Source organism: Prosopis cineraria, unplaced genomic scaffold, assembly GCF_029017545.1.
Source record: "Prosopis cineraria cultivar Desert tree isolate PC_DT_omini unplaced genomic scaffold, ASM2901754v1 PC15, whole genome shotgun sequence".
Lineage (NCBI taxonomy): Eukaryota > Viridiplantae > Streptophyta > Magnoliopsida > Fabales > Fabaceae > Prosopis > Prosopis cineraria.
In genome coordinates, this window is record NW_026555346.1 from 365,936 (window position 1) to 506,799 (window position 140,864).

At 34.8% G+C, this 140,864-nt stretch overlaps 16 protein-coding genes, 1 non-coding gene and 2 pseudogenes across 25 annotated transcripts in view; 10 read left to right on the forward strand and 9 right to left on the reverse strand.

Moving 5' to 3' along the window:
- The first annotated feature begins 9,540 nt into the window (after window positions 1-9,540).
- LOC129294354 (guanylyl cyclase 1) lies at window positions 9,541-17,977 on the forward strand. Of its 5 annotated transcripts, none has more exons than XM_054932651.1 (11): window positions 9,541-9,775; window positions 10,647-10,836; window positions 11,342-11,466; window positions 11,702-11,813; window positions 12,209-12,283; window positions 12,867-12,955; window positions 13,039-13,071; window positions 13,208-13,269; window positions 16,178-16,250; window positions 16,590-16,665; window positions 17,592-17,977. In XM_054932651.1, the coding sequence occupies exons 2-11, from the start codon at window positions 10,675-10,677 to the stop codon at window positions 17,664-17,666; spliced, it is 882 nt and encodes a 293-aa protein (XP_054788626.1). In that variant the 5' UTR covers window positions 9,541-9,775; window positions 10,647-10,674; the 3' UTR covers window positions 17,667-17,977. The 5 variants fall into 5 exon arrangements, with proteins under 5 accessions (XP_054788626.1, XP_054788625.1, XP_054788629.1 ...); XM_054932650.1 differs by having other exon boundaries at window positions 10,656-10,836; XM_054932654.1 differs by having other exon boundaries at window positions 10,751-10,836.
- A 314-nt stretch (window positions 17,978-18,291) lies between these two features.
- On the forward strand, window positions 18,292-20,544 carry LOC129294351 (UDP-glycosyltransferase 76B1-like). The gene is made up of 2 exons (XM_054932647.1): window positions 18,292-18,921; window positions 19,477-20,544. The coding sequence occupies exons 1-2, from the start codon at window positions 18,447-18,449 to the stop codon at window positions 20,376-20,378; spliced, it is 1,377 nt and encodes a 458-aa protein (XP_054788622.1). The 5' UTR covers window positions 18,292-18,446; the 3' UTR covers window positions 20,379-20,544.
- Window positions 20,545-21,741: 1,197 nt separating this feature from the next.
- On the reverse strand, window positions 21,742-26,783 carry LOC129294353 (transcription factor MYB1-like). 2 transcript variants are annotated; one of them, XM_054932649.1, is made up of 4 exons: window positions 26,300-26,438; window positions 25,033-25,140; window positions 24,770-24,888; window positions 21,742-22,802 (listed from the first exon to the last, which is right to left on the reverse strand). In XM_054932649.1, the coding sequence occupies exons 2-4, from the start codon at window positions 25,083-25,085 to the stop codon at window positions 21,931-21,933; spliced, it is 1,044 nt and encodes a 347-aa protein (XP_054788624.1). In that variant the 5' UTR covers window positions 25,086-25,140; window positions 26,300-26,438; the 3' UTR covers window positions 21,742-21,930. The 2 variants fall into 2 exon arrangements, with proteins under 2 accessions (XP_054788624.1, XP_054788623.1); XM_054932648.1 differs by lacking the exons at window positions 24,770-24,888; window positions 25,033-25,140 and having other exon boundaries at window positions 26,300-26,783.
- An 18,562-nt stretch (window positions 26,784-45,345) lies between these two features.
- LOC129294429 (proline transporter 1-like) lies at window positions 45,346-47,991 on the forward strand. 2 transcript variants are annotated; one of them, XM_054932805.1, is made up of 7 exons: window positions 45,346-45,610; window positions 46,036-46,260; window positions 46,341-46,435; window positions 46,586-46,775; window positions 47,061-47,080; window positions 47,173-47,388; window positions 47,500-47,991. In XM_054932805.1, exons 1-7 carry the CDS (start codon window positions 45,502-45,504, stop codon window positions 47,875-47,877), a joined length of 1,233 nt encoding a protein of 410 aa, XP_054788780.1. In that variant the 5' UTR covers window positions 45,346-45,501; the 3' UTR covers window positions 47,878-47,991. The 2 variants fall into 2 exon arrangements, with proteins under 2 accessions (XP_054788780.1, XP_054788779.1); XM_054932804.1 differs by having other exon boundaries at window positions 45,350-45,610; window positions 46,956-47,080.
- Window positions 47,992-48,907: 916 nt separating this feature from the next.
- LOC129294431 (protein transport protein yos1-like) lies at window positions 48,908-50,842 on the reverse strand. The gene is made up of 2 exons (XM_054932806.1): window positions 50,563-50,842; window positions 48,908-49,546 (listed from the first exon to the last, which is right to left on the reverse strand). The coding sequence occupies exon 2, from the start codon at window positions 49,540-49,542 to the stop codon at window positions 49,309-49,311; it is 234 nt and encodes a 77-aa protein (XP_054788781.1). The 5' UTR covers window positions 49,543-49,546; window positions 50,563-50,842; the 3' UTR covers window positions 48,908-49,308.
- Window positions 50,843-53,987: 3,145 nt separating this feature from the next.
- Window positions 53,988-58,010, forward strand: LOC129294510 (LIM domain-containing protein WLIM2b-like; annotated as a pseudogene).
- Window positions 58,011-58,629: 619 nt separating this feature from the next.
- Window positions 58,630-61,288, reverse strand: LOC129294134 (O-fucosyltransferase 19-like). The gene is made up of 8 exons (XM_054932275.1): window positions 61,062-61,288; window positions 60,623-60,689; window positions 60,455-60,525; window positions 60,269-60,357; window positions 60,048-60,180; window positions 59,707-59,942; window positions 59,132-59,608; window positions 58,630-59,057 (listed from the first exon to the last, which is right to left on the reverse strand). Exons 1-8 carry the CDS (start codon window positions 61,275-61,277, stop codon window positions 58,841-58,843), a joined length of 1,506 nt encoding a protein of 501 aa, XP_054788250.1. The 5' UTR covers window positions 61,278-61,288; the 3' UTR covers window positions 58,630-58,840.
- A 2,794-nt stretch (window positions 61,289-64,082) lies between these two features.
- Window positions 64,083-66,897, forward strand: LOC129294276 (probable sugar phosphate/phosphate translocator At3g11320). The gene is made up of 4 exons (XM_054932497.1): window positions 64,083-64,980; window positions 65,524-65,627; window positions 65,736-65,964; window positions 66,385-66,897. The coding sequence occupies exons 1-4, from the start codon at window positions 64,540-64,542 to the stop codon at window positions 66,529-66,531; spliced, it is 921 nt and encodes a 306-aa protein (XP_054788472.1). The 5' UTR covers window positions 64,083-64,539; the 3' UTR covers window positions 66,532-66,897.
- Window positions 66,898-67,369: 472 nt separating this feature from the next.
- On the reverse strand, window positions 67,370-72,572 carry LOC129294273 (uncharacterized protein At2g39910). Of its 2 annotated transcripts, none has more exons than XM_054932495.1 (8): window positions 72,435-72,572; window positions 71,813-72,347; window positions 71,619-71,705; window positions 69,835-70,025; window positions 68,907-69,102; window positions 68,498-68,562; window positions 67,772-67,873; window positions 67,370-67,689 (listed from the first exon to the last, which is right to left on the reverse strand). In XM_054932495.1, the coding sequence occupies exons 1-8, from the start codon at window positions 72,470-72,472 to the stop codon at window positions 67,530-67,532; spliced, it is 1,374 nt and encodes a 457-aa protein (XP_054788470.1). In that variant the 5' UTR covers window positions 72,473-72,572; the 3' UTR covers window positions 67,370-67,529. The 2 variants fall into 2 exon arrangements, 1 of the variants encoding a protein (XP_054788470.1); XR_008589342.1 differs by having other exon boundaries at window positions 67,642-67,689; window positions 67,772-68,110.
- A 1,481-nt stretch (window positions 72,573-74,053) lies between these two features.
- Window positions 74,054-75,497, forward strand: LOC129294274 (glucan endo-1,3-beta-glucosidase). Its single transcript, XM_054932496.1, has one exon. The coding sequence runs from the start codon at window positions 74,082-74,084 to the stop codon at window positions 75,228-75,230; it is 1,149 nt and encodes a 382-aa protein (XP_054788471.1). The 5' UTR covers window positions 74,054-74,081; the 3' UTR covers window positions 75,231-75,497.
- A 7,425-nt stretch (window positions 75,498-82,922) lies between these two features.
- On the reverse strand, window positions 82,923-86,587 carry LOC129294212 (uncharacterized protein At2g39920). Its single transcript, XM_054932404.1, is given in 7 exon segments — window positions 82,923-83,235; window positions 83,238-83,299; window positions 83,547-83,747; window positions 84,256-84,388; window positions 84,391-84,745; window positions 85,127-85,275; window positions 85,425-86,587. Coding segments are annotated over 6 exon segments (951 nt in total). The 5' UTR covers window positions 85,181-85,275; window positions 85,425-86,587; the 3' UTR covers window positions 82,923-83,089.
- A 2,568-nt stretch (window positions 86,588-89,155) lies between these two features.
- On the forward strand, window positions 89,156-91,631 carry LOC129294074 (sedoheptulose-1,7-bisphosphatase, chloroplastic). Its single transcript, XM_054932185.1, has 8 exons — window positions 89,156-89,384; window positions 89,475-89,594; window positions 89,701-89,886; window positions 90,222-90,303; window positions 90,399-90,620; window positions 90,754-90,854; window positions 90,963-91,034; window positions 91,144-91,631. Exons 1-8 carry the CDS (start codon window positions 89,286-89,288, stop codon window positions 91,423-91,425), a joined length of 1,164 nt encoding a protein of 387 aa, XP_054788160.1. The 5' UTR covers window positions 89,156-89,285; the 3' UTR covers window positions 91,426-91,631.
- Window positions 91,632-91,782: 151 nt separating this feature from the next.
- Window positions 91,783-92,799, forward strand: LOC129294075 (uncharacterized). The gene has a single exon (XM_054932186.1). The coding sequence runs from the start codon at window positions 92,092-92,094 to the stop codon at window positions 92,731-92,733; it is 642 nt and encodes a 213-aa protein (XP_054788161.1). The 5' UTR covers window positions 91,783-92,091; the 3' UTR covers window positions 92,734-92,799.
- A 2,959-nt stretch (window positions 92,800-95,758) lies between these two features.
- Window positions 95,759-100,495, forward strand: LOC129294511 (laccase-4-like; annotated as a pseudogene).
- An 801-nt stretch (window positions 100,496-101,296) lies between these two features.
- Window positions 101,297-101,369, reverse strand: TRNAR-CCU (transfer RNA arginine (anticodon CCU)). Its single transcript has one exon. It is a non-coding gene; the product is annotated as a tRNA-Arg (tRNA).
- A 9,913-nt stretch (window positions 101,370-111,282) lies between these two features.
- Window positions 111,283-116,443, reverse strand: LOC129294427 (coronatine-insensitive protein 1-like). Its single transcript, XM_054932798.1, has 3 exons — window positions 115,346-116,443; window positions 112,706-113,177; window positions 111,283-112,322 (listed from the first exon to the last, which is right to left on the reverse strand). The coding sequence occupies exons 1-3, from the start codon at window positions 115,831-115,833 to the stop codon at window positions 111,501-111,503; spliced, it is 1,782 nt and encodes a 593-aa protein (XP_054788773.1). The 5' UTR covers window positions 115,834-116,443; the 3' UTR covers window positions 111,283-111,500.
- Window positions 116,444-122,895: 6,452 nt separating this feature from the next.
- On the reverse strand, window positions 122,896-124,757 carry LOC129294185 (signal peptidase complex subunit 2-like). Its single transcript, XM_054932374.1, has 4 exons — window positions 124,673-124,757; window positions 124,372-124,514; window positions 123,719-123,799; window positions 122,896-123,036 (listed from the first exon to the last, which is right to left on the reverse strand). Exons 1-4 carry the CDS (start codon window positions 124,755-124,757, stop codon window positions 122,896-122,898), a joined length of 450 nt encoding a protein of 149 aa, XP_054788349.1.
- A 5,490-nt stretch (window positions 124,758-130,247) lies between these two features.
- LOC129294656 (peroxisomal nicotinamide adenine dinucleotide carrier) lies at window positions 130,248-136,746 on the reverse strand. 2 transcript variants are annotated; one of them, XM_054933107.1, is made up of 11 exons: window positions 136,320-136,746; window positions 136,169-136,246; window positions 135,845-135,919; window positions 133,920-134,050; window positions 133,591-133,645; window positions 132,981-133,091; window positions 132,499-132,567; window positions 132,326-132,412; window positions 132,122-132,190; window positions 131,282-131,336; window positions 130,248-130,961 (listed from the first exon to the last, which is right to left on the reverse strand). In XM_054933107.1, the coding sequence occupies exons 1-11, from the start codon at window positions 136,398-136,400 to the stop codon at window positions 130,768-130,770; spliced, it is 1,005 nt and encodes a 334-aa protein (XP_054789082.1). In that variant the 5' UTR covers window positions 136,401-136,746; the 3' UTR covers window positions 130,248-130,767. The 2 variants fall into 2 exon arrangements, with proteins under 2 accessions (XP_054789082.1, XP_054789080.1); XM_054933105.1 differs by having other exon boundaries at window positions 132,326-132,433; window positions 136,320-136,741.
- Window positions 136,747-139,868: 3,122 nt separating this feature from the next.
- LOC129294769 (uncharacterized) overlaps window positions 139,869-140,864 on the forward strand; it is a 1,237-nt gene continuing 241 nt past the window's right edge. Inside the window, exon 1 of the mRNA XM_054933251.1 lies at window positions 139,869-140,864. This exon is cut by the window's right edge and continues 241 nt beyond it. Within this exon, the coding sequence (XP_054789226.1) occupies window positions 140,006-140,864 (859 nt within the window). The 5' untranslated portion in view covers window positions 139,869-140,005.

A 140,864-nucleotide genomic window follows, 5' to 3' on the forward strand; every position in this document is an offset into this window, starting at 1 on the left:
CATGCACACCCCTAAGTATAATGCATGTTTTATCACTATCTCTGATCTATGTTTGTACTCACTTTTATAACACAACCCTTGTCATATTATAAATATAAATAACAAGTAAGATCATAGTTTTTTATATTTAAATTATTTTATTTTATTACATCAGTGCACTTTTATTTATTTTATAGTGTATTAATTTATAATATTTTTCCTCCACAAAGCTTACGTGAGGGTTTTTGAGTGAAGGTCGAGGGGAAGAAAAGGAAGGTTTCGAGCATCTTCCTTGATTTTGTCAGGGGTGGAAAAATTGGATGTGATCTTGTCTCCCAAAGAAAAAAAGGAGAAAATAACATTAAACGACCATTGTATAAAATTTATATCCCATAAAGATTAAATGATTTCAAAATAGCTCTATAGTCTTTTAATCCTTTTGACATATTGATTCCATAAGTAAAAAGATTAAAATATTCCTCAAGTAGTTAAAAAAAAGAAAGAAACCCCCTCCACTGTTGAACGTCAGACCATCACCAGAGGCGAGGTCACTGAAGCCCCTGCTACTAGCGAGATCGCCAATTGCTGGTGAACAGAGCTTCAACACCCACAACATTTTTTTATTTTTAGAAACAAACATTTTTGGTGGCTAAGGGAAAATTTAATTCCATAACCCTTAGCCAGCTAAAAAGCTTGATAGCCTTTTAATAACATATGACAAGAAAAACATTAGTAGTAAACTAAGCACAAAACTACTTTCATATAATAACCTAATGATGTGTTGTTAAATTCTGAATGGAGCTTGTTATTTTACAAATGTCACTTGTTAATCTAACATAAATAAATACAAATTAGGAGTTTCAAAACTTGACTCACTTTTCTCGTTAAACATTTCAATGTATTGTTTTCAAGTACAAATAGGTTATTCTCAAAACCAAATTAGTACTTGTTAGTGAATGACTAATACATAAAACTAAATTATTCCTATCAATTATTCTGACTTATTAAAATCGTAATAGATTCTTGTTATTTTTAAATAAATTATTATTATTTTACAAATATCACTTGTTAATCTGATATAGACAATTACAAATCGAAAGTTTTAAAACTTTACTTATTTTACTTATTAAATATTTTAATATATTATTAACAATTATGAATATATTATTGTCAGAACCAAATGACTTAGTCCTTTACGAGGCGCGAGCTCATATGTATCAAACCCATCTGTTTCCTACCTCCACACATGGCATTATTGTGTCAACATGAGCAATTTTCACATGACGGGAAAGCAGGAGCCGGGCGTATGGTCGGGGTTGCCTGTGGGTCAAATGTTATGACAAGACATTCTTGAGTATGCAGCGGTTTTCTTTCGAACACGGTACGTGGATATTATTTGCAGAAAAAATTACATCTAACTTTCACATAAAAATATTTATTATTAATAGATCTTTTAAAAATTACAAAATACTCCCAAATTTTAAGTCATATTTACAAGTTATTAATAACTATTACTCAATTATATATACCTCTAATTAAGTTATAAATGTACAAATTTAAATTTTAAAAATATTTAATAAATTTTATCAAACCTCTTAATATAAATTTTTTTAGTACCTAAGTACTCTAAGTATAATATCTCTTAATTGCATGTATCCTTTAATTTTCATTTGAATATGTCTGCAGAAATTTAAGGGGAGAAACTATTGCAGTGGAAAACCGGGTAATAAGTCCTTGCTTTCTGCTGAAAAAGTCCTGGTTTCCTCAGAAGTAGTGATCATCGTGACAATTGACAAATGCTCATCGGATCCTCTCCACAAAATTTTTTTTTATCAACTGTATCAATACTGACATAAAAAAATATAAAATATAAAAATGTGTAAAACTTAAAATATATTCTCTTATAATAAATTTAAAAAATAATGTTATGTTATTTTTTATAAGTAATAATTTTAAAAATATTTTTAAATATTACTTAAAAAGTAATACTGTGATTTACAAATGAAATTAAATAAATTTTTTAAAATATATTTTATAAATGAGACATGCATTCCAACCATTTTGATCACACACACACACTTTTCTCCATCCCGTCCCTCTTCACGATTATAAGGCATGTTTAGTTATCTTTATAACAGGCAGTTAAATTTTTAAGTTTGTCTAATTTTTTTTTAAATTTACATTGCATCCTCTCCCATAATTAATAAATTTATATAAAAATAATATTTAAAAAATATAATTAATATTTGATAGAGTGTTTTATGTAAGATTAAAGAATTTTTACAAATGCAACCTGGGATAGGGACAGAGGGGGTATACAATTTAATGCTTATCTTCAGAACTCCTAATGCTTTGACTAATTTGTGCTATGTTTCAGATCAAAAACTAAGTTGTACTATATTGCAAAATGTATAGAATATTAATTTCGTACACAAATACCCTTTGCAATGGAATTTGTCAGATTTTTTCTCCTAAAAATAATGTGAGAATTTAATGAATTTAATCAAGTTTATTCTTAAAATCAGTGGTAACTCTTGAAAAATTGGAAACAACAAAATATTTTAATTATTTTTTCTTATATAAGTGCGTGAAAGTGACTTATAAATATAACACTCACTTCATTTTTGAATATGAGCAAAACAACAATTTTTAGGAAATATTGATGATTTAAGACATCTTACCTCAATAATCTTTCATTAAATTGAGAAAAATGAAGAATTAAAGTTTTTTAATTTCGGACACAATTATTAAAATTAATTAACTTTTTAAAATTGTTTGAATTGATTTAAAATTTGTTTATATTTAGAAAGGGGAGGGGGTAGGAAGGAGGAGAGCATTTTACATTTTGGGCAACGAAAACTAAATTAGGGGAATGGTGACAAAGGGGTAGTGATGATGTAAGGGAGAGAAGCGCGGAGAAACGCGTGAGGTTGGTTTCTAGAAGTTGAACGGCGTGTTGGACAATCCGGAAAATGGAGTGACAACGGGACAATAATTCATGAAGCCCCAGGATTGACATGCTATATAAACACAACTCGATTAGTTCTCATCAGCAGCAGCTTGTTTCAAAAGAAAATTAAGGAACTAAGAATGCAGCGTGAAAACCCCCCCAAATGGCAGGCCGTGCTGGTCTTGGTGGCTTCTCTGCTCATGCTAATGGGTGCGACGGAGGCCACCCAAGTTTTAACCCTGGCCAAACATGCCGGTGAGAATTTGGGTTCGCAGTATCCTATGAATTTGATTATATATATTGATGTGGTGGAATCTATGTATATATTAAATAAATGAATGTATGCAGGTGATAGAGGAGGGTACCGTGAATGGAGAAGGAGCGTGGGAATTGTGTGCCACTGCTGCCATGGCCAAGGAGCTGCCGCTACGTGCACTCCTGCTTCTTCTGCTGCTGCTTGCTCCCATCTTCGCTGCCTTCCCTGGAAATTCCATTAGCTCGTTAATTTTATACATATACCCACTTTTATTTTAATTTACACCTATATTCCCCCGCCCCGTATTTGTTAACAATAATTAAGCATCCATCTGTTAATTAGCTATATATATAGCCAGGGCTGTGTGCCACCTGCACAATCTACTCATCTATATCCATATATCCATATTCATCGCTACCTTTTAAGATTCCACTTTTCATATATGCAGCACTACTGCGTATCAACCGTGTGCCAATTAGGTCAAACCATATACACACACAGGAGGCAGCTTAATTGCAAATATATCTGTATCTTATAGTACTTATCACGCGTTGATCCGATAGTTATCTCTTCTTTCTGAGATGGAACAATCATATTAAGTGGAGTGATTCGGGGAGATGAAGAGAATGGGAATTAAGAGAGTGTATGCGCGCAAACAATTAAATATCAACTGACAAAATGCTCGTGTGTGTGCAACCAATGTATAAATAGAATGAGTGCAGACAGGCTGAACTGAGACGTCCGTGCGATAAAGTGGAACTGCATGCATGTCTTCCCATACGTGCGTGTCATGGCATAAATATATGCATTCTTTAATTTAATTAGCGTGCGAGCAGTTCCAACGATAGCGTTTGACAGCTTTTAATCTCCGTTGCGCCTGTTCTTCCTTGTGCTTCTTCATGTCCGAGGAAGTGATCGAGGCTGTATGCCGGGCTCAGAGGCAGACAGGCAGTACAGGTGCAGTGGCTTCAATTCAACCTACGTAATAGTCGACGACGTCCAAAGATGATTCTGAAAACGATTCCAACGATGTTGCTTATTAGTATTCTCGCACGCTGCACGCAGCTTTCTCCGTTGTCACCACTAACCCTCCATCACGCCACTCGTATGTTCCCTCTCATTTTTTTAATCTTTACAAATTTAAAACACTGGTCTTAAATGTTTCCTTGACCGAGGGGCATAAATGAAAAGGTACTAAATGAATGCAAGAACAAACCAGTTGCTTCAAATGTTTACAATCACCGGCTCATCCATTTAGTATTATTTAATATTTTTACTGGAATCAAAGAAAAGCTTGAACCTCATTAGTCTTGTTTAAAAACTTAATAGGTTTTCAACTTTATATTTATTAAATAGACTTACTTTAAAATAACATATTCTAGTATTTAATAAACTTTCTTACATTTAATAGGAGTAAGATGTTTAAGATGAACATATTAATCATTAAGGTGCCTTATAAATATGACTAAAATAAATATTCTCTTTTTGCCTTATAAATAAGATTAGAGAAATATATATATTCCTCCTTCTATCTTAAATTATAGGACACTTTAGACAAAATCATGTGTATTAATAAAACTTATTAAATAATAAATACACTTTACAACTTTTATTTTTTAAAATAAAAATATAAACTTTTAAAAATACTCTTCATTTAATATTATATTGTTTATGAAAAATATTGAAGTGAGAGAAAATAATGAAAATATTAAAAAAATATCATCAATAAAAATTTAGTCTCATCAAATTATTTTACAATTTGGAACGGACTCATTATAATATAACTTAAATTGTTGTGCACGGTACTCCAGTTGAATGATATGCGTGTAAGAAGCATGATTAACTATAATTCGTGTAAAATGCAGAAGTCAAGAGTGAGTAATTATTCTTCGTTTCTTACTTTTAAAAAGAATAAAGAAAATAGATAAATAAAGAGATGATGACAAGTAGATTGAGCGATTGTTAACATTATGATGAGAAACGCTACAAGGAAGTAGCAAATGACGTCTCTGCAAGAGTGGGGTAGGGACCGGAGCCAAGTGGACATGTGAAATCCATTCGCCTGTATTCTTCCTTCCACTTGACATTTAGAAGCCCACGCTCCCATCCGCACGCGCCTATGCTCTCCCTTTCCCCGAAACTTCCGGCCTCTTCACTATCACTTCATTATTCCCTTTCAATTCCCAAACTCTCACTCTTTTTCTTGTTCCGTGCCTTCATTCCATTCTTCAATTTCTCTATTTCAAAAATACCTTCGCTTCGTTTTTCCACTGTCTTCCATTAAGAAAATCCCCCGGTCGGTCTATTGTAATAAATTAAAGAGAATCTTCCTGAGAGTTGAAGGCATGTTGAATTTTGCACGAGTCAGAGTGTCTGTTGGAAATTGAAGCGGTGTTTTATACTTGCTTACGGTGAAGAAAATATCACGTGAAGTAAGATTCTGCAGGAATGTCCTTGTCCTTAGTCATCTAAAGTGTTCTTTAAGTATATCTTATATCCACCATATAATTCCATCTCCTGCATCATTGGTTCTCTCCTCCATTGTGGCAGCGAATCAACATTACTAATTAAACCGTGCACTCACCCGATAACAATCATACCATACAAGTCACGCATTTTTTTCTTTCTTGAACCAGCAAATCTTGTCAAATTAAACGCTCCAATTAAAATCCATACATATTTTGAATCTTGGTATATCCCCCATCATTTGATTAATGAACGTGTTATCCTTGAGATCAATTGTCGGGAGTTAACCACATCATTCAAGGACATCCAAGATATATAATTGCATCAAGCGATTAGACATGGCCTTCATTTATTAAAAAAAAAATCCAATTAACCTGTTGTCGCCAGCCCCTCGCTAGTGGTGGGTGGTCATCAGTGTTGATGGATGATAGCCAGTTAAACCCTTCAAGGTGACCACGAGGATTTGAGCCATCCCAGGAGTTCATGGCACACTGACTTTTGAAAGATTTAACCGATAACCGGTGAGGCTCAAGTCGGTGGCGGCAATGATGGAGGGATTTTTTTTTTTAAATAAGTGAAGAGAATTTAACTTGAGTAATTGACTAATCAAACTTGATTACAATTAAGTCCTTAATTAATTGACCCATTCATGATATTTTAAAATTAATTGGTGCCTTCACACAAACAATTGTGCCTCTCAGGAGTATAATTCTCCCTAGATAATTGTTCTCCCATATCAATTCAAAATATAATAATAATGAAATCGATGCAATATATATGAGTATCCATGGCAGCGCTTTAATTCCCTGTACGTGGCACCGAGTAAACGGCCCTTATTACATTATTATATATTTTTTTAATCTTATTTATAAATCATTTCTAATATATTGTATCAGTATCAAGAAAAATCTTAAAACTCATTAACTCTATCTTAAAAATTTAATAAGTTTTTAACTTTACTTTTATTAAATATACATATTTCAATAAATATTTTTTTTTCAATATTCAATAAAGGATAAAAAAAAAATTTATAATAAAAATTTAATGACATGACTTGTAAATAAGATTATTTTTTTTTCTGCTCTATAAACAGGACAAGAGGAATAAGCAAGAGTCACCCTCATGCAATTGCCACGCGCGCAAAAGCCCACCCTTCCCCTGGCCAATCAATCATCTCTTTCCTTCCTTCCAATCCGACAAGCACCTTCGACTACTCTTGTCCTTTGCTTGACAAAGAATAAAGCTCTTTAAATCAAAGGCCACTATATGACATGGACAGTAAGAAGAAGCAACCACCCAGTTGTTCTTCCCCCATGAAGTTGGATCATCTTTTTGATCCCAAGGACTCCTCCTCCACCGTCTCTACCTCCATCTTCCCTCCTTCATCTATCATATGCTTCCCAACCATTAGTTAAAGGGCTCGAAAAACTTCGTGTGGATACTTCAATCACCCAAATTGGGTGTTGAATGGCGAAACGGTGCACTTTGAAAGTTCGGAGTGCTTATGCTGTCATAACATTAGGTGCGCACCGCGGCACATGATGGTTGTGCTGAGGTGCAGGTGCCTTCCGAGGGATTCATCCCTCTATGCCATTCTTGGCTTGCACCGCAGTAGACGGGTCATAATCTAGAGAATTTTCATATTTGCTTTGGCTTGTTTCGATTGCTGTTTTGGTTTCTATGCTTCTGTTACCACATTTACTTAATTTTGAACTATGATTTGAGTTCAAATAATATTTTAACAAAGGGTTTTCTTTTAAACCCTTGGGTTATGATAACTTTTTTTTTGAAATTTTATTTAATCCTGATCATCACAACGGCGTGTATGAGTGTTGTTTTGGTAATGTCAAGGTAAACATTACACGCGGCCTCTTGAAGTCGATCAACGAACTATTTAATTCTGAATAACTTTAGGTCTCGTTTGGTTATTAGAAAGGAACAAATTTAAAAAAATAAGATAAAAATGAACTAAATCACCATTTCTTTCACAATAAATATGATAAAACTAATTAATATATACTATAAATGTAAGAATTATCACGCCTTTCAAAAATTTTATAAATTATGATTATCAACCCTATGAACTAACATATCCTTCCCCCTTATGAATGTGATCATTTATCCCTTTTAATAATCTTATTTTTATCTTTATGTTTTTAATTAATTTTATTCTATTTTTTTCTAGTAATCAGACAGGAGCTTAGGCAATGAACAGAGAGAAGACAATGATGAAGTAAGTTATATATAATATTTAAATGTGGTGTTATCGGTTTAAGGAAAAATCAATGGCAATTGGGTCCTTACTCAGAATTTTTTGAAAAATAACTTAAAAATGATTGCAGATTCAAGAGTTTTAATTGCAGTTGGAATATTTAAATTCAAAACATAACTCTTAATTTAGAATTAAAATTCTCATTTATAATTATTTGGATTAACATTTATAATTCATTTTTCAGGTTCTTTATTGGAGACATAAATTCAAATACACCACAAGGCAATCCATCCTGGATCATATTCGGTGTCCATCACGTGCTCGTAGCTTTTATAGGGCGATTTTGGTCATTCAGTTCTTTTAAATGATTTTTACCTTTGATTTTCAATTGTTTTTAAATGCTTTTATATTTTATCTGTCAAAATAAAAATATATAAAAATTATGAAAAATAATCTTATTAAATTTGGACTGTTTTTTATACTTATCAGAGGACAAACATTGCTGTACTCATTGCTTTTGATAAGATGTAGACAATCTAAATTTAAACTTTTTATTTTTATCTTGTACTTATTAAAGAAATATATAGAAATATTTAATAAAACTGGCATAGGTACCGCTAAACTATGCCCACAGTTGATGCTCAAGCATTACCTGCAACATTTAAAATCTCTTGCGCCATGAAACAATTTCCCCTACCCCACCAATTGATACCATATACCTGTCCTTTATTGCACAAGGCATGTGTCACGGCGTGATGTGAATTTCAATTCAATTAAGAGGCTTATTATATTTAGACAGGGGCTAGTCATGTTAGGCCCAATAATACGAGTTGTTGAATGAGTTGCATTAATGTTATAACCAAGTGATTACGTGGCTATGATTAGTTAAAATGTATTCGTCTATATAAAGAATTCTATGTATTAAGTGAGATCAGATTAAGCAATAATAATATTCAGAAAGATGATTCTATTAGTATTTTAAGTGATGAATTTCAAACGTGTGACGTGAAGGTTGAGTTGCATAATTTTATATTTTAAAATGCCTATCGCGATTTATTTTTTTAAATTAATTTACATGCATATACATCCATTGTATTTAGTTATTTGATTGATGATTGAAGAAGGGTGCAGTAAGAGAGAGCTAGCAAGGCCAGCACGCAGGGCATTTAATCTGGCGGTATGATTCTCGCTTAGGGTGCGAGAGGTCCCGAGTTCAATTCTCGGAATGTCCCACATTTTGCACTTCAAAAATCTCAGTGGGCGAGGTTGCGTCAATCAGTTCAACTGTCTCGTCCAACTGGTAAAACTTGTCAACTCGTTCACCATGTTCCTGCCGCTTGCACCACCTACAAGCCAATTCAATCCTCCTCATTTTCCCGCAAGCAGCAAGGAGCAATCATCATCCAAATGAAAATTGTGAATTTTAGGGCGCAAGCATACTTTAATGATTACAGTTCTTAACAAAAAGAGTTAACACGAATCCTAGTTACTATATTATATAGGAGTATATATTAAAAATCATCAAATCTAATATTATCATATTAGAGATCAGCGAGAGTCAATGCTACTTGTCCCATTAATTAACACGAAAATGAAATTAAATATGCCAGGGAAAGCCAGCTTATGGTGAATGAAATCAAAGAATAGTGATTCGCATTCCAGCGAATGGCAGGCTTCGCGTCGGATTCGGTCATTCCTATTCCTCCCCATAAATATTATAACTACTAAAAAGAGAAGTTAGGTGGGGGAATGACCACCGCAAGCCGTAGTGGCAAATCATCGAAAGTGGTCAAAATTCACAAAATAGGAAAGAAAATTAAAAGGATGGAAAATGGCCCCAAACCAACTGCGGAACCTGTCTTCCTCTGCCCGCGACAGGCGTCTACTTAACAACGCGCCCCCAGTCCCTCTGGTATGTTTATAAGTGTCTCCGATTTTTCTTTCCTATTTCTCCCTTTTCGACTATTGTTCGTGCCGCTTTTCTGCCTTTGTGATTCCCAATACCTATACTTTCTTCGAATTGGATTTATCATGTAGATTCAGTTGACAGTGTGGATTCTTTTGATTCAAATACTGGCTCTCTCTCTCTCTCTCTCTCTCTCTCTCTCTCTCTCTCTCTCGCTCCTGGTTTGATGCACTAAACGATTATTTCCGTTGTTAAATTTGAACTTTGGGACGTAAAGCTTCGGGCTTTGTTGGCGTGTTCTCGTTGGAATGGTTCAAAAATTGATCAGTGATCATTTTCTAGTTGCCTTAGTTTTAATTGTTTTGTTGAAAACCGGAAACAAAAAGAGAACAACTTGTATTGAGAATTCCTTTTGTCTCTGTTATGGTTATCCGAGCACTGCAATTTATTGTGTTTCCAGAGCTGGAACTCATTCTACTGGTAGTAAATGTGATACGGCGTTTTGTTTACTCTGCAAACTAGTGTTTTGCTTCTATAAATTTGTTATCTTAACCTGGCTTTTTCTAAACAACTTGCATTTTCACTTTACTATAAAATGTTTCATTTATTTGTGATACTGGCCGTGTATTAGTTCAATGGAGTTGCCTCCACTCAATGTCAAATGTCACGGCTTTTCATTATAGACATTTTTGAGTTCACATCAAAATCGTAGTCACAAATTGACCGAGCTTGATTGGTTCATTTACCTTTAAGGAATACAAATTCCTGATTCCCGCTTTCTCTGTGTCATGGCCTTTCAGAGGCTGCAGAAACTGAGGACTTTAATTAGAGAAACAGAAAATGCCTATCTTTGACATCTAATAATTTTCTGCCAAAGCTGCTGCAGGTAATCAATCTGGTCATTGATGTGGCCCTTATATTCTATATTCAGCAAAAATCTTAAAACAGAAGATGAAAAAGAACTAAAAGGAGATATGTCAGGTGCAATAGATCCCTACCTGTTTCAGCAGCCATCAATTAACATGGGTTGCCATCCTCCTGCCTTACCCCGCTCGCGATTTGTTGAAGTAAGTGTCGTCTGATGTTTGCATGGTAGCTTTCTGTTTAGTTTAACGTGAAAATAACCCCTTTCTGCTTTGACCCTTGGCAAATGACCCATTGCAGCTTTTGGCAATCAGCCCCTTGAATTTTGAAATGTGGCAATTAACCCCTTTCTTTTTTGAAGAAGTTAAAAAAAGCAAGGAAATCAGATTAATTAAATTGGCAATTTGGTAGAACTTAATTGCACAAATGTGTTTCATGGTAAATTTCTCTCGGATTTTTTATCTTGGGCAATGGCATTTTAATCAGTGTTTATAAATTTGTCAAATTTCAATTTCAATGGAATGTGTTATTTTCTAAATGTTGAAGTTTGAATTTGTTAATTGCCAAAAGTAAAACAATACGAGGTTATTTGCCAGACAGTTAAAGTTGAGTTAATTTAATTTAGTCTTTGGTTTCTACGGTAAATTACAAATGTTCTCTCTTTATCTATTATATCTTAAACATGTTTCATCGCTATCATGCTTATAGGTACCTCACATAAACCAATCATACACATGGGATTGTGGTCTTGCTTGTGTATCGATGGTTTTGAAAACCATTGGCGTCAACAATTGCAATATCCAAGAACTGGCTGAACTATGCTGCACAACTAGGTTTTTCTTCTACACAGTCTCAGAACTCCTAGCTACCATGTTATGTGAGATGCTTGAAGATTATGGAAAATGCTTTTGATCTAGTTCATTACGTTTTTCTTGTTTGCTTAATTGAAGTTATTGAATGTGTTTACTTCTTAGAAGTAAATACTAAATCAGAAGATAATCACAATTTAAAATAAAAAAATATGTAATTGACTTCTGCTTCATCTCATTCTTGGCTACTACTGTTCAGCATTTGGACTGTTGATTTGGCGTATCTGCTACAGAAGTTTTCTGTCCGTTTTTGCTACTTCACAGTAACTTTTGGTGCAAATCCAAACTATTGTGTTGAATCATTTTACAAGGTAATTCACTGTCATCATGAAACGTTCACAAGCTCTCTATCGTTTGCTCAATCACACCAATTCATTGCACATTGAATATAATAGTACTTTCATTTAGGTCAGAAAGTGGTTGTGATATATTTGAGTCATAATATTATTAAAGAGTACATTCTTTTGACGCGCGTAACTAAAAGGTATTCCGTTACTTGTCATTAATTATGCCATCTTGCCTACCTTTTTTTATTAGTGGCGGTATCTCTAGAAAATGAATCCAATTTCCCTTCTTCCTTTAAGCTATATGTTTTGTAGTGTCTTGATTTCATTGCACTGATATACCATTTCAGGCTTTTAGCATACGTTCAATACATTATTTATTTGCAATAACATAAAAAGATTGTGTTTTCAATATTGTACAGGAGCAATTACCTAATGATCTGGAGAGAGTTGATAAGCTATTTCAGAAAGCAGTGGAGGCTGGAATTAACATACAGGCAGGGTGCACCTTTTTGGACTTCCCCGTAGCATGAATTTTTTGGGCCAAAAGTTCTCTTATTGTCAATTATTGAAGAAGTAAAATATCAGATCATTTTTAATTGCCACTCCTCCTGTGAATTAATGTTTCTATTAGTACATTTATTTTGATGATCAATAATTAAAAGGACTGCAATGAGCTGCACGTTTACCATAATATTAATATTTTCCTGCAGATATATGATAATTGGAAGAAACTGACTAGCAGAATGTTATGTTCATTGGTTGGTCAAGTTTGCTGTTTAAAATGATACGAAAATGAGATCAGAATTACTTCTCAAGCATAATCTATTATTTTTCATGATTACGAGGACATATATGCAAGACTAATGATAGAGTTAATGAGCAAAGAAAACACTAGATCTAGAAATATCCCAAGATGCAGGATACAGCATAAGTAACAGAAAATCAAAAGAGGAAACAAACATTAATCTGAAAAACTTCACTTAATCTCACAAATTATGGGATCGATCTCAAGCTTTAGTATAATATATATTTGTTAATAGCTTTATTTTCTTTAACAAAACATTTCATCTTTTACAGTGTAGATCACTTAGAGGAGAAGAGATTTCTAGTCTAATATTGTCTGGGAAATACATTGCTATTGCATTAGTTGACCACAACAAATTGAGGTATAGTTTCTTTGACCTATTTTTCCTCACTGGCTTGGACACATAATCTGCATGACTATACTCATAATTCTCTGCAAATTCAGATGGCACCTGGGTTTAACCATGACAATTCATTGGTATCCTCCATTGTTACTGAATTTTACCCCACCATGCCATATAAAATCCTTTTTTATCGTGTTCACTTCACTTTCATTATGCCATTTTCTTTGGTGATGGACTGTTCTTACACGCTTTTATAGTTTTTGGTTTTAGTCATGTGTGGCAAGAAGATGCTCCAGTCCCGGCCATCTTCTGCGACAACTCTGGCTACACAGGTTACTACTGATATATTGGTCTTTTTCCTTTTAACTATTTTTAATTGTATTCTATTGATTTTGAAGGTATTCCTTACAAACTTCCTCCATTTGTAAATAGTATCAAATTCAGTGAACACCTATGGTATTCATATCGTAGTTGTTGTGAAGTACATATGCATATATGGAATTAAGTAAATTACAAAGACCTTTCCTGAATTTATTGAAATTTGATGGTCCTCTCGTCTACTTTCATAATCAATTCAAACTTTCTTTAAATTTTGTTAAATAAAGAACTTCCCCTCTATTTTTGAAACTTTCACAAACCTCTAAAGCAGATATCATATCATATAAACATCAATTGAGTTTTTTTGAAATTATACACATCTCTGATCTATTTTTAAAATATACAAAATCCTCCCTTGAAAATAAAAGAGAAGTATGTGCAGTTTCACAATAATTCAAGGGAAATTTGTCCATATTCTTTGTTTTTAAAAGAAGTTTGTTCAGTTGAAAAGTAGATGAGAAATTTTGTAATTTAACAAAACGTAAGAGGATCATGTAATTGGTAGAGAGAGAGAGAGAGAGAGAGAGGTTCATGTAATTTGCTTTTTTTGTCTTTAAGGGAGGGGTATTGGTTTTGAAAATAAAGGATTCATGTAATTTCAATAAAATTTAGGGCATGTCCATATAGTTTATTTTAAAAATATTTAATTTCAAGTTATGGGTACTGCAAAATTATGGAGTTATGTGTATGTAATTAAGATAGGAAAATCTGAAGCGAAAGAAAAATCAAACTCAATTGAACTGCTGAGAAATTCTGTGGCAGACTAAGTCAAGGTAACACAATGCTTCGCATGTTGATGATGACAATAATGATGATGATGAAAAAAGGGGATCTGGATGGTCTATGTGGTGCGGGTATTCAATTTAATTATCTCACCTTAATGAAACAAGGATTAAATTCTTCTCATATTTTTTTTTGTTGTTGCAAACTAATCCATTGGTAATTAAAAAATTGAAACTACCCTATGCTCAGCCGACTTAGTCGGTTCCAACTTGAACACCCCCCTTTTAAAATTATATGAAAAGGATTATTTATTGGTCATCAATGTCTCACACCATAGGTAGGATAAGGCATCTCATGCTTTTATAGATTATACTTTGCTGTTTTTCTTTTAGGAGTTTTTTCTATTTGTTTGCTTTACTTGTTTCAAGCTTTGTACTTGCCTCTCCATTCAATATATATATTGCTGTTGCTATGTTAGGACTCAGGTGTACTCCTCCAGTCTTATTTGGAGGACACTTTCTAGAAATAATTTTTGGTTCAAAATACAGGACACTTTGTAATAATTAGACTTTTTTTTTCAATTTCACCCTTTTTAATTAGTGTGAAGGTATTTAATATAGTTGTATCTTTATTTAAAGCAAGGGTAAAAATGAAAGGATATTTCATTTTTTTATGATATAAAAAAAAAGGGTTAAAGGGCAAAACTGCCCTGGAACTTTTTTTCCAAGGGCACCTGGCACTCTGAACTTGTTTTGGGAGCATTTTTGCCCAGAACTTTTCAAAAAAGAGAGCATTTTTGCCCCACCGTTAGAAATTACGAACGTTGACCGTTAACTAAATTTTGACCAAGGGTTAAATAGCATATTTGCCATGGAACTTTTTCTTCAGGGGCGCTGGGTATCCTAAACTTTTGTTTGGAGTTTGTTTACCCTGAAAGTTTCAAAAAAAGAGTAATTTTGCCTTGCCTTCTTCATCCTCCTCCTCCTCTTTTTCCTCCTGCTCCTTTTCCACTAGTAAGCTCCTACATTACCATGGATTGGAGTTTAAATGCGAAGTTGTGAAAAGTAAGTGTCTGAGATTTGTGACCTCACAAGAAGTTTCGCATCTAGCTCGACACTTTCCACCCCCAAAAATGGTCACTCAAGCCCATGATGTTGCTGCTTTGTCCATCAAAGGCAAATCCACCATTCTTAACTTCTCCTAGATTGCCTTTATTCTCCCTGCATAACGTCCAAGCTGCTGCTTTTGCCATCACCACCATGGTCAATTTTGATGTTGTGAAGTCCTCAAAAGAGTTCGAGTTAAGGTCGGAGTTCACGGAGTAATCATAGTTAAGTGAGATAATGGAATTGTTGAATATAGAGAAAGAGAGCTTTCAATGGCTGAGTTCATATGGATTGACTCAACGGATAGTTGATTGTCTCTAGGTATAGGTAGGAGTTCGGATGATTTGAAATTGCTTATTGTTTATGGAGTTCTTCTTCTTCTTATTATTGATGTTAATGGAGGTGTTCTTGCTATCTAGGTGGTTTTTTTTTTAAATGCCGTTTGGCTACATATGGCAATTAAAGTCAAAGTAACGGTCAATACTAATGGCAGGGCAAAATTTCTCTTTTTGAAACTACGAGGGTAAACAAGCTTCAAACAAAAGTTTAGGGTACCCAGCGCTCCTGAAGAGAAAGTTCCAGGGCAAATATGCTATTTAACTCTTAGTCAAATTTCAGTTAATGGTTCATGTTTGTAATTTCTAACGGTAGGGCAAAAAGGGTCTCTTTTTGAAAAGTTCGGAGCAAAAATGCTCCAAAAAAAAGTTCAGGGTGCCACATACCCCTGAAAAAAAAGTTCCAGGGCAATTTTGCCCTTTAACCCAAAAAAAAAAAATATTCTTAAGATTCATGAAATAGTTGAAAGTTCCTTACAATAAGGACCAAAGGGAATATCTATTAAAAAATGACCAAGGGGATTAAATGGTAATTTAGTTTTTAAATCCCCCCAAGATTTTGATTGCTTTCCAATTATCAGAAAAGAATTTTTTTTTTTAATACATATGAATGCAATCATTCTCCCCGTTTCATGTCCATGCATCTCTTAAGCATTATGTAACTAACCGATTTCTAAGAAGACAATTGCCTTTGACAGGTCACTATGTGTTGATATGTGGGTATGATGCTGGGGCAGATATGTTTGAGATTAGAGATCCTGCGAGTTCTAAGTACCTTCTTCTTCCTCTTTCTACTGACTAGAGTATATTTTGCTCTTTCACCTAGATGCTAAAATTTATCTTTCTATGAGAAGATTTGGTCATGATCATGTGTACCAGTGTCGTTGGATTACAATCTCCTTTAAAATTATTGTCTATCTGGAGTAATTTATGATTAAATTTGCAAGAAATGATCTTGTAATATCATTTTATTTCTAAGCAATTAGGTGAAAGCAATGTTACTAAACAATTAGTCACCTTTTTTTTTTTTTTTAAATCATCATCCATGCCAATGAGTTGTCTGGCCATCTTTATGATTATATAAATTCAATATTCCCCAACTTCGTGTAGGAAACACAAGAGGATATCTTCAAAGTCCTTGGAAGAAGCCCGCAAATCCTTTGGTACAGATGAGGATCTTCTCTTGGTACGTAAATGAACGGTATCTCATACCTTCATTAAAGGCTCGTTTGTTACACAGAATTGAATGAAACGAAAGAAATAATTTTGTAGATGAGATATGTCTCTTGCATACCATGATGAATCTTTGATAGGAGAAAAGTAATACTGTTCCAGTTGAATACTGATAAATAAATATAACATATATTGATCTTTGTACAGTGGAATGCGAATCCCTTTCTTGTGTTGATACCAAATGAGTCATCATGCATTCTGCGAAATAGTTTGAAACTGGAATGAGCAGTTGTTACACAGAAATGAATGAAACGAAAGAAATAATTTTGTAGATGAGAAATGTCTCTCACATCTCATGATGAATCTTTGACACGGGAAAATTAGTTTAAAAAAAAAAAAACTGTTCCAGTTGAATAGTGATAAATAAATATAACATTTATTGATCTTTGTACAGTGGAATGGGAATCCCATTCTTGTGTGACACCAAATGGGTCATCATGCATTCGAAGTAATAGTTTGAAACTGGAATGAGCAGGGGAAAATCGAGTTACTTATCTGTGATGAAACGAAAGTGTTCTTAACTGTCATGGTTCTATGTAACTCCGAGAAGTTTGCTTTTACTGTCTGTTATTTTGACTGTTAACTTTTGAAAACTCAATCGATCCCTTAATCTCGTGCTGTGCTAAACTTTGAATTCAATGTCAGATGCTGTAATAATGCAAATTTCATCATCTTCATTTTGGACTTCAAGAGGATTTGTTGGCTACTCTTCATTCAGTTTGTCTTGGATATAAGCTTTGTGTAAATCATGATTTGCTCCCTGTATGGGTGTCTCATATGTCTGGTGTTTCATTTTAACAGTAGACGTTGACAACTTTTTCGTAATTCAGTTGATGCTTTTCAGTGTTATAATTGTGATTTTCTTGGGTGGCCTCTCAGATATCTTTGGCGAAGAGCAAAAGCCAACATCAATCTTGTGCGGTTCTGCCCGTTGATGTCAATACTTATTCCTGAAATTCCTTTTCCCTCTGATGCAATGGTTTTGCCAATCAGATTACTTAATGTCATGAATATCCTACACATTCCTTGTTTATAATAGGTGCTTGAAGGGAAAGTGCGGGCCACATTAAATGGTTTATTCTGGGCTGTTGGGATAATATAGATAGGCATGATTTACACTCACCAGTACAGCAATTGTAATTGATTCATTCTCATGTTATGTAAAGCTTGTATTCTTTCTCAGAAACATATGTGGCAACTGTGATGTTGTAAAAGGAAATTATATCACTCTTCCTGAAATAAATAAATGGTTATAATTAATTGAAGGTTTCTTGCCTAGATTGCCATTTCGTTTAAAAATTTCTGCTGCAAATCCTTTGAATATGATAAGTGTGGAGCACTGAAATGCGTGGAGCACCAAAACTGAACCCACATGGCTGATTATTGTTGAGCTCATAATTTCTCCAGGCCTGCCACGTAATGCATATTGAACATGATGAGTGACAGGGACGTGTTTAGAATTTTGGGGGGCTCTAGACAAAATGATTTTTTTTTTTTTTTGGGTAGTATTGGAAAATTTACCGGGTGTCCAAAGAATGAATTGATTCCGAATCTCTATTGTCACTGATCTAATCATCCGTGACGGAAGGAAAAGTAAAAGGATTGAAGCAGAAGAGAAATCCAAGTTGGCGACTGGCGAGGGCCGTTGGAAATTTGAGGCGACTCAGGTTCACCCGCAGAGAAGACGGCATTTAAATAGTTGTGGAAAAGGAAAGGAGGAGCGTCGAGGCAGGAATGGAGCGAGAGCGGAAAGGCCGTTCCATAGTACTGTTGCCATCGCCATTACAAGGCCACATCGCGCCGCTACTGGAGCTCGCAGACATCCTCTTCTCCCATGGCTTCTCCATCATCATCACCCACACCCTCTTCAACTCTCCCAACTCTACTGCCTATCCTCACTTCACCTTCGCTCCCTTCCCCGATCAATTATCCGAATCCGAAGCCTCCACATCCGATCCTCTTCACCTCACCAACCTCATCAACATCAGATGCGCGCCTCATCTCACTCGCTGCTTGTCTCTTTTGTTATCCGATCCCTCCCTCGACCCTATCGCTTGCTTGATCTCCGACGCCGCCCTTCATTTCACTCGATCTGTTTGTGACTCTCTCCATCTCCCCCGCCTCGTCTTGCGCACCGGTGGCGCATCGTCCTTTCTGGTATTCTCTTTGTTCCCCCTTTTGAGACGCAGAGGTTACCTTCCTGTTCAAGGTGCGTTCTTCTGCCTCCGCTTCCCTCACCTGCTTTCAATCTTCCTGCTATTCATCTTTTATATGTTCCCAGAATGTTTCTTATATTCATTGCCAAATTGCTCTCTTGTTTTGACCGGTAGTTGGCTCTATCGAGTATCGATTCAACCGCTGGAAAGAGAAGGGATTTTATTTACGAATGCCATTTTTATTAACATATCTAATTGTTTTAATCATGCTTGTTTCCCTGACTGCTGAATCAAACCAGAATGCCGAGAACAGAAGGAAATTTTTCGATTTTTGACAGGAAAATATTGTTTCACAGGAAGAGCATACGGGAGTTTGTAGATAGGTTTGAATGATTAAATGATAGTATCATTATTTATTTATTTATTTATTAAAGCGAGACAATTCATAAATAATCACAAAATCATTATATATAAAATATATAAATACATATATATATATATATATATATAATGCTAATCACAACAATAGTAAGGACATTAGTAGTTTCATTGTTGTTATTTTAAAATATAGGATCATGTTATTGGATTTGCTTGTGTTGGATATTCAGAGTGTAGAGGGGAAGAAGCCGTGGCAGAGCTTCCGCCGCTGAAAGTGAAAGACCTTCCAAAAATTGAGACAAAAGATCCGGAGGCATTTTATGAATTCGTGTGTCGCATGATGGATGAGCTCAAGTCGTCGTCGGGAGTAATTTGGAACACATATGAAGAGCTGGAATCATCTGCATTGGGGAAACTCACGCTAGAGTTTTCCATACCCATCTACCCGATTGGCCCCTTTCACAAGCACGTCACTTCAGGCTCGCTCTCTTCCGGCGCCCTGATGATCCCGGACGAGAGTTGCATCCCTTGGTTGGACACAAAAGAACCCAACTCTGTTGTGTACGTGAGCTTCGGCAGCATCGTCGCAGTAACCAAGAGGGAGCTGGTGGAGATGGCTTGGGGTTTGGCCGACAGCAAGCAGCCATTCCTGTGGGTGGTCCGGCCGGGACTGGTGACGGGCTCCCCGTGGCTGGAAGCCTTGCCGGATGGGTTTATAGAGAGTCTGGGAGGAAGAGGGCACGTGGTGAAATGGGCCCCACAGGGACGGGTGCTGAGTCACCCGGCAGTGGGAGCATTCTGGACCCATAACGGGTGGAACTCAACCCTGGAGAGCATATGCGAAGGGGTTCCGATGATTTGCATGCCGTGTTTTGCAGACCAGAAGGTGAATGCCAAATACGCGAGCGAGGTTTGGAAGGTTGGGGTTCAGTTGGGGAAGGAGATTGAGAGAGGAGAGGTGGAGAAGGGCATCAAAAGAATAATGGTGGAGGATGAAGGGAAGGCTATGAGGGAGAGAGCGTTGCAGTTGAAAGAGGAGGCCAGTCTGTGTCTTAAACAAGGAGGCTCCTCCCGTCGTTCCCTGGATCGCTTAATCACTCACATCTTGTCATGTAATAGTAATAGACAGTGAGCAGACTCACTGCTACCGCTGCAATAAGCTCGTTTCACTGCATGCGGTTCTCTTGGCGGTTGATTGGGATGAGATTATGAGTCCGATCAATCAACCTGTAATTTCGAGTCTCCAATAATCAAAGTACAAGACGACTCACCAGAGGGACGTGAATTGTAAAATATAAGTTGAGCAAGGGAATGAGCGCAAAAATGGGAAAGCCAGGGATCTAGGCCTATACACGGGCAGGCTTCATCCCCTAACCCAGTACCCGGGTATTGGGCCGCCCGAAGTTCGTCCAATCTTAAAATATTTTCAAAAATATGAAAATAAATTTTTTAATTAACAAAAAATATAATTAAAATCATTTAAAATATCTTTCTTACTAAACTAATTCTAGAATTAAAATTAATATTTTTTAAAATTTTATATGGTTGATAACTAGCCATTATTTTTACATGACATGAACTTACAAGGTTAGAAAAACCAATTTAGAATGATAGAAAATATCTATAATAATCGTAAAAATAAATTCTGAAAAAATAATTCCAGCATCAAATCTTCCAAAATGCCGATCAGCGTGAGGAACAATGGTGCTGTCCACATCTGGGCTTCTTTTGCCTAGATGTTGATGGATCTGTTAACAACCAAGGACAAGCCACTTGTGTTGGTCTTCTTCGGGATAATCAGGGAAAGTGGCTATTTGTTTTTCAAAAAAGGCTAGGTTTTCCACCACTGCTGCTGCAGAATAACATGCTCCGATGGAAGGACTGAGACTGTGTAAGCAAATATCAGATCTCACTTGAAGCTATCAACTTACTCATGACAGGGGTGGAGCAGATCTCCCTCTTCGACAGGAAATTACATCCGTCCAGAACTTTATGTTCCCTGATTGGGATATCCAATTGTTTTTGTCCAGACCAGAATGCCTCAGAGTGGCGGACTTCTTGGCCCAAGATGCTCAACAAGGAGAAGACGACTTGTTACTCCTAAACTCCGCCCCCCGTCCCCCGGGCCGCGGGGGGCAGGGATGCATGAACTTCCTCTTGGCTGATAGAGATGACTCGTTTGATCGTCTTCATTTCTCCAGGCCGTTGCCTGTCTTGTAATTCAAAACAAAACATTGTCATGCCAGTGTTGACTCATGATGCTCCTCAACACAAGCTATCTATTACTTTAGCTTCCACTTTCTGTTTTCGTACCTCGTACAAGTTAACAAAATATCGAAAGCATTAAAAATGGTTAAAAAACGTGCTATAAATTTATAAATAAACATACAAAAATAGTTTTAAAATATAATAAATATTTTATTAACACCGAGAGTCCCGGTGGTGTGTGTGTAGCAATGGAGTAGTCCAGGTTATAAGTAGGCGAAGGGACACGATAATGAGAAGGGAAAGAACTCTTTACTGAATCAGTTTCTATATGTATATTTTCATATGAAGAAAACAATTCAAGGAAACTATCGTGACCTCGCGTCAACGATAGAAATTTGTAAGCCCCTGCGATCAGATTTGAGCTGAGAAACCACCAAGACAGACAGTGAAATCAGCAGGCCTATCTCAATCATCCGTCAAACCTCTGCAGGCATTGCAAATGGATGGCTAGACTTCTGCGTTGTTAACATGTCTTGCATCACACCCACAAACTTGCTTGCTCCCTCCTCAAAGAAGCAATTTTGGAAGGCAGTAGTAACGCCTTGAGATGGCGTCAAGTTTGCTGCATTCTCCGTTACTCTGGCATCTAGGCCACTCTTGATCCAAGCAATATTGTTCAAATCTGTAGCTATAGAGATCAAATCATGACTTGTTAAAGAGGGGGGCTCCGCATAGTCAGCGAACTCAGGACCTAGCAGCGACTCATGAGAATGGCTTTCCTGAGAACTTGCAGAACAGCAGCCATGACCACATTGCACGGGAACCATGGGTTCACAGCCAACATCTTCAAATAGCTTGTAGGCACCTACTTTGAGTTTGGACGATTGGATCAAAGGGCCATGCATTGGGAGCATCCTTGAGTACGTGGATCCAGTTGTTGGCCTGCTTGGAGGATTATAGACACTGAATGCACTAACACGTGCTACTGGCTGACACACGGTAGGATATTCCTCCACTTCAGCACCATGGTTTCTTGGAGGATTATCTTCGTGCTGATTGATACCACCATCCATCCCGACATTTTTAATTTGTGTAGGATTCAATGGAGACCCTGCTGACATGGTTTCTTCGGAAGATGCCTTTATTTTTTCAGGGGCCTCAAGGCTGCCCTCTTCCACGCCAGCTCCCACCGGTATGTATCTTCGAAGATCCAAGCACCTGCGCTTAAGTGTAGAATTCCAGTGATTTTTTATAGCATTATCGGTTCGTCCTGGAAGAAGCCTAGCTATTGCTGCCCATTTGTTTCCATGCATTGCATGGGCTGCAACTATAATACGATCTTCTTCTTCTGCAGCAATTTACATTTCATTAGACTTTGTGAGGCACAAGGTATTCATCATGGTGGACTTTTTTTTTTTTTGGCTCTGCCGAGGCTAATTTGTTCATTGAATGAACACAAGTTTACAACAAGAGAACATATAGCATACAAAGCAAAGAAGCAATACCTAGGAGGAAACATACATACACGTGGAAGGTTTGGTATGAGCTTTCCTTGGAGTGGAGAGGTATCAGCTATCCAGCTTCAACCCCTATCTTCCATCCATTGGAGACCCCATAAAAAAGACAAGACCTAAGTGAAGTTACTTTATTGAAAAAAACCAATCTCGTGCTATTGAGCTGTAAAATAGATCCATTTATCATGTTTTTTTACTGGGTAACTTGATGCAAGCTGTACCTAAATCTGTCCCCACATAAAAATCCATAGATGACATGCGAATTATGAATGCAACAGTATAGAGAAACTCAAGCTTATCAGTTAACCATGTTTCTCATGTTGCTAATACATGCAAACAAAGACATGTACAGGTGAAAAATCAATGAATGCCCCAGAAAGGCAACATTTAAGTTATAGAAATATATGCGTAGTGCATCAAGAAATGAGGTCCACATGATATACAATAATGGCCGAGCAGAAAATACCGACTTTTATGTCAATTATCCCACAGGCCACAGCACCACAGCACCACAGCACAATAAATAATTGATATCCTACCATGAAACTATGTCACACCTTCCACTTTTAAAACGGGCAACAGAAAAGGCAGAATTTATCACATAAAGCAAAGAAGCACTGAAGCAGTATACGGAAAGACAAGTATGATGATCTTTCTTTCCGTAAGTAAAATTCCAAGCAAATATAAAGAATTTGTTCCTAACTTCTGGCCTAACAAAAGCCTGGAACAGGAATTACATCTAAAAAGGTCCAGGTGCTTTGTCCCAATTCCCGATATGGATAAAGTAAGGAGATAATGACCACAAAGAGGAAATAGTATCTCAATATTGTACTCATCAACAAATATTTCCTAAAAATAAAATATTAAAAGCCACATCCACAGATGCATCTGTTAAATCGAAAGAAAATATATATGTAAAGCCTAGATGAGTTTTACTAGGTACCAACAGTCTGGGACATAAGAAATAACATGGCTGCCAGTGAGATGGTGAAAACAAGGCTAGCCAGTCTGAGAAGATTTTACTATTTAATTACTCAAGATTAAATGAAACATACACGTAACACAGTGTCCACCATTTGCATCATTTGTCAAACAATACAAAATTCCAACACTGACTTTTGATATATTAAAACATAATCCTGTTTAAGATGCCAGCTTCATTGGGGCCAAGCTAAGGTGCCAGACCAGGACTTACACAATTGATCAAGCAATATGACCATAAAAATAAAAAAAATAATCAAAGCAACACTAGCAACAGGGATGAAGCTAAAACAATTTGGTAGCGCCATTCTGGCATTTTCCAATGCTGCTTTGATAGGTTCTCACTGCTTAGCGGTGACAAATAACTGGCTGCATTAATTTGAGCCAACAACTTATCTTCTACATATGGAATAAAACATCATTACTATTATTGCGTGATGATCTACTAAGCATTCTTGAGGCTGCAGCAAATATAAATTAGATGAAAGCAATGCACTGTTATATAACTGCCATGCACTAAAAAATTAGCAGGATGAAGATTACTGAACCATACTTTGGACCACTCTAACGGCATATGTAAGTAGATCAGGTATCACTGTCAACACACTCCATATATTTAAAACATAGGATACTAGTCTTTTAGGAAATTATTCAAATAATATATTTATATCAGTTCATTGTTGTCTATCCATCAATCACTTTCCTAAGCCATAATCAATTCCTCTAATCGCCATCCACCAACTTGTCCTAATTAAGTGAAATGTTGATGTTCTAACCAATCATTTATAGCTCTTCATTGGGTATTAGAATTTAAAACTACCTTTGCTTACATCAAACTTCTCAAATGGTGTTAAATCATGATGTAGCGAGTCAAAGATTATGTTGTCTATCAAGTGTTTCCACTCCATTGTGATTACTGGCTTGGTTTCTTCTCCATCTCTTCAGAAATAAAAAAATTATTGTTAGTTTCACATGACGTTCAGTACCTTGGTCACTTAGTTTTCTTAATAAACCACCGAGTTACTAAGCTTATACTCTTCAAAAGTTATTGTTCTAACACACACGTTCACATATAAGCTTTACCTACAAATGTGACCCTGTTGTGGAGATCGGCCTTTGATTTTAGATATTCCCATCTTATGACGTTAAAGAAAGGACCAAAGCAGTGCTAGCACAGAACCACTCAAGTTCCTGATCAAAACAAATTTTATTTAAACATCAAGGGGAGTAAATTGTTAAATTTCAACTAAACTTTAGCATGTAAAACTATATCCTAAACATTGAGAATCAAGAAGCTTCTCTTATATTATTGCCTTTTGGCATCCAAATTAGGGTCAGTCACAATATTAAACCAAAGCAACTAGTGTATTTTTAACGAGACTAGCCAGATCAACAATGAGAGGGTAAATAATAATAAGGTCAGTCAAATGGATATAGATAACTTAAACATTACCCCATAGGAGTTAATCAACGACTTTGTGTACATTCTACACCAACATTTTCAAGACAGATACTAATTTAGCACGCGCATCCATTTTAGTGCTGGTTTGAAGACCATCAATAAAAGATCAAACTTTTTCACTGGAAATGCTCAAGTCAAGCTCAATATCTCATTAGGAAGGGAATGGTGTCTACTCACCCAACCTCCTCTTAGAGAAGGTAGGATGGGATTCATTCCGTGTGCCATTCTTTGCCTTCGGGCTTGGCACGGGACTTCTTATTATATTATATTTTAAAGGCCGTACTAACTTCCTTTTCTTGCCAACGAGTGGTTACGTTTGGGCTACCTTTAGTGAAGTGTTATTTTCAAATGCAGAAACCAGAACCAAAGAGCTGATTGCCATAACTGAAAAAACAACATGATCTCCATGAAGGCATGAATGCAATTCAACTAATATCCGTGTAACGCGTCAGGCGGGGGAAAACCAATGATAAATTCTTATTGGCCTCACAACTTCTCAATGACCATGAAGCCCAGAAATTGGTAAATTATAAAGGGTTTTATTCCACAATAAATCAAGAAATAACATAGAAAATGTAGCGTTTTATGCAGGGATTTTTATAATATTATGATCCAGTTAAATAATCTCGGACAAGATTCCAGAATCATCAACTTGAACACAGAATGAACGGTCATGTAACCCCAAGTCCCCGTCCCCAAGGGTGAGAACGATAATATCAGATAAAACGGATGAAATAAGAATCGGGACCTTTTCCACTTTAAAACAGAGCAAAAAGCTTACGCCAACCATCAAATCTAAAATAGGAATAGCAAGGCACAAAATGAAATCAATTAAAAAAAAAAAAAGAGCAGACAATGACGGGAGAATGACCGTGGAAGGGAGGTTACCAGTAAAGGGCTTGCGTTTAACACCGGGGTCAAGCTGATTACACCAACGGAGACGGCACGACTTGCCGGAGCGACCCGGTATCCCTCGCGCGATCATGCTCCAATTCCTTGCCCCAAACTTGCTGACCAATCGACTGAGAACGGCATCCTCCTCCGGGGACCAAGGTCCCTTCACTCTACCAGCAACGTTTCCGTCTCCAAGCCCAGAAAAGTCGGCGTCGCCTGCAAGGGGTTCCAAGTCGGAAAAACCGGCGACTTCCGAGTCGGCGGCCCCATTGTGGGGAGGTTCGAGGGGAAGAGACGGAGAGGGAGAGGCAGAGCCGGCACGGTCTCCTTCAGTCATAGCGGTTACTTGGTATAGCGAAAGCGTCAGTTTCGTTTGTTTGGTTGTTCGAGTCTCGTTCCCTTCCACACACTCTCTCTCCCTCCCCCTCCCCCCGTGTTGATTTTCTCTCTCTAGAAAAAGAAGAGACTGTGATCTATAAACTATACCTACCCGCCTAACTGCAATTTGGGGCACGCACAAGTAGAATTGACATGCGAAGACCACATTACATCATGGCATGGGCGGAATTACCTCGCTTTTCTTCTCTTTTCTTTTTTTTCCCCCATTTTGTAAGGCGGTTGTTTTTAATCTGCGCCACTTCTTAAATGTAAAAGCATCATTCGAAGATAATAATATTTAACATCAATCAAGAATTGAAAATTTTTAAAATATTATTATAAGATTATAGAATTAATTTAAAAATAATTTTAAATTTAAAAAAATCTATGATATTTCTGCCTTTTTTTTAATTGACCAGGTTCAAGCATATGTCAACAAGTAATCTAAAAGAGTATACTCCTTTTGTTTAAAAATGTAAGATATTTTTAATTAAATCTTACCCTTCAATAAAGTAGTTACTTACTTTTAAACTAACTCTATCTTTTCATATTTACTCCTATTAAATATCTATAATAAATATAAAGTCAACATCAATCGGGATACTTTTAAAAAAAATACAATAATATCTTAAAAAATTAAAAATACCTTACATTTTAAAAAAAAATATCATCTTTTAATAAATAGTTATTTATTAATTAATAAATATTTATTTACATTTAATAAGAAACAATTCGTTAGTTGAAAAGTTTCAGGAAAGAAAAAACGAAAGTACTATAATATTTTTTCAATTAAATTATTTAAATTAATTGCGTAGTCCTACAGTAATATTTTATAATTTTGTCATTCTTTGATATTAATTACTTAGTAGTCCTTGAATGATATTATTTATTTTTTTACACCTCTAATTATCTTATTAAAATTAAAAAGGTATGGTTAAGTTATTGATTTTATCTCAAAATAAATAATATTTTTAATTTTATTCCCGAAGTGAAAAATTTTTAAACTTGCACTACACTTGTGTAAACGACAGAAGGCGCTTGTAAGAGGGAGTAAAACATTAAAATAAAATGATGAAAATCATTCACCAGGGACAGAAGGATGAAGAGAAGCAAAAGAGCCGGGAGTGATGGGGTCGGAGGCCGAGGAAGCCAGAGTTTAGTAGGTGAAGAATGCGGGTTCCATGGAAGATGGGACCGAGTTGATCGTCAGGCGTGTTTCTGCCACCAACCATCCACCAAAGTGCAGATCAGAAGGAAGTATGATTAATTGTTGCAACCGAGTTGGATGGGTGGAGCAGACTGCAGGCGAGCGAAGCCTGTGCCGACCGCTTCGAAGCCCATTCAAAAATGGTCCCATATATTAGAAAAAGAGGAGAAGGGGGAGGGAGTAGAGAATTGAGTTGGGTGCTGTTTGTCCTGACTCATTTACCAAACCTGCGCCCCCTTTTCTCTCCCGTTGATATGGTGGTGATGGATGGGATCCACGTATCAATCCTCTGTGAATCCCCCCGAGTGCCCCGCTGTCCTTCTAATAACACACACTGCTTTCAAATCCCGAATTTATGCGTGAGGTGAGGCACTTGCTCTTGTTGTGCCCTTTCTTTTAGTCCGGACAGCATCTAGCACCCTCCCCCATCATCTGGACCCATCACCTCCTTAATTCACCGGCGCCTCCTATTAAGATTATTGAGGTTGGCTAACGTTTTGATGTCCCCGGCAGTGAAATGTAAACAATCAGGAATTTCACTCTCTTTTCTCGCTATAAATCAATGAAATTGATTGATTCGTCAATCCGTGTGATTAACATGATCAAACACGCAAAATAACAGTGATATGCAATTCCTGGCCAATGAAGATTCATCAAAGTAGATCTCTCGTGTTTTCTTCTTGTTCGCAGTTCGCACATACGAAAGAAAGAACATGACTCCTTGAACGTAACTTTTCGAATGCTTTGATTGTGGCGGCATCAATTATTAATTTTTTTCAGGCACTGTGGCAGGGCATGAGATGAAGTGATCACGTGCGAAAGAAAGAAGGAAAAGACGTTAGAGTTTGAAATATATTCCAGGAACTCGTTGGTGGCCATGCATGCGCTAATTTACTGGCTGGGAACGAAGCAAATTCTCCTCTTAGCTAGCTTGGTGGTGCCCCATTATGTATATGCGCACTTGTGATCCTCTCCTAAAAAAGGAGAGATCGATCTCCTCAAATCTAACTTTGAGGGTTCCAAAAGTCGCTTTCCCCCCCCTCCAAAATCACCATTAATTAGTTTAATTTGAGGGGAAAGCAATTGGTTGAAGAAAATGGCCGTGTGATGATCGCTAATTGCTCGCCTCAACTGATGGAGTACGTCCACATGCTCTGATTAATTGCCGCCCTTGTTCATGCATGCAATACAAGATTACAAGGCCAACTACTGTTCCCTCCCTTTCATTTTAATATACTAGACAACTTTTAATAATCTTGTTGTTTTTATCTATAACACGATTTGCAAAATCTAGACAGTTATCAGTGCAAGTTTCGACAATTACCCCTGAAAAAGCACACAAGTCAAGAAAATACTTAAATATATGTGATGTCTAAAATTTATTTTTCTTTTCATTCTTACTCCCAAATCTCAATTAAAAAAATGTTCTTTTTAAATATCAAGGGTAATTTAAATTTTTTATTTGGATTGATATCCAGAGAAAGAAGAAAGTCAGAAAATTGGGACCAATAAGCATATTGAGGGCCTAGGGGATAGAATTCGTGAAAAGATGAGCTAGTGTAAAGAGACTAGTTAGTTTTATTCATTCGTGCAGAGCAACTGTGGTGAAAAGCAACGGAGGGATGGTCATTGTTTCGACAATGTTAACCATTGGCGGTTGGCAAAGACTGACATAAAATAATAAACTAACCTACAGATGCATGCAAAGGACCTGGAGACACAACCGCCGCGCACTCGTTTTATCCTGTTGATCTCTATTTGTTTGAGGAGAATTTTAACTATAGATAAGGATGTGACTTAATTATTACGTGCTGCGTCACGTGAAGGTACATGTATTATGGGCATGCTACGCTACTCCCACAGTCGTACTCCTCCAAATAAAAAATAAACGATTTGAATACTTTATAAAAATTAAAAAAATAATTAAAAGTAAATTGTGTTATTATAATAATAAAAGATATTATTACTTTTTAAGAGTATACCTTTTAATTAACGACGAGTTATCTTAATTACATTAAATTTATTGTTTATACAGTCTCCCTCAACAATACAATGAACAAGAATATTTTTTTAAAAAGAAGAATTTGATGTTATTGGATCTATCTTACATTTCAGATCAACGCTGGTAAATGAAAAAAGTGGTATTTTTCACTGGAGAGAGTACAGTTTAAGAAAAGTGTTTTTCTTTTAATTAAGGGTTATTTTTGTTCCAAACTACACACAAAAGTTCACAAATAATTCTAGGCTTAACTATGAGTTTATTTTATTTCTCAACTGTTAAAATTTTTAAATCTATCACCTTTTCATTTGTACCGTCTATTTTTTTTAGTAGGGCTACATTTGAATTTTTTATATTTTTATTATAAAATATTTCATAGTAGGTCCTGCCAATATTTTTATATTTTTTATAATTAAAAAATTCTTCTCCCTCTCTCCTTCATTCCCTCTCTCTCTTACCCTCCCCTTCCAGTGTACCTATCGGCCATCTCTACACCCAAATATAGGTATAAATGGCAGTAAGCTCTCACCCAAAGCACTTGGGGTTTGCATCACCATGTCTGTCTCCTCCAAGCTGATTGTTCTCACCCCTCTCCTTGCCTTTAGCCATGTCCTCTCTGTCGACAACAGCAAGTTCTACCCATATAACATCCTAGAAAAATTAACCCCTAGTTAGCTATGTTAAATAAAATTAATTAGGCAATTAGTGTTGTGTGTGGTTACAAAGAACTCATGGATGTTTTGAGTTGTGATTTCAGCTCTAGGATCGAGTCTTGAGTAAAGTTGGCCACCCAAACATTGAAATGGGAGAAAAACAATGAGTAATGGCTCTGTATCACATGTCACGGTTCATGCACGAGATGCCACGGCACATGAGTTACTAGAACGTGAAATATGCTTCTTTGCACCACATGCAGTGATGCACGTGTCATGGCTGCGGCACATAAACAGAATTTTGCAAAAATAAATTTACATTAGAGTGTGAAAACAGAAGGAAAAAAAGGAGAAAAATGAAAGGAACTTGAGAGCTCCGCTAGGGGCATATTAGGTCACCTTTTAAGAGGTATTTGAAACTTTTAAACACTAGAGGTAAGTTCCTTAAGTGTTTATCCTCCTTCCTCTTTCATTTTTCTTGATTATGGAAGTCAGGGTTTGCTAGAAAATATCACTTTTGGTTCATAGAGGTTATGAATTTAAACTCATTGACTTAAATAAAGTCAATGAAAGTTGTTTAGGTTATTTAAACATATAATTTATGACCCTACTTGTTTTTGGTAGTTAGGAGACATTAATATTCAAAAATCCCTTAATAAATGAGGTGGATAGGAGTTGAAAATGTCATTAATGGTTGTTTAGTTAAATGAAGTTAATGTAAGTTAAATGAAGCTAATAAATCCTATGGGTATCCTTGTATATAAGGATATTGAGTTTTGAAAGTTTATAGGTGTTGAGTTAGAAATTGAAAATTATCTTGTGGAGGATGTTGATAAATTGTTGATGCGAATGAATGTAAAGTAATTATAACTTGGCACCATTCAAGCTTGGGATAGCTTTGAAAGGATTTGTTTGAAAGATAAACCTTTAACCTCTCAAAGATTTAAGATAATAAAGAAAAATCTTTCTTGCATTCTTGCATGTTAATTAGTTATATGGTTAGATAAACTATTGTTGTAAAAATATGAAATAATTTAATGCAAGCGTGGCATGTACTTTGGGAAAAATTATGGTGGTATTATGAAAAATTGTTGTTATGATAAATTTACAAGTTTCAAAGATTTGAGGTAATAAGGGAAAATCTTTCTTGCAGTCTTGCATGTTAATTAGTTATATGGTTAGATAAACCATTGCTATGAAAATATGAAATAATTTAATGCAAGCGTGGCATGTACTTTGGGTAAAATTATGGTGGTACTATGAAAAATTGTTGTTATGATAAATTTACAAGTTTCAAAGATTTGAGGTAATAAGGAAAAATCTTTCTTGCATTCTTGCATGTTAATTAGTTATATGATTAGATAAATTGTTGTAAAAATATGAAATAATTTAATGCAAGGTGGCATGTACTTTGGGCAAAATTATGGTGGTACTGTGAATAATTATTGTTATGATAAATTTACAAGTTTTGAAATGGTGCGTGTGTGCGCGCGCGTGCTATGAACGATAAGAGCGAGAGAGTTAATAATTGAGGAGCTCTATAATGATGTGATGATTTGTGAACATATGATATAGTTAGAGTTTGATGATATATTTTAATGTAGTGTTTGATGATTTCTTAGTATGTGATTTTTTGATGATTGAAAATGATATGGGTACTACAATGATGTTAAGCATGCCTATAAAATGATAATGTTGCATGCTATAGGATATTGCATTTTATGCTTTGCACGATCACATTGAGATGGAGTTTGCCTAAGAAGAGGAGTAATGAGTTTTAAATCCACATGATAAGGTTATTATTAGAGCTTGATGGTTTGCTTGAATATGTATTTATAATTATTTTCCCACTTGTTTGATAAGGGAATGTCTCATTGTGCATCAAGGGACTTAAACTTACTCTAGCCTCCACTTATTTGATGAAGAAGCTAGATTAGGGAAAATGACACCCTATAATGTGAGATTTAAAAGAACAGTGAGTTTATGTAATCAAATATATAATCTGCGACAAGCGAATGGTGAATAGCACTGTCGACTATAAAGGCCGACTGGCAATTAGATCCAAGTTTGGCTATTGGAGACCAACTTGGTCCATCATAGGTATGCTCACAATCCATCTTTCTCTGTATTTATCTACTTGGTGATTGATTAATTGATTGATTTATGGAAGGCATGGAAGTAGGAGAAAGGATTGCATTTGATGGATTGGATTGACCTCATCACTTTCTTGACGGGGTTGCTTCGACAAACCACAGTCAGAGTGGCAAAGAATTTGAACATTTGGGAAGGAATGGCGTTGTTGCTGCCTCTGTTAGGTGCTTTAATTGCTTATTCCTATCTTGGATGCTATTGAACCATTATTGGAGCTTCTCTTGTCTACATCTTGGTTAGTTCACTTTAACCTTCTCTATTTTTTTAATAACAATGATTTCTCCTGGGAACAAAAAAGCTTAACATATCTATTAGCTCTGTTCTCTAAGCAACATGCACCACTTGCAAAATATATCCATTGATTTTAACTCTTCTTATCTTTACTTTTCTTTGTATTTATCACTACTTTAGAGAATCACATATTAAATTAATTTGAATAATTTTTTAAACTATTTTAATTTCGTTTCACATAATATTATCCCTCAATCATGAGGTTTTTGAAACTAATTTAATTAAAAATAGTTAACTTGAATTTTTTAAATTTAAATTAAATATATTTTACTATAACACCAAAAATATAAAATTTTATAAAACTATGAAAGGGAGATCTTTATTTTATGTTCCATAAACATCTAGATTATCTCCATCGAACATCGAATGGAGAAATGGGGCAGTCAAAAGTTCAATCAGAAAATCTACCATGACAACTTTATGAGTTTTTGCATTTTAGAATATTATGTCACAATCACTATTTTTTTTCTTTTGACCCCACCTTGATGTTATCTTACCTTGGATGATATACATGCTTTTGTATACATATTTTAGTTCGATTTTAGTTTATGAAATAATTTTTTTAACATGTTAAGTTTTGAAAACTTGAAATCTCATTTATGTAAATTTTACAAACTTATAATTTACTTGGGTTAGTCCTCTAATTACTTTGATTATGAAGTTAATTGTGGATTAGTAAGAAAAACCTTATAAGACCCGAGGGCCAAGTGATTCAAGAATGGAGATTGTAATAGTCAAAGGTATGTTAAAGGAAGTAATGGATCTGTGGTGGTCATAGTTACACCTGCTTCAGTGACTCTCTCCCTCCATCTCCTCTCTTTCTCCTCCATTTCCTTTCTCCCTTGGCTCTTCAGTTGGGCACTCTACGTTTTAAGGCTAAAGTTGAAGAAGAAGATGGTGATGAGGAAGAAGATGACACATGAGGCGATAAAATAGAAGGAGGATGAGGGAAGAAGGAGATGAGAAAGAAGAGCAGAAGAGGAAAAGGGGGAAAATATAAACAAGTAATATTTTATAATAAAAATATTTAAAACATTTAAAAGTGGACGCCACTAATAGAAAATGGACAAAGAAAAGAAGCTGTTGGATTTAAAAATCTTAACAATTGAGAGACAAAATAGACCCATAATTGATTCAGGGTTATTCATGAACTTTCATGCATATTTTAAAAATAAAAACAATCCTTAACCTTTTTTTGTGTGATGGGGTTACTGTAACATGGAGATTGTGAAACAAGAAGGAAGAGAGGAGGGTAGTGTGACAACAAAGGTGGAAATAAGCTAGGTCGAGCCAAGCTTTAGCCAAATAGGCCTAAGCTTGTATGATAAATTAAAGGTTTGGGCTTGGCTTCAAAATATAAGGCTTTTTTTAAGACTCAAGTTTGAGCCTACCTAAAGTTGGTTTGACCTAAAAGCCTATTTAAAAAGTTAATCTTTTAAATAAGCTCGTATTTTAGTTTTAAACATCTCAAATATATTTTAAGACTATTATAATATATAATATATAATATGATTTATCAATTATAACATGTAATGATTGAAAGGACTGACCAACTATAATATAACATAACAATGAAGTGGTAACATTAAGATTAATATATAAGTCTAATATGATTAAATATATAATTAGAAATATAAAAGAATAGATATATTAAAATATTAAATGGTAAAACTAATATTTTGTGATATATTACATAATATTCTCTCTATTTCTATTTGTACGAGAAACTATCACCTTTTACTTATTTTTTTGTATAAGCAAAATCACCTATTTTAATAAACATTTATTACACATTTCTTAAATCACCACTCATAATTTACTTTAACAAGAAATAATTAATACATACTTATGTTAATTAACATAGGACATTTTAATCTAATTTTTTTTATTTTCAAACATAATTATTATGATTAACTAGCTTTTTTAAACTGTGTGATATAATTTTTTTCTTTTATATAAAAAAACGGATAGAGTGTGTGTGTGTATATAGGCTAATCTGTGTTCATAGGCTAGTCTTAAAAAAATAGACCTGACTTATTTAATTAAATAAATGTAATTAAAAACTTAAATCTAATTTAAATTTATTTAATAAATAAATTAGGTTAAATTTAAAATAGATTAGGCTATAAATTTTTATGAAAAACCTGGTTTATTTTCACCCTTATGTGGTAGTAAGTAGGAAAGGACCACAAGGGCCGGGGTTAAAAAGCTAAGAGAATAGAATTTAATAAAAAGGGCCGTGGAGAATTGCCAATAATGGATGGCTGACCCACCTTCTCGCCTATTTTAATTTGCCAGAATTTGAAAACAAAATGAGTTGTACAGATGGGAGAGTGAAAAGGAAGAATGAAGCCCCGGAGGGCAGACGGAAGACCCTCTTCATTCCCCGGCCGCCTATTAGGGGGGAGGGGGAGAGAGAGAGTATGTGCGCGTGTGAATTCAAAAACTGCAACAGGAGGAGGCATCCAAAGGGATCGCATTGATCCCAAATCCAAGCCTCCCATCGGGATCATGCCATCCCTTTGGATTCCTCCTCCGGTGGCTTCTCATTTCTTAATTACCCTCGCACCATGTCGCGCCTCATCTCCGCCGTGACTCCCTATTCCTTCCCTTGTTTTTTTTTTTCCTTTTTAATTTCCGCAGAAAAAGGATCCGTCTACGCTTGCCCGGAATTGTTGAAATTCTCGCCTCCACCCTCAAATTTCATATGCATCCGCTAGATCCAGCCCTTGAACCGCGAGGTAACTACTCTCCGAGAAAAGTTTTGTGCGAGTTCTCTTGTTACAAGGCAAAAAAAGGAGAAAAGAAAAGAAAAGCTTTATGTGAATTCTGGAATCTTTCTGCTATTCTACCCGAGTGGTTTCTGCGAGTGTCAGTCGTATGTTTCGGAGTGAGGTCACTCTCAAACTGGAGATCGCTGCAGACTGCTGGCGCTAACTATAGTTTACAGCGTCCGAGTTAAAAGACGGCTTTTAATTGGCCTGGTACATGTACGTGTATGTATAGAAATCCTTTTGCGGTTTGCACTTCAATAATAGCCCTTTTGCCCCCCGTGACACTCCTTTGACGGGCCTATTGCCACGGATTTGCAGCTCTAAATTCGGTCTAATGAGGGTGCTTGTCTAATGAACTGCAAGATTGCTTGTTAATTATAGCCGAAAACGAGCTTTCAAATTGAAGATGCGCATGGGATGGCTTTTGCCGTAGGAAAGAAAAGAGTGACAGGATTATTATGGCAAAAATAGAGCCACGATGAACCGGTAGAATAACGAGGTGGGAGGAAGCAAGGGAGTTATTTAGAAGCACGTGTACATGAGAGCGCTGAATAATGCCATATGAAACAAGGGGACGACAGACAGCTAGGAGAAGATCAGCAGATGATAGGCGTTGGAGAGTTTTGGTTGGCGAAAAATGCAGCCGGTTTTGGAAGCTGTTGAAGGGAATTGATTTCAGCTTTTAATAAAGCGTCTTTTGCTTGCATTCAAGATCATGATATCTTTTCAAGCGCAAGCAGCTAACTGGCCGGACCGACACGGCTCCCACCAAACAGTTGCCATTGCCACGCTATATACATACATACATACATGAATATTGAATCATGATATATATAAATACACATATGTGGGCAAGGCGAGGGTTCGTGCTCGTTTTGTATACGTTCACATCTAGCCCGGCATCGATCCTACTCAAACACTCTTGTATCCGCACATGCTTTCAGGGACTTTAATCTGCAGAATCCAAGGCGGCCAAAGCTGTTGGTTTTAATTAGCACCTGCTTGATGATGCTTTGAGCCTCGCGTTGAGTGTTCCAAACGGAAGGAGATCCTCTCCTCATCCTTTCTCTCCTTTTCTTCTCCTCATCCTCATCTCCACCTTGACTAAAAAATAAATGGCTCAGATTTAATTATTTATAAAACAATAATCACAATAATATGTTAAAAAACAAATAAATAACTTTAAACTGATAAAATTTAATTTGCATAGTTTATAACCTTAATAAAATAAATAAAAAATTTAATTTATAAAAAAAATTAATAACAGCATACAACTGTAAGCTGTGCAGATTAAATTTTAATAGTTTAAATCTATTTTTATTTTTATATAATAATTACTTTATATAATAAATAACTCTGGACCATTCATTTTGTTGTTTATTAAGGGTAGAGATGAGAATGAGGAGGAGAAAAGGAGAGAAAGGATGATGAGAAGATCCAGACCCCTTCAATATATCGCGCAGCCCCCAACGTTTCCTTATATACTCGTACGATGCTCCCTCTTCTTCATCATCTTTTATTTAGTTGTTTGGCATAAACGAGATGGGAATCTACTACTCTCTCTTTGATAGCAACTCAGTTCCAGGGTAGCAACGATTTTTTCTAGACAAACTACATAAGTACAATTTAGTCCTACGAGAACTTAAATAATTATTAGGCTACAAGTAATTAAAAACCAGAAAGTAGCTATGATGAACCCTATGTTATTATTCATACATAAAATTGTTAGCGAATTGTTGCGTGATGATAATTTTCTTGAATCAGAGAAGTGCATGGACGTGTAATTGAGTGCTGAGGTGGAAGAGAGATGTTGGACAAATGGAGTGTACAGATTGTCTTCAGATGAGAAATATGTAGATCAGTGTCTCCTTCTTGAACTACACAAACTTTATGAAGAAGACACGAGCTGCCAAAAGAAATGACTAGAAATAATTTCTCGGGCCACCGAAGACGGCACACTCAAGTCAAGTTTATAGGACTTGAATTCGGCTGCACCACGGATTAGGACCCCAAGCCCTTGACCTGCGTCTCCCATTTCCAATTGCAATAAACTGGGGATTTAACCCTTTTCTTTTCTTCTCTTTTGACAATCATAGTTCAGGGATGTTTAGCGGTTGAGAGATGTAAGTTCAATAAAGTTGCGCATAGAGATGAGTTTGTTAGTATTATAAAGTTACAGTCGTGAATGAGATACCCTTTGATCCTATTATTTTTAAGTTATTTTTAAAATCTTCCAACATACGAGTAATGAAAACCGTGAAATTTATTAACTCTTTCAAAAAAATTTAATAACTTTTTAATATTATTCAAATTAAACGTACATATTTTAATGCTCTCTTTAATTTTATTTATAAGTCAATTTCAATATAATTAAGAAAAACTTTAAATCTTATTAACTTTGCCCTTAAAATTTAGGAAAACTTAATTATCTGATATTTATAGTTTTGACCCAGTTGTAACTCAATTTCTTAATTTGACTCGTTATAACTCAATTCTTAAAGTTTTAACTTGATTGTAAATTAGTTCTTAAACTTTACCTCTTACAATTTAGTCCATGAAGTTTCAATCTCTTAAATATTAATCCTTATATTTTAAAAAATAAAATTATAAAGATTAAAAATATTTTAAATTATCAAACCCTTTTAATCTTATAAATATTATAAATATTTAAAATTTAAAATAATTTTAATCTTCATAATTCTCTTTTTTAAATTAGAGGGCTCAATATTTAAGAGGTTAAAACTTCAAAACTAAATTACAAGAGGTAAAATTTAGGATTGAGTTACAATTGGATTAAAACTACAAGGATCAAATGATTAATTTTTTTAAAATTTAATAATTTTTTACATTTACCTCTGATAAATATTCTTAAATTTTATTTTATTACTTATATTTTCATTCAAAATATTTAATAAAGATAAAAATATAAAAAATATATTAAAAATTAGTAAATACTCAATAAATAGGATCAATTTTTTTTCTTTCTCTGTATTATAAATAAAATTAAAGTAATGTATTTTCTCTAACTAATATTTAATAGATGTAAAGGAGAATTTATGATAAAATTTTAATGATTTGACTTATCAGGAAAGAAGTGGGGATGGTGATTATAATTACTGTCCAAGCTTCTATAGCACGATATCATCATTTTGGACATTTAAATTCAAGGCTCAAATGATAAAATCTCTTAAACTTCAAAATAGTTATACGTGACCTCCTTATGTTTAATCATTTAAAATTAACCTTTTAATTTTTAATTTTATTTTTTAAAGCCACTACCATTAATTAATCGTTATGCTATTGACATGTTATTGCCATGCATGTCCGATTAATGCAATACATATGACACATGACATATAAAAATATTTTTATTGTTTTTTAATATAATTTAAGGAGAAGTAAAATTTAACACAGTCCAAATGCACAAGAAGAAACCAAAGAATATTGCCACAGGGGAAGAAACCAAACAGAACATTTACTTGTATTTTTTATTACATACAAAATTCAATTTATTTTATAATTGGATTCAGCAAAGTAATAATTATTTCTTTTTGTTATTCATGCAGATAGCCTACCTCTCAATACTCAAGGCTCTGGCTCATATTCACTGGGAAGAACGAAGCCACGTGTTGAGTGTTTATGAATGTTCTTAGTTAAAGAAATATTGTAGAATTATTTATAATCAATTTTTTTTTTAAATAGTTGAGCATTGCTGATAAAAAAATATTATTATTCATGTTTTACTTATTTTGTATTAGTTTTATCCATATTTTTTTAACCAATAGTGTATAGTTTTTTTTTTGTTCTAAAGGATACATTTTTATTTATATGATTTTTATCAATGATAGTTTTTATATATTTTTTCATTTATTTAAAATAAAAGGTTTTTTTAATTGACAAAAAATAATAAAATTATAATTTTTCTGTTAAATTATGTTACTGGTGAACAATGAGAAATAATTGTGGTATTGATAATAAAAAAATATTATTGTTCACGTTTTACTTACTTTGTATTAGCTTTATCCATATTTTTTTGTTATCAATAGTGTATAGTTTTTCTTTTGTTCTGAAGGATACATTTTTATTTATATGATTTTTATCAATGATAGTTTTTATATTTTTTTTTCATTTATTTAATACAAAAGGTTGTTTTAATTGATAAAAAACAATAAAATTATAATTTTTCTCTTAAATTATGTTACTTGTGAACAATAAGAGCAACATCTTTGAACTAAAAAAATAAAATATCATCATGTGTGTTAAAAGTAAAAATGACAATTTTGTTCCTCCTTAAATTGTATTAAAAACAATAAAAATATTTTTCATGTAATGTGTATTACATTAATCTAATTTGACAATAATTATATTAATAAAAAATAATTAATTAACTGTAAGGAGTTTTAAAATAAAAATAAAAGTAAAGGTTAGGAAGATTAATTTTAAACATTTAAAAATAATGTAAGTGATATAAAACTGCTTTAAAATACAGAAAAGTTTTATACATCTTAGCTAACATTTCAAACACCATAAGGCTATTTTTTTTAATTAAAAAAATCGTTTGGCATAATAAATAAACTACAATTAAAGTTGCGCGCTTTCAAATTCTGGAAAGCCTTGCTTCATCCCCAAGTTTGTGGGGTGCCGGGACGGCAATTTGCTACTTTATATTACCAAGATATGAATGAATTTTCGAAAGTAACGGAATAGATTCAATTGTTAATCTGAATTATACAAGGGCGTGTGTTGATCTCTCTCGAGTACTAGTGATCAGAACTCATAGTCTAAACGCCAAAACCGAATTCGAAGCTGAAATAGCAGAGTTGTGTGCCAGAACGACAAAGTTGTGTGCGCGTCGATTGTGCATAGACAGTGCGACCCGCAAATAGCATTTCCTGAGAGAGGAAAGAGGGGGAAATCAACAACTGGCGCAGAGGCGCCCGTTGAAGTTTAGCACCAGCGCTATGGCTGCGTCTGCGTTTCTCAGTTTCATTCATTTTCTGTGCCATTACCCTCATTCCTCCACCTTCTTCAGCTTCTCCCACCCAACATTCTCTCCACTTTAATCCCAATTTCGACCCAGAAATTGACCTCTTCGGCGATGCCAACGTCGTCAACGGCGGAGCATCTAGCTCTGTCTTATTCTGCGCAGAAACCTATCAAGTTTATCCATCTCCGGATGACGGCGACAGTGGTCTTCTTGATTTAGTTCCTGGTAGTTTCTCACTCAGATTCCCGGAAAATCGTCATTTGGGCTCTCGTCGGAGAATAATTATCTGGGCCTCCAATTTGACACCTCAATGGAGGACAATGAAGGTGACATCAATGCAAATCACGTAGGGTTGAACGTGGGCAGTCTGGCGTCGGTCGCTGTGGGTAACGTTTCGGCAATGAATCTGGTTCTTAAAAAGTGGATGAAGCAGAAGGCTTGGATCGATTACGAAGCAAGTTTAAAGAGATTAGAAGTGAGGGTGGGTGGAAAGGACCATTGAATCCTATCATTGCGCAGGGGATTGATTTGTTAAGAATATGGGGAGGTCGCGACGTGTTTGCTGGCATAATCTCTTCAAATCGGGGCGCCTCAGCACAGATTATTAATGTTTATTCAAAAAGGATGCATTCTGTGCCAGCGGATCCCGGAGATGAACGCGTCACGACGCAGGCAACAAATTGCACTGCTCTGGCGGCTGATTTTCACGACCGGATGTGTTGCGTTGATTTCATTTTGTGGTGCTGTTGGTGTGGGCAATCATTGGCAGCTGGCGGGCGGAGTCTGCTGCGGATATCAGGTATGAGAGTATCCATGTGACTGTTGAGCAAAATACTCCATGTCATGGGACATCCGCTAGGTGATGTCTTTTCTTAGCTTGAGACCCAGCCACTTCTATTGTTGAAGGAGTTCGGAAAAATAATTTTCACATCTTGGAAGCTTGGCATGCCTCGCTCTGCGGATAAATAATAACACTCATATCATGCTTGTTCCTCCGTCGTTATGATTATAAACGGGTCAATAGGAAACATCCTCTCTCCTTCCCCTTTGTCCATATCATTCCTCCATTCCTTCCATATTCTTCATTTCTTATTTTCACCCTTAGCTCCCAGTCTCATAACACTCCGGCCCATTTTGACAAAATAACAGTCGAGAGCCACAATCATCCTTTTTTTTTTTTCCTTCTTTCACTCCTCGTGTCCACAATCTTTTTGTTTCTCTCTCTTTTTATACTCAAGATCAAAACATTAGATTTTAAAATTATGTGTGTGTGTGTGTGTATATATATAGATTATTTATTTATTTATCAACATAGTTTAAATCAACTTAATAACACTCACTTTCAATTTATTCTTCAATTAATCAAGGTGTGACTTTCTTTGTCATACAAGAAGTGGAACATTTAATGACAATTAGAAGGAATAAAGAGGGTGGTTATTGGCCCGCCGTATAACCGGTGCTGGGCTGTCTCTTTCTTTTTCTTTTTCTTTTTTTTGGGAATAGAAGTGGAATTTCAGTAACAAATATGTACAAGATTACAACAAGAAGAAATAGAAAGAACCAAGTTTCAGGATCGATGGATTTCACCGGATCATGTGCTTTAATAGTAGCCTCAACTAGATTGTGAGGATTATCAACCTCATCTAAGAATCTAAGAATATTCTTCTATTTCTGTTAGCCCAGGGTTTCCAGCAAAGGATGCCAAAGCTCAGTCTCCAATGCGTGCCCATGAGTGGCGGGTTCAGGTTACCGATGTTGGGCCGTTGTTTGAAGGAGAGATCGTAATGTAGATAGCGTTTTATTTTGCAACGTAAGCTCTTGGAAATGTCCCACTCATCTATACGAATTCATTCAATCATCGGATTTTTACAAAATGTGCAAATCTACGTGTGCCTGTCGTGGATTGACCAGAATACTCAGGTGATATGAATCAAATATGAGGAAGAAACGAAATAAATGAAAAATGCTTAGACGCACTAGTTTTTATTTGAAATTGTATTGAATAGAATGTCAGGTATTTGTATTGCGACTCGATTGGCCATGACAGTGGATGAATATAAATGGGGAAAGGGGTCAAAGGTCAAAAGACAAAAGCTAAAGCGACTTGGATCAGGCTTGCCACTAATTTGAAGAGCAGATGTACACATAACGAGTGGTTGTGAATTGATAGATATGGCTGAAGAAGAGGTTTATTGGTATCTTTTAAAAAGAAAAAGCAAACTGCAAGATGCCGAGCCAACATCAACCACAAGCGGAGTTTGACGTTTATGAGTGGATGGATGCTCTCCCCTGATTAGCCTTGTCTTGTTCCTGCTTCTTTTATTTCCCCTTTCTTTTTGAAAAGAAGAAGAAGCAAAAGTTGACAAGAAATATGGAATTTGAATAATTACTAGTTCAAGACTTTTAATTATAAATAAGATAAGGTCTTTACATTCTAACATAACTCTCACTCTATAAAATTTTATTATAATTGTTGAATTAATATTTACAACTATTTTTTTATAAAGAAAAGTTAAAAACTTAATCGTCATTAATTTTTTTACGGAAACTTTGTTGTCATTATCCCTTTCTTCTTTATAGTGTAATTTTTTGTGCCAAAACATCTAGAGTTTATATATTTTTTGATCAAAACAAGTTAATTTTATTATCCAAAGTTTATACTATTAATTAATTATTTCTAAAAAAAATAAAGTAAAAGGAAGCACGCAGATGGTGGTGCCCATTATAAGAGCCATCAAAGGCAAAAAGGAATACAAAGGACAAAGGGCGAGGGACTTTAATTTGTTGCCAATTGCTATCCTCGAAAGTTAAGTCCAATCAAATGCTCTGCATTCATGCTTTATTCTTTTTTTTTTTTTTGACGGTCTGTGTTCATGTTTCCTAGACGTCAATTTCTGCAAATGAAAGAATCATTAGATATGAATTGATTTAGATATTATGTCTAAAAAAAAGTACTATTGTTAGATTCAAAATTCAAATATCATTTGTTGTGATCGCGTCAAAATAAAAATAATGCTAAAATTAATTAAAATCTAAACAGTCTGAGCTTAATATTATAATTTCAGTTGCCTGATTAGAAAGTTGAGTATAATATTATTTCTCTTTTTTAGCAAAAAAAAGAAAAGAAAAGAAAGAAAGTGTTTCCCTTTTTTGGGTGAACCTTAAATACGTGTAAAGAATTCGGAATATCGCTTGACCGGTTTTCCTCCACCACTTGATGACTAGCCACTTAATGCCAATCATGCATCATATTCTAGATTCCCTCATCACGACAAATCAAATCATTTAGCTATTATAATCTGAAAAAATAATAATAAAATTTATTTAAATAATATAAATAATAATTTTATATCTCAAAATATTATAATTTTATTAAAATTTTTAAAATTTTTCTATTATTAATAAATTTATATAAATCATAAAAAAATAAAAAAATTTATAAATTTTGTTTAAATAATTTTAATTTTTTTTATATTCGTAATAATACAATAATAAAAATAATTTGTTGTTACATTATTGTAAATATATAAAAATGTTATGATTATTTAAATAAAATTTAAAATTATATTATTTTTAACAAGTATAATTTAATCATTTATATAAATTTATTAATAATAAAAAAACTTTTAAAAATTTATGTAAAATTATGATATTTTAAAAAATTAATTTTTTATTTATATATTTTTTAAAAAATTATTCTCGTTATTAATTTATTATTCTTTCAGAATACGTGGGCCTGTACGAGCCTCTGTGTGTGTGGTCTTTTCTTTCTTCTCTCTCTCTCTTTTTTCTTTTTTTTTGGTTTGGGAGGGGGGGATACGTACCGTTATAGTTTGCTTAAAGGATGCTTGGTATAATTAAGAGTATATATATCTGTTAAAACTTAAAAAAAAAAAAGACCTGATTTGACGGCGAGAAAAAAGATACAAAATAATATTTGGAAATAATAGTAAGATCCAATAGAATTATATGGAGGTCTGATATTAGGATTTTAGAATAGGAAGGCAATATGGCGAAATAATGAGGGGAGTCATGGGGATGAGACGTAGATTAGGAAGAGTGGGGATATTTTAGAGAGAGACGCAAGTAATCACGACATGAAAGCTGGTGCAGGCCCTCATACTGAACACTACTCTCTCTGGAGAAGGAAATTAAAGGAAACAAGAAAAAACAGAGGATTACATAGAGTACGGAGTGAATGGATGAATCAATTCATCCACGTCTTCCATCTTGTTTCTCATCTACGAATCTATCTTGTCTCTTTTCCTATTGAAGGCAATATTTTTTAAGACATGATCAGACATTAAATGTAAACATATATAATTTTTATGGAGCATATATGATTTTAAGAATGGACATTCCGTGAGGCAACATTTTAATCAAGCCATGAATAAAAAGACTGAATAATGCTAATTAATTGGGTGACGTGAATGTTTATGGGACAGGATTTACCAAATGAAAAATTGTATTAATATTTTTCCAACATTTTAGTATAATGCGAGACAAAAACGGCATGTTGTATGTATAAAAACTTGGCTTCATTCTCATGAAATGTTTACCGAATAAAAAGTGAAGTGTGGGGATATTTTATTTAGATTCATTTAAAAGAAAGCGAGGCATACGAGATATGTGAATGGAGAGGCGGGGAGCAAACCTTATATATGAAAGGAGAAGCGAAGAGGTGCGACAATAGCGCAGTCTGTTGAGAGAGAGGGAGAGACAGAGAGAAGCACGAGTAGGAGAAGGAAGAGCAGCGATGGGGAGAGACAGAGCCCATGTCGTCGAGCTTAGTTCCCAGAATGGCCGCCCCCTTAAAAATGGAGTCGACGTTGAATCCCCCGACACTGCACATCAGATCAGCACAGGTTTGGTTCCTCCTCTTCCTTTCCCTGATCTTCATCAGTCTTCTCGTAGGAGGCTGGATTCAATTGAGGAAAGCTCCAGTATATATGCATTCTCGATTGCCACCCAGAGCGAGCGAGAGAGGGTCCCATGAACAACACGAATTCACTAACAAAAACAAACCAATCGCTTTTCTTTCTTTTCCCGCCTGCTTAATTCTTCTAAATTAGTGTATGCCACGGAAAGCCTTAATGTTTCGGTCTCGAGAAAAATACAAGAGAGGAGCGCATTGGAAATCAAGGAATGTGTATTTACTGATGATGAAGTTTTCTTTCAAACACGCAATCATTTGTTCCACAATTTTCTGAAGGATTCAACTGCCATTAATTTATTTGAGAAGTACTTGGTTGGTCCTCATATTTAGTATTGTTGTGTAATGTTTGAACAGATTCATGGTTCCAAGTGGGTTTTGTGCTGACGACGGGTATCAACAGCGCTTATGTACTGGGATACTCAGGGACGGTCATGGTTCCGCTGGGATGGATACCTGGTGTAGTTGGTTTAATCTTGGCAACTGCAATATCACTATATGCAAATGCGCTTGTTGCTAGGCTCCATGAATACGGAGGAAAAAGGCATATCCGTTATAGAGATCTTGCCGGATTTATATACGGTACGGCCTGCACCAGTGCTTTCTCCTGCATACACGTCTCTCTCCCAAGTCCTATCCCATTCATTTCATTCAAATTGCAGGTAGAACAGCGTATTCCCTCACCTGGGGGCTACAGTATGCTAATCTCTTCATGATAAATACGGGCTATATCATTCTGGCTGGTTCGGCCCTCAAGGTAAGGGATGTTCCATCAAATATCAGTGATGTCGTTCGTGTGAACAACTGCTCTTACTCGGGCTTTTGGATCAGCTAATAAACTACCCATGCCTTCTCGATGCTGTTCATTTTGTAGTTTTCTGAGTATTTTCTGTTCACTCTGGCCCAGGCCTTTTATGTTCTGTTTAGGGATGACCATGGGATGAAGCTTCCATATTTTATCGCCATAGCTGGTTTTGTGTGTGCAATGTTTGCCGTATGCATTCCCCATCTTTCGGCTCTTGGAATTTGGCTGGGATTTTCGATGGTCTTCAGCTTGATATATATTGCTATAGCAACTTGGCTGTCGCTCAGAGATGGTAAGGCTCTAATTGTTGACGACAACAGTTTAGAAAACAGACTTTATCCGAGAACAAACTTTTTCGACACGTGCTTGATTTGCTAAGATGCATTTTTATTTTTATTTGATTCTCGGGGCATTGAGTTGATAAATTGCCTATTCGCACCTTGAATTTGGACTGACTATCAGTTAAAAACAGGAATAAAATCTCCCGCGAGAGATTACAGCATTCCAGGAACATCAACGAGTAAAATATTCACGACGATTGGGGCGACTGCTAATCTCGTGTTTTCATTTAATACAGGAATGCTTCCTGAGATTCAGGCAAGACAGGAGCTCATAATTCATCCAATGTCCATCACATGATAAAATCATTCAATGACATTGACTTTCGTGTTTGGTTTCTAACACCACAGGCAACAATCAGGCAGCCAGTTGTGAAGAACATGATGTGGGCTCTGTACTTTCAGTTTACTGTTGGAGTTCTACCACTGTATCTGGTTACTTTTGCAGGCTACTGGGCTTATGGATCTTCCACACACAGCTATTTGCTGAATAACGTGAATGGACCTGTCTGGATGAAGGCCGCCGCCAATGTCGCAGCCTTTCTTCAGTCGGTCATTGCATTGCATGTACTTGTGCCTAAACTAGAATTTCTTTCTGCTCTAAAACGTGTGCTAAGATTGTTTCGTTGCCCAAATAACCTCCCTCCCTCTCTCTCTTTTTTTGGGGGCTTATGATAGATATTTGCAAGTCCTATGTATGAGTACGTGGACACCAGGTGTGGCATCACAGGAAGCGCACTGGCCATTAAGAATCTGTCATTTCGAGTGTTGGTAAGAGGGGGCTACCTGGCCTTCAACACATTTGTGTCGGCACTTCTGCCCTTCCTCGGAGATTTCATGAGCCTCACAGGGGCCATAAGCACATTTCCCCTGGCATTTATCCTTGCAAACCACATGTACCTGGTGGCAATGAAGCACAAACTAACATCCTCGCAAAAGCTCTGGCACTGGCTCAATGTTTGGTTCTTTGGCCTCTTGTCTGTCGCCGCAACAGTTGCAGCCCTACGGCTTATTGCAGTCGACTCCAAAACCTACCATGTCTTCGCTGATTTATGATTCATTTCTTTCATGATATTTCAGCAATTGTAAGGCCCACGATTTATGCATTAACTATGCTTTCTGTAAAACAAAAATAAATTAAAGTCGAGACGCTGAACTCCCTCAAAGCTACTGAATTATTGCGATAATGTCACGGGTTCAGGCATTCCAATCACAAATCATAGTCCAACTCCGAAGTATGGTCCAATAACATGAGTTGATGTGCTTCGCTAACGTAAGTCCATATACTTTCTTCACAAGCCATCTATGTTACCGATATAAATCAATTCAATATATGGAGATCTTGATAACATCAGATTAAAAAATCGAATATAACACCCAGAAAAAGTCACAATGTCTCCAATCTATGTAACTGGTAAGCAGCATAGTTTTAGTGAATAAAGAATCAAGACAAATACTTTAGTAGTTATTTCTACAAACAGAAATGGTCACCCACCAAAAAAATTATCCTTGAATTATTCCATGAAAAACTGCGATCCTGCGATCGTAAGCAAACGGGAAACTGAAGTCATTATGTCACTTACGCCATGAGCATCTTCTCTGAATAAGAAAATGAAAATCAATACTCATTCAATTCTCTTTATAAATCATTTCTACCAACTTCATCAATATCAATATAAAAAAAAATATTAAAAATAAAAGTATAAACAATTCCATATATACCCCTATATAATAAATTTAAAAAGTACTACCACATTATTTTTTTCTCTTATAAAAAGTAATTTTAATAATATTTTTTAAATATTATTTAAAAAGTCGCACCATGACTTATAAATAAAATTAAATATACTTTTTAGAATGTGTCTTATAAATGAGACCATAATGGAAATGATGAAAGGATATTGCCATCAACATAGACCCATAAGATTTTACAGTTTAGGGTTATTTTTAAGTTTTAGTCTAATTGTAAATTATTTTACTAAAAGTATCCTCCATAAAAAATACGTAACATGATATCAATATGAAATATAAAAACTTCAATACGCTGCACTTTTCATAGGCAGCTTACAGTGTATGAGATGCACTATTCATAGGCAATGTACATTGTATTAATACTTCAATCTGAAAATACAACTACATTCCAGTAATAATTCCTTGCGTTCACAATCAAAATGGAGAAGAAGATAGAACTACTGATCACTAGAATTGTTAACCAAATTCTGCCCATGTAATAAATACGAGCAGTATGGATAAATAAAAACGCACCCTGTACACTTAATAGTAACAAAATCAGATATACTGATTTTTGTGTACTGCTGTTTTTTATTGGTGAAACACATGAAAAGCTGAATGTACTAACATGACAGCAGATATACATTTCAATTCAATCAACATTTAACAGTCATCACTGTATCTTGCAAATGTAGTAACAAAATCATTCCGAAGCTTACAACAGGCATAAGCATTGGTATGTCACCATTCCAGTCATCATCCCGAAACCAACTTTACAACAATGAAGATGGTGTTCAGAAGCACAAGAGGTACTCTCAGGTATTGAGTTGCGTATATGAGGCCAATGAGCTGGCCTTTGAATGATTTTGCCTTGTCACCTGTATGAGCTGAGAAACTCCATCCTCTAGGAGCAAGAAACCGATCCTCATTTAATATTGCTAGTGCATTTGCAAGAAGCAGAAACCCCTCAAGTATTGTCCAGAGTCCCATTCTCCTGCATTGCAAAGAAATCCGATTCAACTTACTAATACCTTCAAGCCGCAAGTCATTTGCAGTTGCTCCATCTAATGGGGTTCCATGGGTAAGAGTAGAGAGAAACAAAATAACAATCAGCCAGACACATCGACTTCTAGAAAAGCTGCTGCTGACCTGTCCCTCAAATTCCACCACATGAACTGTCTCGCATCCCAAGGATCCCAATAACTCCTTAAGATAATGGAGGTTTAATTTTATTCATCAAACTAAACTCAATCTTCTTCATGGTTCGTCTAATTAGAAAATTACAACTGACTTAAACAGAAGATTTGATATGACAGAACAAAGAGTGATGCTATTGAACTTGCCTAGAGCGATTTCAATTTAGAACGAGAAAATGACAGTCATTCTGCGTAATGGAAGCGTTTAGATATGTTAAAAAGGATGTTTTATTAAAAATCTAAACCATCCAGATGAACTGGAAGACAAAGATTAGTTCAAAACGAACGACTTCTCTTCTCACCATAAAAGGATCCATCTTAAAAATTGGTGCAGCGCCAGTTAGCAAATAGCAATAAAGGAGTTCATTCTAGAGTAGAGCATCGATCACGTAAGAGTAAAATGCAGAAACCCTTGAAATAGTACGATGCAAAAAGAAACACGGACGAGACTGCTACCCTGGAATATTATTATTATTTTTTAATTCAATTGTGAGTTCAGAAACTACCAACGGATTAACGTTTCTTCCCTCCGGTCTAGCTTGATTTTGGAGTTTCTATTATTAAATTTCAGATCAAACTTCAAACTACAGCCTTCAAAAGCAACGAATCGGCGCAGGCAGACGCAAGCATTTTAAAAAGTCTAATCTCAACTACAAGTAGAGCAAAGGAATACCGATGAATTAACAGAAATATTAAGCTGAGGTATTCCAAACGAAAACCAGAGAAAACGATTGAGAAAAGCGCTGATGACTGCGAATCCCAGATCTACAGGAAAAATGGAAGAAGCGAAGGGAGAAAGCCAGCAGAAGGTAACCTGCAAACGAAGGTAGAGGGAGGTGAACGGTGGATGACGTTGCCACAACGGGTGTCGACGAAGACTTTTTTTTTTGGGGGGGGGGGGCGGGGTGGGGAGGCAGCTCAAAGGACGCTGATTCACACAAGGCAGCAGATGCAGCTACAGAGAGAGATCACGGCAGCCGGCGATCGTAAAATCGTGATGTCAGCATGCCATCGGTGGCGTGGAGATTTTTTTCTTTTTTGGGTTGCCTCTGGGCCAACTGTGTATCCACTTGGGAAGGCGGAATGGCAACATAATATGGCAATACTCGTACCGGAAAATTTTAAAATGAATCATTTTGAAAATTATCCTTGTGACCATAGTTAGTGTATCTGGAAGTTTGTAATTGAATGAAAAGAAACAATTATTAATAAAATTAAATAAAATGTAACAGAGTGAAATAGAATAAAATTTTTAATCATTTAAAAGTTTTACTATAAAAATAAATGATTTTATATAACTATGTGTGAAAATTATTATAAAATAAATGAAATGGAATGATTTAAAATTTTTTTTCTTTCAATAATAACCATATGACTAAATTTAAAGAAAATAATAATATCGATTATATCCAATAAAAATTAATAATAATAATTAAAATTAATAGTTAAACAAGATATTCAATAATTAAAAATAAAAAAAAAAGCAACAAAGCTATTTAAGCAAATACTACCATTGTATAAGAGGAAAACATAACAGAATCATAGTGTTGAAAGGCGCGACAGAGAGAGATGGTCAGAATGAAAGAGATATGATAAGAGATAGGGCTATGTACTATACCTAAATGCTCAATCAGCCCAACCTTGCTCAAAACATTTGGGTGCATGGGGTTAGGCATTGGTAGGAAGTCAAACCCTATCTTACCTTTTATTTTTAAAATTTTATATGAATAATATTTATCTTATGACTTTATTTTTTATCAAAAGTTATCATAGATTATATTATTTTTATAATCTTTTAGATATTTTTTATCATTATAATTTTTTAATCTCTTTCAAAATTTAAAATTCATTTTTAATTTAGTATTATGTAAAAATAATTGACAATTGTTGTTCATTTAAACTTTTAAAAAATTACTTTTGATTCTAATATTATTTTTATTTAAAATACGTTTTAAATAATAATAATGATAATGATAATGATAATAATAATTTTTTCAAGGAAAACTTTGTCTATATGTATTTTAGAAAATACTTGTAAAACCTTTTTTTCGATCAATAGCTCGCCTAGTGCCCAAGTACATATTGAGTTAGGGTGATGTTTGGCCCGACTCTGCCCATGTACAATTCTAGTAGAAGGTAAGACAGATGGCTGAAAAATAAAAATAACAAATGAGATTTTTTTTTATAAAGATAGAATGTTATGAGTAATTTTATAAATGAAATAATTATACTGTATCATTTCATCCTTGACCTCCCAATTTGGAGAACAAAAGCTATTGAACTATAAATAACAAAGGAGGATTTTAGAGGCTTTCATTATCATTCCATTCTTCTTTAAAAAAAAAACTAACAAACAATAATTTATATCTCTTAGCCATCTTATTTTATTTCATTTTCCTCTAAAAAGAATCTCCTAAATATAGTGTAAATATATGGATAAAAGTACAAATTTAATCAATTATTTTTTAAAAAACATTCGATAATTTATATTATAAAATTTTATAAAATAAATCTTAAACTTTAAAAAATAAAACATTCAATACCTCCAATTAACTTTGACTATGCAGACGTTAGTTTTTCCTATGGCCCACTAAATTTTGATAGGTGGCTCCTCTCTTTTTCTCTCTCTCATTATTGTCTTTTGCTACTCGTACTCCATAGTTGTTTGCCTCCTCCCTCTTCAAGTTGTCAGCATCAATGTTCAGGCTTCACTAATCCTAACGACGACCACAAATCTTCCACGCTCCCATTTCCTTCACCGTTGACCATTGTGCAGCTCCCCTCGACTCGCCTTTGACCATCGTCATCTACTAGAGTTCTAAGTTCTTCCGCCACCGTTTGCAATTGCATCTGTAGATCCATTCGCCTTGTCTAGTGGTAGAAGAGGTGGCCGTGCAATGATGGGTTGAACAAGTCAAACATAGCGAGCCACCTCCAAGGCAAAGCTAAGCGGGTTAGCAGGTGAGACAATGACTCCAAGAGGCAAGAGAGAGAAATATAGAACAGGAATGTGTGGAGAAGAAGGGGAAAGAATGAAGGTGACATGATGTTTGGAAAGAGAGATGAGGGAAGTGAGGAAGGAAGCAAGGTTTCTGACTGGGCAAAGGAAGAGGGAGTAAGACAGGTAGTGGTTGGTGACAGAGTTGATAAGGACGGCGATGGAGGAAGTGGTGCCAGGGAGGAGAGAGAACGCGACGAGTTGAAGAAAAAAAACATTATATTACAATAAATAGCGAAATAATGAATTGTAATGGTTTTAATGAGCTGTTGCATGCTCATGGCATGTAAATAATTTTTGATGAACTCACAGGCCAAATAGGCGCATAGGAAGACTTATCATTCTGCCACATGAATTCGATCACTCTAGCTAGAACTCCATGTCTGTCATCTCTCTCAACAAGGCTGTATGGTTTCTTGTCTTTGATAATTCTCTTAACTAAGATAGGTGGTGGCCGATGACAGGGTCGGTGAGGATGGTGGTGGAGGAAATGGTAGTAGGGAGGAGAGAGAATGCAAAGGCAATGATGGAGAGAGGTTGAGAGAGACGAGGAACATGCCCATGGTCAGGGCGGATGCTATAGAGTTTGGGTCGACAAGAAGATTAGGTTTTGCTTGGGGTTGGTTGGGCAATGACGACGGCATTGATTAATAGAGCTTCCAAAATTCTGGGAGAGTGAGTGAAGTAGGTGGGTTTCATAGTATTAAAAATAAACAACCATAAGTGAAAAATGGATGGCAGACATACTGATTTTGATAGTTGATAATTTATTTTACATCATCTTATAATATAGGTTATCTAATGATTCTTAAAAAATAATTTAAAAATATGTTTAAGTTGATGTATACTCTACCCTTGTATTTTGTATTGGCTAGTTGAACACCTAAAGTTAAAGAGGTGTCAACTTGAGGGGGTGTTGGAATATTATAAATGATTAGTATTTAATCACTTAATTATTTAGTAACTCTAAATCTATATAAAAAGGTCATATCATTATGTGGTGTAAGGGAGTTATATATCACCTTCAAAGAGGGAGGTTAATAAAGTTACTTATCTCAAGTTAGTTTTTAAAATGAGGTTTGTTCATCACTCAAGTGAGGTGAATGATTTGTAATCTTCAAGTGAAGAAAGTTTGTATTGTTAGTAATCATCATTGAGTTGATTAATGAAATATTTTTTTCTTCACCATTTTCTCAACAGATTGGTATGAGTTGGGAAAGTCAGATCCCCGAGGCACAGGCATGTATTTTATAGGCACTCAACAAAAATGCCAGGCTTGTGAGAAAACAGTCTATCCGCCGTGGCACTTCTTACCATAAGGCTTGCTTCAGGAGCTCTCACCTGCAAAGGAACCTTCAAGGCAGCCTTCTTTTGTTCACTTCCTAGTATCTAGGCTCCATTGTTGATTCAACCGCGTATGAGTGATTTACGTTGGTTTTATACCATGATTTGTTAAGCTTGCCAAAGATATTTGGTTCCATTTGGTGCTCTGCTTTATATTAACTAGTACTGGCCCGTGCAATGTACGGGTTGAAAAAAATTTTAAAAAGTAAGTAAATGATAATACTTAATAATTATTTAGAATATAAGACGTTAATGAGTGAAAATAATTTTTAAAATAAACTTTCTAATGTTGCTGACGTGTACAAATTAAACCACACACTACTTCAAAATTAAAAACTTTCTTATCATTTAATTAATTTAAAATTTTTTAAATTAATCATGAAATCTTTTGTAGTCCTTTTATTATCCAAACCTTCAAAATAATTTATTCAAACAATGTCCCGGTAGTTACATTTTTATATCTTTAAAATCATATTCATATTATTCATAAATTTAGAGTAAAATACATTGACATTTCCTCCATTTTATCTTAATCAAAGATATCTTCATTCTATTTGTGAAATCCATATGAACCTCCCGTTAAATCATATACTATATTGAACCAAAATACCTCTTTTTAAATATAAATATTGTCTAAAAATCATTTAAATTACCCCAAAAATTATGTTTTTATTTATATTTAAAATTTTATAATTATGAAAATTATTTATTTAGTACTTTTAAAAAAATTAACGTATAATTGGCTAAAATAATATTCACATGTGCAGTTAAAACATTTATGAAATAAGAATTTAATATAATAAATTACTTAATATAATTTATGTTAATTTTTCTTCAAATTTCATCAATTATAATAAAAAAATTAAATTATTTATTTGAATACACATACTTAATCATTTAAAGTTTTTTAAAATTGGTAGAGAGAATAGGCAATCAGATCATAAGGGAAAATTAATAGTTTTAAAGCTTTTAACACAATTGCAAATAAAAAAAAATAAATATTTTAGCATCTTTAATAGGATATTCCTAAAAAGGTTGAAGATTGAACTAAAATGTAAGTTTTATAAATAAAGGAGAGATCTCTGTAATTTTAGAGAAATGGAAGAAAGATTATTGTATTTTACTTATAAATTTAATTCATTGTTTTAATAATAAGGGATGAAAACAAAAATTCATCCCAATTAGCTTGTGCAGTTAGCGTAGAACTTTCATGAATTTGTACTGCAAGAAAAAAGATTTGAATTCATTTACCAACATCGGAGTAAAATGAGGGTAAAGATACAAACACATACCATGCTTCTTTTCCTCGATATTGCCATCACCCGCATATGAAATATAGTAGGCATCTAATTAAAAGATAAGATCAAGCAAATAACAAAAGGAAGACCTTAATGAAGATAAATCATAACAATTTTGTCTATTCTAACACATAAACCAAAATCTTAATAAGCATTAACAAGCATTTTGTTCTTTTGTGTTAACCTATCCTGATGCATCTGAAGAGGAAAACTGAACAATGAAGTGAAGGAATCCAATGATTCAAACCTGTGCTTTATTAGTATCTATAACAAGATTTAGTCCACAAAGCGGTGCACCAAGTTACCTGACCGGGAGGTGGTCACTCCAAGAGCAGTCTTGGATTAAACATAAATGTAGAGAAAGGAAAGAAGAAAGAGGTAATTGTCATGGTTTAAAAAAAAAAAAAAAACCTATCACTTACAGTTGCAACTAGAAATTGTATGCATGAGGGGTTTGTAATTGTTTCCACTTTTTAAGAGAGAACGGGGTTGTGGAGCTTTAAATCTCATCATGTCAAAAAATTGATGTATTTTTTTAATAGGAAAATAATATAAGGTCAGGTGCCGTTCTGAAATTCCAGCATTCACAAAACAATTATACATGTAACTACCAACTTGTTTTTCAACTTTTTGGAATAACAATTATTGTCAAAATTTTTGCAAGATTTTTGGAATAAAAATTTATAATTATGAATAAGAAGTTGAAAGTTAGGATAATGAACAGATTTTTGGGGCTAGCAGCGGGAAAGTTAAAAGGAAATTGCATATTATCAAAGTCTTACTTATATATGTATATTTGCTTATTTTATTTCTAAACTATAAATTTGAATTTGATTATTATGTTTTAAATTATAAATACATTAATTGAAAGTTGGGTTAAAGAAGAGATATATGGCAGTGAAGTAATTTTATTTATATTGATATTTTAAATAAAAAATATGAAAATATCAATGACACATGGCATTATTAAATCTAAGCTTGCAATTCTACTTGCATATATATAGAATTTAAATAATAAATAATAAAACATAAAAATATCAAGTACACATGGAATTATTAGACCTAAAATTGCAGTTGTATTTATATATATATATATAATTAATATATAGATTAGAAATTTGAAATTATACAAAAATATGTTAATGGGAAGTACGAATAATTTCTTTATTATTTTTAAATTAAAATTTTGAAATTGTAAATAAGCAAATAGGAAGTTGAGATAGTGGGAGATATTTTGGGGTAAAGTAATTTTATTTTTTTAAAAAAATTAAAAACTCAAAAATAAATACAGCAAAGCCTGTAAAAGAGAGGGGATAGCTTGAGAAAATCATTCTCTTTGAGCTACTGCTGTGAGGACAATTTTTAAGATTTTAAGATTATCATTGAGATTAGCCGGTACTATTACCTGTGTGTTCCACGACTTAGGGGCTACATTTATGTATCTGAGTTCACATTTTGAACTCAGAGTCAGTGATATTGATGTTTCAGCTAAGCAGCTACTCCTCAATGGAGGGTATTCTTTACTGTAAGCCTCATTATGAGCAGCTCTTCAAGGAGGCAGGCAGTCTCAACAAAAAACTTCCAGTCACGTATGTCTTCTTTTGCACGACAGATATAGAGCTCTGTAATATAATTCTGATTCATTTACCCGTTTAATTGGCCAATCTTTGATTTTGAACGATTTTTATCTTTTAAACTTATGATTAGGCAAAATTTGGTGTTATTGTTAAACTTGAATGTGGCATCTTTTGTTTGTTCCGGACAAGGTCCCCCAGCAAAGCTGCTAGCATGTTTTCTGGGACACAAGCAAAGTGTGCCACGTGGCAAAACTGCTTATCCTTTGGAGAAGGTAGGATTACAAAAAATATCGTAAACAATATCTTTTATGCCATTCAAATTTGGACCGTATGTATCTCTGTATCAAGGTGGTTACATGGGTAGTCAGGCCTAGAGGACAAATATAAATTTTTTCCTCACTGGTTAGGGGCTGGTCCATGATCCAACATGTAAGACTTGATATTTGCAACAGTCGACAGCAGGCGTTGATAATACTTTGTTGCTGTTACTACTTTGCAATTGTCATTCATCTGTATCATCACAAAATATTTGACGTGAAGTGCATGCTTGATGATGCAATATGATCAATTCAGAACCAAATGACCAAGACTATTATCAGTCGACGTGCGTTCAACTCTTTGTGAAGAGTCTCACGAATCAGAATCCACACTTCCCCAACTTTAGTAGATGTATTATTCATAATAGTTACTGTTCCTAAATGAGTGCATCTAGTACATGTTGACAGATTGATCTACGTTATAATGCCCAAGTTTGTCATCGTTGATATAAATGCCTCTCTTCTTCCGATTGTAGGTGACAGAAGAGGGCCAATCCTATCACAAATCACGTTTCAAATATTCACTTGGTGGCTGTCCCATATCGCCATCAAATTATGCAGCCCTGGAGGGAATTTTGCGCTGCAAGCACCATTTTTCTCACCTCTTTAAGGACAAAGGGAGCTATAATCATCCCATGAAGTCCGCATCTATAAATCTTGATGACTTCAATTTCAGTTCGTTTGTTCTCTCTGGTTTTTTTGGTCTGACAGATGGTTGGTTATGCTAGTGTTAGTATGAGCCTATGAGGGCCTTTTTGGGGTCATGACTTGATTGTTTCTCACTGAATTTATCAGAGTAAAAATTGGAAGTACTTAAAATTCAATATGACTTTTTTATTTTAAAAAAAAATATAATTTTAAATTCTTACACTTTGCTTGAATTTATTATAGATCTTTATACTTTTTAATTATTTCATCAGTTGTAAATTTTTTATTTTTTCTTATTGAAAATTCCATATTAGCATTAGTTTGACACGCAAATACAAAATTAATGATATTAATTAATATGTCGGTATTATTAATATTGTTTGTGTCATATCAATATTCTTTTCAAAATGTAGGGACTAATGTTATAGCTAAAGGAAAGTGTAAGAATTTGAAATACTAAAATAAAATATAAAGATCTATAATAAAAATTCAAGTAAAATATAAGAATTAAAAGTAGTGTTTTTTTTTTTTTGCTTTGAAGCATCTTCACATTGGAGATAATTTTATTTGAAATACTATGGAACATTAAATCTGGATACCTCTTTTAACAAATATTTGAGTTTAGTTCATCAAACTTTGAGTTGCTAATTCACTCCATTAAACCCCCATTACCTTTCAAGAATAAAAAGAACACAACTTCTCAGTAAGACTAATGTGAAAAAAAAAGACAACGGTGCTATTTCAAAACTAGCGGCCAAAATTCTCTATACAAACATACAAGCAGTACTGAATCCAGTAAAAAAAAAAAAAAAACTGACTCCGTAGAATCTGAAGCTTGAAAATGCCAACAGCAACGGGCGCTTCACTTCGTCTGAAGTTTTCAGTAACACGGCCAAAATAATCCCACAGGCTAGTCATTGATTTCCATGGTGTTCCTCGACCTCTCACAAATGCAACCGGGATAGGGGTTTGCGTAGAAGCTCTCTTCAAATTTTGGGTGTCGCTTGCTCTTCCTAAGACTTGGTGCTCCCACCCTGTTTACGTGTAGGCTCCTGACCTTTAGTTTAAAATCGCCCCAGGATATCAAACCATTGTCCAATTGATCAATTAGTCTCACAAATTTCTGCCTGCAAAACGCATATACATATTAGATTTCGATTCGGGGTGTCGTACGTGAAGATGATCAGAGATTGCGGAGTACTTGTCTGGGTCAATGGTCTTTCGAAAACCTTGGTACCGTCTGTGGCCCCTGGCTGCCTTGGCCATATTCCCGTTGTAGCTGAAAACAAAAGCATCGCTCTCGACCGCGATGACATAGTCCAAAGCGGCGAGTTGATTCTGATGGAGCTTGAACGGTTTTAGTTCATCGTAGGTGGCTAGAGTGGAATGGGAGAACACATTGGGGTACTTGGCCAGCAGGTGGCTGATTCCGTTTTTGCCATAAATATCGCCCGCGGCTATGTAAATTGTTGTGTCGAGTGGAAAGTCGAGAGCCTCCAGAAACACTGCCATCTCCCTCGGAGTCATGGGGCATCGTCCCCTCAGCCGCCTTCCTCTGCCGTCGATCTCTTTCTCCTTCCAATGCTTCACTCTGTATCTCATCTTTCTAAGCTCCTGGGCCTCTGCTTTTGTCAGGTTGTGGCTACAGCCTGTGAAAGCAAGCATGTCCTTTTCATATCTGCAATTCACCGTATATGTGTGCTTGCTAGTGTCAAGAAAAGAAAACCTCAAAACTCACGGCAATCTCTAATGAACGAACCATACGTACATAATTACCTTAAATGGAGTGCAATGTATGGGTTGCTGTTGTTTTTTCTAAGTCTATTTACTAACTTCCTACTGAGCTCTTCAATTGGCTCTGAGAACCTAAGTCCTTCGTACATTGCACGACAACGCACCTTCTGGATGGAATTATCCAGACCATTGTTCACGAGGCGGGAATCAGTATGCGTGAATGAAACCACTCTGTGTTTCATCAACAATGGCAATATCTCCCCTCTGTAATAACTGGCCTACATGCATGTTTCATATTGGTTTTGTGTCTGTCAAAACTTCATGGGGGAAACCGTATGTTCACATTATATATGTGCATGTCTCGTCAGTGACTAATGCGTTACCTTGGACCAAGAAACCGGAGCCTTCACAAGCGGCTTGATTTGTGCTAACGGGGGTGGTAGAGTCTCCACTATATCAACTTCATCTGCTAAAACTTCGATGAAGTGATTCCAATCGAAAATGTCTTTGAAACCACTGAAACGATTAGCACCGTAACCAAAGGAATTAGAAAGGGAAGACTTGTTTGGCAAGAAAAACAATTGTAACGGTTGAGAATTCATACCTAGGATCGGTCCAGAAGGAATGATGATCTAATGAAGGCAAAACCAAGGTGACATTCATTATTTTTGCAATGGCAACCATGTCACTAATCTGCGAGTGGCACGGGGTAAATTAAGTTATAACTCGAACCATGCATTAGAGGAATTAATAAGAGATAATTAACTAGAAGGAGAAATTGACTACACACGCCGGTTTTCATCTGGTTTAAGCCTCCATTGGCATGAACCAAAAGGTAACCATTTGTGGCGTTTGATCTCCCTGTAGGATGGAAACTCTTGGCTCATTAAAAAGTGGCCTAGTGGGGAATTCACCGACACTCAAACTTTACACAATAAAGGCCGTTGGACTTACGTACTTTTACGATCTCTGTCCACGCATTTGTAATAGTTGTCACTGTTAGGCTGCTTCCATACTTCAGGAGTCTAACTAACATGAATTAAACCAACAATGGCATCACAATCAAGATGTAGCATTTGAAGATCGAAGATAAATTTTGCATCAACACATGCATGTGATCAACATATCCACAGGCAATTGACTCCGAGGCAAGCATCTATTTCCGCTACTTAACTTTATGATGCAAGGGTGACAATCAAAGGAGCTGCGTGGGACCCGATTAATCAGGCACTAAGCAAGCATTATGTTCAGGCCAAAGTGCATAATTATCATAAGCTTGACAGAACCGAATGATCTGTTTTGCGAATTTACCTTTTCATTTGATCTTGAAAGAAGATTATATATGTCAATTAAAATGTAAGACACACACACACATGCAATGTTGTTTTTAAGCTAACCAGCAACACAGGCGGCGAGGGTATATCTTGAACAACGTTAGAATGAATGGAGGGATCTAATCTGAGCTGGAAAAGCATATTGAGCAGCACAAACTTGACGAGGACGCACATGAAAGCCAGAGACAACAAGGCCCAAGACAAGCGACGTCCCGTGTGGAGCCTGAAGAGCTTCCGACAATGGTTTATTTTACGTCGAAAGGAGGCGGTGCTTCTCATTCCATAGCGATCCTCTGTGCCGCCCTCAAACACGACCCTCCTTGCCTGCAGTGCTGCCATCACAAGTCGCAACAATCGGCACAGAGACGAAAGGGATGAATGTGGAGGAGAATGTGATATCAATGGAAGAAAAAATTGGCAAAAGAGGAGGTGAGAGATAAGCAGCGCTTCCCGGTGAGTTTGAGGTTGGAGAGCATCCGTATTTGCTCCTTTTTTATTTTTGGGTGCTTTTTTGGGCTTCATGCTCAGCGACTTCCAAGGCGACGCGCGTTCTGCGTTTCATTTGCTCTCTATTCTACCATCTAAAATGGGTCCCTTCATTTCACTTCATCTTCTTGCAAGAACAAACCCATCTCCACGTCTTTTTAACCCGCCGCTTCTGTAATTTTAATCCCCCACGATCATCCAACAAATCATTCTACCTAATTAATTCTGCAAATCTTGACATTGATAAATTTAACGTCTCATTATCAACACCCAACAAAAATTACAAGTACTCAAAGAGTTCACATCTTTTAATTCTGTCACCATATTGTTTTGGTAACCCCAAAACAAAAATCATCTCCTTGTACATGTTTAGAGTACTGTCTAAATTTTAAGGAATCAACGGTCTTGCTACGTTTGCGGACATTTACTTTTCAGTATATTTCATTAATTAATTTTGTACAATTAACTTATAAGAACAATGCAGTAAGATAATGCGAGACAGGCATTGTTTAGCCGTCACGTTCCGCGAGACTACGATTTAGCAACTGGTTAAGAAACAATGAAACAAGATCACAATTCACAAAGAAGTGCATTTCTAAGGATCCGGATTCAAAGCGGAATGCAATAACGAGACATGTGGTGAGACTGAAAACGTTACAATTATATGGTTTGGTGTAGGTGTTGTTGATGGCAAGCTGAGAACCATCCCTACTTGTGTGTCTGTGCTTTCGAGCAAGTGGAAACATGAGAACTGAGGTAGATAGGAATGCTTATGTTTTAAACTTGTGATATTTTGGCATTTCATTCCATTGTGTATATTTTTCCTTATTTTCTTATACATATTTGCTAAAGGCAATTGGAATTTGGAAGTCGTTTTTGAAATTAAATTCTACTCTGACATGTTCAGAAAGAATGACAAGCATAAGTACATAGTTGATAATGCTGTATATTTATTTGTAAACTTAAGTTGTAAAATAATGACAATATTCAATTTTTTTATTTTAGGTTGGTTGGAAAGATTAATGGAGTTGTCTTTGATCAATCCCCATTTCACACATGACACATGGTGCCTATTTGGTTAGGTAAATAATTGATTTAGCAAAAAAATCAATTAATTAAAAAAATATTCAAACACCACCTTTTATCATTAATCGATTATTAATGTTAAAATTAATTTTTTTCAAAAGCTGTATTTGCAATTGTCATCTCGAGAAAAGCTGATCAAAGCATTGGAGAAATTATAAATAAAGACAAAAAAATTATAAAAAAAGTATAAAATTTAATAAAAATAAAATTCATTTCAAAAACAAAATTAATAATATTATATACAAATTTATTAATAATTTAATCTTAAAAAATAATATCTTTTATGATAATTTAAACAATTAAAATTGATTCTAAATAAACTATTCAAATATTTTCAGTTCTATTAAAATTAATTTTAAAAAAATAATATTTAAATAAATTACGTTATAATATAATTAACTATGATTAAAATTTATCATTTAATTAATTATTTTTACAATATCTATTATGTCCAATTAAAATCGGGCATAGGATGGTTGATTGATTAGCGTCTTCAACTGTGCAGCTTGTATTTTCTTGTCTGTTACCAGTTTGGTAATATATGAAAGTTTAGGAGGATTTGCTACCTGGGATCTCACGGTCCATAAAGATCCAAGGTTGATATTAAAAAAACGATGAAGTCAGAGAGAGAAGGCAACTCACAATTGGGTCACTCTAGTATTTGCTGAGTTCCGTACACATGATGGGGAAAAAAAAATATGAATTGAGAAATAATAAATGTTCGTCCAGTCTGCCCCATAAATCATAGGGTTACTACTTACTTGGATGAAATATTACCGTTGTTGTGAAGATTTTATTACTAGATAATCTGTAAGCACTTTTAAAACTTAAAAATATGTCCCGGCTTTGGTGAGTTTTTAAAACTAAGTTATACAAACTTTTTTGTGAAAAAAAAAAGTATGGAGATAAAGTATTTGAGGAAGAAAACTTAAGAAATCCGTGAAAAATCAATCAGATCCTAATTTCAAAAATGAATATAAATTGTCGGTGTTCACTAAGTAACGGAATGTTTCTCCAGTAATGTTTTGCGTCTATAGAAAGTTCAGCAAATATATAAATACACTCAGTATTGATTGAGAAGTGATTAAGAGTAAAGGTTATGAGAAAAGCAGCCGCTGACATGAGTCTTGACCGGGCATGAACACATGGCGGAGTTATGGAAAAGAGAAAGGTATAAGCACGTGGCTGTTGCAGCTACATACGTACACAAGATATCCTTCGACTGCGAAAATGCAAAGGATGGTAGATTACAAGTAAAGTGGAACTATGCTCATTGCAGGATTAGAACTCCATCGTAAGCAAAGTGGCGTGTGCAGGATCAGGCGCACATGATGCCACATTTTCGCCCCTGAAGCACTCCGAGCCTCTTTACACCGGTCATGGTTTATTCCTTCCCCCAACATTGTCTGTGTCTATATATTAACCATCAATTTAATTTAATACTTGTCATGTTTTGGTTAATATTTTATCAAATAAATCAAGCAACATAGCTTCCGTTCAAAAGGGCTTTTCAGTACAAAATTTGTAAATTTTTTTTTAATAAATTTTTAACCAAACACTCCCGTAATCATCATTCACTTACGAGTCGTTGAGGCTTTTGCTTTCATCTCGGGTCGTCCATCCGTCACCGAGTCAAAACTCAAAATATGGAGTCTCAAACGAAAGAATTGAAAAGGAACGACCTTCCTCTGGCTGCAATTCGAAATCCGTGCTTTCAATGCTGTTCCTACTGATCTGTCTTCCCTGCACAGTTTGCAGAGGCACATTCCTTGCTGGTTATCCTCCACACCCGACCCTTCGACGCTGACCCGCCATCTCCCTGCCCGGTGCTCCTTTCATCTTCAGCTTCCCAGATCCCTCCCCTCCCACTTTCTATCCGATCCATGCTCTTCTCTTCCTCCCCTTCCCCTTTAGTCCCTTCTCCTCTCTTTCCAAATTAAACGACTCTGATCGAAACCCGCCTCTCCGGATGAAGGGTTCCGGTAAATTATTCACCGTCGGCCTCGTCTCCGCCTGGTACTCCTCCAACATTGGGGTCCTCTTGCTCAACAAATACCTGCTCAGCAACTATGGCTTCAAGTACCCCATCTTCCTCACCATGTGCCACATGACTGCTTGCTCCTTGTTCAGTTACGTTGCTATAGCGTGGATGAAGATGGTGCCTGTGCAGACCATTCGATCCCGATTCCAGTTCCTTAAGATCTCAGCTCTCAGCCTCGTCTTCTGCGTGTCCGTTGTATTTGGTAATGTATCGCTTCGTTACTTGCCTGTATCCTTCAATCAGGCGGTCGGGGCGACGACGCCATTCTTCACTGCGGTTTTTGCTTACCTCATGACCTTCAAGAGGGAGGCTTGGCTCACTTATGTAACCCTTATTCCTGTTGTTACTGGGGTCATCATTGCTAGCGGGGTACCCGTGCTATTGTTTTCTTCCTTTCAATTTAGAATTCTGATTTTGCATCGTTCTTTTTTATTTGTACAATTTGGATGATTTAGTGATTTTTTTTACATTCCCTGTTTTATTTGTTGACTCCCGTGTCAAACATCTCGGCCGGAAAGGAAAAAAAAAAAATCCTTTATCAAACCAGGAAAATACATCTTCATTCTTGTCCAGGTGCAGACCTAAGCTGGCATATGATATCAGATGACCGCATGAAATGTAACACTTGATCCAATAACAAATTGCAGCTTTTCATTGCTTATGTTATATAATACTATTGCTGTTTGGTAAACTTATTTGGTTTTCTCAATCTGATAACGAATTTTCAAGTGAATTGAAATGTTCAGTTATTGCTGAACTGAAATTCAACTTTTGCAGGGAGTTGATGCTTCCCATTTCTTATTTTCTAATTATAGTGTTAGATCTCCTTTTTGTTATGCGTCATCAAGTAATATTGGTGGTTAACAGTGTTCTGGCTTCTGATTCTATGTTCTTTTCTTTGTGTGGTCATAGGGCGAACCAAGTTTCCATTTATTTGGGTTCATAATATGTGTTGCAGCTACAGCTGCACGGGCCCTAAAATCAGTGTTACAAGGAATTTTGCTTTCTTCTGAAGGGTAAGAAACTCTACATTAGGATTAATTTCTTTGCACTTTTGTTCTATTTTAAACCAAGTTACATATTAAAATGGGACAATGATCACTGGCTTTCCTATTCTACTTCAGAGAGAAACTGAATTCTATGAACCTTCTTCTTTACATGGCTCCAATGGCCGTTGTTTTCCTTCTTCCCGCGACACTTGTGATGGAAGAAAATGTTGTTGGCATCACGGTGGCTCTTGCTAGAGATGATGTCAAGATCGTTTGGTATTTGCTATTTAATTCGGCACTTGCCTATTTTGTCAACCTGACCAATTTTTTGGTCACTAAACATACGAGCGCTCTTACTCTTCAGGTATACCCTACTTATTCATGCGGGCTTTTGCCCCTTGTCATAGTTTTGCAAGTAACTTATATAGGGAAGAGGTTGGATATTTAATGATCGAAACCTATTGCAAAATTAGTTTGGAGGATGTTGCTTTTATGCTGGATGGTGCTCTAAAACTAAAGCAGTTGTATTATTGGTAGGTCATTGAGATGCACAACTAGCTGTTTTCTAGAAATTCTGTCTACGATGTTCAGTTTTTCAATTCATGATGAAACCGTGAATAGTTCTTTTCCTCTGAGAAGACAATATTGAATTTATTGACCTTGACGTCCAAGATCCGTTTGGTAATTTGGATTGATATGGCATTTGGGTGGGAAGATGTACATTTTTCTTGGAGCCCTGCATTTGGAAGTCCTGATACACTAACACGAGGGTTGGCTTATACAGGTTCTTGGGAACGCTAAAGGTGCTGTGGCGGTAGTGGTTTCAATTATGATATTTAGAAATCCAGTCTCAATTACTGGAATGCTGGGTTACTCCCTTACAGTCCTTGGAGTTATACTTTACAGTGAGGCCAAAAAGCGAAACAAGTGATGTACGGAGAGACTGCTACATCTTACATTCGTTACAGCACCGATTTCATTAGGCAGATTTGTCCATCACCATCATACTAGTGATCAGACATCGGAGGTTTCTGACATTTTCCCCATTACAGGGAAAGCTTCATTAAACGGTTTCCCATTGTATTAGCATTTGATCAGAGATAGCCCGCATACGAAAGTTCCAATAAGCGATTCATGTCTGTCTATATTCTACATACCCATGCTGGGATCATAGAGGAATGCCACTTTTTCTTATATTCTTTGATGACAGAGCTATAGAATTGGGTCACTCGTCTGTTAACATGTATTTCATTGGATTTAGCTAATGACATAATATATTTTTTCCCTCGCAACAGAATTTCTTAAGCATTTAGTTTAGTTAGTTATAATTTCTGAGCTCCCCAATCGGAGGAAAAATGTGTAGAGTGCATACAAAGTTGTTCGGCTGAACGATCAAAGTAAATGGATATTTGTAAATATCATATTTTAGAAATGGAAGCTATCTAAAAATTCTCCACATTTGTCATTTAATTTAATCATTTTAAAAGCGGGGGCATCGGTGAAATTTCCATGCGTTTTACCGTCATGAATGAACTCTTTTCTTTGGCAGTAACAATTACCGCCTGACTTTTGGAGCTAAATTCATAAAGACAGAAAATGAATCAAGTCTTTTAGAATGAAAAATAGTTTATCTAGATGCTATAATTTGGAGAACTCGTTGCAGTGGCATCGAGCTCTCGTGCCACTGAATTTCATGGAAGACTCAGAACTTGGTCAGAATTACGAGTTCAAAATAAGAGGAAAGAAGATAGCCAGATGGAATACAGGAATGGACGGAAACTCTTTTTATTATTATTATTTTTTTGGGGAGGCGGGGGTAGACGGGAACAGAAGCTTTGCTTGCATTCATTACCACGCTCAAGTAAAAGAGTAATCACGATTTCAACTGAGTGGCAGGCTGAAAGAACCAGGATTGCATGTCAGTCAGCTTCATGGAATTCGAAGAGAGACTAGGCTCTGCTCATTAGAATGCTCTGACATGGTATCAAGTTTTGAATGGTCTCTTCCAATAAGAGATTGACCGAGTGCACTCAGGTCTGGATCAAGTCTATGCCTGTCCCAAGCTGCTTTAAACTCCAGGCCTTTGCTTCTACGTAGACCAGAAAAATTCTCTCTCAAGCAGGGAAGGAAAGTAACCATAATTGAAACTTATCCAAAAATAACGGCCTTACTGTTGAAGTAGGATCAGTATCTGTCGAGTATGTGCTCTAATTTCTTCTCGAGCTTTTCTTAATGCGGCCTCCTTATACACGAGAACAAGTTCCTCCACTAATCTGAAATCAAATTTATGTACTCCTAAGGAGTTAGAGCCTCATGGCAGTTCCGGGGAAAAATCATAAAGAAATATCAATTAAAGAAAGATCAATATTCGTAGCAAGGAAACATTTTATCAATGATAAATCATATGATTATTCTTCGTAGCATCAGAATTCCTTGCAAAGCAGGCGGGGAAGGCTTTTCAAGCAATCTTGGATGTCATTGGAAGTTTACATCAACCAACGGTCTGAAATCTGAATAAATAAATAAAGAAGAAAATAAATTATAAAGCATCGCCTTTTTTTTTTTTTTTGGTAAGGTGTATACCCATGATGATCATTGGAACAAACAAAAAGAAATATCAGTTACTTTCAACTACTACTTTTTTTTTCCTTCCTATTTTTGATCATTTCCCCCTAATTATTACTTGAATATCATGACATGGAACAATCTGCATCACGAGATGGGACAAAATCGATGCAATGTTAACTCATGGCAAGAACAATATGTTCTTTAAAGGGAATTCACTACAAAAACATGTTCCATGGAAACATGAAACATGTTCGAGTGCTGCTTTCATGCATTTTAAAGCCACATTTATCTGAAATACATAATTCATATGCTGAATTTATTTAATTCACCTTTGAATATACGGTGAATTCCTAATCCACGTTTGCCTTAGAATTGTAAAAGTACGTTTTAGAACCTGTGCATAACAGTATAATGAAAAAGGATTTATCAGAAATGACTTAGAAGTTAGAACTTATTTGCCATAAGAAATGTAAAGAATAAAACTACATGTTAAACTCATGAAAAGGACGGAAAAGCAATGCTGAAACTGATCCCAGTTATAACAATTTGCAACCAATGATTATAGTTCAAAATTTGCAGACAGCCAAACAAATGTTGAATATTAATCAAAATCAAAACATTAAATTTGAATCATGTGGTCCAAAAATTGACAGTATAATTTGGTTAAGTTCTAAAACTTCTGCACTGGTAAGTAAAATGAGAATGACATCCAAAATAAGTGCATATAATAATACCCACCAACACAAGGGTCTCATCATCATCGGCATGCATCCACTGAAAGAACAACGGGAAAATACGCCTAAAGTGAGCTAATAACAAAAGAGCAACTCCATCAAATAAGGAATCAACATAATCAAGCCAAGCAATGCGACGTTCTTTGTTTCTGGGCTGGCGCTCCAAGTGACTTAACATCTCATTTAGTATTCTTTCATACCTTCAGCAAAAGAGCAACTGATTGTTGTTAAGATGGAAGTTGGAAGACATAATACTTTTACGAAAAAAAATAGATAACCTTCAAAGCCACATCATTGATCAATTAACATGCATATATTTAATATGCTCATAGAATTAACACACACCAGTAGCCAACCTACTTCACCAAATCAGAAATATTTATTTAGAATAACACATGAGTATGGCTGAATCAAAAATTTTGTCCTCTGATAGTAACAATCAGAGAAAAAAGTTGATAATAACTGTTCTAAAACTTTGTTAAAAAAAAAAACAATAAACAACCTCTTTAGTGGCAAATGAAATTCTTTGCTTGGAGCAAAAAATGTTTCAAATCCAACATGTCCATGGGTAGAATATATCTTTTGACACAATAAACTGGATAAGGTAGTCAATTATCTAAAAATATTAAGCCAACAGAATTGAATTTCTAATCATCAAACAAACATTTATCATCTCTCGACCTATAACAAGCCAAAAGTTAGTTATCTAGAAAAGAAAGTACGGCTGATCATTCTACTCACTGAGCCAAAAAACCAGGACTATGTCCAGAGTCCTATTAAATAACATCTCTTCCAAAAATATGTTTCAAATTTCAGCCTAAAAACTGGTCAGTGTTTGGGGTTCCAGTAGGTATTTAACATATGAATATATGGAAAGAAATGTTCAGAGTCCATGACATAAAAAAGTTAAAGAATGTACAGCACCAGTATACCATGGGCTACGTGGATTATTTCTCTGAACAGAAGTTACAAGAATTACTGAAGTCTCAACAACATGGCACCAGATCTCATCGCTAGCTGCAACATTCTGGCAGCAAGCATCAAGAATTACATCCGCATACCCACCAAGCTCAGTAGTATCCACATTTTTTGCAAGATGAGTGAAGCTAATCATACCCTGTCCCTGAAATAATATAACAGAATGGTATGGTTAAAATTAAGCCATCCTGTTGTAATGGCTTTGACATATACACTTGAGGCTATTTACTTGTGTTAAATACTTGATGATCATGGGTTATGGATAGTAATAGAATGAACATTTATGTTATGAATGGTTTTGGTTATAATTGATGATGAATTAATTGTTGTGACATGTTACTTCTTCCCTTTAAATGGTGTTTTGGGCAGATATTTTTCTAAGGTCTTTGGGTTTGGTAGGTGCCAAATTGTTGGGTACAGTTTTTGGAGGAAGTTTATGTTGTTCATTAGGTTTGAAAACATGAAGATCAGCTAAAATTTTGCCGACAAAGTCTGGTCAGACAAGTTGTTTTTGAATTTTACACTTGTTTAGTTGGTATGTGGATATGAAATCTTTATGATATATACAGAGCTTTAAAAAGATAGTAATAAAGATTGAGTCAATTTACAATTGTATAACCCAAGTTATGAATTTCCAGTGTAGGTAAGATATCTATGAATTTTTGCAGCCAATAGCTAACTATGCAGAATTTTCTGTACTGATGTGAAGTATTTCTGATGCTGAAATTTTGATAGGTTTTTCATGTGCATGTTTATTATATTATCCAGTAAAAATTTTGTGAATTTTATAGCTTATTTGGTTAGATATATACTAACTCAGATCAGGAATGTTGAAAACTGAAATTTTACATTCATTTGAGTCTTTTAGCGATTCAACATGGTCATATTTTATGTTTGAGGTTGTTTCAAAGTTTTGAGAGCCCAGACAACCCTAGTGTGCAGATAAGAACTTGTTTGAAGAGGTTGGAGATATGTTTATTGAGAATTATGACTCCCCACAGGCAGCTTTTGTATAAATTTTCTGGTTTTGGGTGTTCTGACTCAAAAGTTTTAAGTTTACCCCCATTTTTGGATTCAAGTCTTAAGTAGGACCTAGTCATCCTTTCACTGGCCTTATTGTAATGTATTAATGCATAAGGCATTATACACGTTTGTTTTATTTTATCTTTTTTTTTTAATCAAAAAGGTACGAAATTTCAATAGAAATTAAACAGTGGCTATGTCAGGACGCAAGCTTCTTTCTCCTCCCTCCATCTTTGTGATCCAAGGTGGAGGGTGGTTCAAGATGCAGCTGTGTTCAGTCATAGTCTAAGCAAAATTAGGTAACCTATCAGCATCGTACACAATCTCCAAACATAAATTCAGATTAACATTTCAGTTTCTACAAAAAAGCATCCGAACTTGCTGAAGTATGTCTCCAAAAGGATGGTCGGCAGAAAAATCTCCCCTTACCAGCGTTATACGCGTTTATTTTCAAACATACAAATATTCATCCTTTAAAGTTTGATAATACTGGTCTTAAGTATGTTTTATTGGCTTTTGGAGTGAGCCAGAGCAGATACAGAAACGGCAATAAAGCTGCCTTTCTTAGTTTTAAGGGTGTTTTACCTTCCATCATTAGTTCCTTGTTAAATTAGCCATGATTAGAGAGAACCTTGCCCGAATGCACCTTGTATCGGATAACAAGCAGAATTTTATGCGAGTTTACGTGTAAAATCATTTGGTGGGAATCTCGTACCTTCACCTCCGGCGACCAATGGTCAACAGCAGTCAGCGCAGAAGGTATCACTAATCCACACAACTTTCCTAAATGAGGATAATGAACCTATGAAAAGAGCAATCAACACACTAATATCTCGATATCAGGAGGGAGAAAAAACTGAGCCAAGATTAAATATTCCTAAAAACAAAAATCAGATATAAGACCGATACCTGAGTAATAAACCATCTTAACTGATAGGCAGCCATAATTGCATATCCAACAGGGGCTCTCGCGGATGCAGCAGCGAACTCTTCAGTTTCGTCAGACTTATCGATAGAACTTTCTTTGATTCTGTCTTTAAGAGAAAGCAAAACCTCAGGCATCAATTCCATAATCAATCTCTGCTCCTGAGGTACGTAATCGCACTTTAAGCCCAATTCAGCAACCCTCTTCGAATTTTTGTCGTTAAAAGCAGTAAGGTATGCCTTGGAGAAATCGTAGAAAGCAGAGCTAGCAAGGCGAGAAAGATGATTGGGGATCCATGAGAGAAGGTCCGAATAGTCCTGGGTTAAGGGCTTGAAGCTGGAGGAGGATAGCAAAGCACATGCTAGAGAAAAATCCCTGATAGTTGCGCGAAAGGCAGAATCTTCAGGTGGGATTTTTCTTGGGAGAAGAGATTCGAGTATAGCTTTGGCAGAAACATTGGAGCCTTCAGCTGGAGTGGAGGGTGCGTTGGCAAGACACCCAGAAATTGGCTCGGATAACCTGAAAATAAGAATCAAAGAGAAATTACGTTGTGACGAACGAAATTTGACAGTGTAGAGAGACAAAAAGGATGAAGGGAAAGCTAACTGAAGGAGAAAGTTGCCGAGGTTTGAAACCGATTCCATTTCCGACGACAAAAGGGACAGGCCGGAGTGCTAGTAGCAGAAGCGCGGGGCTCTCGCAGCTCCTAAGACGACATCGTTAGATGGTAACCGACCATGAACAGAACCGCTTGTGCTCCTCGGCCCATAAAAATTTATTAAATTCAATTGAATTGACTGATTAAATTTTGTTACAAATTAAATTTAAAATTTAGATAAAAATGTAATATTTTTAATATGGATAATTAATATAATTTACGAATCAACGGGTTATGGCTCTAAACTCTAAAGAAAGGTTAATCCTGACAAATTTGCTGTCATATCAATTTTCTTTTAACTTGGTTTGTTGTATTAAAAAAAATAAATCATAATCATTTCATTCTCATCTCTCACATCAATTTTAATTTTATTTTTTATTAATTTATTTCCATTCGAAATCATCTCAAAATGTCATATTAAGGGTGACATGTGTCACTTGATGTTTCTTTATTCTCAGTTTTGTAATCTGTACACAGTTTACCTTTAGTTAATGAGTTGGCCCTGTCATCAAAAGGAAAGGGGGGAAGAAAATCTTAGCTACTATTCACATGAGAGTAATTAACAAATGCGTTTGAACCTTTTTCTTTTTTTATCATTTATACCAGTTTGATATTCCAATTTTAAGCCAATTTGATCTAAGCAAATATTATTAGGGTAAGACTTATATATTTAATTTTTTATACTGAATATACTGTTATCAAATTAAATCATAACAAGTAAATTTTAATATGTTAATAAAATTAATAATAAAACAAATATTTTATAAGGCTAAGTATTTATTATTATACATTCTATTTCTATCATCTTGGCCTGAGGAGAAAATTTGGGTATATTTGATTACCTGTTTTAAAAACATGTTTCCTATTACACCTAAAGCATAAGAGTAAGAATAAAACCAAGCGACTTTAATTTGCTGAAACACGATATCTTTAAACGTGCATTTCATCTTTCTTATTGTACTGCTCTCATCGTCTTTATCATGAATCCAACCTCTGTCCAAAGGAAGGATGACAAGACAGCCTGTATATACTTGTATCGATGTTCGTATATGTATAGTTTTTCCTATATATCATCCACATGGAATATATTATAATATAAATATTCTTAAAAAAATTATAGTTTTTTTAAACATTCATATCCATTGAAACATATAAAAAAGTTGAAGCCCTGAGTTAAAATAAAAGCAAAAAGGCTTTTAATATAAAAAAGTTTATCATTTAAATGATATTCATCACAAATGCTGCGCGCACGATTACCGTATGCATACATATAGAGTATATGTGGAAGTTAAAAATTAACATAAAAATATTAAAAATGGATAAATTGAAGCAAACAAGAAAACGCCTTCGCCTTTCAAGTTCAGGCGGACTTGACAAATGGAAAGTTTGAAGGATGAAAACGCAAGTAATATATTTTGGAGGGAACAGGAGAGGGGATTCAAAAAGAGAAATGGAGGGCGCACGTGCACCCAACCTCACCGAATCCAGGGCACCTCCATGCAAATCAAATCACCTACTTAACGGCTTAACCGCACCTCCTCCTCCTCCTCCTTCCCTCCCTCTTCTCTGTTCCATTGCTCTGCTCAAGAACCACCATGCTTGTCCGCTTCTCTTCCTTCATCTCTCTCTTCCTCCTCTCTCTTCTCCCCCTAGTTCCCTCCCTTCCCTGCTTCGGCGTCACCTACTCCTCGCCCTCCAACTCCTCCCACCCTCGCTCCCATCCGCCCTTCCTCCTTCCCGCCGCCATTCATTCCCTCAACTTGGCTTCTCTCCGCTTGGAAGATTCCGACCCTTCCATCATTCGCTCCTTCCTGTACACCAATGTCTCCCTCTTTCTCACCATTCCCAACTACCTGGTCCCCCCAATAGCCGCCAATCGCTCCGCCGCCCTCAGCTGGCTCTACGTCCACGTCGTCCCTTTCTACCCTCGAGCCAAGATTTCCACCATCTCCGTCGGTAATGATTTCGTAGACGCTTCCCCTGACTCCGTCGACCAGCTGTTGCCCGCCATCAGGAACTTGCACCTGTCGCTTCGGGATCTTGGGATCCGCAAGATTTCCGTGTCCACCTCTTTCTCTTTCGTCAGCGCCATATCCACGCCGTTCCCTCCTTCAGCGGCTCAATTTCGAGAACCTCCCGGGGATAATGTCATCGGGCCGTTGCTGCGGTTCTTGAGGGACACCAATTCGTCGTTCTTGATCAATGTGTACCCGTACAACTTGTACAGGCTGAGGTCTGAGATTCCGATTGGGATTGCCCTGTTTCAAGAACACGCTTTCAATTTCAGGGACGACGTGACCACCGGCGTTCGGTACTATAATCTTTTTGACATGATGATTGACGCCGTGGTTAGTGCGATGGCGGTGGCGGGATACGAGAATATACCCATTATCGTGACGGAGACGGGGTGGCCCAGCGCTAGCTCCACGGGGAATGAGGCGGACGCGAACAAGGTGTACGCCGAGATATATCTAAAGGGTCTGGTGAAGCACCTCAAGTCCGGCAAGGGCACGCCTCTGAGAAAAGAAGGGTTGTCAGAGGTTTACATATACGAGCTGTTTGACAAGGAACCGGAGCGAGGAAAACATCCTTTGGGTCGTAGTTGGGGGATTTTGTATCCAAACTTGACTATGAAGTACCATCATATCGACTTCTCTGGATCATCCACTATTCTTGGTGCTAAGGCTTGGATTAAGATGGCAGTGGCAATGTCGTCGCCGTTCCTTCTTGTGGTGTGTCTGTAGACATGCTGTGGATAGCGAGACTCTTGAGCAAATTGTTGCTTACCCTCAGTTGGGTTTATGATGCTTGCAGACACTGAAACAGTGTCCGTGTCCGTGTCCGTGTGGTTAGGGTTTCATTGATCTGTGATATCCTGATCAGCTAGGTCTCAAGCTATTCTTTACAAATTGTTTCTGTTCATATTGTGTAGAGAAGGACTCTTCATGGATTTTCTTCTGATCTTGAGTGCAGGTTGGTGTCGTATTATCTTCTTGGTCAACAGATTGCAGTAACTTCTTGTTCAGTACAATATTTGAGACTAGATGAATTTCGAATGAGATTTTCTTTATTTTTTTAAATTGGCGGCTTTTATTTGTATTATTACAAAGCATATGTGCTTTGTGTTAGTATTTTTTTGGTAAAGCCTATAATTTGGGTGGATCATATTTATTTTGGTCAAATTTAATTTAGATTAAATTTAAAATATTCTACCATATAAAAAAGTTCATACAATCAAGCCTATCCTAATTTCTTGAATTTATTCAAGTTGGTTTTAATATCTGAATTATTAAATATTATTTTATTTGTTTATTTTTATCTAATTTTAATTTTTATGTTAAAAATAATATTTTTAATTTTGATATTATATTATTAATAACAAAAAAAGAATTCAAGTATTTGAGCTAAGACCATTCAAGTTTGAGCTAGGTCGGGATTTATTCAAATTTATTTAGGCAGCTTGAATAAGCCCAGCGCAAAGAAAATCTTTTAAGTTACCAAACTTAGTCCCAAGATTTGTTTGATTTATTCATTCGGGTTAGCCCATCAAGCTTCATTCATTAAAAAATGACAATTGAGGACTCGCATCAATTACAATCGAGGATTTTGAAATATTGAAATTCCAATAATAAACTATAATTTTTATTTAAAATTAAAAATATATATGAGTTTACAAAATCACCTCATTTGAAAATTTAGAAAAAGATATTATTGAAATTACTATGACAATTGAAATTATGGTTAATCTTGCTTAAAAAACTAGGATTCACCCTTGAGAATGGGTTGTTTTCCAACATAAAACTAAAATTCACTTGTAAAACTTTCGAAAGGCATTTATGAATATACAATAATCATTTGAAAATTCATCAAAATCACTTATGAATATGAAGTCAATCACTTGTGAATTTTTATACTTATCAATATATAGGTAAATCGCATGGAATATTAAGAAAATACACTATTAAGATTATTACTATGGATTGGGATTATTGTTAATCCTAATTAAAAAACCAAAATTCCAAGTGTTAAGGAGTGAGATTATCTGAAGTGTTAAGTAGCATCCCAAGTCATAGTCTTAAATTTGCATTATCCGAAGAGAGAGAAAGAGAGTGAAAGAATTGAAAAAAAAATAAAAAACAAGAAAAATCACATCTTAACCATACAATTTAAAATAAATTACAAAAGAAAGAACGAGGTTTAAATTTTTGTAAGGTACCTCCAGAAATAGGCACATTTAAAAAGTAAATAATGAGTGGAATTTTTTATTCTTTATACATGGTCAAGAGTTATGAATGTGTTGGTTAATATATTATAGTTAACAAGCATGAGGTCATTCACCATTCTGAGACAATTTATAAAAATACTCAGTTTAAAATATAAATTATTTTTCTCAATTAATATTGGCTAAAATATAAGTAACTTAAAATTTATAAATATATTTTTATTTTTTATCTATTATATCTATTAACCTAGATTATTGTGTTTACTGAGAGTTTATAACATTAATCTCACTCATCATGAATTGGGACTAAGCAAAAAAATAAAAAATAATATATTATAATATATTTTTATGAGAATAAAAAATACTCTATTGATATATAAATTGTTATTAAAAGATGCTTATATTTTGGATTGAAAGAGGATTAATTAATTGTTCACTAATAAGACATATATTTACATTGAATACGAATTTCAAACCTACGTCCTTAGTTGGCCAACTCTTAATAATGGGAGAAGAAGAGAACAAGTAAAGCAAAATAAAATCAAAATCAAAATTATTTATTTAATAATGACATGATAAGAAATTGAAATGACAAAAATGAGAATGTATAAGATGCGGGATTATTTTGAAGTTCAGACATTCTTTCCTCTGACTGTCATGCTTATTTATGACTCTCTCTGTTTTTTTTTTTTGGATTTTGTCTCGAGAGACGTGAAAGTGGGAGAGAAATGAGGCTTCAAGTTGGGGTTCATGGATTTGTGGCCGAAGTTCATACAATATTGAGTGATTTGGGCTTCAAAGTTATAGTTGGGATTCACTTGAAAAAACCAAAATTTCAAGTGTTATGGAGTGAGATTATTGTTGATCTCATTCTGAAGTTTGAATCTTGATTTTTTCAATTAAAATTAGTAATAATTTTAATTCATGATAGTAATTTTAATATTTAAAGATAATTTTATAAATTCATTTATATTTTTAATTTCAAATAAGAACCATAGTTTATTATTAAAATTTTAATAATTTAAAATTTTTAATTATAATAAATAATTTTATTAGTCTTTAATTGTCATTTTTCCTTCGTTCACTTTGGACGAGGCTTCAAATTCACGACAGTAAGTCTGTCCTTTTTTTAATCAAAATATCGTTCTTCATACTGTATCAATGATATATTTAAATTTTTTGTACAAAGTCACATGATTGATATGGACGTGTGAACAGCCCATTTTGTTAGGCCCCTGCAAAAAATAAATTAATGAAAAAAAATAAATGAAAATGTTTTTAATAAAATAATAAAAAGAATAAAATAAATATTAATAAAAAATAAATGAAAACCCCAAAAATTTGTGAGTTAATATGAGTCTTCAATTAGATAAATGAAATGGAGACCTAATTCTTAAAATTGTGCCTTGATTTAAAATGATAAAAGTTAAATAAAATTAATTATAAATTATGATTTGACAGGATTCAATCATTAAATATAAAATTTCTAATTTTCATTTATAAAAGAGAGGGAGACATGGAAAGGGGCAAGATGAAGATGGGAAGGGGAGAAAAATTTGTTGGGGACATCCACTGCGTTTTCCATCAGGTGTCTTGGTATATTTTCATGCCAATGAACATCCTAATGAGATGGAGGCAAATGCATCTAAAGTTCTAGACACATCAATTTCTTTGTCAAATGTTCGCCTTGTTACAGTTCTTCAGGATTGCATGGTACATATCCTCCTTGTCATTAATATGTTTTTGTTTGATATAATACATTTATTACATCCTTTTATATGTCAATTAAAATCATTTAAAAAATTTTATTATCCTAAAGTGCACATACATTGCATTATAATTGTAAATTTACCTTAGTGTTTAGGTTTTGTGTACTAAGAATATTTTGATCTAAAAATAAATTTTTAAAAAATGTGAAATAAAAATTAAAAAAATGTATTTTAAATGCAAAAGAAGGGTGGTCAAATTAGATTTTATAAATTTATTTTAATTTGAATGTAATTAAATAAAAAGTTAATACTTTTTTAAGTGTGCTAATTTGACCTAGTTTTTTATTTGCATTTATGTAGAAATTTTTATATAATTTTGTACACCCAAAAACTTAGTTATTTTAATAAATTCTTCTTCTAAATATGAATTTAATTTTGCTCTTTAATTAGATTTTATGATGTCACATGTTATTTAATTGAATTATGTGATTTTTGTGACATAGGTTACATATGACTTATGCATCAATTGGACAAATGAAGTCAAAAGCTCATGGGGTCAAAGCTAATGCATTAGGGACGTTTTCTTCTTAATTCGGTGGTCTAAATCAGCTTAAAATGGAGATGATGTAACATCTCAATTTAAATTTTAATAATTAATTTGGGTTAATAGAAATAAAAAAATAATATTTAGAGGTAAGAAAATTAGTAAGAGATGATTATTAAATCTAACTTAGGATATAATTCTAAAAAAATTAAATTAAAAAAATAATTAAAAAAATAAAAAAATATTATTAAATTATTATTATATATAAAAAAAGGAAAAACGTATTAAAAAAAAAAGGCAAGAAGGAGTGAACTTTCGGTGGGCAATGATTATGTTTAATAATAAAAAAAAAAAAAAGAAGAGAGAGGAAAGAGTAAATAAAAAAAAAATGTGTGGGACCCACTGAATTTTTATAAAACTCACCCGTTTCCTTTCATTTCTTCATTCCTTCTTTCATGCGTGAGCTGAGGCAGAGAGAGCATCTGTGAGCCAAGTTCACCGGTGCTGGGTTTTAAGGTAAGAGTTTTTAATAGGATATTTAGGGTGTGATTTTAAGCTTTTCAAGACTAAGTAAGTATTCTAAAATTTTTTCTTAGTCATCCTTTTTCTTTGGTTTTTGAGTTTGTAGTGGTAGAAAATTTAAGATCTGAAAGAGGGATGAATTTATATTGAATAAATATGATTTTTGATGTTGTCAGTAGTATAATAAATGTTCTAGAGTATAAATTTATTGATGATCTTTGAATCTGTGGCTTATGGATCAAATTCTAAACTAGATCTGAAAATATATGTTGATTTATTGAGGTTTAGATGATTATTTGGGATGAGAAATGAATTATTATGGTTATAGGATTATGATTCTAAGCTAGAGACTTAATTTTTAGTTTTTGGGTATTTTAGGTACGAATTTATAAAATAAAAAGAAAATTTTGATAATAGAAATTAATTTAGAAGTTGATTTTTATATTATTAATGTTTATTAATAATTAAAAGAGGAGTTAAAAATTTTACTTAATAGTATTAACTATAGATTTGTATTAAGATTGAAATTAAGAATTTATTATATTTTTAATTCTATTATTAGAATTATTTTATTAGTTTCAAAAATTGAAACTAATATTTTTAAATAATATGTTATTTTGTAGATTGTATTACTGGTGAAGATTGTGGTGAGAGAGAAAATTTTAAGGAATAATTTATTGAAAAAGCCACAAGGTAACCATGCTTTTAATTTGTGATTAGTGTTACTTCATGTTATTGGGTGATTATTGAGAAAATTATGAATTTTGTAATATTGTATAATTGTGCCAATATTATTATGAATTTGTTAATTATTGTGGGAGTGTTGGGGAGACTTTGCTATTATTGTTGTATTTATGTGCCACGTGGTACGCCCCTATTGGAGCTCAATAGGTGGCTTGTAAGGGCTTGGGCTAATTTACCTTTGGCCGGGTATAATTTAGCACCGAGTGAGGGCTACGGCTCGAGGTTAATGGAGGGATATAAGGATGGTTGTTTGTGTGTATTGTAATATTTCTTATATTTGTTGGAATTATATTATTTTTAATTCTTACTTAGTACGCACACACTTAACTGTTTGTATACACTATCATAAATTGGCTTTGGTTACTGGGATTTGAGTCTCATTATGTGGTTAACAATTTTCAGGAGAAGAGCCACGAGTGACAGTGGAGGAGTCCCAGAGGCTTAGTGGTATAGAATCCACTGTCTCTTTTGGGTATTTAATTATGATTTATAATGTGTTATATTGTCAATATTATGGCTTTTTGTTTATTGTCAATTATATGAATATCTAAATGTATCATGCCTTTCAAACTATTTCTATTTTTGGTACAATTTGGATGACTGTAATTTTAATATTTGGTTTACTTTGGATTGGTTAAAATGGCATGATTATAAGGCCAAATAACTGGCTTGTGTTGAAAATTGACTACTAAATTGCTTATTTTACTTGTTGGGAGTATAAGGATGGACAAATGTGATTTAGTTTACTTGTTGGGAGTATAAGGATGGACAAATGTGATTTAGCCTAATGGCATGTGGGAGGTAAAAATTTATCTGAAATGTATAGTGTGTGAGTTGAAGCAATTATAAAATATTTTATATCAAAATTACTGATATAAAATGTGTTGGGTGGCTGTAACCCAACTATGGTTGAGTTAAATTATTTAAAAAAAAAAATTTTGGTGTGTTACAGATGATAAATCATATAATTTGACGCATATTAGAATTATTTGCAAGTTAACAGGAGGGTGTTACCTAGCAAGTGTGATATAGTCCCTAAATTCTTATTTATTTGCTTTCTTTTATTTTAATTAGCAGTTAGCTAAGGAAACACCTTTTGCACGTCACACCTCACAATTTTAGATTCACCACACACATTTCATTTTCTCTTTCATTCTTTCTTTAGTTTATCTTATTCTTTATTTTTCAGCATCCTAACTTCATTTTTAGGCATCAACCAGCCATCAAACCTCCACAAAACCTACACCATTTTTATATTCCATCTAGCTCATCCTATATTTCTCATTATCACAAAGATCTAAGCTTAATTTCTTCATCTAAGCGTCCATGGAACTCGATCTTCACAAGCTCTTCTTAGTGTTCTTGAAGATGAAGATGTTTGGCTAAATTTCTTGGTGGAATCTTAGAGAGATGAGATCATGATCGGGCATGATAAGAGGCTAGACTAATCTAATTTGATTTATATGGCATGTTTAATATTTATACAACAGTAGTTTGTTTACTATTTTGTAGCATATGTTCTGTTCTTTTGCGCGCATACAGACCTCCGTGGTGCCAACACAAAAAATTGTTTCTTTTAATTCATGTCTTTAGATAGTGAGACGTTGCTCTCTCTCTCTAAACAAATTGTAACGACATGCGTTGGCAATTGTTTATCCTGAATGAATTTAAATTCACATTAATTTTGGAGTTGGTGCATCGTTAAAGATATGTTTTAGTTCTTTGGTAGCAATTAGGTCAAACAATCGGAGCTAACGGAAATAATGAGACTGGATGAATTCGCATAAATGGGAATGGTGATCTTGTAACTCCGAATAATACGGACGAGCAAGAAAGGCAGGGGAAAACTGTAAATACATATATAAAGATAGAAGCATATAATCTGTTTGGTAAGGAACTTTATAATAAAGATAGAAGTACCCAAAATTGGAGGATGATAATGACCAGGACATGTTTTTGCCTATTGATCAGGAGCTTAATATGCTGCAAAACAGTTTATTTTCTCTTCCTTTTAGAATTTCTCTTTCCGTGGTAAATTAATTGAATATTTGCCAGTTGCACCCCTGTCATTGATCACTTGTATCGCCAATGAACATTTGAAAGGAGCGTCTCAGGTTTCCCAAACTCTAGCCCTATTCCGCTAACTATTGTGGCCATCTTTTCAAATTGGACTGGAGAGCTGAACCGCTATGTACAAAATTTGAAACAAGTGATTTATTTAAAAAAAATGATAATAAAATACTTTTAATTATATAAATGATAATTTAATTCTTCAAAATGTCATAATTTTACTGAAATCTTTAAAAACTTTTCTATTATTAATGAATTTATATAAATGATCAATTACTCTTGCTAAAAATAAAACGATTCACAAATTTTATTTAAATAATCACAATTTTTTTCTTATATTTGCAATAATACAATAACAAATTACAACTTCACATGTTAAATTCTTGATTTGCTATTACATTGTTACATGTATAAAAAGAAAATTGTGATTATTTAAACAAAACTTGTAAATCATTTTATTTTAACAAAAATAATTTAATTATTTATATAAATTCATTAATGATAGAAAAGTCTCTAAAGACTTCAATGAAATCATAACATTTTAAAAGATTAAATTGTTATTTATATATTTTAAATGTCTTTTATTATCATTTTCCCTATTATTTATAACTTGTAAACATTATATAAATTTTTAAAATTTATATTATATATGAATACATAGACATGAATACAAACATACCACGCCCACAAAAAATATTAGATACAAAAGAAAATTTCCATTCCAATCATGGTCCCCCGTAAAATATATGTTGTTAGAAAAGGAAATTCATTCCACCACCCAAAAGAATGAAACTAGTATGGTGCGTCTGGGATCTCCATTTGATGCTCAAATTTGGCACACAGAGGGTCCGGAAGCTTAAAATTTCTCATCCCACTATCTTGAACCGTGACAGCATCTATATGGTTGCTTATGATACTTTTTATACGCAATCCTTTCCCTCAATCACACTCCTTTCCCTTAAAACGTATTCATTCCCTTTGATGGAATCTTCATCATCTTCTCTGCAACAGCGCAGATCATAGATATTAGGTATGGAATGAGAAGCGAGTCTGGACTTCATTTTCGGGAAAACCCGTGTCTATGGATAATTTCAAAAACCGAATTTAACTTAGAAAACCCAAAGATTTCAAGGAATAACGGCGGATGAAACCACATCTTTGTCAAAAATTCAGAGGCAGATGCCTAGTTTTAACGTCAACACATGTTCAGATCTTTCTCGGATTTATAAAAAGAAAAAAATCACAGTACCTCACTACCAAGGAAGACCAGCCTCTAAATCCAGCGGAAATAAGATGATAAGCGGTGACATTTCGCTGGGTTCGAGGCTCTCTTGATAACAATATTATTGGCCACCCGGCACCTTTAAGGTTTATGTATAATCTTAAGACAAGCTTAAGCTTTAAATCCCTTGCCTCCTTCACACATTCACTCACTCTGTAGTTATAAAACCTGCACCAAGGAGAGCTTTTCTTGTCATGTTCCTATCAATGATAACAATGAAGCAAAGTGCCAAGGTGGATAAACAATCCAAAAGAAGCTCAACAATAATCAATAGAGATTTTGGTAGTCTGAATTCTGAAGAAACTGAGAACGGAAACCATATGGGAAAAATAAAAGTTAAGGACATCATAATCTTATTGTCTCCAATCTGAGCAGTCTTCTTCATTACTCAGTATCAGAGAACATTAATACTGCTAGCAAATCTACCAGTTCAAGGACATTCATTATATTGCTGGTTACTTTAAGAATACGAGATTTAGTTGTTATGTTTACCATAAAGTGAACTGCAAACCCTAACAGCCCCCCGGGGGGGGGGGTTTAAGAAACTATGTTTTGAAAAGATAAAGGGGAATTGTCCTGAGGTTTAAGGGAGGGGTGGGGACTCGGAGATCTTCAAAATAAACCTTAACATAAGATACCAAGAATTATAAGTTGCTGCCAATGTTTTTGAGGTTACCGGTGAAACCAATTGGAAGAATGAGGATATGAAGGAAAAAGGTCATCTATCTCGATCAACACCACATCAAAACCATCATCTGATGGTCTGACAAGGCTAAAGTAATCCTCAATCAGAGACATGGTTGAATCCAGTCTGCAGCGTACTGACCTCCTTTAACATACTGTATAGCAGGATCTCTACAAACCTCAGGAAGATTGTAACCTTCCAAGTTATTAAACTCGGCATGCAGAGCACGAATCTTGCAATAACTGTAACAATTATGAATACTCTGGAGCTCAATAACTCCGGCATGTTTACTTTGACAAGACTGCAGCATCACAGCCAATGAGATCAGCAAAGTAATTAACAAAACCCCAGCAGTGACAAGTCCCGTGATGAAGATTGTTGCAGCGAAAGAAGTCATGTAGAATCCTGATTCCACAACATGATGGCTCTCCATCCCTGTCACGGGAATGCAGCAGCAAGATTTGTCATCAATAGCACAATTCTAAAACAACAGTAGGAAATATAATCAGATTGAATGATAACACAGCTGAGAATAAGCAATACCCTATTATCTACCAGCGTCGGCATCAATCAAATGCTTCGGCTTGAAATGGTCAAATGGTAACAAAATCACCTAAAAAGGCCCAATTATTTTTAGATTTCTCCAATTCCTATTTGTGGGGCATGTTATGAAACTATATCATTGATCTATGTACCATCGATGAGAACTAAAAGACGAAGCCTTTGAGTGCAGGTGAATCTATTTACAACTAGCATCTACTATAGATTGTAATCATTCTTATTTGTTTGATTCATTTTATCATTTATTGACCAGATGAAAGGGATTTAAAAAGTGAGAAACTTGAGGAGTCACAAAACATACCAGAACCACTTGAGAGACTTCCTGCAGAATATTGTCGCTCCATTTGATGGGCATATGCAGACTTGACTAAAATCCAGCTCAAGTTACTGATTCAACTTGCTTCCAGAAGTCAAGAAGTCACCAAAAATTTTTTTTTTTTGAATAAAAATCTGGTCATCATTCATTACTTCAGTTTAAGTCTCACAAATCAACAAAATCGGCAAAATATAACCAATCCAAAAACAAACAAGCAGAACTTGTAGAAAGGAATCACTGATATGCAAAAAAATTATAACCTAAAATCACTATTGCAAGAAACCTGCTCAAACCCTTCTCCTTGCAGTCCCTGCTAACAAAATTTGGCAATGCTATAACCCCAATGAACTTTTGAATAATTTACTTCTCCCTCTAGCTTATTCATTTAGCTCGACCATTCCAATCCCAAACAGCCTATAAAATTTAATCCCAGCAGCAACAGATACAAGATGAAATTAACCAATTTCAGAATATGAAACATACAGGCTGCGTCGACAAAGCTATCAGACCTTGAAGCATCCGATTTAGTGGATGTCCAATCCCTCACAGTAAAACCCGAATATGATCCGAACAAGATCAAAAGAAAAGGGGTGAGAAGTTGGCGCTTATTACTGTGTTTTCGTTGGTCACTCTAGGGAGGCTGGGAGCGTGGGAAGAGCACCAGAGTAAAGCATCATGTGTCTCAATGAATTCAGCAAGGAAGTAAAGGTCTGCAAAAATGATGGGACTAGGACGCCCCCAAGGATACATGATTCTACGTTGTCGGTTACATCAGGCTCCCTTCGCAGGAAGCTTCCTCTGGTTTTTTTTCCCCTCCCATTTGTTAGTTTGTTTTTCTCTGCTGCGCTGCCTTAATTCTCAAATTGTAGGAGTCATGCAATAGCGTCCAGAGTCGTATGTCTGTGCGAGGAGTTCGAACGATGTCGTTTGTCCCTTTTCTTGTGATCGTAACCATTCCATAAATCAACGAGTCTGAGAGCGACCAGTGCATTCGCTTGCTAAAGACGCTCTCTCTCTCTGGTTTACAATGCCATTGGCTCTGCCACTCTTCTCTGACGACGTGGCGGTGGGGTATTTTCCCATTGTTCTCCGACAGCGTGGAGTGGAGCCTCCATGGGGAGTGGGGTTTGCTTGCAAGTTTTGTGTTTTATTATGTATCTGTGGGTGTTTTTCCTTGTTTGCCCAAATGCCAGCAAAATTCCAATTACTCAGAAGATGAAGGAATCCAGTTCTCGATAGATTTCTTCTATAGTCGATAATCAACAAATCTAACTTGCATTAAAATAAAATGGCGAAAGAGAACCAAATAAAAATTGCATCAACCTTTTCTTGTTGTTCTGTATCAAAACTCTCGAAAAATTGTCGTTGACACTGCTGGCATGAGAATCTTGGGAAGACGCAGACAAATCATTATCACAGGACGATTTGCGAAGACGCGGCTGGAAACTCCGCGCGTCTACGTGGCGAGAAGCCAACATGCGGTGCGAAATCAGGGGTGCTTTAAATGTGGTTTTAACTTCAACGGTGGAGATTGCTTGTTTTATTTGCAAGGCTAGGATTATAAACAAAGCCAAAACGACATTGTTTTAGCGCGCCGACCCGCATCCGAAGGCTTCGCATACGCTGAATCTCGAAAATGCCATGCAATTAAAAAAAAAAAACCAACAAAATGATATATTATTTAAATTCTCTAGATTTTTTTTTTAAATAAATTACTAAAAGTGAATTGAACGGACACTTAATTATTGGTTTATGAATCATGGCCATGATTTTCATGGTTCGCATTATTTGCAACCATTGCATAGGGAAGATTTGTTAAAAAAAAAAAAAAAAAACTCGAATGTAATGCTCTTGACTTGGAGAGCCACAATTTCGTTTCTCAGTTCTCAAGGAAATCAGACCAAAGTAGAATCCATGGTTTGAAATTGGGGTCAAGATTTGAGCGCTGCGAGGTGCATCTGACACGACCGCAGAACAGTGACAGTTACGGCAGAGGTCACAAACTAACAAACACTTGGGCAAGCAGCTCCCCACCATATCTCTTTATAGAGGACCAGATCATCACCACATAAAAATACTTGCCATGCTAAATTACCCCATTTATCAGCCTATCTTCTCAGCGACTCCCACGTGGCACTCCTCACGTACTGAGCCACTTATCTCCTATCCTCCTCCTCCACCTCTCCGTTCCCATTTCCACTCGTTGCTATGCAATAACACTCCCCTGCAAGCAGTATTACACGACATCTCGCGGCCATGGAGACGGGCATTGCTTGCTTCGCCAGAGGCACCTTCCTTCCTAGTGTTTCTTCCAACCACTCTCCTCCGTCCATCTCTCCGTCTTTTGGTTTCCCGGTATGGATCCTTTGATTTTCCCTCCTGTGACGTCAACATCTGTAGATTTCGTCAACACGTTTGTAAAACATGTCTGTTGTGAATGACAGAGTCTGAAATCAAGCTCTTTGTTGGCGAATCACTCAGAGTGACGTCCAAATCAACTGTAAATGTTTCCAAGCCAAGGGATTCTTCGCTTGTGACCAGATGTGAAATTGGTGACAACCTGGTGAGTTGCTTGTTTTCACGGCATCAATCTCTCGACTTTTAACGGCGGGAAGACTCAAATTTTGGGTTGCATCCATCATGCTATGTTTTTATTTGTGTCATTTTAGGACGAGTTCCTTAGCAAGGCAACACCGGACAAGGGACTGATCCGGTTGCTGGTGTGCATGGGAGAAGCATTGAGAACTATTTCCTTCAAAGTGAAGACAGCTTCTTGCGGTGGAACTCAATGTGTTAATTCCTTTGGAGACGAGCAGCTTGCCGTGGATTTGCTCGCCAACAAGCTCCTTTTTGACGTAAGATTTCCACTTTCAGTCTGTTCCAGACTGAGGGAAAGAATTGCATCGGCATTTCTAATGTCAACTAGCTTTCTATTTTGAATTTTTTTGTCTTGTCATGTTGGAACCCGATCTAGGCAACGATTACCGTTTACAGTTCAATATCTGAAGTTCATTATCATGTTAGAACATCATCTAGACATCTATTACTGATGTAGGAGTTAGGAGCTACTTGTTTTGCCTATGAAGTTTAACTATTAAACTCTTTGTATCTTAGAGTTGAACCCTTGATACATTGAAAGAATATAGTTTACTCCAACTAATTAGAATGTCCTAAAATGGCGAAAGAGAACCCAAATAAAAATTGCATCAACCTTTTCTTGTTGTTCTGTATCAAAACTCTCGAAAATTGTCGTTGACACTGCTGGCATGAGAATCTTGGGAAGACGCAGACAAATCATTATCACAGGACGATTTGCGAAGACGCGGCTGGAAACTCCGCGCGTCTACGTGGCGAGAAGCCAACATGCGGTGCGAAATCAGGGGTGCTTTAAATGTGGTTTTAACTTCAACGGTGGAGATTGCTTGTTTTATTTGCAAGGCTAGGATTATAAACAAAGCCAAACGACATTGTTTTAGCGCGCCGACCCGCATCCGAAGGCTTCGCATACGCTGAATCTCGAAAATGCCATGCAATTAAAAAAAAAAAACCAACAAAATGATATATTATTTAAATTCTCTAGAATTTTTTTTTAAATAAATTACTAAAAGTGAATTGAACGGACACTTAATTATTGGTTTTATGAATCACTGGCCATGATTTTCATGGTTCGCATTATTTGCAACCATTGCATAGGGAAGATTTGTTAAAAAAAAAAAAAAAACTCGAATGTAATGCTCTTGACTTGGAGAGCCACAATTTCGTTTCTCAGTTCTCAAGGAAATCAGACCAAAGTAGAATCCATGGTTTGAAATTGGGGTCAAGATTTGAGCGCTGCGAAGGTGCATCTGACACGACCGCAGAACAGTGACAGTTACGGCAGAGGTCACAAACTAACAAACACTTGGGCAAGCAGCTCCCCACCATATCTCTTTATAGAGGACCAGATCATCACCACATAAAATACTTGCCATGCTAAATTACCCCATTTTATCAGCCTATCTTCTCAGCGACTCCCACGTGGCACTCCTCACGTACTGAGCCACTTATCTCCTATCCTCCTCCTCCACCTCTCCGTTCCCATTTCCACTCGTTGCTATGCAATAACACTCTCCCTGCAAGCAGTATTACACGACATCTCGCGGCCATGGAGACGGGCATTGCTTGCTTCGCCAGAGGCACCTTCCTTCCTAGTGTTTCTTCCAACCACTCTCCTCCGTCCATCTCTCCGTCTTTTGGTTTCCCGGTATGGATCCTTTGATTTTCCCCTCCTGTGACGTCAACATCTGTAGATTTCGTCAACACGTTTGTAAAACATGTCTGTTGTGAATGACAGAGTCTGAAATCAAGCTCTTTGTTTGGCGAATCACTCAGAGTGACGTCCAAATCAACTGTAAATGTTTCCAAGCCAAGGGATTCTTCGCTTGTGACCAGATGTGAAATTGGTGACAACCTGGTGAGTTGCTTGTTTTCACGGCATCAATCTCTCGACTTTTAACGGCGGGAAGACTCAAATTTTGGGTTGCATCCATCATGCTATGTTTTTATTTGTGTCATTTTAGGACGAGTTCCTTAGCAAGGCAACACCGGACAAGGGACTGATCCGGTTGCTGGTGTGCATGGGAGAAGCATTGAGAACTATTTCCTTCAAAGTGAAGACAGCTTCTTGCGGTGGAACTCAATGTGTTAATTCCTTTGGAGACGAGCAGCTTGCCGTGGATTTGCTGGCCAACAAGCTCCTTTTTGACGTAAGATTTCCACTTTTCAGTCTGTTCCAGACTGAGGGAAGGAATTGCATCGGCATTTCTAATGTCAAACTAGCTTCTAATTTTGAATTTTTTTGTCTTGTCATGTTGGAACCCGATCTAGGCAACGATTACCGTTTACAGTTCAATATCTGAAAGTTCATTATCATGTTAGAACATCATCTAGACATCTATTACTGATGTAGGAGTTAGGAGCTACTTGTTTTGCCTATGAAGTTTAACTATGAACTCTTTGTATCTTAGAGTTGAACCCTTGATACATTGAAAGAATATAGTTTTACTCCAACTAATTAGAATGTCCTGTGTTATATGCACAGGCCTTAAGACACTCACACTTCTGTAAATATGCTTGCTCAGAGGAAGTTCCTGAACTCCAGGACATGGAAGGTCCAGTTGAAGGTCTGCAGTCTATCTTAAACTGAGAAATTACGATTTGGATGTGTATAGTGATGACATATATGATGTTGTCATTCGTGTGGAATATGCGACTGCAGGTGGATTTAGCGTTGCATTTGACCCGCTTGATGGCTCCAGCATCGTGGACACAAATTTTACTGTGGGCACAATCTTTGGTGTGTGGCCTGGGGACAAGTTAACAGGGATCACTGGAAGAGATCAAGTAGCTGCAGCCATGGGAATATTTGGTCCAAGAACCACATACGTCCTTGCTCTCAAGGACTATCCTGGAACACACGAATTTCTTCTACTTGATGAAGGTTAGGTCTTTTCCATAGATTATCTCTCAGTTTAGTAAATCGTTCAATTGGAAAACTGATTCTGGAAACTTTTTGTTTGACAATAGAGGTTCAGACTTCAGGAAATGACAATGCTTTCTGATTTGTTTATCAGGAAAATGGCAACATGTTAAGGAGACCACAGATATTGGTGAAGGAAAAATTTTCTCTCCTGGAAATTTGAGAGCTACATCTGACAACCCTGAATATAATGAGGTCTATCTAGTCTTACATCAAGAAACACGAATTTTTGTTCTAAATCTCGTGTGATATATGACATTTGGAATTGAACACTTACACCTTAGTTCATTTATCATCCTACAGTTGGTCAACCACTATGTGAGAGAAAAATACACATTGAGATATACAGGAGGAATGGTACCAGACGTGAACCAGGTTCTTTCTTGATTTTCTCATGATATTGCCTTATCTTGAAACAAAGTTTGGAAGCTGACATTTACCCTGGCAGAACATGATCCTATAAACGTGTTCTTCTTGTGTGCAGATTATCGTGAAAGAGAAAGGCATATTCACAAATGTGGCGTCTCCATCAGCCAAAGCCAAGCTGAGGCTGCTGTTTGAGGTAGCTCCTTTAGGGTTCTTGATTGAGAAAGCTGGAGGTTTCAGCAGTGATGGTCGTCAGTCTGTGCTAGACAAGGTCATAAATAACCTTGATGAGAGAACTCAAGTTGCTTATGGATCCAAGAATGAGATCATCCGGTTCGAAGAAACTCTCTACGGTTCTTCCAGACTCAAGGGTGGTGTTCCAGTTGGAGCAGCTGCTTAAGCTGTTCAGCTGCAATCCCATCGGCAAGGTTCATCTGTTTTTTGGGCGCAGAAAGATGTGTTGTTATCAATCTCGCCGTCAAGTGATTATGATTTAGTAACATATTTCCAGTTTATGGTGATAACAAAGTTAAATTGATGTTGATAAGACTCGGATGATCTTGTTAAGTTCACTTTCCATTAAGCAATCCCTTCCCTTGTGAATTATATTTTGGCTCATTGTAAAGTTACAGTATTTTAAATCCACTCTCTAAATCGAAGTTTTAATGAGAACACTATGGGTAAATAAGGTTTTCTGTAGCTCTACGAGGGGAGCGTTATCAAGCTATCAAAGTCTTTGTAGTTATCGCAGGACATGTTTTGAAATGTCGGGGTAATGGGAAAATGTTGGATGCAAGAGAGAGACCATTTTGGAAAGTGAAAATTTCCTAGTTTGGCCTTGTCGTTATTTGTCCGGAAAGCATAACATGTTATATTCTCAAATTAGCAGGACGAAGTTAGCTTTTTGAATCTCATGATTACTCTCCTAATATAAAGGCCGTGCTCATAGAGAAGAGCTAGCGAATAAGATCTGATCCATTAGACTAACGGAACATCCTCATCACTCAAAAGTTGTACAGCCCAGACTTGAGAGTACATTCATTTTAATTTTCTCTATTGCTTCTGGATGAGTCAGCTTCAGAAAATGCTTGACTTTCACCCTCATCAGCTGCAGGATGGCAAATGGCATGGTTCAGTTGGAGGCATAGTCTGTGCACCATTGGACACAGTTTGGGCCGTTGTTTCTCAAACTAAGAGACTACCGGAGTGGATGCCAATGGTGGAAAGATGCACTGGTTTGGCTGGAGACGAAGATGAGCCGGGCTATGTTCGGCTCGTCTCTGGTTTTATGTTCCCTAAATCAGATGGAGAGAGGTCATGGATCAAGGAGAGGTTGGTTTCCTTGGACTCTTCATCACATAGTTATGTTTACAGAATGGAAGCGAGCAATGTAGGTTTGGGTGGATCTGTAAATTCACTGAACCTCGCTGACTATGGCCATGGCTCTACTCTTGTTCGCTGGTCGTTTGACATGAATCTCTTAAAAGATGCGAACCAGGATAGCATTATAGATTATCTGGGATTTCTCTATAAATCTTGCATTAATAGAATCGAGGGTGCCGTAGAAGCTGAATCAAGAAATGCTTCGGCATCAAAACTTTATGTTGTTAGTTCTCTAGTAAATTCCATGATCAAACTAGTTGATTCGATTTCCTTTAACTGGGCTATCCTTCTACGGCCTGAAGATGGGAAAAAAATCAAACAATGACTGTTTGAATCGCGCGCCATCTCATTCTCAACCATATCCTCAAATTTTTTCAACCCAAATTTGCAAACGTTGGATATCAAATATGAGCCTTTTCTTTTCTTTTTTTCTTTTTGCCAAAGCTTACTTGATTTTCACATCATATAGAATAAAGTTTAATAAGTTATATGTAAGTTAAAGGACTCATAAAGTCCTCGGGAAAAAAAAGTAAGACTCGTAAATTTATTGTTTTGAAAATAATTATTTAGTTGACTAATCACATTTTTGTGTGTGGCTATAATAGCAATTTTCTAACATATCTCCTGCATGTTCAAGTACCTTGGCAACTTTTTTAACATAGAAAAAGGAAATCTAAAGAGTAGATCTGGCGCCGGAAGCAATCATATGATGAATGACTAGTCATGTTATCATATATTTGATTCTCAACTCTTACGAGTAAGGAGAGCTTTTTTTCCCCCCTGTGAAGTAGCAAATTTAATTATAAATTATTTTTTTAAAAGTATTTGATGGCCTAAATTATCAAGTGATGTGAAATAAATTAAGAATTTTTAAAAATAAAGCATATAGTATTTCGCCGTTAACTCCAATTAACAAACATTATGTGAGGCTCACAATAACACGTGGCATGACATGTTAGCATGATAAAGGTATAAATTTAGTCATGAACTATTTTTTGAAAAGCATTGGGTAGCTTCTACTGTAAAAAAAAAAGGGGATCATCCAACACTTTTTCCTGAATTTTGACCAAACACAGTTTATTTGCATATTTATGATGCTCATAAAGCATTAATTTCTTCAATCTTCTTGCCTTCGTTCTCAATATTAGCTCAAGAAAAAGTTGTTCAAAGAGTTCTTATATAAAGATATTCACAAAGACAATGCCAATGAAGTAGAAAATTAATTTTACAATACATGAGAGAAACTTGATTCTAGCTTAATTTAACCACGAATTATATCCTCTATTTTGTTAGCGTCGTCTTTGTGAATGTTTTCAAATAAAAACTCTTTAAATATCTTCTTGAGTTGAGATTGAAAACGAAGGTAAGAAGATTGGAGAGATTGATGCTTTGTGAACCTTATAAGTATGAAAATAAATGGTGTTTGATCAAAATTAAAGGAAAGATGTTGGATGGTTCATTTTTTTTATAGTAAAAGTTACTCAATACTCCTCAAAAAATAGTTCATGACTAAACTTGTACCTTTATCATATTGACATGACATGCTCGTATTATGCCACATGTTATTGTGAGCCTCACATAATGTCTATCAGCTGAAATTAACGACGAGTTACTAGATGTTTCATTTTTGAAAGTTCGTGATTTATTTTATACTATTTGATAGTTTAAATTATTAGATGCTCCTTGAAAAATAATATATAACCAAATTTGCATTTTTATGCTTTTTAGTGTGTTTTCAACTTGAATTTCAATCATCTTTACCCATAAGTGCGGGAGCCAAGGTAAGCCAAATTTTTTTATGCAAGTTAGCTCAACTTTTAGTTTTAAGGGAATATAGTTAACCAAGTAGGTGTGACACAAATGTTAATGGTTTGAGCCTTTTAAACATAATTTCAAAGCTTAATTTCTGAAGGTACATATGGAAAGCCCTTCTTGAGAAAGGATAACTTTTAAATGACATTTCAATCTCTTTATAGATGAGTCTCATAGTTACCATTTATGGAAATACTTCGGAAATAAAAAAAGGAATGTAGCTATGGACTTCAATATCACCCCATTAAAGTTAGGGCAAGACTTATATACTTAAATTTATATATTTCACATATTTTTATCCAATTAAATTAAGATAAATAGATTTTTATGTGTTAATAATATTAATAATAATAATTTATTATAGAATATATCATTTATAAGTATAAAAATGATTTAACTAATAAAAAACATATTAAATGTATAAGGTTAAGTATGTAAGTTTTTGAAAAAATTGCTAATAAGTCTCTCCTTGAAATCAACCAAAGGACTATGGTGCATGCATATAGACTTAAGGTGCAAGTAGATAGATTTGAAATTCCATGGTTATTTGCTTGCTTTCTAAGCTTATCTACTTGCACCCTGGTTCTTTAGTCTTCCAGCATAATTTGAATCACAATGATGGACTTATTAGCTATTTTCTCTAAGTTTTTTCCTTAAAGTTATGATAGTCCCCTCTCCTCATTTACTTCTAGCATATTCCCTACATAATTGAGTGCCTTATCAAATAACAACATTTTTAACACAAAAAGCAAACACAAAGTAGATCCGACAATGGAAGCTGTCATTTGGTCAATGGTTAGTCATGTTAAAATGCAAAACTTAATCGCACATTAATAGAAATTGAATAAAATTAGAAAAATGAAAAATTCGCAAATCAAAATTTGTTAGGGAATAGAGAATCAAATAATATATTTTTATAATATATATAATAAAAATAAAATAAATTTTAAAGTTAAAATTAATTACTAAGATATATATTAAAATACACAGTTTGAAAACAAATACATTACTAAATCATAACATCATTTCACAACATTTTGAAACATTTAAAAATGTTATTTAAACAAGCAAGTTAAAAACAGTCATGGTTAGATTACAAAGCCCGAGATTAAGCTGATTAAAACAAATTTATCTTACTGCTAACAATTAACCGCGGTTGACAATATGGAATTGATGAACATAATTGATATTGATGATTGAATTTTTTTTTTTTCCCTCGGGGTCAATTCATCATAGTTAATTTTGTAAATCTCTTAGACCTGACACGGATAATCTGTTTTTGGGATGAGCTACGTAAATGAGATTGGTTTAGATTTGCAAGAACTGACCCTTATTCCACCTTCCTGCAATAGATAAAGGAGACAGCAATTATGGGTAATAAAAAAAAAAGAAGGGAAATCAAGAATTATGGGTAATGGGAAGAAAAGGGGGTTTGCAGTTGGGCAGTATGTTTCAACTTTTAACCATCACATAAAGGCTTCTGTCATATAGAATGACTGCCAACTTGTGTAGCATGCAAGAAAACTTTGGTGGTACACATGGCTGCCACTCTGTATTCACCTAGCTTTTATAAAACGACATGGCACCCAAGGTTGTTTCGTCATATAAAATATAGCTGGGGCGGTGAGTCACAGACAGAAAGAAGTCATTTGTTGAAGAGAATGGAGCCACGGCTTCTGGCATTAATGTTTCCTGTGGCTCTCTCATTTCCAGCATTTGCTCAGTCTCTGGCTCGTCCCTATTAGTTTAGCGTAAGTGCATTTCCCATTATAAGCCGAGTGCAAGTGCATTTCCTATCCTATCCCCTGCTTTTCTTTTCCTTTTCTTTTTCTTGTTTTTTATCCTCTGCTTTTCTTATTAAGAAAGAAAGGAACAACAATAAGAAAAACTGGCATGCAACAAATATCAGGCGGTAAATGCGCCATCTATGAAAGATCTCCGGTACTCAAAATGGTAAAATAAACTTGCTTTGCATTGAAAGGACACCAAAACAAAGTGAAACAGAGAGGCATATTTATTGTGGTGGTCAGTGTGTACACTGTACAGGTGGTCTTGAAGAACACAACAAAACTTTGCTCCTCAAAATCATTCGTCACTGTCAACGGAAAGTTCCCGGCTCCAACTCTCTATGCCAGAGAGGGTGACAATTTAATTGTAAGGGTCACCAACCACGCTGCATACAACGTTACAATCCACTGGTGAGAACCGCTTGCCGATAAAATTACAAGGAGACGACCGATAATATTAACAACAATGCATTTTGGACTCATGGCAGGCATGGACTCATACAGTTTCGAACTGGCTGGTCTGATGGACCAGCATATATTGCACAATGCCTGACGATCCCGCCAGGGCAGGGCTCTGTGTACAACTTCACCGTCTCAGGACAAAGAGGCACCCTCTTCTGGCATGCGCATGTGACTTGGCTAAGATCCAATGTGCATGGTGCCATTGTCATTTTACCCAAGCGAGGCGTTCCCTATCCGTTTCCTGAACCTCGCGAAGAAAATGTCATTATTCTAGGTCAGTCTCAAGGTTCAAGCAGGGGTTTTCTTTTCATGGACATTTCTGCGTTTTAATGGTTTTGCTCGTTTGTTTGATGTGTTGAGTTCAGGTGAATGGTGGAAAGCAGAGGTTGAAGCCGTGCTCAATCAGTCAACAATAACCGGCCTACCACCGAACATATCAGATGCTCATACCATCAATAGCCTTCCGGGACCAGTCCCCCGCTGCACTACTCATGGTACGTATAAATAGAGAGAGAGGGCATCTTATAATTAAAATCTGAATATTTTTTCTACCAGAAAAAAAGTGTTTCCTGACATTCAAATTTGGTCTTACAAATCAAATAAACTGTCTTGGAGCTGATGTGAACCTTATGGCAGGGGGCTACACTCTGCATGTTTGAAAGCGGCAAGACATATCTTCTTCGAATCGTGAATGCAGCCGTGAACGATGAACTCTTCTTCAAAATTGCTGGGCATAATCTGACTATTGCAGAAGCAGATGCCTCTTACGTTAAGCCGTTTGAGACGGATACAATATTCATTAGCGCAGGTCAAACTACGAACGCCCTCTCGACGGCAAATCAAGGTATTGGCAAGTACTTAATTGTACTCGGTCCTTTCATGGACGCCCTTGTTGGCTTCGACAACTTGACCGCAATTGGTACACTTGGTTACAAAGGCACGCCTCCTTATCCCAAAACTATTCTCACCGGCATTCCTCCTCTGAATGCAACTCCAATACCAACCAAGTTCCTCCATTCTATCAGAAGCTTTAATTCTAACGACAACCCTGCACGAGTTCCATTGACCATAGACCACATTCTTTTCTTCACAGTATCAGTCGGGGTAAACCCATGTGACACGTGTGTCAATGGGACCAAGCTTGTATCTGATATTAATAATATCCGCTTTGTGCTGCCATCCATGGCCCTTCTGCAAGCACATTACTACAACCAAGAAGGGGTTTACAAGGATGATTTTCCGGCCAGCCCACCCACGGTTTTCAACTACAGCGGTACTCAACCGCCTAACATCCAGACCAGCAATGGCACGAAAGTGTACAGATTGAATTTCAATTCAACAGTTCAAATCGTTCTCCAGGGCACTGCAATGATAGCTCCAGAGAACCATCCTCTTCATTTGCACGGGTTCAATTTCTTCGTTGTCGGGAGTGGGTTAGGGAATTTTGATCTACAGAATGATCCGGAAAGCTGTAATGCATGTTTGGTTTACATCTTAACCTCTATTAGAGTGAGTCAAACTGAGGTTAGGGAGTAAAAAAGTTAAAAAATGATATTTGGATGAACAAAATATATCAACCTTAGTTAGAGCTAAACAAGTGTTAATTTAGAAGCTATCAGCATTGGTTTTTTCTCTTGTGTTGCGTTGATCTGGCCGTTGGGAAGCATTGATTAGCTTTTAAATTTTTGTGCTTTCTCTCTCCTCTCATTCATCTAACCCACGAGTATGAGCTCTGCTTTTCATTCCACTGTGCTTTCTTCTCCCGTGACCTTGCAAGCTAATACTGAAGAACCAGATTGCAGCTTTACTTATAATGATTCAGATTATTTTCCAAAATTGAAGACAAAAATAATGAAAGTGTGTCCAATAGTTTTTGATAAATCTTGGATTCGCACCTTTGAAAAGCTAGGATTGATGAAAGCTAAGCTTCCATCTTCATCACCACTGCCAACACGATGCTTTTCGCGGATCAATTGTGTATAGAAGTGAGCAGAGAGAGAACAAGTATACGAAGTCCAGAGAGCAATCTAAGGCACACCATACTCTTGAGCAAGAACAAGAGACGAAGTCATGAAAGCATCAGAAATCACACATCACTCTCAGATTCCTCTTTAAAACTGTCATACTTAGGCTCTGTTTCAGATTCTGAGGACCAGCTTTGAGAAAGGGAGTCGGCTTCTCTTCTTTGAGAGAAGCCTTCTCTGCCTCTCCTTTGAGGCAGAGGAAAATCTGGACCGTCCAGATTTAATTTGGATGGTTCAGGTTAAATATTTTTATTTTTATTTTTTATTTATATTTTTAAATTAAAAAATGAATAAAAATTTTAAAAAAATTTTAATAAATATATTTATTAATCTGACAATCCAAATTTAATATAAATGATCTAAAATTAATTTTAAATTATTTTAATAAATTTACTATTTTGTTCAGAATATATTTACACTGTCCAGAATATATCTAAAAAGTCAATTTAAATTTTTTATATTAAATTTAAAGCATCTATATTAAATATGAACTTTCAGATTGTTTAGTATATTTATTAATTTTTTTTAAATTTTAATACATTTTTTAATTTAAAAATATAAATAAAAAATAAAAATAAAAATATTAAATTTGGACCGTCCAGGTGCAGATTTTTCTCTACCTTAAAGGAGAGGCAGAGGAGGCTTCTCTCAAAGGAGCCTCTAGATGGGTGGTGGTTGGTGAGGTCGAGACCATCGAGGATTCCGTCGGAGGCAGTGTAAAACTTCAGGGATGGTGTTGCTGAGTTTAAAAGATAAGAGGGAATGATTGCTCTGTAGGGTGGTGAAAATGGAGAAGCTCACATTAGGAGTAGCGACGACAAGGTTAAGCAAAGGAGTGGCGTGAGTGCTGTAGGGGAAGGCAGAGACTGCCACGTGTCTGCTCCGATCAGGCGAGGCTCCACCAATGGTGGTGGCTGTGGCTGAGAATAGAACAGAGGTATGAAGACAACTACAATAAAAAGGTGGCTTTCGTTGAAATGATATTGGCACCATGCTGGGTTTGCTCCTATTTATAACATTTTGTTTTTGTAATATTTATACTTCATGTCTTTAACTTTTTATTGCAAATTTTTTTTCTTTTACTTTCTTGTGAACATGATGAAAAAAAGTGCCTTATTAAAACATGTAACTTATGAGGTTAGATTTAATGGGAGAAATTAATTTCTTATAATATAATAAATTAAATTGTAAATTCTCTTAAGAAAAGAGATACTCATATTTAGTGATAAAAAATGCTTTGAACATAATTGTTTTCATTAGATATGTAAGCAATAAATAAATAAATATATAATATAAATAAAGATGAAAACTTATTAAAATTTTAGAGAGTTAACTAATTTTAAAATCTTAATTAATTGTGATGAAATTTGTTGAGAGTCATTTATAAATAATATTGAAATGAAAATGCATATATTTATTAATAGATCATAGGTGCCTGTTTACTTTTTTTTTAATTAAAATTCATATATTTATTAAAAAAATTCATGCTTATTTTACCATTAAACATTTCAATTGACTTTTGAATCAAATTATTTAAATGAATTTCAATTTATCTAACTGACTTTTGAAAAAAAGATATTCAAACATAAATCACGTTACATTAATTACTTTTTTTTAACTTCAGTTGAATTTTAATCTCAGTTATAAATTTTTTAATTCAAATAAACGTGATATCTTGTTGATCCAGTGGAGAGAAACACTGGGGGGGGTACCTAACATTGATGGACCGCAATCAGATTCAGGGCGGCCAACCTAGGTAGGAAGCTACAAAAACACTTTCATTTTTTGAATTTGTGTTCAAGAACATGGCAATCAGTTCATCATAAGAATTTGATTCTATAATTCTTTTGTCATGGGTTATGTTGTGGCAGGTGTCTGGGCTTTACATTGCCATTTGGAAGGACACACAACTTGGGGACTTAAGATGGCTTTCTTGGTGGAAAACGAAAAAGGCCCCATTGAGGCTTTGCTCCCACCTCTCAAAGACCTTCCAAAGTGCTAGGGTTTTTGGGTGCGACTGAAATTTTAATTGAGTGTAATTGATTATAAAAAAAGTGATTAATATGATTAATTTTAAATGTAATTGATCATATTATATGATATATAATTGATTTATAAAATTAATTAGTAAGATTGATTTTAATCAAAATTGAAAAGCATAATTGAAAATTAGGTAAAATTATGGTTTTATAAAAATATATCCAAACATCAATATTATATTATAAAATTATTTACGAATCCAAAGCTATGTTTTTTCAAAAAATATACAAATGCCTAGTATATATACCAAAATAAATTATGAACCCAAAATCATAATTTTTTAAAAAATATCTAAACACCCATATACATGCTAAAATGAAAAAATCAATTGTAAATACAAAATTACGGCTATCTCATAAGTTATTATTATTTAATTTTTAATTATACTTTTTTAAAAGTTTGTTCAAAAAATACTATAAAATATTTCAAAATAATTATATTCTTTAGTTTATAATTAATTTTGATATTTATAGAGGTGTTTGAATATTTTTTAAAATAATTATAAATTTAAATTTATAATTAATTTTGATATATATAATAGATATTTAAATAATTTAAAAAATTTTATAATTAATTTTTATATGTAATAAAAGTGTTTGAATATATTTTTATAAAATTATAATTTTAGCATTAGAATTGATTATAGATGACGGGCACTTCATTGTTTTTCTCGCTTGCCTCAACATGTGTTTGGCGTCCACAATTCTCCTAAGTCAATATGCCTTCCAAGTGAAGGAAAAGTGACGCGTCAAAATACGTCATTCGCGCCAGGAAGGGGTCGAACCTTCGACCTTCTGCTTAGGAAACAGACGCTCTATCCACTGAGCTACAAGCGCTTGAGTGGTTAGCGGGCAGCTTAATTTATATTCGTAGTAAACAGGGACTCATGGCTCAGCACGCTCCTTTGTCGACTAGGCCTAGGAAACAAACTTGAGTTTCCATAGCACATGAAGGTAAAGTAGGCCAAAGGCCAAAATCGAATTTCTACTTGCAGACCGCACGAGCGTTGTGCCCTAGTAATTGACGGCAATGACAAGAAATTGAAAATATGGACCCACATTGAGACTGAGTGTTGATAAAATCAATTAAAATTCAAAAAGTAATGAATGTTTATCGATAAATAGAAAACTTAGAAGATGATACATTGTTATCAATGATTAAAAACTTATACTGAATTAGATGGTTGGACTATTAACTGGTCAAGCTAACGGCTCAATTAAATCGAAAAAATTATTTGGCCGGATTGAGCCATTATAGATCAACGGTTGGATCAAGAACTAGATTCGATTTTTAAAAACCATACTATTAAAAAAAATCCCTTTTTCTTTTTTAAATTTTTTATCAATTTTTTAAAAAAATGGCTAATTTTTTTAATCATTTGATATTACGTTGTATCATGTGACTTGTTAAGTCATGATAAACTTAAAATATTTTTTTATAGTTAAGTTAAATAGAAATTTCATATTTATTTCTTATATTTAGGCTATTATATATATATATATATATATATAATTTTTTAATTTAATTATTATATTACTAGTTTGATCATTAGTCCAACCCAATTGTACCATGTGAACTATGGATCACTAGCCTTTATAGTTCAATATCTGATCTAGTTTTAAAAATATTAATTGTTTTTTTTTTGGGTGCGAAGGCTTGAAATCTTAAATGTTTTCACAATCTTTGATAGTTAAATAGGAAAAAAATTTCATGTAACAAGACAAAACCTTGCCACATGATCCCTGCCAATTTGAAGTGTGAACTGATTAAGTTGATCACCACAAACACAATATCAACATTGTAATGAGGCGTGGAGTATTACAAGAATCATACCCAAAGGAAAGCAATGATATTTATAGGTTGGGACTTAGCTTCTCTCTATTTTTCCTCCTTTTTATTTCATCTTCACTTCCCATCTCAACTATTGGATCAATTTTTTAATGGCTGAGATTTGATGTTTTATAAAATCAACTATTGATAATAAAAAAAATTGCTTAAAGATAATTGATTAAAATTGAGGTGAACAAATGCAACAATCAAATGGTGATATAATCAGTTAACGAATGTCAAGGATTGAGTTTTACCTATCTTTTACTCTTACCCAACTAAGAATCTTGAGCAATCTAAATGATGAATGCTGTTAAATTATCTTAACTATCTCTTGATAAATTAAAGTATGCCTTATTAGAGTCAAATTAGCTCAAACTAAATTCAGAAACCTCTAATTAAACCCATTAGAATATTATCACAGCCACTATAAACACTTATATTAACTCTAATTCAGTTATTTATGTCTATTCTCTTCAGTCTAAATTCACTCTTCTCCTGTCAGTGCATCAAGTAAATCTACAAATAAAAAGCAAGGTGGCCAGCCAAACAATCAACAATGAAAGTAAAAATAATAAATAAAGATTGGATTCAAACATAAAAATCAGTCTTTTAGCAACAACATAAATCAAAGACACAATGAGTAAAAAATAAGTCCATTATGGTCAGGCTATGCCTTCACCTGACATAGGATTTAAAAATGCATAATCAAATTAAAACTAACAAATCCTATGAGAAAAAAAAATATTAGATCAAAGTAAAGAAAGAAGAATAGAAAAGCAACTCCCAATTTAAAACAGCAAAGCTCTCACTCCGTCTCTGGTCAGCTCGTCCTTTAATGATTGATTAGATTTTTTTGTCAAGAATCCTCACTCCCCTTTTAAGTATTCCCCTAAGCTCTTTTCCTATAATCTCACTCCAAATCAGGCCTTCTCTTTAGAGCTGGTAATTCGGGCCAAGTCTGACGAACTAGCCTGAATTTTTTCAAAAAATTTTAGGGTCGGGCTTTAAAAAAAGAATGTTTTTTTTATGTTCGGGTCTATTTGGGCAGGCCCAAATAGACTCAAAAAAATTCAGGTCAAACCCGATCGAGTTCGGGCTTGGCCCGAATAAAGCAATTATATTTTAAAAAATATATAAAATATAATAAATATTAATTAATTCTTTAAGTTTTAGATCATTTTATACTAAAATACCATATATTTGAGTCCTAGACATCATTTAAGTATTAAAAAAATATATTATATATTTTTTATAAAAATAAAATAATTAATTTCAAAGTAAAAAATAATTAAAAATAGTTTTAAAAATTAAATTTGGGTATTCGGGTCACCCGAAGCCTGAAAGAAATTGGGTCGGACTTGACTATTCGGGCTTTTCAAGGAGTCGTTAGGCTCGGCTTGTCCGAATGCTTGACTCTACTTCTCTTATTTAATTTACCCTCTTTAGCATTTTAAGGTAGCTCTGCCACATGTTTCTGTCCTCAAACACGGACGGTCATGAAACAAACACTCCCTCTCACTTGCCACCTTCATTTGTGGACGAGTGAAGACTTCCTTTGTCGTCTCTTGACAGCAGACGGTTGAGACTGCCCACTTTTTCATGATCCTTCAATTACGAATGGTGAATATTTTCTTCATGCTCAAGATAGTGGACGGTTTTGTACAGATGTTCCTTAGCTCTTTTAGGGGTCTCATCCACAGACGGAAGCAATTTCTTCAAGCTTATCCACGGATGGTAGAAGATGTTCGGGTTTGTTATGCATTCTTGGCCTACTTTTACTCCAATTGCACTCGATTTTCCTCATTTTAGCTTCTTGTCCCTTGATTTCCATAGATAAGCCACATATGAGATAATATAACCTGATTCTCTCAATTTTCATGCTATAATGAATAAATTTCCTTAGTAAATAGTGCCAAAATTACACTAGAAAAATGTGAATTAGTGAGGGATTGCCTATTTTTCTCTAAAATGTCAAATTAACAAAAAAAAATTAGTGAGAGAATGTCAATACTTCTTTCAAATAAGATAATTAGTGAGGAAAATAGTAAGGGACTATCATCCCTCTCCAAAATCAGATAATTAGTGAGGGATTCTGCCCTTAACTAATTATTGTAAAAAGAAAATTGACTTTTTAAAATGACTTTTAATTATTGATATATTTAATTATGATCATTTAAAAAATAAAAATCAAATTTAACAATTAACTAAAATATTCATAATGAAATTATTTAATATTTAATATTTGATTTATTTTAAGTTCATTTTCCTTACAAAAAATAATATTTTATTAACAAATATAATATAAAGAGCCATATAAATACAAGTATAAATATTTTTAACATATTAATAATTGAAAATAAATTATAATGTACATGTGTATTTTCATAATGTATTATTTGATATATCTATGTAATTAAATAACATATATTTAATTTTTCATATAATGATTACATGTACATTTCAATTCAACTAATAAAAAAAAAGAATATAAGGCTTGAGGAAAGTAAGAGGTCAAGGGTTTAATCTTAGCTTTAGCACAAATATAATAAATATGTGACATATCAATGAGCCAATGATGTGGCTTAAGATGAAAGATGACATAATATGAGTCGCCACACACGTGGCAGGGTAGGTGATGAGGCATGATTAGGTGGCTATTTTTAAGTGTAGGTATATTTAGTGAGAGATTAGCATTAAATTAGCAATGCAATATATTTTTGTTGTTAAATTTAGTGAGACTATTTTTTGCAATGAAATTAGTGAGGAATTTAAGGGATACATGTAATGCTTGGCTAAATTAATTTTTCGTAGTACTGAATATAGTTGAGATAGTGGCTCACATGCCTAACCCAACTGGAGCCATCTCCCAAACTCCCACATCAGCTCCCAACTCAACTCATAATATTTGGTGATGTCAAATTCAAAAAGGAATGTGAATAAGGACTGTGCATGATGCGATCAAACAGCATAGGGAGCTAAAAGCAGGCCTGGACTCAAAAGGCTCAAGAGGAGCACAATTATCACTTCTATTTTGAAATGCATGTATGCGTCCCTAGAATTGCTGACATGTCATACTCACTGCGACTAACTTTGAATCCCATTAAATGCCTCAGGCTTATCCATGAACATAAATGTTGGAACATGCAAGGATAACAATGTTTTCTCTGGAACAAGAGATTTAGAAACAAAACCTCCAGTGAAACAAAGGGCTAAACAGAATCACACAGATAATCCAAATTCAAGTACTAGAAAGATGCTCATAATAACGTGGCCACTGTTTAAAAGGTCAAGCAGCCAGCATAGTGTTTGGCTGGTCTGACTCACCGGAGCACTTGCAGGACCCGACGTAGTATTCCAAGGCATTTTCCACTACTCTGTTACCATAAATCTCTCTTTCCTCTCCTTTTGTTTTTCAAAGGGCAATATGGCCAAGTTGAGTAGGCTTGTGATCAAATGAGTTCTCATCTGCTTAGACAGCATCTCATCTCACGGTTCGTTCCTTAAGTCTAAAAATACAAACAGATTCACGCGAGAACGGCGATGTGGGTTATAATAATACGAATGATTAGCCAATCCAGCATTTGCTGTTCCTTAATCTTTTCTACGTCGGCAAATGCATGGCAGCACTCTGGCGCTAGCTTTATCGCTTCTTGAAAGCAAAATGCTTTGCCTTGATTCATTTAATGTTTACTTGAGGACCCGAAAGTTATTCCCTTCACTTTACATTTTGAGCTCTCACACTGTTCTTTTCTTGTACCTGCAAATAGCTGCATTCACTTCTTGTCGTCCGAGATTATCATTTACTACTCAGCAGGCTTGTCTGTAGGAAAATTGCCCCTCCAAATTTTATTAACTTTAATATTTTTATTTCATTTGATAAATTCTCGATGATGAAATTATAGATTGAAAATTCAAATAAGAAACATTAAATTTAAATTGTCCTTCCAATAAATGTCATCTTTAAAATGAACATACGGTGTTAGCAGAATTTAAAATGTTTGCATACAACATATCTACATTAAATTTAAACGCTGCATTTATAAGTCTGAATGCTCCGTCCATGTCTCCCATGAAGGCCAAGCCCACTTCCATTTTGAACTCTCTTTTTTGGCTTGACGCTTCTAATCAGTGAACAGACTATCCCTCTCCTTGCAATCGTAAGGGTTTCCCCGCAAGCTCATCAATGTTCGCAATCTCCGATTCACTTCCTACTACTCCGGGGCCGACAACTGCCAGCTGACATTCTCCAGCTATGGTAATGAGACCAAATCTGGTATCCAATCGGTCGCGAGTTGTGACAAGATAGGTCGGGAGAGAGAACAGAAGCAGAAGTTTTTTTTTGCCAGGAGAGAAGAACTCGAGAGAGAGCAAGCCATTCGTTCGGTGTTTCTTTTTTCTTAGGCAGAGGGACAGTAAAATAATTTTATTGAAAATTTTAATCTCAAAAGAAATTCTTGAGACCTTATTGTGATCATAACATTTCAAGGTCCTGATATGGGATTTCAATAGGTACCATTCTATTATTCTCCCTATTTTCATTTAATTTATCAATGACATATGGAGGAAAAAAATTTATAACAAGGCCGAACTGAAAGAGTGTGTGCAGGACACTAGCTACTAAAAAAATTGGTGTATTTAATTTAATTAATTGGGAAAACAATTAATTTTTATATTTTCATCAAATTTTGCTTTTAATCTTATAGTTTTTTTTAATATTTTTAGTACATATAATTTCATCAAGATTTGGTGATGTCTATTACTCAAGTCATTATAGTTTAAGTGTTTTCATTCCTTACATGAAAAACATTATAAAGGCTAAAAATAAAATCTGATAACAACTATAGAGATCAGTGATTATATTTTTCCTAATTAATTTTATAATTCAATTATAATAGTTTAATAAGTATTTGATATAATTCAAGATCTTGGAATTAAATTAATGCTGTTCAATTGACCGCAATTAATTATATTCAAGAAAATGGTTTTTATCAAATAATCTATTTGATTTCAGATGATTCTAGTTCATTTTTCAATTCATTTTATGATTTTGCTTGAATAATTATGAATAAAAATAATTTTTTAGACATTAATTTTAATAAGCTCAAACAATAATTTTGGTTAAATGACTCTATTGATGAATTTTGGGTCATTGTAAATGACGTTCAAATTCATTAAATAACAAGATTATGCCCTCGTGCCATGCACGGGGACACTTAATGATAATTCTTGTTAAAGCTGAATGAAAAATTTTTGGAAGTCCCATTTTTTGTTTAATTTTCACTAATTGTAACTAAAAAAATTATTGGACCCATTTTTTGTTTAATCTTGGATTTTGATTTTTTTTTTGTGGAGATAGAAAAAATGGCAGGGAAAGGAATAAAAAATAAAGGAGCTGGTTTATTATCAGGAGTTGTTTAAACATGAATTTGGCAGCTTAAAGATGTCTAAAAGAAGGGCAGAAAGAAAGGGTACAGGGGGAAAAAAATTAGAAAAAGAACTCGTATTCACTATGAGGTCATCAGAAATTAAGGTCAAATGACCAAAATAAACATTGCTTGCAAACGAATACGTGCAAATCTAATATTTTTCATATCCATATAATAAGCTGATTGGATCCAAAATGATCAAAAGGAATTTGAGATACAACATCACAGACCACTTGATAATATCATATATTAAGTTTTAGTTGACAGAATCAAGAATCAAATTATAAAATCATTTTAATTTTTATGTAGTCATCATGCACACAAGCTCATGGTCATCCCAGGAAACTGTCTATGTGGACAATGGCATTCTCATCATTATGAGGCTTCCAATTTGATGCATGGCCTTCTGAGGACTGTTCCAAGGAAATGATTATATGAGAGATGTAAATTTTATATGTTTAAAACATAAAATTATATTATTACAAGTCAATATTTAATTTTTTCATACTTTTGTCTATAAAATTTTTTTAATAAATCTTGAATGCGTGTAAATTTAATAAATTAATGGCTAGTCGAAAAAATTTAATAAATCAATGAATGCTATATAAGAAGGTATTTGGACAAATGTGATTTAAAAAAACATTATAAAATACGAACTCATTAATACCTTAAATGGGAACAAGTAGAAAGACCCAACAGACTTAAAATAATAAAATATAAATTCAGAATAGACAAAATAAAATAAAAATGATTATTACTCAGAAAATCATCTTGTACATAACACATTAAAAACTAATAAAAAATAATATATATATATATATATATATATATATATATATATATCCTTCAAACAGAAACATTCACCGCACACGCTTGATCAGGCACTTTAGTAGGAGTCTTTGGGCTCACAACAAAATGTCATGTCCATCATAATTTGCACATCCAAGCCCAAGCAAAACAGAAAATTTAGGATTTATTTAGTTTTTGTTTTTAAAAATTGTTTTTAATTTAAAAAAAAAAAAAAATAAAAATTATTTAAATAAGTATTATAGATTTAATTATTTTTAAAACTATTTTCATTTCTTTTACTCAAAAAAATAGTCTCATTTATTTTTTTTAAAACAAAATATAGAAATATTTTAAATTTTTTTTTAATTTTAACCTTTTTTTTTAAACATACTATATTTCATTATTAAAAATATGGATATTTTAATTAATTTTAATATAAACAACTACCATTAACAACTATTAGCCATGGCGCAACCATAATTACTAACTTATCTTTTAATTTTAAATTATTTTTAAATTAATATAATCAAATAAATTTCATTTTGTTTTATTTTAAAAATTTCACTACAAAATAGTTTTTAAAAATTAAAAAGGAAAACAGAAATCAGCCATAATTAGATTTAATAACCTTTTTTTAATTCTAAAAACGCGCATGTCTAAGAATGCGTATTTGAATGACAAAAAGAAAGGGTTAATAAGTAATAAGATCTTGAGCTCTTACTCAAAAATTATTCTAAATTCTAAACTTTTAAAATATATAAAATAAATTTTAAACTTTTACATTTATAACAAAATAAATCGTCATCATTAACTTCTTTTATGTCATATTATTCACGCGAGTACTATTCATCGTGGGCTTCAGTTAATGCTGATATGTCATTGTAAATTAATGTCATAGACTCTAAACTATTATATTAATAGCATTCTAGATCTTGAACTTTAAAATTTTGAGCAAATTACCCTCACAATTTATGTATAGAACGTTGATTATTATGTAAATCAAATTAACTTCAATGTGGTTCGCCGTGGTAAATGCATCGTTGGTCATAGTGAATAACCTATAATTTTGTGAAATGATATTTTTTGCAATATTTTTCAAATAATTGGTATTTTATATTTTCGTATACTCCATAATTCAAATTTAGCCTATTTTGAATGATGTTTATTTATTTAATGGTAAAAATTTAGGATCTCATTTGAAAAGAAGTTTAAATAATATATGATTTTATAGACAATAAATGCGAAAGTAGATGATTTCATCAACGAATTTAAAACTCAAATTAATCGATTAATTAAAGTTATTTAATATTTAAACTTCTTTTCAAATGGGATCCAAAGTTTTTACAATTAAATAAATAAATATTATTTAAAATAATATTAAATTAAAGTTATAGAATATGTGAAAACATGAAATACTAATTGTTTGAAAAAATTGCAAAAAAGGGGGGCAAAAAAAATATCATTTCACAAAATTATATATCATTCACTACGACCAATGATGCATTTACTGCGGTGAATCATGTTAAGACTAATTTGATTTATATAATAATCAATGTTCAACGGTAAAGGTAATTTGTTCAAAATTTTAAAATTCAGATTCTATAATGCTACTAACATAATAGTTCAGGATTCAAAACGCTATTAAAATAATAGTTTAGGATCTATGACATTAATTCACAATTACATGTTAGTATTAACAGGGACCTATGGTGAACAGCACCCGTGTAAATAACAACGACATTACAAAAGTTAATAATCAGGATTTACTTTATTATAAATTTAAAAGTTTATGATTTATTTTGCACATTTTAAAAGTTTAGGGTATAGGGTAATTTTCCTGTAAGAGTTTAAGATCCTATTTACTCATTAACTAAAAAAAAAAAAGATATCTACTAACTAAATGAAAACACCTACTCCCTTCATTAAAAAATATAAAATATTTTTAACCGAATTTCACCTTTCAATAAAATAATTACTTACCTTCAAACTAACCATATCTTTTCATATTTACTCCTATTAAACACTTACAATAAATATAAAGTCATTCATCAATAGAAATATTTTTGAAAAAGAAAAGAAACAATGATTACACCTCAAAAGATTAAAAATGCCTTATAATTTTAAACATCTAACTTATCAAAAAATACTTTACATTTATTAACGGAAGAAATATAAATTACTATTATTTTCATAGCTAAATTTACATTACTTTCTTAAATTTTGAATTATGTACACATAACTTTCATAACATTTGAAATGTTATAATGAACCTCTCAACTTTTATATTTATGCAAATAACTCTATATAATTAATTTGACATAATTTAACCTATTTTCATTGTAGAACAAACAATGCATGAGATTATATTTTACAAAAGATAAGATTAGATTTTGAAGTTTTGGTGTCTTTACTAATGTCAATTAGGTATTAATTGATAAATGGATAAATATGAAATTTGACTTGAATAGGGCAATTTTAAATTCAAACTGGTTACGATGACTTCATAGAAGTCGAGATCCAGCCCCGAACTTTTGAACCGGAAAAGGGGGAAAGAATTACATTATTTACGCCGGAAGCAGTACAAATTGTTTGCTAATTCAGAAGTTCAGAAAATGAATTGGGAAAGCAGAATTTTTTTTTTTTTTTTTTTGCTTTCAAGCTGGAGAAGTTCAAAAATGGCGGACAGAAAAGAAAATCAAGGAAGGAAAAGAGAAAACACTCCTTACATTTATTTTGATTATTCACAAAATTGAGCATCTCGCCGGGAAAGGGAACCAAGTGCATGTCCGGAGAAGCGTTTCTGGACTACAACACAAGCTTATTACAAGACAACGATAATAAAAATGTCTAGGAAATGCAGGGGGCAGGGAAAAAGGAAGGGAAGCGACTTACAGAGAAATGTGGAATATATACAAACTAACTCTAGGAGTGAACGGATGCAGCGGGGTCCAAAGGCCTGACAGTGTCTGGAAAATCGGATCTCTGTCCGGCGAGAGAGTAATAGGCAAGAATATGGGCAGGGTGCTCGACGAAAACAAGGTCGCCAGCATGATTATGAACACCGACTCGTCTAGAGGGAATCAACTCAATGTTCCAAAAGGGGCGAGCCATGGCTAAAAGATCTCGGCCGGACGCGGATACTCCGTAGCCCTGGACCCATAGATACCTGAGGGAGGTGAGTCGGGTGGCAGCGACGGCGAGTGCGTGCTCGCTGAAGAAGGCGCAGCCCCTCATTTCCAGTTTCTGGAGGCTGGGGCAACCCCTCGAGAATTCCAACAGGCCCGCATCGGACTCCCCCACGTAGCCCAGCAGCATCCATCTCACGTTTTGACTGTGTCGCCCGATGTAAGCCAGCCCCACGTCCGTCAAACCCCCCGATCTCAAATACAGCGCAAATCTCCTCAGCTTGTCACAGCCCACCAGCAGAGCCCTCACTCCGTTGTCCAGTGGCAGGTCCGTTATTCTCTCTTCCCGGTCCAGCAGCACCAGCCGGAAATCGCTCAGGTTTTTCAAGTGTCTCCCTATTTGTTCCAGAGCCGCATTTGTAATGTCTGACACATACACTGCCAAATATTCTAGCTCTGGACAGCCCTCTGACAGAGCAATCAATCCTCTCTGCGAAACAACCCCTTCTTCATCCTCCATTCCTTGATCGTCATCGCCTCGTTCGATCCTCAGCCTTTTCAGCCTTTTGCAATATTGAGCAAGAACTTCTAATCCTCTGTCTCCGATAACATTCCTCGACTGTCCATCAGGGGAACAAAGTAGTTAATTTAAATATCACAAAATGCAATCCTGGTCCGGCCGAGAGCACTTGACCATTTACATGATACATCCATTTCAGTTGAAACTTTTCAGGTTTCCTTTTGTCCAATTAGAGAACTTCAAATCAATATATGCAAGCATATTTTTTTCCAGAGTCTGAGTATACAGATGCATGCATATGCATAGACAAATATATGTAATTATATATATATATATATATATATCAATTGAGAGGTGTAGGCAAATGGGGGGAAGCCTGAAGCAGGAGAGATTAGAAGACAACAAAAACGAAGATTGTAACAGTCATTGCAATGATTTGAAATATGCAACTCAAATTGAGACACACATCTCTAGGAACTGACCTCAAGGGTTTCCAAGTTTGGGCACCTTCGGATTAGCATACAATGATCTTCAGTATCCAGCATCGCATAGAGGAGATCCAGCTTTTTGAGCAGGGATGCAAAGGGGAACACTATCGGCATTTCATTCTTTCCAATATAGGTTAAACCCAATCGATTTAACTTTGCAGGTAATGATACAGTGGAGTACCTCTCTGGTTGCTCACTGTAAGAACCTCCACAAAATTCTTCTAGAGAAGTTGCGTATCGAAAGAAGTTTATGAGATCCAAGATTTCGCAATCAGTAATTTTCACGGAGACTAAATTAGGGCAATTTTGAGCTATAAGTTCAAGGTCCTGAATCTTGACATTGGCAATATCTGTCAAGTAAAAATTTAGAGCCTCAAGAACTGTATTATTCGTGGCAAGCTGATGTAGCCATTCACCGTCATTCTCAATAATTGAGCTCTCCTCCAAAAACAAGATTCTTAAAGCCCTACATAACAGGAAAAACAAGTTTCAATTAGAGCCATGCTCATCCATAGTTGCAGGCATAAATTCTGATAAGAAACGGCTCAAGTTGACATACTGAAAACATTCTTATACACAACGAACAGAATAGGGTCAAAAGCTCCAGCATGTTCAAATGTAGCAAGATGTCATCTTAGTTATATACGTGGTCATGAAAACAGTAAAGGAAACTAAATGAGGCTATAAATGATAGCACACGAATTCAGGGAACAATAGCAGTAACACGTTGCTTCAAAGATGTACAACTTTACCATGATCTCGTTCAAGAGATAGAAAATGAAGATTCCGCCCAAAAAAAAATGATAGAAAACGAAGACGAATTATTTTAAAAAAAAAACAGCACAGAAGTGAGACGTTGTAAGCAGTAATTTTCTTGAAGAATATAAGCTTCATTTTGATCATTCACCGCCAGTAGCACTAAAAACGCAGCTGCTATCAACAAATGGTAATGAGAGTAGTAAGAAAAAACATCAAGATAAATGAGGGAAAATAAAATTGGCAGTAACTGAATGAGAAAATCTCCATAGATAATCTATGATCACCCAGCACCTTGTTGTTGTAAGGTGGTGGATGATGAAAGGTGTTGTTAGGTGAATTTTTTTTTTCCTGCTTAGTTGTAACTGTTGCTTTTTGTTTTGAGTAATATACATACCTCCTTTATTCTTTTAAAAAAATCTACAGGGTTAATAAGTTGAATTATTAACTGAACCAGTTTTAAAGCAATAAATAGAGTTGATCCACACCATAAATATGAGATCAAATCCTACATTTACAATTGTTTTAAGAAATAAACAGGGGTAACCAATTCACGTTATACAGTCTGCTGCAGGTCGATTAGACCACAGCAAGTTTCTATGAAGTATAGTAACCAGGTAATTAAATTTCAGAGCAAAAGGAATGAGATGAGCTTGAATCTTTCATGCAATATATGGTCAAAAATCGAAAAGAAACAAACAAATAAATTTATTACATATCCAACAAGATTAACATTTCCAACTAACCAAGCATCTTTCTTTCTTCTTTAAAGATAGAACATGTTCTTGCTACTACCCACAGTTCCCCTACGTCCCTTCCTTACACTAAAACTAGGGTACTTTACTCCACAAGAACAACCTAAGCTTTCCCATTGACCATGCATGGAAGATTAATTTAGTGAACAATAAACAAAGCATAGCCTTGGTTTGTCCACTGCACGAAAGAAATAGCGTCCATAATAATGTTCCTGACAATTAAATGGTGAGTTGCATACGGTTAAAATACTTCAGCCTACAATTGAAAATGCATCAAATGATACCACTAAAATAATTATGCAGCAAAATTTTTGGGGGAAAAAATCAATCAGCATAGCTTTAGGTATACATAACCAATCAATAGAAAACATTCCACTGATGCGCATAATTGGAAACTCCAGCAGCTCAAAATGAGCCAATTAAGATTTGGTGTAAGTTTCAGGTAAACCTACTTTGGCGACAAATTATCGTACAACAGATAATATTTGGTGGAAATAGAAACCAAAACTAAGTTAGAAAAATGCACTGTCCTCATCAACAATGTATGATTCGGCAGAAACGGCTTATTCTTAGGGAAGGTAGGCTTCCACCCAGACAATTCAAACTGCAACATAATAGCAACAAAAAGGGTTTGCGAAGCAAACATTAACACTTGGCATTGCTCACTAGTCACAACAGCATCTAATTGTATTTCATGAGAGTTGGAACCAAGAGACAAAGGTTGTGAGCATGTGGTCCAACTGCATGAAAAATAGATTACAGAATCAAAGACATTAACGGAAGCATATCCATTTAGAGAGAAGTACTCGAACTATTAAACCACTACAAACACGATTGAGATTTTGATATATGCTCAACCGGATATGTACCAACCTCTTCTTCCTCTAACTGACAACCAGGTAAATTATCCAGCTCACAGGTTAATTTATTTCGAGACCAAAAGTCACAAACTCACATAGAAGAACAAGACAACCAATCCTGATTTCATAGTTGAACTTGAAAGTTGGAATTGATTAACTTAAATTCAGTCGCTAAATTTAAGCAGATGAGAAAGAAAATCCCATAAATTTCAATTATAAGCCTCCAAAGACCGAACTATATGAAGACGACTAATCAAGATTACCTGCAAGAGCGTCCAATATGGTAAAGGCCAACCGTGGAAAACCCGGAACACTTGTCGAGTTTGAGAGCTTGCAGGACGTGTCCCCGAGATCGAGCGAGAAGCTCAAGATCCGAGTCCTTCACAATCATGCGACGAAAGTGGAGCGACTTCAAGCAATCGAAATATTCAGCAATCTCCCTCACCCAAGGCGTCACGTAGCCTCCCCAATCCTCCGGTATCAAATTGAACATCGCCGCTCTCGGCTTCCCTTTCAGCTTCAGAGACTCCAGGTGCGGAAATCTTCGCCGGAGCCGGTCGGGGGTTGTCGTGTAGCACAGAGCAATTGTAACGTGCTTCCGCGTCAACGAATCAAGCTCGTACCATCGCCGGCAAACTTGAGAAACCGCATCCCGGTCCTTGGGGTCGTGAATATAAGGCATAACACAGTCGAGCACTACATCGGACAATCGAGCACACATTCTGCTCCCGTTTCGATCCTCCGCATCCATGGAAAGATTTTAATTGTGCAAAAGAATGAAGAAAACGCTTCGAACCGCCAAAAATTTAACACCCAGAGCAGAATAAAGTGGATTTCACGATTGAACTAAGAAACAATTCAAAGATCCAAACCTAAGGATAAAGATCGGTTCAGAAGCTTCGAAATTCCACTGTCACAGGTAGCTCTAAGAAAGAACTAAAATGAAAGAACGTACAAAAATCAGAATAGACGTGAATAGTTAACAAAGCCGGACCATCGCAGTTACAACCAGCTATACGTGGAAGGCAAAAAAGGGTTCTGGCAGGAAACAGGAGAGAAAAGAAAGGTGTGCTTAATTAATGATGAAGTCGAGGAAAACCAGGCAACGAGTTGTGCACGGAAGACGAGCCAACCAGGATCGGGAATGAATGGCAGACCCGACCAATAGCAGGCGAAGGGAGCAGCGAGTTACTGCTGCACAAGATGAAGGCGAGCACATCTCGGGGAGAGACTAATGGAAGGTCAGGATTGAAGGGATCCAGCGAATCGGACGGCAACAGCGAGAACAGTTTGAGAGAAAGGATTGGATCGGACCCTGAGTGGGGTTATTATATCTCATTATACGAATCACAAATGGGAGAGGGGCAGAGATGTGGTGTGTGACAAAAGATGCTAAGGCCTGGAGGGAGCCCGGGACAGGGTCACAACTAAAACTGTACAAATGAGTTATAGGCTAACTTGCTAGCTAGCCCACACAAGTTGATATTTTTATAAATTAAATTAAATTAATCTATCAAATAAAATGAATTAAAAAATTTAACTCAATTTGTTTTTTAGTGGGCTAGCAACCCACGTCGTACAAAAAATATTAACATTTTTTTAATAATTTAAAATTTATATAATATAAATATATTTATTTATTTCATATTTTAAAATAAATTAGCAATTAAAAAACTTATAAATAAATAAAGTAAATATAGAATTCAATCAAGCAAATTCATTTTGCTAGATTTTTATTATTAATCATCTTTTTGCCTAGGTGTACTATTTTTGTCACTGAGAAAGAAAATTCAAATATAAACCCATATTATTTTTCTCAGTAAATTCATATTTATAATTTCAATCAATAGATTTTATGAGATTAATAAATAATATATATTTAAAATATTTCTATAAAAACTAATAAATCATCTTCACAAACTATAAAAAAAATTTTATTTACAAATTGTAAAAAGAATTTACACTATGTTTTAAATGTAAAGAATATATTTGAGAGTCATAAATTATATTTTTAAGAAATATTATCATTATTGTAGATTTATAAAAAGATATAATGTAATTAAAAAATAAAAAAAATATTTTTTAAAATAGGCTAGCCCGTTTTAGCCTGTTAATTTTGCAGGTTGGACTAATCTAACTCGTTTTAAAATATGGGCTAATTTTTTCAACCCAACCCATCAAATTATACGGGTTAAACGGGCTAGTCTATGGGCTCAATCCATTTGCTCGGCTCTAATCACAACCTTCCTCTGCTTCACCCATCAAATCTATCAATACATTTTCATTACAACATGGCATTCAAATTGTGGCTTTTTTACTTCTAATCCTTCGAGCTAATTCACATGTCTCAAATTGTCATCAATCAAATGTAAGAAATAACAAGTGCTCTAACTTTTTACCAATTGCAAACCTTTATAGTTTTTTCCATTATCTTGGTTGAATATGAAGCAAGACAGAATAACATGCCCACTCCTGAGTCATGTAGAATATAAATTGGCAATGAGTTGAGTTGGATGAAGAGGGGAGGAGAGGAGGAGAGGAGTAATGATGGGGTTCCTTTTGGTGAAAGAGAAAAGAGGCATTACAATCCCTTCCAAGTCCAGGTCCCAGGTTTACTTCATTTGACTTGCCAAGCATAAACCCACCAAGTTAGGGTGTGTTTAGATTTCAATTCAAAAAAATTAATCATGAGAAAATTTGATTATAAGAATATGATGATATTTGGATAAATTTTCAAAAATTAGTTACGATAAAGTTGATGATATTTGAATAATTTTTTCAGAATTAATTTTGAGTGAATAATTCTACTATCTAAAGTGATGAGCTAATAATATTCAGAATTAATTTTTAAAAATAGAATAAATTTTAGCTTATCTCAAATAAAATTTTGAAAACCAAATGAAGTTTAAAAACGTTAAAGTGTTTGGATAAAATTTTTGAAAACTATAAATTTAAATCTAAAATTAATTTTAGAAGGGCATCCAAACATATTTTTAGTATGATGTGGCATTTGTGGAAGTATTAAAATTGCATCACTCTCTCTACCTGTCTTTCGTTCGAAGCAAAGAAACGATAATGATTAGACCGAATCACTTTCTAGTCACCCTCGTTATGAATTTCCTCCCCCCCCCAAATTAATTGAGTCCCATGTTTCTCCACCTTGTTTTAGCCCTAGCCCCTGACCAAACCTTTCTCTTTTCCCTTTTTTTTCCTCTTCTCAGAGCTTACACTTGGATAGTTCACTAACAAGTATGTCTAATGCAAATAGATTAGATGCCGTGAAAGCTGTCAAACACACAAACATCACTCATAACTAGTATTGCGTTGCCACTATGTAACCCATTCCTCACAAGATATGTCCTTATTTCTTATCGTCCGTCATCTTGTGTGTGTGTGTGTGTGTGTGTGTGTCACATCAATACTATATGCCATCGAGCTTTCTTTCTCGTGCACTAGAGCAACGCAGCCTTTCACACTTTTGCCTGCCTTTTTTTTTTATCCAATAATTAAATTTCATGACGTGCATGGTTAACATTGTCCCTAAAAGAACAGAGGGTGATACAACTAGATATTATAGATAAATGTGTCGATTGAAATGAAAGCTCCTTTACTGATTTGAAGATGACGTCCTTTGAAAATTACACCTTTTTTACACATTCAAAATTACAGTCAAATAGGGAAGATATTCATATAAAATTTTGTTACAAAGGAACAAATATGCAAGAATCAATTAAATAGATCGAATTAATCATAATAATGGTGAGATGTGTCTTCTATATACTTAACATAATTTTATTTATAAAATACTTTTAACCAAATCACATAGATCAAAAGGATAGTTAACGTTATTACATAAAAAAGATAGTCAAAATTAGTTTATGATCTTGCTTAAAAAAAGGATATATTTTAAAATTACCCTTAAATAATGCCATTAAAAAGCAAATGGTGCTCTCCTTTCTGCGCACCTCATAAAACACACATCCGACAAGGAAAATATCTAGAAAAGATAAAAAATGTTTCAAACATTTTGTAAAATAAGTAACGAGTATCAAGGACTACTAACAACGTCGTTCTACTTAGGATTAGTAAGGATAAAAGGCTTTATATATCTTTATTCAACATATCCTAAAAATTCTGGCATCCTTGTCCACTCCATCTAAATATGAGGGGGAACATGAATTTGGAGGTTGTGACTCGCATCACAGATTCATGGGGAAGAAATTGCAAATTTAGAATATATGGACAAATGGGGAATATATTTGTGAGAGAGAATGATAATCAAAAACTTCTTAGACAATTATTTCAATATGCAATTACTTAAATAAGATCCTTTTAGCGGGGTCACATGTATTAGGGTGAGAAATTAATTAGTTAACAACATTATATATCCGCATATCAAATTTAAGAAGCATGAGTGAGCTTTAATGGGATGCAACACCTCCATATGTTGGATAGTATGTATGCTGATGCATTTGCAGCATCAGTGCACCACTATTCCCCCAGCCAAACAGAGCCTGGTACCCACTAATTAATGACCTACTGGTCCTCACTCATGACATTACTGAATGTGTAGTATGTGTGCGTTTGAGTGACAATTGCCAATTCTAGGAGGGAATATGACATTTCAACCTATACCCATCTCATATATTTCATCCCGCTACAGATACATTATCTACATTGCTTGCAGAATGAGTTGTCTTTCCTGGCATGAGACACAATGAGAGATAACACGTTAATGAACTGATGCCCCAGCTTTCCACATGATGTTGAACTATGTTAACTAGTTTTCTAAGTCTCTACAGCTGTGGAGTTGTTGAGCATTAGAATGGCTTTACAAGTCCGTTTTGTCCATTAGTTAACCAAACTCAAAGTACATACAGATTCCTTAGAATTTCCATCCTCTCGATAACGGGATCTATATGATCCAGAAGTTGATGATGACGATAGGTTATTTAGTAATATTCATAGGTCTACAATATCCAACGCTAAGTCTGGTAGTTTTTTATCTGTTTGATCAGATCTCAACAAGTTTGTACTTGCCACTTCATTCAAAGAAGAAAAATGTGAGACAGGGATTGGATATTTAGGTGAAAAAGCTACAACTAATCAGTCTATCATTAATAGTGAATAATATTGTTTTTTGATCAGTTTTTGCCACAAAACCTTAACATAGTCGAGAGTCAATGACTCAGTGTCAATTCCACTCGCTGGTCCAAACTCATTAATAGGTTCATCTTCAATCTAGACCCTTGGTAGTGATACAGCGTAAGTCCCTTTGCCCCTCAACTCTCAAGCTGACTACTAAGAGTTGCTCTGCGCAGATCTTATAAATATCCATTTGAGAGCCCTCTCCCATCATAAGCTATTAACTAATGAAGCAAGGTTTATGGGGTCAAACTTCAATAATAAAAGAACCGAATTGTTGTTAGAGAACCACATGTAGATATGTATATATGTATGTATATACGTACGTATGTATTTATGTGCTTGATTACTTGTTCTTCCATCGTACAACAATTTTCACTTTGAATGGTACTTGCAGAGAAAGATGTAAAATGAGGTAGCTAGCTAATTACATCGTGTGGTGCTTGATTAGCAGTCTCCTTATCTAAGTTGATAGGGTTGTATTGATCTAAAACCAATGGCACACGTTTGCTGAAGAATATTAAGTGAAGACTGTTTGATATTAGAGCGTCGGGAATATCACTGAAGCTATCCAGTAGCCTTCTGTTGCAATCACATCCTGGATTCCACTTCATTTTGTCTTGTTTCTAACCCCATTCTCGAATTAGCTTTAAATTTACAAGGAAACAAAAATCTCCAATGATATTTCCATATATCAAACAATGATAATAGACTAAAATAATCCACATCTATGCGCGCGCGATCCATTCTTTGAGGCATCTCATCAAAAAAATAATATAAAAGGATGATAGCATCTATATAAAATCTTCCACTTTTACTGATTTCACTACTTTCTTATCCACCACTCTTTCATTTTAGTTTCATCATTCCTTAGATCCTCAACTCAAACACCAAGTCCGTGTCACTGTCACTAAAAAAGTGGAATCGATTCCAAACCCAATTGTGATAGGATGGGCTGCCTTAACTTTTTTTTAAAAAACAAATAGAGAAAGAAAGAAAGAAATCAATGCTTGTAACACAGTATATAACACAATGCCAAAGCATAAATTTTTTTAATTAACATGAGCAAAAAAATTATATAATTATCATATTATACCCATTAATAAATGTTTACCTGAAACAAATTAGTGTGAATCCTCTGGCAATGCTCTGTTGGCAATCACGTCAATAGCTGTGAGTCCAGTCCAGTATAAAGATCCTTGTGGTGCTTGTTAAAAGTGTTGGCTCGAACCTGGAGGATGCTAGCAAAAAGGGGCTGGGTTTAGTGCCCAGTGAATCATTTCAAAATCGTTTCTCTGAATTATTTCTCAAATTAGATTCTTCTGAAGATGTATCTGCTATGTTCTTCGAATCATTTCTCAAGACGTCAATTGCAGAATGATGGCTATCATTACGACGCTTTATCCTCTCCCTTGAAGATAAGTTTTTGGGAGGGCTCCCTTTAAAAGAAGTAAAGAACTCAATCTTGGCTCGATACTATCTTGATCAAGTATGTCTCCCTTTCGCTGCTCGAACCTTACTGTGTCAAGACCGGTTTAATTTTGAACCCCCTGGGTACATGGCGGAGTTCCAACTTCTGGATGTAAAATATGTCGTATTAGAAGATTCTAGTATTGCACAAACCCTCCATAATAACCCAATATATGTTTCAATTTCACCAGATTAGTAAGAAAGTTGAGCCAATGGTTAATTATTACGAATAGAAATAAGATAACGGGAAAGTTCAGTGATGATTGATAGTTTGCTCAGCTTCTTATCTCTCAATTGAAAGTGGATAATTCTTGTGTTGTTCTTCATCTACTGAGACTGACAATTTCTTTAGCTTGTTATGCTACTGTGGAGTTTTGACATGTAAAAAATACGAGCATGGTTCTAGGCTCCCGAAGGCAAAAGCTTTGCACAAGACCAGAATCTTCTAGTCTGAGATGATTTACATCAAAAATTGGTGCTACACTAGACATCAGAACTGGAGAAATTCGAGTTTAGGCAGAAGGTTTTGAATGAGAAGCAGCAGCATTAAGACCATACATTGTGGAGTTAAGTGTGACTTTAAATCAAATGAGGTGATCGTTTATTTCATTTTGATGGCCAGGATTATAAATGTTGCCAAAACGACACCGTTTAAAATACGTACTTCACATGCAAATGAAGACTTTACTCCATCCATCAAATCTGAACGAGGGGGCATACTTTGTTCTCATTTGTTCGATTATCTGAGAAGGGCAGAGAGATCTAATAATCTTTTCAAGAAAACTCAGAGGAGACTACGAGTTTCATCTCCCTTTGTACGACCTGTGAAGGTAACCATGAGTTTTAATGCTGGTAAAAGCTTAATTCTCTTACCTCTATTCTAAATACTAGAAATGAATGAAACTATAAACTTTAATTAACATAGTTTATAACCATGTGGTCCATCCATATATTTTATCCAGCAAAAAGTGAATAAAAACCCAATTCTGGGTGCTTACAAAGATCACTTTCCCTTCTTAGGTTCTTTCATATACTGATCTATCAATGCCTCCACATCTTTCCAGAAAAGGCCCTCTACCAAAACCCATCCTTAGTGAACCTGCGATTCAAACACAGTTATACTAATTATTCTATAATTTGCCAAAGGGAATGTGTGGTTCAAAAGCAAATATTTGGGGAAGGGGGGAAGGAAATACCATCAAGTAACACATTTAGTAAAATGTACTGGTTCATTTGTAAAAATTGATTTTGGATCTACACTTGCTATGGTAAGTGTGTATGCATCAGAAAATCTAGGCAGGTTGGAAGAGATTACCAATCCAGTACTGGTGAAGGATGCCTGGACAAAGAATTACAACTAGAAAAAAATCAAATTGAGAGATGATAAAATCACTCTAATAGACAAGCATGTTCTCAACAAGCGACTTGAAACATCTCAAGGCCTAAACAAGTTCGCATCCTATCATAACTAACCTGTATGAAGCATCAGCCTTGCCACTTTATGGGAAAAATGATGGCCAGTGTCTCTCTTAGACACACAAATGGATAATTCTTATTCTCTTCTTTCTATAAATTGAAAATAAATTAAAAACAGATGGATGAAACACCAATCTAGTTGATACATGTAATGAAGAGCTATAGAACTTCAAGAAACTTATTTTTTTTTCATTTAATTCGTGTCACATCTAAAAGATGAAGAGCAAAGCTTGTAGCCTTCATTCAATTAAGGATAAAAAATATCACCACCTACTCTAACAGCCCCCTCCGAACCTTATGGAGAAGAGAGAGTGGTATTAATCACAGGTGTTTCTAAGTAGCTACCATATTGTTTCTAATCTAACACTACTAAATAAAGATTTATATGTACCTAACTGAAGGGAGGAAGAAGAAGCTTCAACTTGAACCAATTAATGGAAAATAATCAGGAATCATGCAAGAGGAAAAAAAGAAGCTACTCCCCATACATAAATAGGACTACGGGATTCTAGAGTGCAAGGGAATTTGAAGTTAAAAGAATTCACAACAGGAGGATATGTAAACAAAATGGCATTCTTCTCCTTTATGTATATAATCAACTGCAACAACCCGTTGAAGACTATATACTTGCCAAAGTTAAGGATCAAAACACAATTCAAGCAATACAGTAAAATGCCAAATTAGATGACTGAAAATAACTTACGATATTAAAAATGATAAGAAAGAACAAAAATTAAGAATAGGAACTTCTCTTATCCTATGTATAAGGTTGCCTAGCCCTGAGATGTGGCCACATTAATGAATACATAATGGCATATTTCGAGGCCTCAAAATTCGAAGATTATATACCTTAGACCTCAGAAATGATAAAACACAAAGCCGTAATCCCATTTTCATATTTACCAGGCAGCAGAAGTGCAAAACCAATAACCAATATGACAAAGAGTCTTGATAACTTAATTTGATTAGCTCTAGCATTAATTTCATATTGTTTAAATGCCTTTGACTAAAGTGTTCCCCTTTTCAAAATGTCATTTCTAAGAAATAAATAAACCAAAAGTGCACATTTTTCAACTAAATATTCTTAGTTTACAACAGTTTTTTCAATCACATGTATTTTCCCCACCCTTCCAGTGTTTTCGTCAACCAAAAAATGAGGGCGGGCGCGACAGCCGAAGCCTGAAAAAGGATATCACACGATGCAGCCGACGAGGAAGTCCCTATTCTTAGGAAACCTTTTTTTGTAAAACTGGGCAAAGAGAGCAATGACAACTATAATCATCCCAATAAACAGCCTGACATTGCTCAATGTCATATCTTTCACAAATCCACGACTGGTCACTGCCTATAAGAACAAAGTAGAACCCACAAAGGTCAATCAATCCACTAGCTATACAATTAAAAGTAGACATAAAACGAAAGCTTCTTTTCATAATGATGACTCGACAAGATCTGGAAAGGACAAAAACATGGGTAAAGAGGCAAGGTTAGGGTTGAACAGACCTCAGAGGCAGATTCATCGAGGATGTAAATGATGGAGTGATGATCCAAGAGATTAGCTTTCTTCAAACCTTTGGACACCATTTTTAGAACTCTTGTTTAAGCAAAGTGGCTCAGTGTTGTACATTATAGAGCTTGAAGTCTACCCTGTCGACCTGCTACTGAAGACGTCCTAAATCTACGCTTATCGCTTGGTGCGTAAAGTGCATAGGCACTCTCCCAAGGCCAGTTCCCCTAACTCGTTACTTTAAGTTCGAGGAAATCGGCAAGGAGTACTCAAAGGAAAGGAGGAATGATAGCTAGGTTTTAAAAAAAATAATTTAATGATTGCTTAGGTTCTTTATAAAATGTTTTGTAAAATAAATTATAAATATTAATTTAAATAATTATAAACAAAATTTTTTATTGTAATTTAAAAATTAAATTTAATATTTAAATATTTATTTATAATTAAATTCTTGAATTTATAATAATTTAAATTGATATTTTTAATTTATATTTAACTAATAGTAATTCAATATTTTGAGACTTAACAATTATTCTCCCTACTTTAAATGGTAAAATTATTTGGGTTAAAAAAAAGATGAAGGTCCTCTAAATAAATTAAGGAAAAATGGCAATAAAATTTTCTAAATTATATAAATAATAATCTGATCTCTCAAAATATTGCATTTTTACTTCAGTTCCTAAAGATTTATGTATCAATAAAATTTAAATTTAAAAGATGATTTTACTTTTATTGACAAATTATTACTCAATCTGTTAAAAAATATAAGACATTGTTAATCGAATCTCACCCTTCAATAAAGTAGTTATTTACTTTTTAACTAATCATATCTTTTCATACTTACCCCTATTAAACACCCTACAATAAATATAAAGTCACTATTAATAAGGGCATTTTTGAAAAAATGGTAATAATTACACCTTGAAAGATTAAAAATACCTTACATTTTTTAACATCTAACTCTTAAAAAAATGTCTTACATTTTTGAACAGAGGGAATATATCTTGTTTAATTCTTATGATTCTTTGAATAAAAATTATTATTTTTTAAATAAAAGTTGTGAATAAGATTTGTTATTTTGGAAACTTGTTTTTCGATAATTAAAATTACACTTGACAAGTTATAATTTCTTGTTCAACTCTTACAATTCATAAAATAAGAGTTGTTATTCTATAAGAAAAAGTTATGAGTGGAGCTTATTTTTCAATGGTATAAGTTATATTTGACAAGACATGATTTTTTATTTAACTTTTACAATTCGTAAAATAAAAGTTATTATTTCTTAAACAAAAATTGTAATTAAAACTTGTTGTTTTCAATAAGAGTAAAATATTTTTTTTATTTTAAAATTTATTCACACAGAATTCTTATAGAATTCAATAAAATTATGAAATTTTAAGGTAGATTGTCATTTATATAATTTAAAAAAATTTTATATTAATTTTTCCATGAATTAACGTGGAATGAGAATTTAGTCAGAGAATAAGAACTTTAATTCATTCACTTAAAGGACTTTTATCTTCTTCTTCTTCTTCTTCTTCTTTTTTACAAATAACTTTGCCGTGTGGGTTTCGTAAAAACTAGACTCAAATTAATCAAATCAAATTAGAAGATTAATTATAATAAATAAAATGTCACGCATTTATGTTGAAGTAAGTAAAAAACCATGCAACAGATGAAATAAAATTTTAACATAATAATATTTTATTCATTGAGAGTTAATATTAAGAGTTCATTTAAAATATGTCATGTATAAGCATACTTGATTATAGGTTATAAAATTAAATATTAAAAATCTCAATTATTTTTAATGATAATGAACCATATAGATTTTAAGTGTCTAGACTCTAACCCCATGCATTGCACATATGATAATTAATTAAGATGAAATTAGCATTTTCAATTAAAATTCTGAGAATGAATAATTTGTCATTAGACATATGAAAAATATAACAGTTCAAATAAATCATGCATATTTGTAATTAACTCCAACATATGAGAGTTAATCTTTTATGGTGCATGGTTACCTTTATACTTCATCTAAGCAATTGATGACTATGGAATATGAAAAAAATTTAAAAATTTAAAAATAAAATTAATAGAAAGAATTTCTTATGTCAAACAGAAAAATAAAATTGATCTTGAAACACATGCAATTTATAAAGGATTAATGTTCATTTTTGTCCCTAAAGTATTATTCGAGGAGAACCCAGTACCTTAATATTTTTGTTGGAATAATTTTATCCTTAAAGTTATACAAATGGAATATTTTTGCCCTTTCTGTCAAATTTTTAATATTGATTGTTAAAAAATTCGACGGAAAGGATAAAAATATTTTATTTTAATAACTTTTAAGGACAAAATTATTCCAACAAAAATATTAGAGTGCTAGATGTTCATCAGAAAATATTTTAGAGACAAAAATATACCTTTACTTATTCATAAAATATCTTTGAAAAATAAAGTGTGATGGAAATTTCAAAGAGTGAACCCCGTGAAAGGAAATTAGTGGTGTGTACTAATTTTTGTACTAATTCTTGATATTAATGTTGGTGGATTATTGATTCTCTGTTCATCTTTTATATTTTTAAAGAGAATTCTAACGTTGCAGATAGTTAGTCACAACAGAGAGATTTGATAGAATAACTGGTAAAAGTAGTTGGCATCATATCATACACTTCCACAGCTTTTTCATTAATGCTTACTGAATGTATGGTTACAGTAGCAATCTCATTAGCCGATGATATGATCAGACGATAGAATTTGACGATATTGATGTGATAAGACCTTTGTACTATGGGTTTGACATTGTAAAGGATCTGATTTAATAGTAGTAGTTTAATCTTATCTGCAAGTTACGTACACAGTACTCTCTCCGATGACATCTTCTAGAAATGATATACACCGATGACGGAGAATAAAGGTTGACTGATTCTGAAGCCTGGAAACGTAAATGTCAAAATTTAAATTGAATGTATTCACAGTTTGTTCATAGAAATGTAAATTTTGCAAAGAGAATAATAAAAGGAGCTTCTTTACAATGCTATCATGATAATTGTCGGAGGCTGAAGTACTTGAGAATTCATTCATGCCATCACTGAAAACTAAATATTCTCTTTGTTAAAAATGTAAAACATTTTTTAAAAAATTTGATATTAAAAAATATGAAGTATTATTAATATTTCAAAATATAATTATTATTATTTTTAAAGTACTCTTATAAATAAATTATTTTATATTTATTTTAGAATGAAACACTCTATTAAATAGAGATAAATATAAAAAAATTATAATAGTTTAAAAATAAGTAACTATTTTATTGAGGGTAAAATTTAATTAAAAATATTTTACATTTTTTAACAGAAGGAGTATGCATTATGAATAGTAAAAAAATAAAAGACTAGTCATTTATCATTTTGTTTTTATATGAAGAGCAAAAGCTTGCTGAGTTTTAAATTCTATTTGATTTTCAATTTTGATTTCTAGATTTGATTTGAATTTAATAATAATGTTGTAATTGTTATTTTTAGATAAAATTGTTAAGGTTTAAGATCAACTGTTCAGGTTTTGGACAAAATACGTGATGTCAGTAACATGGATCAACTATTTTTGGCGTTGAAGGGAGGAAGAACAGAAGATATAAAACTAAAAATAACACCTACAAAGTACGATACCTAGCCACCAGCTTGTCCAACTGGGTAATGTGTTAGCATGCATAGATAAAGACCGAGCTTCAAGCATTGATTTGCCAGGTATTGATAATTTGTAAGAATCTCACTCCTCAACCGATGCACAACATTATGTCCTAACAAAATAACATTCCATGGCTGATGATGTTGGGTCCTTCTTTTTCTCTTTCCACCATCTTTAAAAAATGATCAATAGATGAGAAGTTTCTGCTCATCAATGCGAGCGCATTGGTTCCCATAGGTCTGTAAAAAAACTCTAAAGGCAGGATCAGATATATAACAAATGTCAGAGATTCAAGAATGTTTTGTGCATAATAGCACCGACTAAACATGAGCTGTGTAAAAGATGAATGAAAAAAATTTTGAATTCAAAATAAAATAATAATAGAATAGTAGAATAAATTAAAACCTCAAGTTTTATAGCGCCAGCAAAACTTTACCAACATATGATTTCAGAAATTTTAATTGCCAAAGAAGAGATGAGTTGCTCCTGAAAAAATGTCGTTACATTTTGATGTAAAAACAGTTTTGACCAAAAGCTAGGCTAAGTCTCTTCCCTTTATCTTTGGCAATAATTGTTTTTTTGCAATTTGTTTGTGTGTTGCTACAGGCACTTCACGAGACACAGGTCTCCAAGGTGATTGTGGTTCAATCCACCTTGCATATTTTCTTGACCAAATGTCCTTTCGCGAGGATGTATTAGTCTCGAAAACATAACACTCTTTCTCCTACTTCTTCTTCTAAGGGGACAATCTCGAACACTAATGAATCATAAAATAAATTGAAGGAACAGATCCAAAGTCTTTCCCATTTCCTAGAATAGAAAGAAACTGAAGAAGAAAGAGGGTGAGAGTAACATGAGCAAATGGGGTGAGTGAAAAGTGCAACTCTGGACATATTTTGATGTAAGGAAGGGAATGGAAGAGTGCAAATGATGAGAAAGGCAAAGCAAGTAAATGGAGATGGAAATACACATACCCACAAAGACGCGAACGAGAAGCTTGGAGAAATGTTGGATTGGAGAATTCACGCTGAAGCATATAGAACCATAAGGGAGAATGTCCAAGATGCAGCTCTACGACATGCCAATATCGAGAATGTGAGAGCTCAAAAGCTAATGGAGAAAACTGCATTAGTTAATCCTCCCGTAAAAGTCGACCATTTACCATTTAAATTTGAAAACAAGTGAAATGATCATATGAAATCGCAATCGGTGAAGAGCGAATAGAACAACCTTGGAGGTGTAAAACTGGAAGGGATTAAAAAAAAAAAAATCTGTAATGATCCCATGAAATCGAAGAATGCACCTGGGAGGAAATGAAAAACAAGGAAATTGAAGAATTATAGGGAAGTGTGGTAGACAAAGGTAATAAATGGAGAAGGCAAATATAATTAATACTCCGTGAATTCAGATTTTAAAAATGGGGACTACATGTTTAAGATGGTAACTGATCTTTGTAATATAGATAGAATGAACCAATTAAAGTGTAGAATTTACATTTGATCAAAGTTCATTGACCAAATAGATTGAAGAATTTGTTGACCAATCAGGATCATTCTATAGGATTTGTAGAGATATATTGATGATTATTTTTAGTAAATTCATATTCATGAACACTGACCAGCTTGCTATGCTTGTTTTATAAAAAGTTAAAATCATACTATACATGTGTACGTGCTAGATAAGAAAATTTATAACAAATTTTATTTTTCACAAGACTTAACTACCATAATTTATATTTTAAACCCATGTGCGATATATAGGATTTAGTATGGGTTTCGAATTTTGTTGATCAAAGCAACGTGAGAAAAACTTTGCTTCAAGCTGAAAAACATGTCCTCGATTGAAAAACAAACATACAAGTAATACAAAAAAAATTCAGTTTAATAGCATATCCATTTTGCCATAGCAATGTGTAAGTTGAACATGCAAGTAATCCGAGATAATTTGTCTTTACAGGACTCTATTCATTCAGTTGGCATTCTAGCACTCTTCTCATTTGCCAGTGGCTTGTTAACGGACGATTTCAGTTTATAGGTTACATGTCCAGTACATCAAATGGACTGAGAATCTGATCTACCAACAAAAACAGGTGGTCATACAGTGTTTTCAGGGGCAGGGCCTGAACTCAGAAATCTGTACAAGGACTCAACAACTCAAATGATTCCAGCTACTTAAAATATGAATATGCCCATGCCATCGTCAATTTGCTGACTAGTCTGACGAAAATAGTAAGGAATAATACATTGGGATATTCTTTCTAACATACCGTTCATTAACGGTACGAATTTTCCAGGGCCATATGATCTATTTCCTACTATATGAATGAGTATTTCAGTTGAAGATGGTTTGTGGAATCTCAATCTGGAAAAAGAATCATTTGTTACCAATCCCCTTTCATAGAGGCTTTGCCTTCAGAGTGTTAGCAGCATCCTTAGCAAGCAAGAAACGAGCCCCGTTAACTAGCTCTTCCTTCACCATGAACAAAACAGCGGCAGCCAGCACACTCTGTGCAATTTTAGTGTTCATACCGTTGTAAAATCCATAAAACCCTTCATAGCGGATCATCTTTATAATGGCGTCCCATGTTCCTGGATTTCAAGAATGCAACATCAGAAAGTTCAACCATAGACTAAACGCTTACAAAACCTGAGGATTTGAAGCTAATTTTCATTCAAATAGTTGAGCGCACACGTGTAAGTGAGTGAAAGTGTGAAGGGGGGCCCGCCGGGGGGGGGGGGAGCATTAATCATCAAATTGAACTAAACCAATATGCCACAAGTTAACCTCAGCAAATCATAACCAATAACCTCTCTGGTGATTAACAAGGCATAAAGGAAGTCTGAACCTACAATAATTGAATTATAACTACAATTAGCTGGTAAGATATGATTGACACAGTAACTTGAACCTTTATAATGGTGCCTCTTGTCTTCAGTCTTAACCTGCCTTGCTTGAAGCCTAGCCTACAATGGCAACATAACAAGTGAGAAGACCAGAACAGCATTTTGAGCACAAATCGTTTTCCCAATCCCCCATTCTGTCCTTCTTGCAAAGAATGGACATGAAGATGATACATAAGAAGAATATGGCAATAGAACTTTTAAAATAGGACATATTGAATAAATGATTGTACAACATCAACTACAGTAAAATTGTGTATAAAATAAGAGGTGATGCATGAACTATGTGAAATGACATGTATGTCCAAGAAATTACTGAAAGCCAACAATATGGCATTTGCTAGCATTTTGCAATCCATACATTTTGCGGATAGAATTTAGCTGATTTGAGTGCACAAATTGATCAATGCTCCTTAACATGAAAATATAGACAAGCAAGTTTCTGTGTAAGAATTTTTCTTCTTTAATTTACACATAATAGTGAAGACAAAGAAGGATATGCAAGGAAGTTATTGGACATAACCTAATAATAAACGATATATCTAAAAAATTGGTAATTGTTAGAGCACAATGGCATGATAGATCCATATAACCAACCTCACTTAGTAGGATGGGTTTTTTGTTGCTGTTTAATTTACACATAATGTCAATGTTTGACAAGCATCACATACCATGGAAAATTTACATGGTTTGAGGTGACTTATATTCTATAGTATTATAATCCTCCATATCTGAATTTTAACAAATACATTTTCAAGTTGCTCATTATTATTATTTTTTTCCCCTGCTAAAGCAAAGATTCTCATTTAGCCAACTGAAAACATCTTGAATAAGCTAGCATGGTATACCTTCACAACTAGAAGAGGATAAGTCATAACAGTAGCTCCAAGCTTAGCCAAAGCCCCAAGAAGAAATATCTAGCGACACAAGGCAATTGAGTTGACCCGTAGTAAACAATTAAATCAACAATTCAACATATTGAAGAATAAAAGAGTGAATAGTAAACCAGACAAAAGGGTGAAGTTACCCAAGGAAGTGATATAAGACTATACCTCTAAAGCAGAAACCCCATTACTACTCTTCTTACTCAAAGCACGTCTTCTTTTTAACCTTGACAACATGGTTTCATACAGCATGAACTGTATAGAAGGATTGCTTACCTGAGATCAGTGACATCCAATAAGTATTACTCCCTTAGAATGAGAAAGATTCACTTCAAACGTACCATGATCAACGTTGGTAATACACCTTTCCAGAAACCCCAGACTCCAGCTTCACCATACACTTCTTGAATCTGTAATTTTGTATTTTTATTTTATTACTAAACATGAAAAAATATCTGTTAAGGTTTTAAGCTCGCAATGTTGATCAGTAATCAGACCCAAACACATGCAAAGTCCAAGTCATCATCCAATAAAATTCTGTATAATAAACGAAAAAAGAACATGAATTGTCAAAATTATCAGCAAATTATCGGAGCATTTACATGTCATCCCTTCCAAATGGGATAGACCCAATGGTCAAGATGCTCAGCATATTGATCAAAACAATATATTTAGTTTACGAAACGTTCTCTTATAGGTGAATGTTAGCCTAAGCAGCATAATTAGCATATGCCATCCAAATTGCCAGAAGGTTGACCTTGCAAGCACAGATTTAAAAGACTGAAACCACAGGAAGCTACTGTTGAAAATAGATTTCACCTACCACATGACTAGTTCCATAAGAAGGAGGCTCAGCTGCAGAAAGAAATGTTTGTTCCGTGGCCACAGACAACTTATGACCAGGCATGGTTTTTTTTGATTCTTTTCTATGAGTCTGCACAGTGAAAACAATTTTGAACATTAGAAATAGTAGAGAACAGACCATAAGACCAGCTTGCAGAACCAGGCCAGAAGAAAGCAGAGAGAAATTATGTTTATATTCCACAGCTTTTCTCAAATTCATTATAAAACTGAAACATTAGATTATAAGAAAGAAAAAAAAATATTATAGACAAAAAAACCAATTTTTCTCCACATAGAAGTCCAAAGTAGCTGCCAAATCCACAAATTTCTCCCTTTCAACTTTATATATTGTTCTTTAAGAGAACATTTAGTGGGTGATTAAGGAATTCTTCATAAAATAATATTTGTGAGAGAAGGTTTTAAACTTTGCAATATTTTTTTAAATAGATAAAATCTGAAATCAAATGAAAACATAGTTTTCCCACAAAAATTGATATCAAAGTTATCTCAACCACAAATTTGGCGAGAAACATGGTAAAGGAGAGTGGGTGCCTTTTTGGAGTGGGGAAGAACATAAACGAGCCATTTACCTGCATCCGTGTAACTACTACCCATATGGGATTTGTCAAGAGCACATTAACACACCTGCAAGCAGGAGTTATTAAGCAAATTGAGTCACACCACAATTGTGTAATCAGCAATTTCACCAACTTTATTGATAGATAAAGCTTAAAAGAAGACCAAGGGCATATTTACAATCCCAAACGTGTGAGGACTTGAAACTCTACAGCTGTAGGCATGATTAGAAAAACAACAAAATTGCTGTAACCTGTGAAGACCACTACTTTATTCAAGCTTTAAAATTTGCAGCACAAGAAACTGCCACAACCACGGGCACTGTACAGACGAAGTATATTACCCAGATAAAGCAGCAACAAGTAGTGAGGATAACATCCCAACTGATCCATCACCAATGCCAATCTTTCTTTGTTCTAGAGCAGCTGCTTCAGCCTTGCTCCTAAATACTTGATAGAAGTAGTAGTAAACACCCTGTACTATAAACATTGTTAGTAAATTTGACATTAAATGAGAAGGTCAAAATACATTCTTCAGTATTTGGCTGATAAGAACTCTTGCTCGTTTAAAAGGAAAAAGGCTAACATTACAGATCATGCAACATCAAAGAAAGAAGTCTATCATTAGACTAAGATTTACTTCTGTCAATACATTACATAACTAGTTTCTTTATTTTATTTTTTTCCAACGTCAAATTCTTTTAAGTACTAAACTGAGTCAAAAGAAAAAACATTTTCTATTGCATGATTAGTCATCACATAACTTGCCTAAAGGCTGAAGGCCGATAAGCTTCATTTTTGCAAACACCCCCCCAAAAAAAAAAAAAAAAAAACCTTTCTTTATGGTACTAGCCACAGCTAAAGAACAACTCCTTTAACAATTTTTTTCTGTATCCATGTGGCTTGGACTTCTTATGTGACAGAAATATGGGATTTTGGGAAAACCTATTTTACTTTTATTTTAAGATTTAAGATTCCTTCCTTATGACAGAAAGGTAGGTCACGGGCTTCTATAAATAGCCCTCATGCAACTTATGTAGGTACTTTCTTTTGAGAATGGAAATTTGATATCTGCTTTCTATTCCGCAACCTCTCCCTCACCTTGTTCTATATCTTAGTGGTTGTGTGTGTGTTTTACATCAACTTCGCTGTTGGACTGTCACTTAACAAAATGAATTCCTGCGACCAATTAACTCCAACCAAGTTTCCATCCAAAGAAACATTTTCAATCCGAAATGAATCAACTAAATTATAAACCCTTTTTGTCAAAACGAGAGTAAGCCTACTTCTGTACGACTTCAAAGCTGCATGCATAGCCACTTTCGTCAGATATTCCTAAACCCTCCTACCAAAAAAATCAAGTGTAGGTAGTTAGCTAAATAATTACTCTGGTAATAATATTAGTGTTCCTTTGAATCAATAGGAGGCTAGCTGGTTGGCCTGTCACACTTTAAACATATTTCATGGCTTGCCCTGCTTAAATTTTTGGTTGCCCTGCCAATAATTGGCTACGTTCCAGAAGCTAAACGGATAGAAGGAATTTCAGTTTCAGCTTGTTATTCGCAAACAACATGAAAATTAAGCCTCAAAATTAATTGATGAATATTTCACAATAAATACAATGGAACAGATGAGTAACGCCAGCATATTTACTTTAAATATCATAATTTAGATAACCAGAAGTTAAATTCAACAAATTGAAGCCAGAAACATTTTCTAATCCGAAGGTGCTTTGTTAAAATTAGTGGATGTGCACATGCCATCATGATGTGTTTTATTTTGGCAATAAAGCAATAGAAACCCAGAGATTACTACACAACAGTGGCATGCTTTGCATTGTCCTGGGGACAAATGCCACTGTGGCTGACATGTACTTTAGCCGTGTACATTACCACAGCCACTACGCCCAAAAGCTAAGGGTCAAATAACATGTAAGGAAATAATTATATTATTCATTTTAAACACTGCTCACCAAACCTAATACCTATTTCAGATAAAATGTTGATAACGAGATGATGAGATTGCTTTCATAAATTCTTGCTCTTATTGATCTTGCCCCCGGCAACAAAAGGCAGTGTTGACGTCCTAAAATAACTAACACAAACGTCACATTTACACCTCCCCCACTACAACAAGAAAATGAAAAACACAAAAAAAAGTAATTAATTGGTTACAATTAATTGTCACTCGCTGTAAATTATGAAAAGGAATTGAGACTTCACTTATAAAGAGCATCAATATCACCAAACCTAAGTCAAGTTGCACTGACCTGAGACGCAGCAGTGCCCACAAGCGACGGCATCAATCCTCCGTACAACCGATCCCACCCTTCGTGCTTTACAACCTACATTATTTCCCCCATAAACACAATGACTTGACCAGGAAATCAGGAATTGTGAAGTCACCTTCGCTACAACTATTTTGAACACGCTATAGCTACGAGTCCACAAAGAGTGAGAAGGATCGTATCTTTGTTTCCCCTTCAATCAGAGACTTGACGGTGAGATTGCACCATTTTTCTTTGCTTCAATATATGAAAGCAGGCTATCAATACAGCTAAACAATCGTATAAATAGCAATAGAAGGCAGAGACCTGGCGCATTTGCTCAAGAGTTCCAAGATTCCTCCGGTCTTTCTTCGGATCATGCTCGGTCTGTTGACGAGTGTTTACCTGTGGATCACCTCAGGAAAATTAGAATGAGCTGTTAACATAAAAAACTCGAAGGCAGATATTGAAAACATACAGTTTGGAGAGGATATGTGATGAGCTGAGCAATGATCCCTCCTCCAGCTCCAGCGAGGCCATTGATCAAAGCGTCCGACATAATTGTTTTGCTGGGAAAAATTGAAAATCTTGTTCTCTCGGGGGAAGCAATGCAAGTCAAGGCATTGAAGATTTGACAGAGAGGGAAGAGAAGATATAATACTAATTCCGGTGAGAAAGGAGGAAAGGAGACGCGGGCGCTGCTGCCTGAGCACTTGTCTGTAGCAATTTTAATTTTAATTTTTCGCTTTCACTGGAAGCCCACGACTTTGATGCGACTGTCCGCTCTGCTGGAGTTGTTGCGTTTGGGAGAGGGAAACGACGCTAATGCTGTTTGGTCTAATCGAGATGGACCATTTTACCCTTGAGGGGGTAGAATATGCTGCTGCCATCCAGCATTCTTGGTCAAACGAGCTTAATATTACCGTGGCCTTGGATTATAAAGAGTGCACTAATGGGCTGATCATCATTTTGGGCTTGGAAGGAGCCGAGAGGGCAAGAGGTGCAGATATATAGATTACAGAATGCGAACAGGATCATCAATCATGGATGAATTTTGTGAAGACTCTCTTCCTCTCTGAAGTTTATCTACTCTGCTGCTTTTTCCGTTGTACCTTCTTCCTCCAAAATTTCCCTTTCTGTTACTGTCCTTTATACACCTTTCTTCTATTGTATTTCCTTCTTATAGACGTTGTAATTGCTTTTTACTAAATAATACCTGAAGGATATCATATTTGTCGCATATTTAGTCTTTGTCATAGTGAGTTCGTGACACATCCTCCTGTCCCTGCCACAATCAATTGGCGGTGGATCTGTCCCTATGATCCTTTTTTCTTGGGGTGTGTGCTCTTGTTAATTATTATCGGTTGATGTTTAATAATATTAACAGTTTAACGCTTGGATTAAATTGATGTCTAGATTTTGGGGTTAATGATACCCCGCGAAGGTGGTCTGAGCTTGGAATGTACTCATCTTCTAAGCGAGGCTCACTACTGCCAAAACATGGATGGAGATAAAGCAACATGTCACAGGCATTCGAGTGCGCACTGTGCGGCCAAGAGCAAGTACCTTTGATGGGAATGAAAAACTGAAGCGAGGAATCCTGTAAGGAGATGCGCGCACTACAATGTTCATAGGAATGAAGATATGAATACCATCCCTCTTCATATCTTCACTCCTCCTTTCTTTTGCTTTTAAAAGATAAGGAGTGACTTATTCTAAAAGGAGAACTTCTGAAAAGAGGGATTACCATATTTCTTTGGGGTAGGGATGCTTGAGAAAAATGAGAGAAATCTTGTTACCTGCCTTGATTTTAAGTGTATTAACATTTTCTTGGTTTTAATTTTATTATTTTTTCTCTTCACGATATTTTAAAACTTATAAAAATCATTATTTCTTTAAAAAAATTTTTAAATTTTGGCATATTTTAAATTTAATTCCATGCACATGCAAGTATTTTTTTAACCTTTTTCTCGTAAAGTAATATTTAAATTTTGTGTAGAAACAAAGTATATGTATATAAATAAAATACATAAATTTTATTTTCACTTGTCAGTATCTTGCTGAATAAATTTATAGTCATCATCAGTCCACTCTTTTCCATTCCTTATCATTCAATTCCTTCCAATTACTTCTTTTTTAACAAACCAAACGACTCCTTAGCACGTCAACAATGGCATTACCAACATTAAAGATGCTGTCTCCTCCACCTTCATCCTTCTTTCTTTATAGTATAGTTCAAATTTAAATTTTTAAAAAAATTACATTGAGATCTCATAAAAATATTCTAATTATCAAGAAGTCTTAGAAAATGTAAAAATAAATTTAAAGTCCTTTGAGCTCTAATTGTAAATAAATTTTGATATACATTTGTTAAAATACTTTTATTAAAGAAAATCACATGTTCGATCATTTTCTTCATCCTTCTTTTTCCTCTTTTTCCTCAACAAAACAAGTTTCTTAATGATTCTTCCAAGCTTCTCTCCCATGTCACATTCCTAGCCATCACCCTCACTCTCATCTTCCTCTTCACCCTCAATTATCCTCTTCCTTCTAACTTGACAATTTAACTTAGCTAACGAAAGAGAGAATAAGAAATACACAAAAAATAGTCTAAGCAATCCGTTTTGCAACTCAATTTTCAAGGAAAAAAATCTCTAAAACGCTTCTATTGGAGAACAATAGGAGGCTTTCAGAGCTAAAAATTCAACCATTAGATCCATCTAAATATAGGGGCAAATGGACAATTAAAATCTATAGAATAACAAATTAAAGAAATACATCAGCTAATAAAAGAGCTATAAGGATAATTATAGTCCATAGACTAGCATATTAAAGAGTGACAAGAAGATGAAGCAAGAAAAAAGAAAGAAGCAGTGGTTCTCTAGTGCAAATACAACTACGGTTGCTCAATGTGAGATCTAAGACAAGCACATGCATCTAAGAGTAAAAACGGGCAAAAGCAAAGAAGAACATGAAATCCAATTGAAAACAAACAAAATTGGAGTTAGGTTCTGCACCATGTACCTTATATCTAACCCTTATGGTCAATTCATCACAGATAAAGCAAGCTTCAACAATCTATAATCCAACTATAAAAATCTCAAGAAAAAAATTGGAGCTTAATGAAGACGGGGAAAATAGAAGTTAAGATTGAGAGCAAGAAAGCCTTAAGGGTAGAGGATGAGACTAAGAGAAGCCTGAAGGGAGCACCTAATGCCAAGAGCGAGAGCAAGTGAAGCCAACTTGCCAAGATCAAGAGGGATTGAGCAAGATTGAGTGAGGCCGAGTATGAGATGCCAACTTAAGCTTGTTAAGATCGATGGATGACAAAGAGGCAAAGATGAGTGAGATCAAAAGAAGTGATTAGCAAAGTGAGGATTAGGAAGGAGTAAAGTGAGTAAGGGTTTCTTAAAGAGTCAAGTGAGCTAGATTTCTTTATGAGGCTGTGAATTTTAGAGAAATTTTTAGAAAAAAAAGTGACTTAAAAAACTATCTCGACTTGAGTTTGTTTTTTAAAATGAGTTTTAAGTTTAAAATTCAATTTCATTAAAATTCACCAATTTTTTAAATTTAGACTTTTATAAAAACAAATTTAAATGATTTGTTTAAAGTCTCAACCTTCACTGTTGACTTTAAGTCAAGGTGTGCAAATATTATGCGTTATTTTTTTCTTTAGGGTAATGTATGCGTTATTTTTTTCTTTAGGGTAAGGGTCACCCTAGTCTGAGAGAGAGAATACCCCTTCTCTAGGTGTATGTGTCACCTTTTCGTTAGGTAAGAGTCATCCTTGTAAGGTATATTTTTTTATTTGATATATATTTTCAACCAAAACAAATCTGTATCTATATTATTTTAATACTTTTCTCTTGATTTAACGAAATTTTTTTTATTATCCTTAAAAAAAACGAAATTTTTAATTTTTAATTTTTTACACGTGACGAGGAAAGGGGGGAAAAAAATCTCGCCGAGCCTGACTGGCTGATCAGCAGGAGGGGAAAGCAGTTTCCTTTTATAGGCCTGGGCTAGTTCAGAAAGCCGATACGAAACGAAACCGCGTAAGGAGAAAGTAAATTCCAATTTCCTCCTCCTCCTCCTCCGCCTGCGTAAATCGAATCGTAGACGATCCGCATCTGCTCCCGCACGTTAGCGCTAAAGCCAGAGCCCATGGCTTCTCCTCGCCCACCCCCATCGAAGCCCTTAGATCTCGATCTCACCATCGTCTCAGCCAAGCATCTCAAGAACGTCAACTGGAAAAACGGGGATCTCAAACCCTATGTTGTCTTTTGGGTCGACCCGGACCGTCGTCTCGCCACCAAATCCGACGACTCGGGTTCTACGTGCCCCGTCTGGAACGAACGCTTCACTCTCCCCCTCACCCACTCTCTCCAAGATTCCTTCCTCACCCTTGAGATTTTCCATTCCAAACCCTCTGAAACGCACAAGCCCTTGGTCGGCACACTCCGTCTCTCACTCAAGGACGTCAGTGACCTGGAAGATTCATCTCGGCTCCGGAAGTTCACTCTCTTGCGCCCCTCGGGTCGCCCTCAGGGTAAGATCCACCTGAAGCTCGGTCTTCTTGGACGTCCTCTGCCCCCGACCGTAGATTACGCAAACCCTAGTCCTCCACTGGTATGTTATATACCGACCAATCCGATTCCTCCGTCTTCGGCGCGCGATTTCAGGGGCTACTCACCTTCACCGTCTCCTCAACCGTACTCTTCTTACAGTTCATACCAGGATGTGTGCTCTGCGTATTATCCTGGATATTACTCAAGCGCTCCTCCCCCTCCGCCGCCGCCGAGGCCTTTCTTTGATCGTCCGGTGAATTATGGCGGGCCTAGCGGCCCGTCAGCCCCGCTTGATTATTCGTCGTATGATCACAAGCCAAAGAGTGGGAAAATGGGAATGGGTGCGGGGCTGGCAGTGGGCGCTGTTACTGGTTCTTTGGGCGGGCTTGCTTTGGGAGAGAGTCTCAAATATGAAGAGGAAAAGGTTGCCGAAAGGGTTGAAAACGACATGGCTG

Excerpts from the sequence above, each read along its gene's own strand:
- LOC129294354 (XM_054932651.1), top strand. The coding sequence starts at position 10,675 with ATGTGGCCCTTATATTCTATATTCAGCAAAAATCTTAAAACAGAAGAT. Across the intron at positions 10,837-11,341 it reads CCCGCTCGCGATTTGTTGAA|GTACCTCACATAAACCAATC; the intron begins GTAAGTGTCGTC and ends TCATGCTTATAG. Across the intron at positions 11,467-11,701 it reads GAACTATGCTGCACAACTAG|CATTTGGACTGTTGATTTGG; the intron begins GTTTTTCTTCTA and ends ACTACTGTTCAG.
- LOC129294351 (XM_054932647.1), top strand. The coding sequence starts at position 18,447 with ATGGAGCGAGAGCGGAAAGGCCGTTCCATAGTACTGTTGCCATCGCCA. Across the intron at positions 18,922-19,476 it reads AGGTTACCTTCCTGTTCAAG|AGTGTAGAGGGGAAGAAGCC; the intron begins GTGCGTTCTTCT and ends TTGGATATTCAG.
- LOC129294353 (XM_054932648.1), bottom strand. The coding sequence starts at position 26,642 with ATGACTGAAGGAGACCGTGCCGGCTCTGCCTCTCCCTCTCCGTCTCTT. Across the intron at positions 22,803-26,299 it reads TAAACGCAAGCCCTTTACTG|AAGAAGAAGATCGTATTATA; the intron begins GTAACCTCCCTT and ends AAATTGCTGCAG.
- LOC129294429 (XM_054932804.1), top strand. The coding sequence starts at position 45,502 with ATGGGGAGAGACAGAGCCCATGTCGTCGAGCTTAGTTCCCAGAATGGC. Across the intron at positions 46,261-46,340 it reads TCTTGCCGGATTTATATACG|GTAGAACAGCGTATTCCCTC; the intron begins GTACGGCCTGCA and ends TTCAAATTGCAG. Across the intron at positions 47,389-47,499 it reads AGTCGGTCATTGCATTGCAT|ATATTTGCAAGTCCTATGTA; the intron begins GTACTTGTGCCT and ends GGCTTATGATAG.
- LOC129294431 (XM_054932806.1), bottom strand. The coding sequence starts at position 49,542 with ATGGGACTCTGGACAATACTTGAGGGGTTTCTGCTTCTTGCAAATGCA.
- LOC129294134 (XM_054932275.1), bottom strand. The coding sequence starts at position 61,277 with ATGAGAAGCACCGCCTCCTTTCGACGTAAAATAAACCATTGTCGGAAG. Across the intron at positions 60,358-60,454 it reads TAAACCAGATGAAAACCGGC|ATTAGTGACATGGTTGCCAT; the intron begins GTGTGTAGTCAA and ends TGCCACTCGCAG. Across the intron at positions 59,058-59,131 it reads AAGACCATTGACCCAGACAA|GCAGAAATTTGTGAGACTAA; the intron begins GTACTCCGCAAT and ends TGCGTTTTGCAG.
- LOC129294276 (XM_054932497.1), top strand. The coding sequence starts at position 64,540 with ATGAAGGGTTCCGGTAAATTATTCACCGTCGGCCTCGTCTCCGCCTGG. Across the intron at positions 64,981-65,523 it reads GGGTCATCATTGCTAGCGGG|GGCGAACCAAGTTTCCATTT; the intron begins GTACCCGTGCTA and ends GTGTGGTCATAG. Across the intron at positions 65,628-65,735 it reads ATTTTGCTTTCTTCTGAAGG|AGAGAAACTGAATTCTATGA; the intron begins GTAAGAAACTCT and ends ATTCTACTTCAG.
- LOC129294273 (XM_054932495.1), bottom strand. The coding sequence starts at position 72,472 with ATGGAATCGGTTTCAAACCTCGGCAACTTTCTCCTTCA. Across the intron at positions 71,706-71,812 it reads TAAGATGGTTTATTACTCAG|GTTCATTATCCTCATTTAGG; the intron begins GTATCGGTCTTA and ends CTCTTTTCATAG. Across the intron at positions 67,690-67,771 it reads ATACTGATCCTACTTCAACA|AAGCAAAGGCCTGGAGTTTA; the intron begins GTAAGGCCGTTA and ends TGGTCTACGTAG.
- LOC129294274 (XM_054932496.1), top strand. The coding sequence starts at position 74,082 with ATGCTTGTCCGCTTCTCTTCCTTCATCTCTCTCTTCCTCCTCTCTCTT.
- LOC129294074 (XM_054932185.1), top strand. The coding sequence starts at position 89,286 with ATGGAGACGGGCATTGCTTGCTTCGCCAGAGGCACCTTCCTTCCTAGT. Across the intron at positions 90,304-90,398 it reads CATGGAAGGTCCAGTTGAAG|GTGGATTTAGCGTTGCATTT; the intron begins GTCTGCAGTCTA and ends ATGCGACTGCAG. Across the intron at positions 90,855-90,962 it reads ACAACCCTGAATATAATGAG|TTGGTCAACCACTATGTGAG; the intron begins GTCTATCTAGTC and ends ATCATCCTACAG.
- LOC129294075 (XM_054932186.1), top strand. The coding sequence starts at position 92,092 with ATGAGTCAGCTTCAGAAAATGCTTGACTTTCACCCTCATCAGCTGCAG.
- LOC129294427 (XM_054932798.1), bottom strand. The coding sequence starts at position 115,833 with ATGGATGCGGAGGATCGAAACGGGAGCAGAATGTGTGCTCGATTGTCC. Across the intron at positions 113,178-115,345 it reads CATATTGGACGCTCTTGCAG|GGCTTTAAGAATCTTGTTTT; the intron begins GTAATCTTGATT and ends CCTGTTATGTAG. Across the intron at positions 112,323-112,705 it reads CAAACTTGGAAACCCTTGAG|TCGAGGAATGTTATCGGAGA; the intron begins GTCAGTTCCTAG and ends CCTGATGGACAG.
- LOC129294185 (XM_054932374.1), bottom strand. The coding sequence starts at position 124,757 with ATGGTGTCCAAAGGTTTGAAGAAAGCTAATCTCTTGGATCATCACTCC. Across the intron at positions 124,515-124,672 it reads TGAATCTGCCTCTGAGGTCT|TGACCAGTCGTGGATTTGTG; the intron begins GTTCAACCCTAA and ends TCTTATAGGCAG. Across the intron at positions 123,800-124,371 it reads ACTTCCTCGTCGGCTGCATC|TATATAGTCTTCAACGGGTT; the intron begins GTGTGATATCCT and ends AACTTTGGCAAG.
- LOC129294656 (XM_054933105.1), bottom strand. The coding sequence starts at position 136,400 with ATGTCGGACGCTTTGATCAATGGCCTCGCTGGAGCTGGAGGAGGGATC. Across the intron at positions 136,247-136,319 it reads TCACATATCCTCTCCAAACT|GTAAACACTCGTCAACAGAC; the intron begins GTATGTTTTCAA and ends GGTGATCCACAG. Across the intron at positions 130,962-131,281 it reads CAAGAGGCACCATTATAAAG|GAACATGGGACGCCATTATA; the intron begins GTTCAAGTTACT and ends CTTGAAATCCAG.